Source organism: Gouania willdenowi, chromosome 1 (assembly GCF_900634775.1).
Source record: "Gouania willdenowi chromosome 1, fGouWil2.1, whole genome shotgun sequence".
NCBI lineage: Eukaryota > Metazoa > Chordata > Actinopteri > Blenniiformes > Gobiesocidae > Gouania > Gouania willdenowi.
This window is the reverse complement of record NC_041044.1, coordinates 524715-668893: the sequence shown is the minus strand read 5'-3', so window position 1 is coordinate 668893 and position 144179 is coordinate 524715. Positions and strand designations below refer to the sequence as shown.

Sequence of the window (144179 nt, the reverse complement as noted above, 5' to 3'; positions counted from 1 at the left end):
AGCAGGAATATTTTTTACTTGTTCACCTGTTTTTAATATTTGTTAAATATTTTTCGCTTGTTGTCATTCTTTCTCATATTTGTTATACTTAATAAATGTTCCTTTTTTTTAAATTGAGACTCGTCCCATTTGTTAATATCATTGTGTAATTTTTATGATGTTAATTGAGGGAGTAAAAGTAGTATCGGCTCAAGAAAATTGGCAGTCCGTATTGGTCATCGGCTAAGGATGATGGAAAAAAGATTGGTTTCGGCATCGGCCCTAAAAAATCCTTATTGGTTGATCCCTATTAATGCCATCACACACTGTATTCCAGGTGCTACAGTTCAAACTAACTTAAACAAACTTAATCAAATGTTACCCACGCTGCCAGCAACTGTCACTAAAATAGTGTTACATGTAGGGACGAACAATGCCACCCGACGTGAATCGATACGAACCATGAAAGAGTTTAACCTTCTCTTTAATGTTCTAAAGGCATGTGGGAAATCAATATTCATTTCTGGTCCTCTCCCTACATTAAATAGGGATATAGAACAATTTAGTTGCCTTTTACAGCACCACAACTTCTTACAATCCTGCTGCAAACTCCATAATTTCACATTTATTGATAACTTTGACCTCTTTTGGAAACGTGCTGATCTATTCAAAAAAGACGGCGTCCACCCTAATTTACATGGAGCACAAATGCTAAAATTAAATCTACAGTCTGTGATTCACAACTCCACACGCGCATGACTAGCTGAGAATAAACCTGCAGTTACAACAGACACTTCCATAGATAAACCATTTACTCAAAATATAGAGCAATTATACCCCATAAACACTGTGCTGAGCAGTACAGAGCAACATGCAATACAAACTAAAGCCCACAATAGAGGAGTTAACCATAAAAATCTCATTAAAATTAAAACTCCCAACAGAAAACAAAACAATAAAAAAAACTATTAAATGTGGACTATTAAATATTAGATCGCTTTCATCTAAATCCCTCTTAGTGAGTGATCTTATAACTGACCATCAATTGAGTGTATTATGCCTCACAGAGACCTGGCTCAAAAATGAAAATTTTATTGCTCTTAATGAAGCCAGCACTCCCAATTATGGTAATCACCATATTCCCCGTGAGAGTGGTCGGGGAGGAGGAGTGGCAGCAGTTTTTCACTCAAGCTTATCAGTTACCCCAAAAACCAAACTTAACCAAAATTCATTCAAAAGCCTCTCCCTTGAAATTTGTAATCCCAAAAACAAGATAGAAAAACCCACTTTATTGGTTATAGTTTACCATCCTCCTGGTCCATATTCAGAGTTTATCTCTGATTTCTCTGACTTTGTCACTGATCTGGTGCTGAGCACTGATAAAGCTATCATAGTAGGTGACTTTAACATTCATGTTGATGATATAAACAACAGCCTAAATAAATTATTTATCTCACTATTAGATTCAATCGGCTTTACACAAAATGTTAACAAACCAACTCATTATCTTAATCATGCCCTGGACCTTGTTCTAACATATGGTTTAGATATTGACCATCTGACAATAAATCCTCAAAATCCTACTCTTTCAGATCACTTCCTGTTATCCTTTGAATTCAGAATATCAGCCTGATTAAACTACAGTACACTACAGTAGATCACTGTCTGAGAAAGCTGTAACTAGATTTAAAGATTTAGTTCCATCATTGCTTACCTCTGATCCATATGATATCTCAATAGAGAGTAGCTATCAATGTCTAACGACAGAGAAAATAGATAATCTTGTCAACAGTGCAATGTTGTCACTGCACACAGCTCTGGATGCTGTTGCTCAGATTAAAAAGAAAACAATGTGTCATAAAAAAGTTGCTCCCTGGTATAAATCTGAATTGCCTCTTTTAAAATAGGCATTGCGAAAATTGGAAAGGAAGTGGCTCAATCAATCAATCAATCAATCAATCAATCAATCTTTTATTTGTATAGCGCCAAATCATAACCAATGGTATCTCAAGACACTTTACAGTAGAGCAGTCTTAAGGGCGGACTCTTCATTTTATGGATACACTGTAAAAAAAAAAACGTTGTTTTTATGGAAAACAACTGGCAGCTGGGGTTGCCAGAATAATTTTGTAAAAATTACAGTCAAAATGTAAATGATTTCACAGGGCAATCGGTAAATCATACAATTTTTAACTGTTATATATTACAAAAAACCCTCCAAAAAACTACAATTTAAACTGGTAAATTCAACAGTCATGTTCTGTTGAATTAGCATAAATATGCAGCTAATAAACAAATTATTTTAGTAAAATTTGCAATGAATTGATGTCAATTATACATCAAATCTCATTGAACTTTACTGAAAAACACCAAAAAAACAACAATATTTAGCTGTAAAAATCTCAAAATTAAAAAAAAAAAAAAAAAAAAAAAAAAGAAGCTACTTAACTAAATTATCCTGCTTATTCAACTCAAATTTTGATTCAAATATAGTGCATTTTTTAGTATAAACAACCATATTTTACAGTCAAAGCAACAGCTTTATACTCACTGAATTTCCTCAGTTACATTTTAATAGGCATAAAATCCTGTTCTGATAAGTTTATCTAATATCAATCTAAAATATAAACTGTAAAGTAACATCAAAAGATGTTTGTAAAATGTAACCCAGTAAAAAAGCAACAAGTTATAACCTACAAGTCACCGCACTGAGATAAAAAAACAAAAACTGACATGTCTCTACAGAAGTTTATTAACCACAAATCAGTGAAGAGAATAATATGTTCTTACTCCAGACACATTCATGTCATCTTACAAATATTTGACCAGGGTATGACAGGTTAGTGAACCTTCCTCCTAATTATCTTAAGGAAAATGAAGAAATACATTTACTAATGTATTTGTAAATGTAATTGTTGCAAATATAAAGCATCAAGTCTTGTTTTAGGACTGAAACGTATTAACAGTAGAAATGCCACAATAATTATTTTCATGCTACTATTATTCCAAAACTGTTTCTTCACATTAATGTGTTCATTGGGTTAATGTGAACTCTAACACCTTTCAGTTTATCAAAAATGTAAAAAAAAATCTAACCAAGTTATTAATCTAACCAGGTTTAGCATTTGAACTTGTAAAGGCAACATAAGATACCATATACCTTAACATTTGTATTTAAAACAGAACATCTACAAACCTTGCTTCTTTTAAGGGAAATATTTTCAAAGCAGTGAACAAATTAATATGTCCATATTCATAAGACACATTTTTTCGTAACAAGCACCTTACAAATATTAAGATAGAGAACATGTGACAGATTTGGGATCATGCTAGTGGAACTGAAACATAGTGAATGCAACAAAGAGTGAAACAACTATTCTTATTAAGAGTCTAAAGGACAATCAAGCCTTGTTACATTTTTTAATTTGGGTTTTATTTTTATTGCCAACTAATTATTTTAAACCTCAAAAGTTAATCATTTTCTCATTAGCATGCATGCTCTAGTATCTTTAAACAAGTTCCTTCACATTGAGTAAGAAAGGCTTGTAAATGACACTAACTGACTACAAACTCAACAACAACAAATAACCGAAGCAAACTTTCAAAATGCCCGTGGACACATGACGTGCCACAATTCTTACTCTTAAGTCCATGTTCAGACAGGAGGGTTCACATGAAGACGGGATGTGTTCGTCTTCTCCACTTTAGTGCCCTTCTCTGGGTTGATGGAGAAAAAACATCGGTGGAAATATGAGAAAAACAAATGTATTAGTTAAAATAGCTTCATTCATAAATGAAAATGTTTGCAAGCTATTATTTAAAGGAGAATATCCTCTTTTTCCACTAATCTCCAGTTGTTTTAAGAACCCCAACAACATAGTATTTGAGGTTTATTTTCCCAAACTCGCCTGTTTCCTAGAATTCTAGCGTCTGAAAAGTAGCCTTATGAGCAGTTCTAAAAACAGGCTGTTGTGGGGCCTACTTATGCATATTCATGAGTGGGCGTGTCTGTAGACGCTCGCTCTTGCGAGGGAGCGCTATCCACACACTGTTATTGTTTTTAGCCAAGAAAACTGCACATTACAGTAAAACACGTGGCTATTTAAGTGGCTATTGTGATTTTGAATCAGAAAAGTGTGGACTGTTGCTGCAGAACCATAGCAGCAGCATCAGAAGCAGAGAACTTCTGTGTGTGTGAGTGCGTGCGTGCCGTTACGTGTGTGCTGTGCACCACTCTCTGTCTCTTTTCACCTCGTAAAAGCTGGAAGCAGTCCAATTCCACAACCAAGTCAGATGTTAGCTCTGTGAGCCACAACATTAGCAGACTCGCCTCCCGGATAACATAATGGTACAATATATATTCTATATTAAACCGCAATGTTTGTTTTAGCTGTAAGATAGGTTGGGAGGGAGGAGCTCACATCCTTACAGGGTAGGATAGGAGGCGTGTATTATGTCCATGTTAGGAGGAGAGAGGATTGTCAGGAGCTAAGAGTTTCCTGTAGGTGACGTCGGTACGAGGAAAAATCCAACTCGCCCGTTTAAAGCTGACTTTTTACAAAATGTGGAATAACATTGACGCTAAAGGGATGTACATTACTGTAGCAAAACCATTATAAAGTGATTTTTTCATAATACAGCCCCTTTAAAGATCTGCTACTCTCAAAACAGTAATTAACAAATCCTTTGAACCTGAGTCACTACTGCAGTAACTTAAAATGTATATCAGTTCACATTAGTAAAATAAGTCCAACAAAAAGGACATACCTCTGCAGAAACTCCAGGGTTGATGCCAGCGCTAACGGGTAGTGGACGTTAAAGCAATAATAGCTCCCAAACAGCATGCACAAAACAAAGAAGGAGATGTTGTCACATACGATGTTTTGATCCACACACAGCATGAACCGTCTTGAAGAAAAGCAGGATTGTCCTAAATATAACAACAAAAACATATATCAAACAAAATGTAAACAAATAATAATGAAAGGAAGACCAGGAAGAAAGAAATGTGAACTTACCACACACAACAATGGTGGGGGTCAAGGGAATTTGATCCATCGGTACCTCCACTGCCAGGCATGTGTCCTCCACATAACAGAACATTGCATCTTCCTTCTCATCAAAGTAAGACAGGAGAAGTAGCACCATCTCCTTCACATCTGCAGAGCATCTGTTCAGCTCTCCTCTCATCATTTTTAACTTTGTTAAAACCTTTTTGCTCTTGGTGACACAGACAGTATTCATGTAACTCAGGAGCCGTTTCCCCTTCAGATCTACATTACGTGTGAAGGTTTCATTGAGACTGATTCCAGTAAGTTCCTTAAAATGGACCTTCATGCCAAGTTCATTGAACCAAAATGGCCACTCTTCAAGGAGGTATTTCAGATGTTTTCCTTCGTTGACTTGTATACGTTGTGTGAAGAAAGTTATCTTCATCAGACGTTTGACGTCCTCGGGATTTGCATCAGTTTGCTTAGACATCCTCTTCAATTTTTCTTTCTTCTCCTGCTGAGTCTCTCGGGTCTCTCCAAGAGGCAAGAATTTGATATCCCAGTTTATACACCCATACGTATCCTGGATTGCTGCTCTCTTTTCTGGAGGAACTTCTTCTGTCTCTGAATCTTCAGTGCAATGCTTTCGTTTTCTAATTTTTGGAGTTGTAGATCACCTCACATTCTCGATCCTGTTTTGCATTTGCTTGGCTAGAGAATGATACCCTGGCCCAATAACATCTCCATCTATGACATCTTGAAGAGATCTTGGATATTTTGCCACCATCTTTTGGGCAACTGCAGTAGTGTGCTTATTACTTATACAAGATTTTTTTTGCATCATCTCACGGACCACAATTAAGACCATCTCCCTCCTTAGTCGTGGACTTTGTCGTTTTCCTCTTTCCAGTGACTGCATCAGTTCTTCTGACAACTTATCCCACGGTATGGTGAAGTTATTCACCCAGTTTATGTCAGGGCTTGGACAGCTGTTTGAAGAGGTTGAGGGTGAACTTAGGGGTGAAACCGATGGCAAAGATGTGGGAGGTCCCGGAGAAGCACAAACCGATGAGCTGCTTGTTTCAGGAGTTTGGCCTGTAAAACCACACACACAAAATGTTATTTGTTACACAATGCAAATGTTTCTGTTTCAAGCAGGCTACATTAGTAAGTGCTTGCTTTCTGTACTGCAATACTTGACTTACATCTCAGTTTCCAAGCTGCAAGGACTTTTCTGGCTTGTATTGGCCTCAAAGCCGACAGCAAATCTGCTTCCTCGATGAACTTAAAATCATCATATTTCTCCACACCAAGGGATTGTAAGGTCTCCTCCAGAATGTCTTTTGTCACCTCTGGAAGGTCAGGTAAGACCTCAGTGATAGCACTGCGTATAAATGTTTGCTCCAAGTCCATAATTTCTGCAGGCAGGAAAGAATTATGTAATATCTCAAGAACACAAGTAAAAGAAGACAAGTAATGAATCATTTAGTCAAGTCACATATACTCTATACAAAAAAGGAACCTCTAATAAGGGACAAACTGATATCACTTTTTTTTCAACAACAATTATTTTGTCTCAGCATACATGTACATTTTTATTGTGGTTTTCCCACCAAACAAGTCAAGACGATGCTCATTTTGACAACACACTATGTTTTAGTGGAATGACTTGGTGCCCGTTAAGAATGTACGATGGTAACGGATAAAAATCTACTAAGTCGTGTATGTTAATACACTGCAACCTTGTACTGTGTTTTGTCACTGAGTACAGATGATATTCAGAATGATAGTCCGCTTTGTGTATATCCACAACAAAATACACAGCTGCATCATTTTGAATCAAAACGATCAGAAGTTCTCCAAACTCCATGAACTCATCGTTTTTTAATACAAGGAAATTCCCTTTTTTATATGATGTACCTTTGTACTGTATTTCTGTAGAAACACTAGTATTGTGTTCAGAAAAACCATATTCTCTCACAGCAAGTTTGATAGCATCACTGTAAAGACTGGGATAGAAGGTACAACTGTCTTTGACTTGTAAAATCTGACTGAGTCCAGACCCAGCTGAAAGGTATGCCTGAAACATCTGATGTCTTTCAGACAAAGTTAGGCAGATGTTTTTAAAGTTTTTCAAGTGCCTAGCACATCTCTTAAAGTAGGAATGTTTACTTTCAAAACGCATCGTCCACACTCTGATCAAAGGGCCAAATTTCAATATTAGTCCGGGATAGTGCCGCAAGAAATGATGGTTTGGTTTTAGTGGACTTTCAGGAAATAAATATTTTCTTGATTCCAGATATTCTTGGATTAAAATGTCAAGATAGGCTACTTGTGACAATGAAATCTTTTGAGCACAAATCATTTCAACAGTATCTTTAAGCTGGAGAGTTAACTGTCACACAGCATCTTGCGCATTTTCAATTTTGTCACCAATTAATACGGGCAGCAACCTTAAGAAATTCCAATTCTGGATGGCCTGACCTGAAAGCTTGCATGCATCAGAATTGACAGCACATGGCTTTGTGAGAGCATCATTTCCTTTGTACTTGAACTGCTTAATCCGTCGGTTCAGGATGAATATGTAAATCATTTCTTTTTCTTAAAAAAATACTTTAAGTACAGGGCCACATCATAGGACAAGATTCCCTGAAATATATCATGGCCTAAACAAGGAGGAAGTCCAGGCTGGCAAACATGAAAAGATTTAAGAGTATTGAAAACAGAATTTACCTTGATGCCTCTGTCAACTTGGTTGTCTTCTCCTAGGTCACCAACAGCTGAATCGTAGCTTTCAGGGGTGCGCTGTGGACCACAGACATTGGGGTCATCACTCTCAAACTCGTGTCTTGTGATTTCACAATACTTACAAAAGTACTCAGAACGACTGAAGTTTTCAGTGAACCCCCCAATAGCATGTGAACCCAAATTATCACCGGCAATGCAGTATAGAGCCCCTTTGACAGTTCCACCCCCAACCGTAATTCCGTTTTCCTCCAAATCTTTTAAATCCACCAACATCTCTGAAAAAACCTTTGAACATCCAAAATGTTTTAGGTCACTCTCTACACACAACAAAACCAGGGACATGTGCTCAGTACTGGAACGCACATGGACAGGCAAGTTTGCAGCAGAGAGATAGACAGCAACAACTTTGTGTTTTTTCTTAGAGGAGCCAAGGGGGTTGACCACCTCAAAAGCATCCTGGTACAGGATAAGCTTAAGGGATCCAGGATTTTCCCTGAAAAAAGGGTTGGACTTAGAAATGTGTCCATCGGTTATGTCTCCAAAAACATCTCAATCATTGTCACAACTGTTGTGACACAGAATTCTTCCACAGTTCTGATTCCAGTAGGGTTTTTAGTGTATCTTTAACTGGCACATAGTAGGCAAACCGTGGTGTCGTATTTTCATCAGTTCCCAACAGTAATTTTTTAGGCTCTATGTATTTAAACATCTTCTTGAATGTCTGGACTCTTGAATATGTAGTTCTCATTGGTCCCTGATGACTAACAGAGAAAAGATCTGAATCCTTCACACAATCACAGATTTTAGCAACAGCATCACCAGCTAGGCACATGTCATTTTTTAGAAGTGAATGTAGTGTTTTTAGTGTGTAATCCTGTCCCATTTCATGGACATTTTGTATCTCTTTGACAATTGTCTGAACAGTTGAAGCTGGAAGAAGGAGCTGGCCTTGCAGTTTCAAGTAAAATAAACACACATTCTTAAGGAAAGTCTCACTAAAGATCAGTGCTTTCATTTGTTGGTGTATCATTTGGACTCTGAGGAGCATCTTTGCATGCACCAACAACAGAAGACTGAGAAATAGTTTCTCTGAATATGTCACTTATGCTATCAATGGAGCATGCTCTATGTTTCCTGGACCAATAAGCAGTAAATGATGATTTTACAGTGAATGTATTTTTACAACCAGTTACTGGACATATCACAGGTCGCCCCTCCACTATATGCTCCTTTAAGTGGGTGACAAGTTCATTTACCATGTGAAATTTGCACTCACACATAGAAATGGCGCATTTAAGATCTGTAACAACTGCTCTACTGGTAACAGAGGGGCGCAGCACATTGTGAACCCGATAAAAATGAGCTTTAAAAGCTGCATAGGTACAAAATGTGCGCTTGCAGTCACTACCAACGCATTTGAAAAAACAATGGGGTTCATTCCTGTGAATTCTACAATGCAGCACGTAATTCCTCGTTGTTTCGAGTGTTTTGCTGCAAAACCCGCAAGTAATCATTTTTAGTTATCTAAGTTGAAAAATCACATGGACTAATGCTGGACAAAAAGGCCACTTTAAATGGGAAAAAGACAGTCTAGTGTTTTACTCAGAAAACTAAAGTTAATCCTACCAAGGCACCAAACCAGATGTTTTTCAATTATTTTCTCTGATAACCATCAGTTAGGCATGAAAATGTCCGCTTCTAAAGCGCGAAACACATTTTAAAAAAAAAAAACATCTCTGGCGAGCTTGGCTGCAGTGCACACGTAACAAGAAAGTTAACTGCAAAACCACAAAGTAAGCAAAGATACACGGAAAATCTGAACATAAGGATTTCAGTGGTACGTTTGAGCAACAAACACACGGGATAACTTTAGGTGCTAAAGAATCAGTTTACCTAAAATCTGCCCAGTCAGGTTCTAACTGTGATCACAAACAGAGCTAGTATTTATCTCACAGGTGATGTTAATGATAGACCAGAACAAGTTTAAACAAAGTAAATGTTAAGCTTCCCGGTACATGTCACGGTGCTCTGTCCTTGCAGGTGAACGCAGCTCGGCGTGATGCACAGCGTGGTCGACACAGTTCCCGCCTGAAATGCCAGCTGGGCACGAGACATTAAACTTTGAAAGCGAGTACCGCAGCCTCTCGCGATGGTTCAGTGTTGCAATGAAATTAATGTTTTTCCACAGTGGATGTTATTAGCCATAATTTACGAACCATCCATAGTACAATTACCTCGAGAAAACAACAATAATGACAACATTCATTTTAATTTAAATACAGGCTTTTATATTTTTATTCAATAATTCAGGAATATTTTAGTTTAACATTGTGGTGATGTTTGAAACAATTATAATTTGTCAAGGGATGAAATTGTTTTTAAAATAATAAACATACAAGCCTCTTAAACAGGGGCGTCACTAGCTTTAAAGACAGGGGAGGCTTAGCCCCAAGAACACACACACACACACACACATCCTGTTGGTTTTCTGAGAAACTTCTAACCATCTGTTTTAAATAAGACCTTTATAACTCTGCATCATTCATTCCATCATGAGACTCCAATTGTTTGTTTTCTACATCATTTTAAAACCAAAGAGAAACAAATGCTATTTTTACTTCATTAAACTTTCCCACATTTTGACCATTTACCATAAAATAAATTTAAACACACACACACACACACCAATGAGATTAAGGATTAAAATATTATTGGGAGGCTTCAGCCCCCCTAAAATAGAGACCTAATGACGCCACATAAGGTTATCTTTTTCAAATATATCACATAATGAATATAATAAATTTTAATGATGCATGCTGTTTGGAAAAGTGAAAGCTATCATTTTGCATCTAAACAACACATTTACTTGCTTTTGGCTCATGGCCACCAATTACTTTTTAGGTTTGGCCTGGTGAGAAGTTTGTATAATCTCCATTTGTAAATCTTCAAGTTTACAGCTGTAACCTATTATTTTTCTCTTTAAAGAGGTTCGCAATGTGAAATATACAAATTATAATGCTATACGGTTTCTTTCAATAAAAATGAAATAACTTGACAAAAAATAACCATTATTTTAACACTGTCATGTTGTAGTTTTAACTGTACTGTATTGTTTTTTGTATTACAGGCTTCCTCAGTTAAAGTTACAGCAGTATGTAGATTTTACAAAGAAATTTGAATATGTTTACATATTTTTACTTTAAAATTAACTGTTGGGTTTAGTTCTGTATTTTAGAAAATATTTCAGTTAATTAAACATTGTTTTCCTGTTTACGTGTTTTTGCTGTCATGATTTTACAGCATTTTACGGTCAATTTTACAATCTTTTTTTACAGTGTGCACACATATGCATATATACGTATATACACATACATATGTATCCCACACCCAACATGAATTCATCATGGCGGCAAGGAAAACCTTCTGTTAAGCAGCAGGAACCTTGTGTGGATCCCATTCCTATGATGAACAGCCATCCACGTTATGCTGTGTTGTCTCTCCTCAAACATGGTAGAAGTTCATACTGCCTGGAGAGAAAGTTTGTTAACTTATAAAAAAAGCTCTCCGCAAAGCTAGAACCTCTTATTATTCAACTTTAATAGAGGAAAACAAAAAATAATCCTCGGTTTTTATTCAACACTGTAGCCACGCCCACCAAAAGCCACAGCTCTGTTGAACCCTCTATTCCTGTCCACCTGAGCAGTGACGACTTCAACTCTTACACTGATAAAATTCTAATGCTACATTCACAGCGGACGAGGCACGAAATGTTGGCGTGACCAGATTACATGCACAGTCAATAGGTAGACGAGCCAAGAGGCAAATTATTTCTTGTGGGGCAGATTCGCGCGGCAAGAGCGTTGGTCACAGCGCGTTCCTGATTTTTCTTGTTATTCGCCACTTGCTTGAGTTGAAAATATTGAACTCCAGCGACTGTTTTGCATGATGCCCAGGCTTGAAAGCCAATCAGAGTCCTTGTTGACAATGACGTCAACATGGAAACCGGTCTATTCACCCATTCAACCACGGAGAAGAAGCTGATCGTAGCGGTGTGTGACCACCTGTATGACAGCCTTTATAACCGGGACCGGACCAGGAAGGATTTGGCATGGAGGAGCTAATGATAGCATGAGCCGCTGAGTCATCACACTGGAGTGGATCAGCAGCAGGGAGATCCTGGGTGGAAATACTCTGGTCATGTCCTTCATCGACCCTTCATTTCACCCAGAGAGACGAGCAGCAACATGGTGCAGGGGTGTTTGTTGATCAGTGCAGACATATAGAAACATATACCAGGTTCATATTCAGGCGTCTATGCACCACAGGGATTCTTCCATTGTCATGATTTCAAATGTATAGTAATGTGTTTCATATCTTGTGTTTGCTGTCACTCAGAGGTAAACAATCAGATGAGTGAGTGAGTGAGGAGAGGATGATGATGATGATGGTGATGGTGATGATGGTGATGATGATGATGATGATGGTGGTGATGGTGATGGTGATGATGGTGATGATGATGATGATGATGGTGATGATGGTGATGATGATGGTGATGATGATGATGGTGATGATGATGATGGTGATGATGATGATGATGATGGTGATGATGGTGATGATGATGATGGTGATGATGGTGATGATGATGGTGATGATGATGATGGTGATGATGATGATGGTGATGATGATGATGATGATGGTGATGATGGTGATGATGATGATGGTGATGATGATGATGATGATGGTGATGATGGTGATGGTGATGATGATGATGATGATGATGGTGATGGTGATGATGGTGATGGTGATGATGATGATAATGATGATGGTGATGATGATGGTGATGGTGCTACAGCAGCATCTCCTGCAGAAACAAGTGCAGCCAAACCATCTGATATGAACATGACAGAAGTTGTTTTGCTTTCTGTTATAAATAAAATGTATCTATAAATGTTTGTTATATCAGTGATGACAATGTTGATCATTACCTCATTTAATGTTTATTTAAAATATATCTATGATCTTATTTAAGTAACAGTGACTTGATAAGTTATATATATATATATATATATATATATATATATATATATATATATATATATATATATATATATATATATTGGAAATTTGGAAATTTCCAAATTTCTAAATTTGGAAAATTTTAATGAGGTTTTTGATTGGGCTGGATGGGCTGGGGTGGGCACTCTTTGCATGGCAGGAACCACATTGTAAATAGTTGTTTATACAAGTTTGTTTAATACTTAAGTATTATATAGTTAATGTGAATAGTCTTTTAAAAAAAAGTATTATAATGTTAATGTAAATAGTTTTGTTTCAGACTTATTGATTAAAAATACTTTTGGTCTCTTTGTAATTTTTATCAATGCATCTAAACATCTACGTGTACTCACATCAAGGTTATATATTATGTTATTACATATATAAAATTTGTCCGTTAGGGGTTAAGCGACTTGCTCAACATCCCACAGCGATGGGCCTGGGTGAGATTTGAACCAGCAACCATCACCATCACTCCCACTAATATATAGTTTTCTCATGTTTGATTCTCTGTGAGAACTTTAATGTTTTAAATTCATTTCAGAGGTGAAGTTTCCTGGATTATTTCTTTCTGGTTTGTTCCTACGTTTTAAATTGGAAAAATTAAAAGAAGTGAATGTTATTTTCTAGGGCACTATTTTTTGTGTAATTAATAAATTGCATTTAGTGTGAACACCCTACATGAATATTCACTAATACAAAGTGGACCGAGACAAAAAACGAGATCTTGCTGGTCTTTGAAGATCCTCTCCCTCCAATGTATCCTGTGCACCTCGTCCTCCAGCGGTGCCAAATAAGCCATTGTGCATTGTAGGAGCCATAATGTAGGATATTTGTGTATGTGTGACATCGTGTTTGGTTGCTGTGGTAACGCACGGAAGGCGGGGTCACATGACAGATGGTAGATGCAATGGAAGATGTGCAGTATCTTCATGACTTGGATATGCCTTCAAATATGCTGAGCATCGTGAAAAAGCTTCCATACAAGCTCAGAGACAGATGGAGAAGCCACGCCTGTGAGCTACAGGAACAGCAGCAACGAAGAGCAAAGTTCAGTGATTTTGCAGATTTTATTGAGAAGCAGGTAAAGATTCTAACTGACCCTGTCTTCGGCAATATACACGATTCTCCTGCAAGAGAAAACAGAGGCATTAGAAGTGGTGTGTAGTGTAGGTGGGGGACCATTTGCCACAAGAACTATGCTGGGATGGACCGTTAATGGACCACCAGGAGGCAGCAGTGAGGAGACTGTAAACAGGAAGCCACATATAACTGTCAACAGGGTCTCAGTTGTCAACCTAGAGGAGCTTTGGCAACAACAGGTCAATAATGACTTCTCTGAGAGAGGTTTGGATGAGCAACCTGCCATGTCAAGAAAAGATCAGCACTTTCTGGAATCTGTCGACCACTTAGTGAAACATCGGAATGGCAATTAGCAGATCAACCTGCCATTAAAGCAAAGCACCATCTGCATGTCAAACAACAGTAAACCTGTGGAGCAGCGTTTCCAACATCTGAAAGCGAGGCTGCAGAAGAACTCAACATCCTACAATGAGTATAACACTTTTATGAATGAACTTCTTGTTAAAGGTAATGCTGAGAAGGTGCCTGAAGAGGAGCCAGTAGTGGTGACTCGCTTCAGAAAGGAACCTGTGGTGGTAAAGGCCGACATCAAGTCCATGTTTCACCAGTACAAGTTACTCCTGATGATCTGCTCCGATTCCTCTGGTGGCAAGATGGATACCGAGAGAAACAGTCTGCAGAAGTTTTGGAAGCCATCTCTTTTAACTCATTCAGTTCCAGCCGTTTTTGAGCATTATGACTGATTTTAAACACCCACAGAATATTTTCTACTATGACTATCTGAAATCTGACACCAGATTCTGAAAGATTGAAGCCTCAACTTTCATCAAAAAAACATTTGTTTCTGGCTTGTTTCGTTCTTTTGTAATCAGCTGTTGAATAGAGCAAGTTTTACACAAATCTTCAGTTTCAGAGCAAAAAGCTGAGAAAAAAGCTTTTTTGTAAAAATACAGCAGAGACTTGCAGTTCGCCACTTCTGACACCATGTATAATCACAGACCGGGACACGGTGGACTCACGTCAGCTCTCTGTTTATTTACATAACAGGAAGTTCCCTGACCCCCGAAGCGGCGCATTGTGGGAAATGTAGTCTACCGCTACAGCTTCAGCAGCATTAGCTTTAGCAGCCATAGCTTTAGCAGCATTAGCTTTAGCAGCATTACGTTCAGCAGCATTAGCTTTAGCAGCATTAGTTTTACAGCAGTAGCTTTAGCAGCATTAGCTTTAGTAGCATTAGCTTTAGCTTTACAGCATTAGCTTTAGCAGCATTAGCTTTACAGCAGTATCTTCAGCAGCATTAGCTTTAGCAGCATTCGCTTTAGCAGCATTAACTTTAGCAGCATTAACTTTACAGCATTAGCTTTAGAAGCATTAGCTTTAGCAGCATTAGCATTAGCTTTACAGCAGTAGCTTCAACAGCATTAGCTTTAGCAGCATTAGCTTTACAGCAGTATCTTCAGCAGCATTAGCTTTAGCAGCATTAGCTTTAGCAGCATTAGCTTTACAGCATTAGCTTTAGCAGCATTAGCTTTAGCAGCATTAGCTTTAGCAGCTAACTCAGTCTTTATGCGTCAGAGACCGATATCATGTTCACGCAATAAATCAATCAAAAAATCAACGCTCCAACGAGAAAAATAATCTAAATCTCTGTCACACATGGATAGTGACAGTGGGAAGAAACAACTCCCTTTAACCCCTCAGTTCCAGCCGTTTTTTGAGCATTTTGACTGATTTTTAAAGACCCACAGAATATTTTCTACTATGACTATCTGAAATCTGACACCAGATTCTGAAAGATTGAAGCCTATACTTTCTACTTTAAAGAAAGTTTTACACAAATCTTCAGTTTCAGAGCAAAAAGCTGAGAAAAAAAGCCTTTTTGTAAAAAAACCCTGTCAGTGACTTTAAAGCTATTTATTTGCTTTAGTGACAACTCTAACATCTGAACATTGTTTCCTTATATAAAACAAAACAAAAAACACTGAGACCAGGCTTTTGATGATAAAATCATTATTATTTATCTATCTGGGTCAGAGTTGAATGTATTTCTTACTGTATTTTGGCGTTTCTCCAACTTTCTCTCCCATCAGTCTGTACACAGACGTAACTTCCTCTTCCTCCCGGACATACAGGGGTCACTGCTTGCCCCGTTTTTTATGGTTATATCTCACAATCCCCACACTCCAATAATCCGTTCCACGCATGCTCTGGTCGGCTGTGTGCTGGTAGGAACATCAACATCATCTCTCGTAGCACCATTTTCTGTCTCGTAAACTCCTTTCCTCTCCATCAGAGCTCTGCACCCAAAGGTGCTGCTACCACCTACATGTCACCTATTATTTTGATATCTGACTCACAGTTGAGGCCCACCCACCCCCCGTCAATCACACAGACGTAACTTCCTCTTCCTCCCAACACACAGAGATGACCCGTTTTAGCCCGGTTAGTTGATGGTTTTATCTCAACATAATCAATAATCTACTCATGTCCACACATGTTCTGTGTTAGTATGTGGAGCTGTGAGTTGATAGATACGTAACAATATCACTTCATAGCACCATAATCTCACTGGTTCCTGCTTCTTCCTCCTTAGCTAATGGTAGCATCAGCGGCTAATCTCTCATCTAAAGGTGCACTGCTGCCATCTTCAGGGCACAGTTGGTCACTACATCACACTACAGCTTAGATATTGATGAGGGACCTGCTCCAGGGTGTTTTCTAGTAATCCCCGTGAAAAAATGCAAATGACGAGATATCTCGTCAATGGCACTGACTAATACTTACCCCTGCTGCATGGGTGTCAGAGATGGACAGGAGCAGGAAGAACCTGGATTTAGGAGACCTCTTCCTCATCATGGACACAGCAGCGCCTCAGAACTCGTTGCTGATGGGACGAGTGATTCAAACTTTTCCGGACCGAAGAGGATTTGTCTGTCAGGTACGGATAAAAACACAGACCAGCTGCCTGGACCAGCCAATCACGAAGGTCTGTTTGCTGCAGAAGGCGATTAAGGACTAACTGGTCTCAGTAGAGACTTGGGACTCTGTGGACTCACTTTTGAGACACTTTGACTTTACTTGAAATATGATGAAAGAAGATTAAAGTGTAGATTACTATTATTGATAGAGCCTGATGTGCATGCTTGTAGAAATGTTGTGTTATTGTTGGAGCATTTATGTCTCTTATTTGTTAAATTGAAAATTTAATTATTGCATAATTAAGGGGCTGGTGTTTAGAAGCCATAATGTAGGATATTTGTGTTTGTGTGACAATGTGTTTGGTTGCTGAGGTAACACACGTGAGGCGGGGTCACATGACAGGTGGTAAAGGGCGGCTATTTCAAGGCGTGTATTTCCTGCTGTCAGATGAGAGAGGAGAGCTGGGTAACAGTACTTTTACCGCTTCACTTTGATCACATGCTGCTACATGTGGTAAAGTGTACATGAACCCATCCAGTGTGTGTTAACTGTGAAAGTTTTATTGAATCACCAAAACCCCATTTCAAGCAACAAAGCTGAGTGTTAGATAGAGTTACTTTTATAACAGCTACAGGTGTTGCAGCAAATTAATCGGCAGTTTTGCACAATGATCATGTGATTTTGATTATTATTATTTCATCCTTCTCCTGTTGGGGGCAGAGTTTCCTGTTTCTCATAATTCTCAGGGTCAGATCTGCCGTGGAGGTGGAAACATTATCTTGCCAGGTTTTTTTTTCAATAAATCCCAAACTTTGCTTATATGTGGCGTAAACTTTCTTTTTTATGTACGCAGCGTTTATTAATGAGACTCCTCCACACTCAGCTCCGGCTCCTGCACAGCAGCTCTTCTCCTAAAGGTGGCAGTAATGCAACATTTTGGGTGCCAAAGCTGTGTTTCAAACAGACGTATGGAAGAGGCTCCGCCCTCACTAATATTACATCATTCAAACATTCACCAGTACTATTTAGCAGCTTTTGGTACATTTTGGAATATAACAAACTATTTTAGGCTTTCTTTAAATCAAATATAGAGAAAAATGGTTTCAACACACACACACACACACACACACACACACACACACACACACACACACACACACACACACACATCTGCTGGTGGTTGTTGACTTGGTCTCTTCTGGAGTTCATGTGGTGCGTTTCCATTGGCTACACGGCTCTACACTCCTCGCTTTCGGGACCTGATAGTGTTTTTCCGGAGCGTTTCCATTGAGCACCAACCTGACACGTGAAACTAACAGACTCCATTGATCGCACTTTTTTGCTGCCATCCTCACAAGATCAGCAACAAAAATCACTGGAGGCCAAATGCTTCCTGAAATGCGCAAAAAGAGAGTAGAGCCGATACCGCCAGTGGAAACGTGTCATTAGTCTCCAAAGTGGTGGACTTCAAGGTCATCGACCCAGTAGAACCCCATTACTCAAATCAAAGGGCATCACATCAAAGCCTCTGAACATTTGAAAGGTAAAGATGTGCTTTGGTCTGATGAGACTAAACTGGAGGTGTTTGGATGGATGGATGTTCTTCACTAAGAACAGTTAAACATGGTGGTGGAAGCATCATGCTGTGGGGCTGTTTTGGAATCGTTCAGGTGTATGGAATTATGAAAAAGGAAATGATGTTGATATTTTGAGGGGTAACATGCAGAAATGTGTTGATAGTTTAGCACTGGGTTGTCAAATCAGACAGAAACTCAAATCACATCAAAGGAAAGGTAAACCTGGAGTGGCCCACACGGAACATCTATACTGTTGAATCTGTCAATGTCATTTGGACCAGATGGAACATTTTCACATAGAACAATGGGTGACCTGTGTTCATCTATAGAACTCTAACAGGTTGTTGTCAGAAAGTCTCACTATTGACTATTAATGGATAAAAATAATAATTATTACATAATGTTATTTGTTTGAACTCATTGTATCAATAAAATATCCTGATCAAAGTTATTGAACATTTTGTCTTTTTTTTATTATGGAAACACATACACTACAAACACTTGTACGGCTGTTTCCATGGCGACATCAGAGGTTTATTCCATAAAGCGGGTTATATTCAAACTCTATCTCATTCCTAAACATGAGGTATGATCTTCTCTGAGTATGTTACCATGGTAACATTGTCCGTGAACTAAACCTGGTCACTGACAGGTTTCATTAAATAAACCCTGGGTTTCTACCTGGCTCCGCCCACCTGAACACTTTAATAAACCTTAACACTTTTCTCTGAAACACATTAGTGACATCACACACCACAGACGTGTTCACATCATTACTAATGTTGTGTTGATTTACTTTTTGTTTTTTTTGTGATAACTGTAGTTTTCTTTCTAACATTGTAGATGTAGATCATTAGTGAAAGTCACTGAGAGGTTGATCTACATTAAAACATCTACTGACGTCTGTAGTAAAGTTCACTGAATACAAACCTGTAGATAATATAAAGGAGGAGATGATCATTTAAATTAATACACTTTTAAAGCTCGATTATTGTTTTATATTATTATACAGTTAAATCTGTAGATCGTGGCTTTTTGAAGATATGATGTCACAGTGAAGTGTGACGCTGCTCATGGAAGTGATGTGTTGTGGGTTCGCGTCCCGCTTCAGTGTTTTTTTATGACATATTTTATGACGTAGAGATGACTCTGGTGATAATATTACATTAAAAATCAATATAAATGATTAGATATGAAGCATCAGTTACTGTGTTTATATCCAGTGTAACAGGAGGACTCTCTATGCAGACATCCTATGATGCTGACACGTCTCCTCAGACACATTTTATTATTATTATTCACCACTCGTCACGTCACTGAAGAGATAAAGTGATGAAGTGATCATAAAGTGTTATTAATTACAGGTGATTTAATCACTATAGTCACTGAAGACTGAACACACCTTTAGAACCGGATCATATTCATCAAACACCAGCTTCAACTGTGTGTGTGTGTGCGTGTGTGTTTTGTGTGGGCGTCTCTAAATAAAAGTTCAACAAATGCAAACAGTGTTTTATTAGTTCGGAGTAGATTTTCTTCTTCTTGGAGTCATGTATTTTCTCTGGTGGGGGGGGGGGGGGGGGGGGGGGGGGCAGTTAGTGGTCAAACACAAACACAACATCCTGAGCAATGGAGGTTTTTTTATGCTTTTATTCTAAAATCTTTGCAGAAAGAAAAAAAAGCAGCAGGAACAGAGAAAAGCTAACAGGTTAGCAGCTAACGGTACACACACACACACACACACACACACACACACACACACACACACACACACACCCTTCAGCTGCTGATGAACACTTCTATTAAATATATACATTAAAAATGTATATCCCTTTAAAATGTTTTTAAAGGGATCTGATTGGCTTTAGATGTTAAATAGAGATGGTGATATTATAGATATTAGTGACTAATATTAGCTGTAAATTGTCTAATTTGTTCACAGTTTTTGCACTAATGTTAAAAATCTGAGAAGTTGTTTGAGACATAATAAAATAAAAAGCTTTTCCATCATTGAAGATGAATTTGTTTTTGCACAGATGGTTTTATGGCCTTATTTATTAAAAGCTCAGTAATTGTGATTAATTGTATCAACTGAGAATGTAATTATAATTGAGTTTCAGAGGGACATTTCTTTTAAATTTGAATTGTAATTGGAAAAAATGCTGGTCGCCGAAATTGTAATTGATAAATGCAATTGACCCCAACCTTAGACTATCATTGTATTTAACGTAAAGACTTTGGAGTGATTTTATCATGTGTATTTAAATGTAATTATTTGTAATTGAGCAGATCAATAACTAATATTAGTCACAAATGAAACACTTTTATTGTAATTGATGTTAAAATGATGATTTTCAGTCGGAGGTCCGAGTGGAAAAGGGACTCTTTCATTGGTCGAGAGCATGGTGGAATGATCACATGACCAACACTACATAAATATGAATAAATATTGAAGTCTTTCTGTGGTGGCCTCCCATTGCTACAGGATTCAAAATCATGTGAAGCACATGACCACATCGTTGTAGTCCTAACCCACGGGAAGATATACGACGGGTCAAGATCGGAACATTGGAACGGTCCATCACAGAGCTGAGACGTCTGTTTATCACTTTTCCTTATGTGTGTAAACAAAAAAACTAAAATCTGTAATTTCACTTTTCTCTGTTGAAAGTTGTTCGAATCTTTATGAACTTATTTGAATGAAATTATCTTCAAAATTGATTATTGAAATTTATTTATTGTGGGAATGAGAAAGAGAAAATGAGATGTTTTGGTTTATTAAATGATAATTCTGTGTATTATCACAAAGTGTTGCTTCTTCATTTCCTGCTATCAGTCAATTGGGAGCTCGGAGTGTTAAAGCGTTACAGTGATCTGAAAATGTTTTGTTTTCATCATGTGCTAATTATGTAAATATTTTGTAATCATGCAGCCGATATTATAAATGTAAGTACTGTTTATCATGATTATGATGATGTCATGGGGCGTTTCTCTATATATCAGAGTTCTATCACAGCAGGACCACACAAATGTGTTTGTTTAATCAGAGGATCACGTGATCAACATTAGAATAATGAGTGATCTGAGCATTAATACAGGAAAGAACAAAGAATTTTTATAGGAAGTCTGTGTTTTTCTGTCATGCTGTGTATGTTTGTTGTTGTCTTGCTCGTTGTGAAGCATTTTGTGCATTTCTGTAGTTCTTTTGTGTATTTTTCCTGTAAAATAAGTTTTTTTGGAGTAGTATTGTGTATTTGTGTGAGTATCATCTGGTGTTTTTGGGAGTAATTTTTGTGTATTTCTGTTGTCATTTAGCTTGTTTGTTAGTATTGTGGGTTTACTTATTTTTTGTGTTGTCTTTTAGTGTACTTTTGTTGTCATTTTCTGTAATATTGTTGTCTTTTTGTTCATTTTTGTAGTAGTTTGTGGTTTTTTATTTGTCTCTTACTATATTTTCTTGCAATGTTGTATTTCTTTGGTTTTTTTAAGGTATTTTGCTCTTGTTTTGTGTATTTTTCTCTCATTTTGTACATTTACTTTGGGGGCCGCATAACATTAGACCAAGGGCCGGAAGTGGTCCCCAAGCCTTCAGTTGCCTATGTGTGCTATATATAACGACGTCACCTGAGCACAGGTGTAATAATAAACTGTGTGTTTAGAGGGCATTCCCAAACTCAATGTAAAACAAAAATAAAGTATTCTAAGTTTGAAATAAGTTTAATCCATGTTTCTGTGGCTGTTAATAATAATAATAATAATAATAATAAGAAGAAGAATTAATACTGAATAAAATAACCCAAATTGTGATGCTATGAAAGCATGTGCGTTGATTTACTGATCGCTACAGTTACAGTGTAATGCGTTACAAACGTAATGAATTACAGTAATGTATTACTTTTTGCTGTAACGCAGTAATGTAACGCATTACTAATAAAATGTCAGTAATATTATACTTAGAAATGTCAGTAACGCTTGTTACAACACATTTTAACCTGAGATGTGAAAAACAGCAGCAGTAAGTTGAAGAAACACGTGGAGCGATGCTACGCTAACACTAAGATGACAGTGAGAGATGCAGACATGGAGCAGAGAAAGAGAGCAGAGGATCAAAGTGTAGAAAACAATCAGACAAAGCAAAGTTTCTCTCGGTCTGTCGTGTTATTAGAACCAAGAGAAGTGTGGACGACAAAATCCCCACCAACACCTCCAACGACAAGGTTAGCTAACGTTGTCATAGAGAGTGGTACCGTACCATACAGTATGGTCACTGGGTCATGCAGCTATCTAGCGTGTTATTATTACAAACAACATCATAACGCTAATACCGGTAAGGCTTAAAGTATTCTGGCACCGTACAGAGGCGTATGGCTGAGACTGAGGCTCATACAGATCACATTCCTGCTCTTAAATGTGTGGTGTAGAAGTTTTTGGTTTAGAAGTGGTTTTTAAAGAGACATTCATTGTAGAAATGCAGCTAGCTAGCAGCTAAAAACAATAGCAGAGCTAACCAGAGCTGCTCCCGCCGTCATCATTTTGACTGGTGGTCATGTTAGCTCGTGACTGGTTTGTATTTAGCACTGATATAAAATAGTGTTACACTTTGACTGGTCACCATGGTAGCAGCAGTAAAACACTAAAAATAGACAAAAAGAATAGAAACAAAAAGAAATAGATTGTGCGTCTTGTCATGTCATAAGGCTTTAGGTTACATTCTAGTTGTTTCTAGCTCTATGTGTTTCATATGAATAGGTCTAGACTTTAATATTTACCATATCTTTATCATAACTTACCAGACTTTTGTGATTCATTGTTACTCATTGTTCCATGAGCCTTCACTGTACATATTATATATAGTTGTTAGTCATTATGTTATATCACATCACTGGATATATAATCAGCTGTAATAAACTATATTTTAGCATTTTAGAATGTTAGTCATACTTCTGTGGTTATTTTGGTGAAAGTAACTCAAACGTAGTGTAACACATTACATTTCAGAGACAGTTATATTGTAATGTAACTACTAATATGTAATGTATTATATTTTGAAAGTAACTTGCCCAACATTACTTAGTATTATTATAAATAATCTGTACTCATTAGAACAGTTCAGTAGAGGTTTGGCTGAACTTTGTGTGTTTAACATGAAATCAACCATACCTGCTGATCTTCTGCCCATATTTATGCATTTTTATATTTATTTTAATTATTGTTCTGTTCTATATCATTCTATTGTGTTGTTTGGTTTTAACGTGTGTGTTACTGACTAGTAAAACCAGGAAAGTAGAAACTTTTATATTTTAACTGTTGCAGTATTTAGCTTTTCTTTTGGATTTTGCTCCATTGTTGTTGTTAATGTTCCCTCTGAACATTTTACTATAACTGTAGGTGTTATATAGTTTTACGGTGTATTATTCTCATTTTTAAAATAGGTTATATTTATTCAATGGTTTGTTGTGTCGCAGAATTGCATTGTTTTGTCTTGATATTAAAAATAAATAATAATGTGTAGACACTGTGTGTAGACTTAAACACCGTCAGTGACAAAACCATCAAATTACTCACAATATATATATATATATACTTATCAGGGCTGGGGTCAATTATAATTATAATTGTGTATTTGATAATTACAGTTTTGGTGTAATAATAATTGTAATTTTAAAAACCTGTTGCTGTTGTAATTGTAATTAAATTATAATTGAGTTCAGATAATTTACTTTGTAATTGGAATTTACATGAAAATGATGTAAAATTTGACAATTATAATTGAACGTTAAACTGGTGAACCAGTTCTACACATATGTAGTTAATAATTATTAAAATATGTTTCATATGAAGCTTTACCATATTTTACCATTTTAAATAAATCTAGGGGTACAGTGACACACCATAAATATTAGGGTAGATGAATATGAAATAACCCCAACCCTGATATATACAGTATATATATAAATAATATATAATAGGAGTGTCATCAGAGCAGAATGAAAGCAGCGTCCTGTGATCACATGACACAACAGCAGAGTTTCTATTGGTAGTTTAAAGCTTCCACAGTGACTTTATGGCTTTGTTAGCATAGCATAGATTTTACATCAAAACAATTAAAAACAACAGTAAAATACAGGATGTGTTTGAATCATTCTAATAATAAATGATGTTACTACAGCGTGTGTTTCTGTGCCTCTTCTTCTTCTTATTATTATTATTATTGTAATTCTGCATTAACATTAGATGTCAGATGTTTACTAATACTGGGAAGTCACTGATGCTTATGAATGGGTTAGTGAATGGTTTTATTATTTCAGCGTTAGAATGAGTCGTTAATGTTTTAAAGTAAATAGTGAAGAATGTGTGATGGCTGTTTGTTAGTGCTTTTATTTTGAAGGCCATTGTTCCTCAGACATGATGTGTTTTATAAAGCTGAACATCAGATCATGGTCTTTAATCATTATTGATCCCAGTTTATTCCTCTCATTAATTAACAATTACCAACAGGTTTTTACATATATTTTCCATTGTGAGTTCATTATGTCATGTGTTATTGTTTGTTAATCACTTATAAATCCTGATCCTATAGAATCCTTTGTTGATTTCAGCTGTAACTACACCAAACTCACCATATTTTAACCTTCTTTTTTTTTTTTATCACTTTTTATTGTCATACTTTTGCTCCTTTTAATGTATTTTTTCTACATTACTCCCATTTTCAATTAGGTTACATTATTATTTCTGACACTTCTACATCACATTTTAATGACTTTTCTACACATTTTTCCACTTTCCAGACATATTCATCACTTATAAACCATTTCTACCACTTTTACACCTAATGTCACATATGTTGACCCATTATTGTCACTTTTAACCTCTTTTCACCAGATTTCATGATTATTTTTTTTTACAATTTAACTACATTCACCATTTGCATTGTCCATTATTTACCAGTTTAAACTAATTGTTCAAATATTAACACTTTGAACCTTTTTTACCACTTTTTCTGCCTGTTTTTGAAACTTTTAAATAATTTCTGTAGTTTTTAAATCTCATTTCACCTCCTTTTCCATCATTTTTGGTCACTTTGAACCATTTTATTAGTGATTAAAACCAGGATTTCCATCTTTAAGATGACTATAATAATAATAATTAAAGCCGTGAGCGGCGTCATAGGGTCTGATGAAGCGGCCGGGGGCGGTTACCCACGGTCACATATACCACTGTTGGGGATTTGGGAATTGGCCTGGAGTTGTAAGTGTTTTCGTATAACGGCGTAGTTATGGCGAAGGATTTTCCTGTGTCATTATAGGCCCCTCCCATGATGGGTAATTTGGTCATCGAGCGTTGTTTATGGATGGACAATCATCGTGTGTATCAAATATGAAGCAGTTTGAACTTTGTATTGGAGCGTTATAAGCGTTTTCCTATTACAGCGTGCTGATGGCGAAGAATTTTCCAGTGACATTTTAGGCCCCTCCCACTGACCACAGCCTGTTGTTTCTTCAATAGGAATTTGCTCCCCTCTGTGTAGGTTCATCCTACAGTGTTTTGAAGTCAACACGACATATCGTCTGTCCACTACAGCTGCTCGTGTAGGACGACCACAGAAGCGGCGCCCTATGAGAACGCAAGGTATTATGGGTAAATTGGTTCTCGTTTGTTGTTTAGCTCTGGACAGTGATCGTGTGTATCAAATATGAAGCAGTTTGAACTTTGCATTCTAGAGTTATAAGCTTTTTCCTAGAACGGCATCCTGTAAATGCTAACCGTGTACATGACCTTAAATGACACCGGTCGAAAACACAAGGCATGATGGGAAATGTTTCAAAGCAGTCATGACCAAGCTTGGGCACATGTCCTTTGTGTGAAATTTGAAGCTGATCGAAGTTTGTGTGTCAGAGTTATGGAGATTTGGACATTTCTGCGTGCTAACGAAAATTAGCATTGCATTTTTGTGGCGGCGCCACGACCAAACCGTGACAGATACGAAAATTCTTTCGATAACTTTTCATCTTCAATGGGTCCTATGTGGTGTTGCCAAGTTTTAAGCGAATCGGATGAATCCCCTCAGACTAGATAGCGCAGATGCGTTTCGAGGGCGAAACGCCATTTTTGACCTTTGACCCAAGATGGCTGACTTCCTGTTTGGTTTTGAGCGGGGTCACAATGTAACTTTTTGCTCATTCTGGGCCAAAGACTACATGTGGCGATTTTCGTACATATCGGTCAAACCTGGCGGTCGTGTGGTTCCATCGTTTGTTTGGCGGCGAAAACAAACGCTGTGCGTGCGTTTTCTGTCCGTTTTTTTTCACGCCACCAAATTATCAAATTTTTCGCCAGGTGCGAGGTGCGTGCAAATTTCGGTGAGTTTTCGGGCGTTTTTAGGGGGTCGAATTAGCGATCAAAGGCGGGAGGTACATAATAATAATAAATAAAAGCGAAAACAATAGGTTCCTCTGTCCCATTCTGAGACATCGGACCCTAATAAACGTTCCTGGATAACAGTGGATATTATTCAGATGAATAAATAAATGTGGTTATCACAGATTCATAGAACAATAAACCATCATTTTACTGACTTTATGGATGGACCCCAAAAATCTCTCCTTTATTCCCCTTATAGATGGTCCTGTCTCCACATGACTGTTCTTCAATGTTCATGTCTGTGTTCAACCACCTTCAGCTACAGTGGGACCTTTATTTTGGAGGGTCCCCGCTCTATGGAACCTTTATTTTGGAGGGTCCCCGCTCTCTGGAACCTTTATTTTGGAGGGTCCCTGCTCTCTGTAACCTTTATTTTGGAGGGTCCCTGCTCTCTGTAACCTTTATTTTGGAGGGTCCCTGCTCTCTGTAACCTTTATTTTGGAGGGTCCCTGCTCTCTGTAACCTTTATTTTGGAGGGTCCCTGCTCTCTGGGACCTTTATTTTGGAGGGTCCCTGCTCTCTGTGACCTTTATTTTGGAGGGTCCCTGCTCTCTGGGACCTTTATTTTGGAGGGTCCCTGCTCTCTGCGACCTTTATTTTAGAGGGTCCCTGCTCTCTGTAACCTTTATTTTGGAGGGTCCCTGCTCTCTGCAACCTTTATTTTGGAGGGTTCCTGCTCTCTGTAACCTTTATTTTGGAGGGTCCTTGCTCTCTGGAACCTTTATTTTGGAGGGTCCCTGCTCTCTGTGACCTTTATTTTGGAGGGTCCCTGCTCTCTGGGACCTTTAATTTGGAGGGTCCCTGCTCTCTGGAACCTTTATTTTGGAGGGTCCCTGCTCTCTGTAACCTTTATTTTGGAGGGTCCCTGCTCTCTGGGACCTTTATTTTGGAGGGTCCCTGCTCTCTGTAACCTTTATTTTGGAGGGTCCCTGCTCTCTGTAACCTTTATTTTGGAGGGTCCCTGCTCTCTGCAACCTTTATTTTGGAGGGTCCCTGCTCTCTGTAACCTTTATTTTGGAGGGTCCCTGCTCTCTGGGACCTTTATTTTGGAGGGTCCCTGCTCTCTGTAACCTTTATTTTGGAGGGTCCCTGCTCTCTGGGACCTTTATTTTGGAGGGTCCCTGCTCTATGGAACATTTATTTTGGAGGGTCCCCGCTCTCTGGAACCTTTATTTTGGAGGGTCCCCGCTCTCTGTAACCTTTATTTTGGAGGGTCCCCGCTCTCTGTAACCTTTATTTTGGAGGGTCCCCGCTCTCTGTAACCTTTATTTTGGAGGGTCCCTGCTCTCTGTAACCTTTATTTTGGAGGGTCCCTGCTCTCTGGGACCTTTATTTTGGAGGGTCCCTGCTCTCTGTGACCTTTATTTTGGAGGGTCCCTGCTCTCTGGGACCTTTATTTTGGAGGGTCCCTGCTCTCTGCGACCTTTATTTTGGAGGGTCCCTGCTCTCTGTAACCTTTATTTTGGAGGGTCCCTGCTCTCTGCAACCTTTATTTTGGAGGGTTCCTGCTCTCTGTAACCTTTATTTTGGAGGGTCCCTGCTCTCTGTAACCTTTATTTTGGAGGGTCCCTGCTCTCTGTAACCTTTATTTTGGAGGGTCCCTGCTCTCTGGGACCTTTATTTTGGAGGGTCCCTGCTCTCTGTAACCTTTATTTTGGAGGGTCCCTGCTCTCTGTAACCTTTATTTTGGAGGGTCCCTGCTCTCTGCGACCTTTATTTTGGAGGGTCCCTGCTCTCTGTAACCTTTATTTTGGAGGGTCCCTGCTCTCTGGGACCTTTATTTTGGAGGGTCCCTGCTCTCTGTAACCTTTATTTTGGAGGGTCCCTGCTCTCTGTAACCTTTATTTTGGAGGGTCCCTGCTCTCTGTAACCTTTATTTTGGAGGGTCCCTGCTCTCTGGAACCTTTATTTTGGAGGGTCCCTGCTCTCTGGAACCTTTATTTTGGAGGGTCCCTGCTCTCTGGAACCTTTATTTTGGAGGGTCCCTGCTCTCTGTAACCTTTATTTTGGAGGGTCCCTGCTCTCTGGGACCTTTATTTTGGAGGGTCCCTGCTCTCTGTGACCTTTATTTTGGAGGGTCCCTGCTCTCTGGGACCTTTATTTTGGAGGGTCCCTGCTCTCTGCGACCTTTATTTTGGAGGGTCCCTGCTCTCTGTAACCTTTATTTTGGAGGGTCCCTGCTCTCTGCAACCTTTATTTTGGAGGGTTCCTGCTCTCTGTAACCTTTATTTTGGAGGGTCCCTGCTCTCTGTAACCTTTATTTTGGAGGGTCCCTGCTCTCTGTAACCTTTATTTTGGAGGGTCCCTGCTCTCTGGGACCTTTATTTTGGAGGGTCCCTGCTCTCTGTAACCTTTATTTTGGAGGGTCCCTGCTCTCTGTAACCTTTATTTTGGAGGGTCCCTGCTCTCTGCGACCTTTATTTTGGAGGGTCCCTGCTCTCTGTAACCTTTATTTTGGAGGGTCCCTGCTCTCTGGGACCTTTATTTTGGAGGGTCCCTGCTCTCTGTAACCTTTATTTGGAGGGTCCCTGCTCTCTGTAACCTTTATTTGGAGGGTCCCTGCTCTCTGGGACCTTTATTTTGGAGGGTCCCTGCTCTCTGTAACCTTTATTTTGGAGGGTCCCTGCTCTCTGTAACCTTTATTTTGGAGGGTCCCTGCTCTCTGTAACCTTTATTTTGGAGGGTCCCTGCTCTCTGGAACCTTTATTTTGGAGGGTCCCTGCTCTCTGGAACCTTTATTTTGGAGGGTCCCTGCTCTCTGGAACCTTTATTTTGGAGGGTCCCTGCTCTCTGTAACCTTATTTTGGAGGGTCCCTGCTCTCTGGGACCTTTATTTTGGAGGGTCCCTGCTCTCTGTGACCTTTATTTGGAGGGTCCCTGCTCTCTGGGACCTTTATTTTGGAGGGTCCCTGCTCTCTGCGACCTTATTTTGGAGGGTCCCTGCTCTCTGTAACCTTTATTTTGGAGGGTCCCTGCTCTCTGCAACCTTTATTTTGGAGGGTTCCTGCTCTCTGTAACCTTTATTTTGGAGGGTCCCTGCTCTCTGTAACCTTTATTTTGGGAGGGTCCCTGCTCTCTGTAACCTTTATTTTGGAGGGTCCCTGCTCTCTGGGACCTTTATTTTGGAGGGTCCCTGCTCTCTGTAACCTTTATTTTGGAGGGTCCCTGCTCTCTGTAACCTTTATTTTGGAGGGTCCCTGCTCTCTGCGACCTTTATTTTGGAGGGTCCCTGCTCTCTGTAACCTTTATTTTGGAGGGTCCCTGCTCTCTGGGACCTTTATTTTGGAGGGTCCCTGCTCTCTGGAACCTTTATTTTGGAGGGTCCCTGCTCTCTGTAACCTTTATTTTGGAGGGTCCCTGCTCTCTGGGACCTTTATTTTGGAGGGTCCCTGCTCTCTGGGACCTTTATTTTGGAGGGTCCCTGCTCTCTGTAACCTTTATTTTGGAGGGTCCCTGCTCTCTGGAAACTTTATTTTGGAGGGTCCCTGCTCTCTGGAACCTTTATTTTGGAGGGTCCCTGCTCTCTGGAACCTTTATTTTGGAGGGTCCCTGCTCTCTGGAACCTTTATTTTGGAGGGTCCCTGCTCTCTGGAACCTTTATTTTGGAGGGTCCCTGCTCTCTGGAACCTTTATTTTGGAGAGTCCCTGCTCTCTGGGACCTTTATTAATAAACTGACGTTTTATGTTCTACATCAGATGTTCAAAAAGTCAATAGGAACAGGTCAGTTGTGTGTGTGTGTGCTTGTAAAATTACACAACATCTGTGTAATCTTAACTTTATATTATTTACATTTATTTTAGTTCATACCTGATGTAGTATTTGGAACTCTACTTTGTGTTTGTCTACGTTCACAACACACCGTGTATCTAACGTTCCCACACCTTCACCTCCTCACTTTTATCTGTGTGAGAACTAAACAGTTTGACATCAGAGGAACATTGTTTAAACCTTTTCTAAAGTTCTTCTGATGTTACATGTTTTTATTAAAGTGAGCTTAGTTTGTACTTCAACATGTCATTGATTAATATCATATTTAAAGCAGACAGTAAATAAATTCAAGTGTAGGAAACTCAAGTTATTAAAAATTATTTGATTATTTGACTTGAAATTAACAGTAATATGTCAGAAGAACTATTTTATATATACTTCTTAAAAATTGCAACATTTCAACATGGCCTTAAAAAGAAGACGATGGTCACATGACTCAAGCGCCAGAAAATAACTTTTTTAAATTTAAGAACAGCAAAATGATTAATATATATTTTAGTTTATGGCACTTAAAATGTGTAGATATTATGTACATTATATAAAGAATTGTATTCTTTTTTTAATGAATTAGGGAAAACTGTAATGAAAGGTTTTGACCACTGGGGGGGGCAATGCTCCATATATGATGAGAGGAAGTGTAAACATCTGACATTTAGTGCCTTTACTTCCTGTGAACACAAAGAGCTGCAGTCGTCCATTAACACGTGTGATGCATAGCAGAGAGTGTTGGTGGAACCAGCACATCATCAGTTCATACCAAGCAGGAGCTCCAGGAGCACCTGGAGCTCCAGGTGCAGACACACATGCAGTGCCTACCTAAAGCTGATCTACAGGTGGTGGTTCTGGGGTTCTCACAGATAGACGGACCAGTAGACCACGTTGAAGAAGAGGAAGGAGAAGGGGAACAGGGCTCTGGCGTAAAGGTCCACACGTTTAGCAGCAGCTGGTATGACTGGTTTGGGGGGAGGAGGTTTCTTATTGGCTTTGCTCTGCTTAGAGCCCCCCGTCACCTCCACTGGTTTACCGTAACAGTCAAAGTTAGAAAGTTCAAAGTCTCGAGGCAAAGAACCCACGATGCTGAAGTCGTTGGAGCGAAGGTCAGACTTGGAGGTGCAAACCTTCTTACAGCGGGTTTCAACCGCCTGGTGGGAGAGAAAAGACTGATTAAATATGAACTATTATTAGAACAAACACTATTATTAACATCCTGATGTCACTGTGACCAAAAACAAAAACACATTTCTGCTCTTTTCACAGATTAAACAACAAAATCAAACAATGGAGGATGTTTTTCACAGAAACGTAATAAATAAAGCAGGAGAAAAACAACATCTCTAAGAATAAAGAGTGAGGACGTCTCACGATCTTTGGACTCATTTTTTCATCAATTGTTCTGTGATTAATCAATAATTCACACTGTAATTTTGTACTTTGATCTGATCAATACTTTTATAAATATGGATAATATAGTGAGGGGGTGTGTCCTTATTTATCTTCCATGTTCATCTTCCAATATATCAGTAACTCCATCACATATAAAGGTAAATATGGTATAGTCATAAGCTCCTCCTACAGAAATAGATCTGCTATACATCATATCTGGTGGACATGTCAGCTCCTCTAAATAGTCAGTGTGTGTTTGGGTCTGGAACATGTTCAGTAAACTACTTAGCATATGTCTCAGCTCCCTGTAATGTGATCAGCTTAGAGCTATGAACATAGACTGTTCACATCACTAATGATTAGTCACAGATATACATTGGTTCTAGACTCACACAATCTGGAAATATGAAGAAAATACTTTTATTTTTAAACTATTTTCATTGGTCTATAACTGCATGTGGGAATTTATTTTATTTTATTTTATTTATTCAGTTTATTTCAGACATGGTTACATTCACTTTTTTTTTTTTTTTTTTCTTTTTTTGTACATGCCGAAAAAGGAGACGAGAGAAGCAGTTTGCTTATCCGGGTCCCGTTCCCTGTTTTACCATCGCAAATTTACATGGGTTTACATGTCTCTCTGGTCAAACATTCTTGATTTCTTCTGAACGTCCATCTGTAGTCAGTGTTGTCCTCTCTATCTTTGTTCGTGTTGGCCTTGTTCCCTGCCAGACGTTGTTAGCATTCCTCCAGTTCAAGAATAGTTCCTCTTTCGAAGGTGTTTGGAAGGTTTTTCCCTTTTCATCCACAATGTCACCTTGTTTTGTCTCTACATCAAGGGTAATCCAGCTGTTGTTAGTTCTATTGGCAGTGTTGTATCCTCCACTGTCTGATGATGGGATCAGATCCAACTTGTATAAACACATCACCACATCCCAGTTCACAAGCAAGGCAGTATTTTAATGTAATATATCTTAGTTCATAAGCGTGTTTCTAACTGCTGTTGTTAGTTCTATTGGCAGTGTTGTATTTTCCACTGTTAGATTTAACTTGTATAAACACATTATTATATCTCATAAGCAAGGCAGTAATTTCATTGTATAAAAAAAAATCGTGTTTCTAACTGCACATATGACAATAAACACTTTGAATTTAAATTTAATGTAATCCTTAATCACCCCACCACCTAGTAATTGAAATGAATAAATGACAGACCTTTTTTACTCTTGGTTTCCACATTTAATTCGGTCTCCGTAAAATAATCACAGTCTGAGTTTTGTTTCCAGTGTTTATATAGATCTGGGTCCATATCCATGATTACCATCAGTAATGTTGTTGTTTAGGTGGATCCTTCGTATTTCCCAAGTTGTCCATCGTTTTGATGAGAACTGGTTTTCCGTCCTCTTCTTCCAGGATGTAAATCCTGCAGTTTTTTGACCAAGTCTTCATAATCTTTCCTTCTTTTTTTATTTGGCGTGCTTTCCATGCAATGCTTGCATTTTGTTTCGTCAGGTTTTCATTGATGTACACCTTCGTTCCCTTGAGTTTATTTCTTTGCTTGAGTATTTCTCCTTTGAATTTTATATTCGTGAAGGTTATTTTTACAGCTCTGTTATCATTTTTCTTTGGCAGGAGTTGATGTTGTCAGGGTTCAGGACAATGTCCTTCGACTTCAGGAAGTCAATGACCTGTTGTTCAATCGATTTTGTTTCTTCGTCACTCCTGGGTTTTATCTTTAGGCCTGTGATGATGACATCTTTCTCTCTTTCCTTTTGTTCCAGCTGTTCAACCCTCGCGTTCAACAATTTTATCTCTTCAGCATTTCTTTCATTCTTTTCTTTCAGTACCTTTGTTTCGCTTTGTAGTCTTTCCAGTGAGTTTTCCAGCGTCTTTTCCAACGACTTTATCTCGGCAGGTTTTGTAGACCCTCGCGTATCATCTCCTTGACCTCTTCCAAACCCGAATTGGGTTCTGAAGGGCCTCCCTGCGGTTTTTTCACCATTTTCCTTCAGTCTTGGGCCCAATTTTTCAGGCTGTTCAGGCTGTTCAGGCTGTTCAGCTGTAGCCAAGGTCGTGTTATCGGAGCAAACGAAAACACGTCTGCTGTCTCCAAAGACCAGAGAATTGGGAATGTAATAAATAATCTGATGTGTTTTCATTAATAGTATAAATGTTTCTGTTTATTGGGATATTTACCAATACTCTTTACATTATATATGCTTCCACTAGGTAACATTATCAGAGAACATAATATACATTTCTATTGCTATGCAGATGATACACAGCTTTATCTCTCAATGAAATCAGATGAAACTCATCAGTTATTAAAACTCCAGGCTTGTCTTAATGACATCACATCCTGGATGAGTCGTAACTTTCTCCTTCTTAACCAGGATAAAACCAAAGTGATTTTATTTGGTCCAAAACACCTCAGAGATAAATTATCAGAGTAAATAGTGTCTCTAGATGACATCACTCTGTCACCCAGCACCACAGTAATAAACCTAGACATTATCTTTGATACTGACTTATCCTTTAATTATATTAAACAAATCACAATAACAACCTTCTTCTACCTCTGTAATATCTCTACTATAATTCAAGGGAGGTCTGTGTGTGTGTGTGTGTGAGTGTGTGTGTGTGTGTGTGTGTGTGTGTGTGTGTGTGTGCGTGTGCGTGTGAGTGTGAGTGTGCGTGTGCGTGTGCGTGTGCGTGTGCGCGTGTGCGTGTGCGTGTGTGAGTGTGAGTTTGTGTGAGTGTGAGTGTGTGTGTGTGTGTGTGTGTGTGTGTGTGTGTGTGTGTGTGTGTGTGGTGCCAGTTCGACCTGAAACTTTGTCGATGGGTTCCAAATACCCCTAGTGTGTGTATCTGTTATTTTGGAGTAATTTGGTCATTTCAAAATGTTTATTTTAATATTATTTCACTTCTGGACGACCCCGAAATGAAACCTATTCAGCTTTTGACCTCAGGGTGTGAGGGGGCGCTAGACGGACCTCACCCGGAAGTTGTATAACAGACCACCATTTAGTTTGGTTACAGTCTGTGTCACTACACCCGTCCATAGGGTGGTAGTGACTGTAGTGTTACAGTCAGATCTAAGTGTTTACATGTTACATAGTGAAGGTCATCTGATTATTGCAGCTTCACTAACGTCACACCTGCCTCTACATCAACTACTGACAATAGATACGTTTAGTGAACGTTAGGCAGGTACACGTGGATGAACTGGTGTGTATGAATTTAGAATGGATTCACCCCCAACAAAATACTAAACAATATTTATACAGGAAGTACACAAAACGACAACAAAAATTCACAAAAATATACAAAAGGCTCCAAAAACACACAAAATGACTCGAAAAAACATATATTACAGAAAAATACACCAAACAACAACAAAAATATGAAAATGACTCAATATACACAAAACTAAATATTTATTCAAAAAACACTAAAATGACAACAGAAATGCACAAAACTACATAAAAAAAATACACAAAATGACTCCAGAATAACACTACAATGGCAACAACAAAATAATTAAAACAAAAAATATAAAAATGAGTAAAAAAAACCCAACACATTCATCATACGCATGTCTCTGTTAGGTATTTGCAAGTTTCTTTGTTATATTATACATTTATGACTTTAAGACATTGTTCTTTTTATTTCTTGGTTATAAGGTAGTTTTTGTTGTGATTAAATTACCTCTTCTTTATTTTTGTTACTGTTTTCCAATTTGGGGATTTATTTTTCAGGCGCTTGAAAAGCCTACGGCTCCGCCTATAAATAGGCTGGGCCTGGAGTGCACGCTCTCTCTCATTCAGTTGCAGACGCGGAGCTGGGCGGAGGTCTGTTCCTGCTCCTCCACCTGCGCTTCTCTTTTTTGGGGTTTAGGTATGTTTTGTTTGTTTCTGATGGGACCGGCTGTCCTGTTTTCGTTTTCAGTTGGTTTTCAGGAGTAGATTGGGTTTTTTTTCTTTCTTAGTTTGGATGTGGTACTGGCTTCTACGGCCCTGTATAGGGTTGGCCCAGTACCGCATCTTTTTCTTCTTTTTGGCCGGCCCACCAGGTTACCTTTTGTTAAAGTTAATTAGTTCAAGGATATGGGATGGTTTGGGGTTTTTTGTGTCCTTTATTTGTGTTTAACATTATTCTGTTCTTTAGGTTCCTGAGCTTTCTTCTTTTTTTTTTTCAGGAGAAGTAAAAATAATCGTTAATGGTCACTAATAAAAGTTACAAAATCCTAATTGTTTTCCCGTGTCCTTCCTAATGTGTTTATTCCCTTTTCGGGGTGTAACATATTATGGGGGCTCGTTCAAACCAAAAATCTAGCACGTAGTCATTTGTTGCCCTTTTGTTGCCTTTAGTTTTTTGGCCCTTCGTTTTTTGGGTTATTTGTTGCAGGTAACTTTTTGATTAAGGGGTATGTTTGTTTGGACTTCGTTTTTGGATAATATTTTTGGGTTATTGTGAGTGAGTGAGAGGTTATCCGAGACTTTTTGAGGAGTTTAGTCTGGAGTTTTGTGCAATAACAGGTGTAACTGTTGTTGCTGCGCATTTGTGTAATTATGTCTCTCGTGTTTAATCTGGAGGAGTTTGTGAAAGCGCCCAGTGTAGAGGTGGTTCACAAATGTACGAGAGAACATTTAATTATGCTGGCTGATTATTATAGAGTGGCTGTTTCTAAGCAGGGTAGGAAGAGTATGGTTAAATCCGAACTGCTTGAGGAACTTGTAGAGAGAGGAGTTTTACCTGCTTCATCACTCCCAGCAGAGGGTCCTCGTTTGTCCTCTAGTGAGGACTCGGTACGGTTAAAAGAGTTGGAAGTGGAACTCCAACGATTATCGCTGGAGAAAGTGAAAGTTGAGCAGGAGGCCCAAATTCGTCTGCGTGAGCTGGAGTTGGCGGTGCTGCAGCAGCAGCAGCCACAAAGGGAACGTGCATTTGATGTGAGTAAGAATATTCGTCTTGTTCCACAATTTAATGAGAAAGATGTGGACAAATATTTTACTCTTTTTGAGAGGGTGGCAATGTCTCTCAGATGGCCCAGGGAAGCGTGGACGGTGTTGTTGCAGTGTTCACTAGTTGGAAAAGCGCAGGAGGCTTATGCGTCATTGTCGGCTACTGATAGCCTTGATTTTGATAAAGTTAAGGCTGCGGTTCTGCATGCATATGAGCTGGTCCCTGAAGCTTATCGTCAGAAGTTTAGACGACTAAAAAAACAATATAATCAGTCCTACGTAGATTTCGTCAGAGAAAAAGAAGTGCTGTTTGATAGATGGTGTTCATCCCAAAATGTCACTGATTTTGACCAGCTAAAGCAGCTAATATTAATGGAGGATTTAAAAAACTGTCTCCCAGATAAAGTCACCACATACTTAAATGAAAATAAAGTTACTGACGTGGTTAAGGCTGCTGTGTTGGCGGAGGAATATGTGTTGACGCACAAGTCTGTATTCTCAGAGCGCCCTTTTTCATTTTATAAATCTGACCGAGGTATTAATAATGGCAAAGACAGTAAAAATGTGAGTGGACAGATGGAACCTGTCCTTAGCTCGGTGTCTAGTGCAGACGTTAAATCTGATGCACCTGAGGCCAGGACAAAAGATGATGTGTACTGTTTTTATTGTAAAAAGAAAGGACATGTCATTTCGGGTTGTCCTGTGCTAAAAAAGAAAAATACCAGACCAGTGGCTCTGATTAAAACTGAGTATGAGGTTGGTATGTCACTTCCGTGTGAAAGAAACTCTAAATACGCAGACTTCAAACCGTTTGTCATGGACGGGTTTGTGTCGCTGTCCGGTGAGTGTAAAACTCCGGTAAAAATCCTGCGGGATACTGCAGCCTCGCAGTCTTTTATTTTGGAGGGTGTGTTGCCTTTAGATAAAAGTACTGCTGTTGGTATTGAGGTGCCTGTACGTGGTTTCAGTATGCAGGATATTGGTGTTCCCTTACATAAGATCATGCTTCAGTCAGACTTATGGTCTGGATACGCTGTGGTGGGCGTGCGTCCGGATTTCCCGATACAGGGAGTCTCTGTTATTATGGGGAACGATTTAGCGGGAGGCAGAGTGTTGGTTACACCTGAGGTTACACCTGTTCCTGTTAGGTCCAAAGGTCCTGATGAGCTGGCACGGAATTATCCGCGCGTTTTCACATCTTGTGCCGTTACACGGGCAGCTGCGAAACGTGAGCGGGCGCAGGATAAAGAGGACATTGATTTGAGTGAGAGTTTTATGCATGACTTTAAAACTGACAAGGTTTGTGACGCAGAGCCTATATTACCTACACGGAGCACTGGGGAGTGTGAAAGTGGTGGCCCTAACGTGAGTAAGCTGTCGCTGTCCAGGCAGCAGTTGATCAGCGATCAAAAAGCAGACGAAAGTTTGGCACGTCTGTTTGAAGTCGTTGTGTCTGATGACTTGAGGGAATCAATGTCTACAGGCTACTTTTTGAATGAGGGGATGTTGATGCGTAAATGGACACCGCTTGGTGTCTCTCCAGCTGAAGAGTGGAGCGTGATTACGCAGATTGTGGTTCCAACTCCCTATCGGACTGAAATATTGAAAATGGCCCATGACAATCTGCTCGCTGGCCATCTGGGCGTTAAAAAAACATATGATCGCATTTTGCGCCACTTCTTTTGGCCCGGGTTGAAAAGTGACGTCGTACGTCATTGTAGGGTCTGTCATTGGTGCCAAGTCTCTGGTAAACCTAATCAGATCATTCCTCCCGCCCCCCTGTATCCAATCCCAGCTGTGGGTGAGCCATTTGAACGTGTTCTGGTTGACTGTGTGGGTCAGCTACCTCGAACTAAGTCTGGGAATAAATTCCTAGTTACTGTTATGTGCGCGGCCACACGGTTTCCGGAGGTTTTCCCTGTGCGTAAAATCACCACTCCAGTTGTTGTGAAAGCATTGGTTAAGTTTTTTTCCTTGTTCGGGTTACCGCGGGTGGTACAGTCTGACCAGGGCTCGAATTTTATGTCAAAAATATTCGCCCAGGTCCTAAAGCAACTTAATATCCAGCACTACCACTCAAGCGCATTTCACCCCGAAAGTCAAGGGGCGTTAGAACGTTTCCACCAGACGCTTAAAACAATGCTTCGCACTTACTGTCTGGAGTTTGAGAATGACTGGGATGAGGGGGTGCATTTGCAAATGTTTGCCATACGGGAGGTGGTCCAGGAGTCCCTGGGTTTTAGTCCAGCAGAGCTGGTTTTTGCACACAATGTTCGGGGCCCCTTAAAACTGCTGAAAGAAAAGTGGGTGAGGGCGGAAGCAGAGACCAACCTGTTGGATTATATCTGTCGGTTTAGACATAGACTGCGCCGTGCATGTGAGATAGCCAGGGAAAATCTCAAGGTTGCACAGGCACGTATGAAGTCTTTGTTTGACAGACGGGCTAAAATGCGAGAATTTAAACCGGGAGAAAAAGTATTGGTGTTACTTCCAATCCCTGGCTCTAGTTTACAGGCACGATATGCTGGTCCGTACCTTATTAAAAACAAAGTAGGTGAAAGGGACTATTTAATTATCACGCCGGACCGTCGCCGTTCGACGCGGCTGTGCCATGTTAATATGTTGAAACCGTATTTTGAGCATGGCGAGCCAGTTGTGTCTGCGGTCGGTGAGGTTGTGGAACGTGCGGAGCTGTCCGTTACAGGTGGTGCTGAAAGTGCTGAAGCGCGGGTGAGCTTGGTGACAGGTGGACAGGAGGCATCTGTTTCAGCACCTCCGGAGGAGGATGGTTTGTCTGTGGCGCTGACTGAGGGACGGTTTGCTAACTCAGTAGTGTTGCAGAATTTGCCAATGTTGCTTTCCCATCTATCTGAGTCGGAGCATCGTGGTCTGGTTGAATTAATTAAATCATATGATTCACTGTTTGGGGATGTTCCCTCTAAGACGCACGTGCTCTACCACGATATCGATGTGGGTGATGCTAAGCCCATTAAACAGCATCCTTACCGAGTCAATCCTGAAAAACGCTCTCGTCTAAAAAAACAGGTTGACTACATGGTACTACACGGCATAGCCGAGAATAGTAGTAGTGCGTGGAGTTCTCCGTGCCTATTGACAGTAAAAGCCAATGGTGAAGACCGTTTTTGCACTGATTTTAGGAAGGTGAACGGGGTGACTAGGCCGGATTGTTATCCGTTGCCGAGGATGGAGGATTGCGTGGATCACGTGGGCGCAGCAGAGTACGGCAGTAAGCTTGATTTGTTGAAAGGCTACTGGCAGGTCTGCTTGACAGAACGCGCCAAGGAGATATCTGCATTTGTCACACCCGACGATTTCCTTCAGTACAATGTGATGGCTTTTGGCATGTGCAACGCACCTGCTACTTTCCAAAGGCTTATGAATGTCGTTTTATCTGGCTTGCCTTTTTGTGAAGCCTACCTAGATGATGTTGTTGTTTGCTCGTCATCCTGGGGGGAGCATTTGGAGCATCTGGGTAGAGTCTTCCAGCGGCTGCGGGAGTCCAACCTGACTGTGAACCTCTCTAAATGTGAGTTTGGCAAAGCAACTGTCACTTACTTGGGGAAACAAGTGGGTGGAGGTCAGGTGCGACCAGTTCAGGCTAAAGTTGAAGCTATTTCAGCAATTCCACCGCCTGTGAATCGCACGGAGCTCCGTCGCTACTTGGCCATGATCGGTTATTACCGTGGTTTTTGTAAAAACTTTTCTGTAGTGGCGGCTCCTTTAACTGACCTTCTCAGCCCAAAAGTTGAATTTTGTTGGACTCAGGCTTGTCAATTTGCTTTTGACCAGACTAAGACACTGCTTGTCAACGAACCCGTACTTGCGGCTCCTTCTTTTGAAAGACCCTTTAAGGTTGCTGTGGACGCCTGTGATTCGGGCGTGGGGGCCGTACTCCTGCAAGATGACGGTGAAGGTGTCGAGCATCCCGTGTCGTTTTTTTCGAAAAAGCTGAACCGACACCAGCGGTGGTATTCCACCATTGAGAAAGAAGCGCTGGCTTTAATCATGGCCTTAGAACATTTCGAGGTGTATGTCGGTTGTTCTAGTGTGCCTGTGGTCATTTACACCGACCACAATCCGCTGGTTTTTCTTGATAGGATGCGTAACAAGAACCGCAGGCTGATGAATTGGTCTTTGCGATTACAACAGTTTAATCTTGTGATCACGCACATTCGTGGGTGTGATAATGTCATCGCCGACGCCCTATCACGTTTATAGGCTCTAACGCTATGGCTCTGAATGAGTTGAATGTGGCCTTTGTGTGTGGAGACCACAGTTCATACTTATTCAGTGTCACTGGGTGGGGGTGTTAGGTATTTGCAAGTTTCTTTGTTATATTATACATTTATGACTTTAAGACATTGTTCTTTTTATTTCTTGGTTATAAGGTAGTTTTTGTTGTGATTAAATTACCTCTTCTTTATTTTTGTTACTGTTTTCCAATTTGGGGATTTATTTTTCAGCCGCTTGAAAAGCCTACGGCTCCGCCTATAAATAGGCTGGGCCTGGAGTGCACGCTCTCTCTCATTCAGTTGCAGACGCGGAGCTGGGCGGAGGTCTGTTCCTGCTCCTCCACCTGCGCTTCTCTTTTTTGGGGTTTAGGTATGTTTTGTTTGTTTCTGATGGGACCGGCTGTCCTGTTTTCATTTTCAGTTGGTTTTCAGGAGTAGATTGGGTTTTTTTCTTTCTTAGTTTGGATGTGGTACTGGCTTCTACGGCCCTGTATAGGGTTGGCCCAGTACCGCATCTTTTTCTTCTTTTTGGCCGGCCCACCAGGTTAACTTTTGTTAAAGTTAATTAGTTCAAGGATATGGGATGGTTTGGGGTTTTTTGTGTCCTTTATTTGTGTTTAACATTATTCTGTTCTTTAGGTTCCTGAGCTTTCTTCTTTTTTTTTTTCAGGAGAAGTAAAAATAATCGTTAATGGTCACTAATAAAAGTTACAAAATCCTAATTGTTTTCCCGTGTCCTTCCTAATGTGTTTATTCCCTTTTCGGGGTGTAACAGTCTCATAGAATAAAACCAGGGAAATTGCACACGTTATTTTACTTTGCACCTGCAAATATACCCCTTAATAATGCTAAAGAGTATGTTATTATTATGCCCGTAATTGACAACTCTCCTTAAGCGCCCACTATATGAATACATACTTCCGACGGGCACTGTACTAGTCTATAAAATCAGGAATATCTTGACCCAGAGTGATGCTGAAAAACTAATCCATGCATGTGTTACATCTAGATTAGATTATTGTAACTCTATACTGTCAGGATGTCCTAGTAAGTCACTAAAAAGTCTCCAGTTAATTCAAAATGCTGCAGCTAGAATACTAACAGGTACTAACAGGAGAGAACATATTTCTACAGTGTTGGCTTCTCTTCATTGGCTTCCTGTAAAATCTAGAATAGAGTTTAAAATCATCCTGTTAACATACAAAGCTCTACATGATCTAGCTCCTGTATATCTATAGAGACCTGTTAATGTCCTATCGTCCAGGTAGATCACTCTGCTCTCAGTCTGATGGTTTTTTTTGGAAGTTCCTAAAGTGTCTAGAAGTAGAACAGGAGGCAGATCATTCAGCTACCAATCAATCAATCAATCTCAATCAATCTTTATTTGTATAGCGCCAAATCATAACCAATGGTATCTCAAGACACTTTACAGTAAAGCAGTCTTAAGGACGGACTCTTCATTTTATGGATACACACATATGCATATATACGTATATACACATACATATGTATCCCACACCCAACATGAATTCATCATGGCGGCAAGGAAAACCTTCTGTTAAGCAGCAGGAACCTTGTGTGGATCCCATTCCTATGATGAACAGCCATCCACGTTATGCTGTGTTGGGTGTGTGCAGAGGAAAGGGTGGAGACAGAGTTGTTGAGACTCTGTAACTCCACACTGAGGATCCCACGGACCTGCAAGACAAAAGCCAGAAGGAGTACAGGAGCAAACACACAAGGGAAGAAGCAGACATAGAGGGAGTGTTTGAGAGAGGAATGGGACCCTCTCCGGTCCCTCTCTACCCTAAATGACCTCTCTCTTAACGCCCTCTCCAACCTCTCTCCAACCGAGCATGCCAGACCCCCCCCCGGCAGTCTATGCCTATTGCATCTTAATTATGAGCTATGAGCTGGTTCCTAACTAAAAGCTTTACCAAAGAGGAATGTTTTGAGCCTAACCTTAAAGGTAGAGAGGGTGTCTGCCCCCCGAACCGTGGTTGGTAGATGGTTCCAGAGAAGTGGGGCCTGATAACTGAAAGCTCTTCCTCCTATACTACTTTTAGAGACAAATGGAACAACGAGTAGTCCAGCATTTTGAGAGCGTAGTGTTCTGGGGGGATTGTATGGCACTACAAGCTCCTTGAGATAGACTGGTGCCTGTCCATTTAGGGCTTTATAAGTGAGAAGAAGAATCTTGAATTCTATTCTATATTTTATGGGAAGCCAATGCAGAGAGGCTAATACAGGAGTAATGTGATCTCTTCTCCTAGTTTTAGTCAGTACACGTGCTGCAGCATTTTGAACCAGCTGAAGTGTCTTAAGCGACTTGCTCGGGCAGCCTGCTAAAAGAGAATTACAATAATCCAGTCTAGAGGTAACAAAAGCATGGACTAGTTTTTCGGCGTCGCCCTGAGACAGGATAGATCTGATTTTAGCAATGTTACGGAGATGAAAGAAGGCAGTTCTTGAAGTTTGTTTTATGTGAGAGTTGAAGGATAAATCCTGATCAAATAGAACCCCAAGGTTTCTAACAGTTGTGCTTTGTGCCAGAGTAATGCCATCTAGGGCAGTTAGGCTAGCATAGGTTTCTCTAAGGTGTCGTGGGCCCAGTACAATGACCTCAGTCTTGTCTGAGTTGAGAAGAAGAAAATTTTGGTCCATCCAGGCCCTAATGTCCTTTAGACAGGCCTCAAGTTTAGATAGCTGATTTGTCTCACCTGGCTTCATTGATACATACAGTTGGGTATCATCAGCATAGCAGTGGAAGTTAACAGAGTATTTTCTCATAACATTACCAAGGGGGATCATATAGATACAGAAGAGGATTGGACCTAGCACAGAGCCCTGAGGAACCCCGTAGCTTACTTTAGTGTACACAGAAGACTTATTATTCACGTGTACAAACTGGTACCTATCAGATAGGTAGGACTTAAACCAGTTTAGGGCAGTCCCTGTGATTCCAAGTAATTCCTCTAATCTCTCTAGTAGAATATAGTGATCTATAGTGTCAAAAGCTGCACTAAGATCTAATAAAACCAGCACTGAGAGTCGTCCTTCATCTGAAGCCCAGAGTAGATCATTAGTTACTTTAACTAAAGCAGTCTCTGTGCTGTGTTGAGCTCTAAAACCTGACTGGAAGTCCTCGAACAGGCTGTTGTTTTGAAGGAAGTCACAGAGCTGAGCCGCCACAACTTTCTCAAGAATCTTTGAAATAAAAGGAAGATTAGATATAGGCCTGTAGTTTGCTAAAGTGCTGGAATCAAGAGTAGGTTTTTTGAGAAGGGGTTTGATTACAGCTACTTTAAAGGACTGTGGCACGTAGCCTATTGATAGGGATATATTTATTGTCTCCAGCAAAGATGGGCAGACCAGGGGAACAACTTCTTTAAACAGCTTAGTTGGGATCGGATCTGAAAGGCAGGTCGATGGTTTGGAGGATGAAATAATAGAGTTAAGTTCCTGAAGTCCTATATGTGTGAAACAGTTTAGGTTAGGCCTGTTTACATTTAATGGTACAGCAGGCCCAGGTGAAGGCAGGGAGTGGCTAATTTTATCTCTAATCTTATGAATTTTATGGTTAAAAAATGTCATAAAGTCCTCACAGCTGAGGGCTAGAGGAATCATGGGCTCAATAGAGCTCTGACTTTGTGTTAGCCTGGCTACAGTGCTGAAAAGGTACCTCGGATTATTTTTATTTTCTTCAATTAGTGAGGAGTAGTATGTAGATGGACTATGTCGTAAGGCTGTCATGTATTTACTATGGCTTTCTTGCCAGAGTATTCGTGACTCCTCTGTTTTATTGGAGCGCCACATTCTCTCTAATTTACGGGTTGTTTGTTTGAGTGTGTGAGTTTCAGAGCTAAACCACGGAGCTTTCCTCTGACGTTTAATAGTTTTTTCCCTCAATGGGGCAATTGAGTCCAAGGTGGATTTTAGTAGACTAGCAGAGCTATCGACAAGCAGATCCAGTTGAGAGGGGTTATAATTAATATCATAGTTATTTATTGGATGGTGCACTGAGTTTAAGGCAGCAGGAATGGCCTCTTTAAATTTAGCCACAGCACTATTGGACAGATTTCTACTCGTAACTATTTTATTGCACAGTGCGAGATCCTCTAGGATAATGTTAAAAGATATTAAAAAGTGATCAGGCTCCTCCCCTTTAGAACCAGCTCCCAGTCTTACTACAGGAGGCTGCTACTCTCTACACCTTTAAGGTTAAACTCTAAACCTACTTATTTACTAAAGCGTATAACGTATAATAACGTTAACATAACCACTAAGAACAAAGATCTAAACCTAAAAATAGGAACTAAGAACTAAGATGATATAGTAGAACACCAACATTATAAACATGATCCACCATCTACACACATAGCTCTAATGGCTGTAATGAGATGATGTCCAGTCAGACACAGTTGTACCAGGTTGTAGACCAACCCCCCACTTCTGTCCCTGGTTGTATAACCATCAAACTGCTCACACTGCTTCATTTACACTGATGTCCACCTCATAGATCATTACATGTGACCAGTAGAAGATGAAACCTGGTCTGTAGTGGTAACATCTCAGATCATGGAGGATACTGTAATACATTTAATATTAATATTAACATAACCACTAGGAACGAGTGTATCATAGTGTATCATGTTGTTCTGCAGTCTGTGTCTTCTCCTCTAACTCTGAGGGTTCTCTTTTCTGTTTCTGGTGTTTTGATGCTGGAGCTGGTGGTTCCTGATCAATGGTTCACAGCTCAACTAGTCTAGAACATTCTGATGGTCTATCCTTCTATTCTATTCTGTTTGTCCTTCTGTTCACTAACAACAACCAGTGGAACCAGATGTTCTCCACCTCTGAACCTGGTTCTAATGGAGATTTATTCCTATAAAAAAGAGTTTTTTCTTCCCACTGTCACTAAATGTTTGTTCATGTGGATCTAGTTGGATTCTTTCTTTTTTTACTATAGATTTTATATTTTGTTCAGCACTTTGAGATGACTTTGTTGTATTTTGTGCTATATAAAATAAGTGTAATTTAAAATGGAATTCAACACCACACTATGTGAGACCAAGACTTGCCCGAGACCAGAATGCACCAAAACCATAAACATATTTTTTCCAATTTAAAAAAATCTATAAATAAATAAAATTATGACAAGGTTCAACAGTTAAATAACATTCACTCTTTAATTTTAGTTTATTTTAAATATATTTGACGGACAAAAAAGGTGCCTGGAAAAAATTAACTAAAATATTAAAACTACTACTGATAAATTCACAATTATTCTACATATTTGAAAATAATATTTTTATGTCAGCTGAATGTACAGTAAGTGTTTAAAAGTATTTCTACCAAATAATGATTCTTGATTCTGATTCTTTAAGTTGTGCAGGTTTAACAGGTCACAGATTTAATAAGATCATTTTTTAGATTTAAAAAGCCTTTAACAGGTTATTTTTATTAATTCACTGAGTTGATATAGTTTAATTTGGTTACTATAATGTAATTAAGATATTTAATTAACAAAGGTTTCCAACTGTAACTGTAAATGTGAAACTTTCTGAAATAAAACTACAAACAAGTTGTCATCAGTGTAAAAAACATAGATCTACAGGTAGATGTGAAACTAAATAAAACAAACCCTGGAACAGTCATGTGACAAATCAATCAATAGTTATTGATGAGAATTATTATTATTATTCTGATACAGTAGAAACAGAAACTAGAAAAAATAATTATATTATGAACCTGTTTATATTGTAGAGAACATATTATAGACATAAATGTAATTAGAGTCTAAAGACACAAAAAAACACCACTTTAATAATAAAATAGACTAATATTAAACCTCTTTACAGTTATTTGACTCATTCTGTGTCTTGTGGTGATGACTCGCTGGTGACGACATAATCCAAGATGGCGGCGGCCTGGACTACAGCTGATACTATGTAATAAAAACCTTAAAATACATGAATATAATGAAAAGAGTGAATGGACAGAGACATAAACATGTAGACTTATTAAACACACACAGACTTATTAAACACACACAGACTTATTAAACACACACTGACTTATTAAACACACACTGACTTATTAAACACACACAGACTTATTAAACACACACAGACTTATTAAACACACACAGACTTATTAAACACACACAGACTTATTAAACACACACTGACTTATTAAACACACACAGACTTATTAAACACACACAGACTTATTAAACACACACAGACTTATTAAACACACACGGACTTATTAAACACACACTGACTTATTAAACACACACAGACTTATTAAACACACACACACTTATTAAACACACACTGACTTATTAAACACACACAGACTTATTAAACACACACACACTTATTAAACACACACAGACTTATTAAACACACACAGACTTATTAAACACACACACACTTATTAAACACACACTGACTTATTAAACACACACAGACTTATTAAACACACACAGACTTATTAAACACACACAGACTTATTAAACACACACACAGACTTATTAAACACACACAAACTTATTAAAAACACACTGACTTATTAAACACACACACAGACTTATTAAACACACACAGACTTATTAAACACACACGGACTTATTAAACACACACAGACTTATTAAACACACACAGACTTATTAAACACACACTGACTTATTAAACACACACTGACTTATTAAAAACACACTGACTTATTAAACACACACTGACTTATTAAAAACACACTGACTTATTAAACACACACACAGACTTATTAAACACACACAAACTTATTAAACACACACGGACTTATTAAACACACACAGACTTATTAAACACACACAGACTTATTAAACACACACAGACTTATTAAACACACACTGACTTATTAAACACACACAAACTTATTAAACACACACGGACTTATTAAACACACACAGACTTATTAAACACACACTGACTTATTAAACACACACAAACTTATTAAACACACACGGACTTATTAAACACACACAGACTTATTAAACACACACAGACTTATTAAACACACACTGACTTATTAAACACACACAAACTTATTAAACACACACGGACTTATTAAACACACACAGACTTATTAAACACACACAGACTTATTAAACACACACTGACTTATTAAAAACACACAGACTTACTAAACACACACTGACTTATTAAACACACACAGACTTATTAAACACACACTGACTTATTAAACACACACTGACTTATTAAACACACACATACTTATTAAACACACACAGACTTATTAAACACACACTGACTTATTAAACACACACACACTTATTAAACACACACAGACTTATTAAACACACACAGACTTATTAAACACACAGACTTATTAAACACACACACACTTATTAAACACACACAGACTTATTAAACACACACAGACTTATTAAACACACACTGACTTATTAAACACACACAGACACTTATTAAACACACACACTGACTTATTAAACACACTGACTTATTAAACACACACAGACTTATTAAACACACACAGACTTATTAAACACACACAGACTTATTAAACACACACTGACTTATTAAACACACACAGACTTATTAAACACACACAGACTTATTAAACACACACACACTTATTAAACACACACAGACTTATTAAACACACACTGACTTATTAAACACACACACTTATTAAACACACACAGACTTATTAAACACACACACACTTATTAAACACACACAGACTTATTAAACACACACACTTATTAAACACACACAGACTTATTAAACACACACTGACTTATTAAACACACACTGACTTATTAAACACACACAGACTTATTAAACACACACAGACTTATTAAACACACACAGCATTATTAAACACACACACTTATTAAACACACACAGACTTATTAAACACACACACACTTATTAAACACACACAGACTTATTAAACACACACACTTATTAAACACACACAGACTTATTAAACACACACTGACTTATTAAACACACACAGACTTATTAAACACACACAGACTTATTAAACACACACACACTTATTAAACACACACAGACTTATTAAACACACACTGACTTATTAAACACACACACTTATTAAACACACACAGACTTATTAAACACACACACACTTATTAAACACACACAGACTTATTAAACACACACACTTATTAAACACACACAGACTTATTAAACACACACTGACTTATTAAACACACACAGACTTATTAAACACACACAGACTTATTAAACACACACACACTTATTAAACACACACAGACTTATTAAACACACACAGACTTATTAAACACACACAGCATTATTAAACACACACACTTATTAAACACACACACACTTATTAAACACACACAGACTTATTAAACACACACTGACTTATTAAACACACACTGACTTATTAAACACACACAGCATTATTAAACACACACACTTATTAAACACACACACACTTATTAAACACACACAGACTTATTAAAAACACACAGACTTATTAAACACACAGACTTATTAAACACACACACACTTATTAAACACACACTGACTTATTAAACACACACAGACTTATTAAACACACACAGACTTATTAACACACAGTGACTTAGTAAACACACACTGACTTATTAAACACACACTGACTTATTAAACACACAGTGACTTATTAAACACACTGACTTATTAAACACACTGACTTATTAAACACACACAGACTTATTAAACACACACTGACTTATTAAACACACACTGACTTATTAACACACAGTGACTTATTAACACTAGAAGTCCCAGGGATTTCTATATCCCCCCTGAAGTCCCAGAGCAGGGTCAAATGAACTCTAGGACCAAACTGACGACTCTGATGGCTACAATTTGCATCTATTCATTTGTAAATGAATCACCTGAGAAATCAGCAGGGGGAGAGCCTGACTCTAACAATGGAAGTCTGGAATGTTAGGGGGAAGTGCCCTGGAAGCTAAAGTCACAATGCCCCGTTTATTAACTCGTTCTGCTTGATGCTGGGGGAGAACAAACACAGACTACAAACATTGAAAGAAACAGAGTCACCTCTTCCAACACACCTGATTCAAATGATTATCAGGCTTCTGCAGAGCTGGATGATCATTTGAATAAGGTGTGCTGATTAGTGGCCCTCGAGGACCGGAATTGGACACCCCTGGAATACCATGTTGTCATGCAGCCTTTTGTGCTGTGGGGAATAAATAGCTGGCTGCTTCCACCTGCTGACACTCCACACTTATTCTACTCAAAATGCAGAGAAGGTTTACCACTCAAGAAGCATTGGAATTGATCCTGAACAAGGCAAACCCTTGTGACTCAGATGGAGAGGACATAAACCTTCAGCCAAATTCGGATTCGGACTCTGAGCTGTCTTCAGGTTAGATTTCCCAAACATCCTATTTTCATTTCCTGACTTTATTTTTATTTAAAACTGAAGAAAAGAATAATTTGAATTTGTTCACATTGCAGATGACGAGACTGCTCCTCATCTGGAAAAGAGAGCTCGGTTGGAGAGTGAGCCCACAGAGACGGCGAAAGATGGCACAGTGTGGCATGAAGAACATGTGGGTACAATTCTCCGTTTCACTCCAATGGAACCGTACGTTGCAGATGGAGAGCCAACAGCAAAGGCCAGAAGAAGAATCAGGAGTCGCCTTCAGAGCTTCCTCTGTTTCATTACTGTTGGCATGCTCCGTCCCATTCAAGAATGGACTATTCAGCATGCACGGCAAACGGAGCAGACGGACTGGTTCATGATCCTCCATGAACTAATGGCATTTATTTCTGTTATTATTTTGAGGGGGGTGACCAAGGTTCCATCTCTGTGTGACAGCTGGTCAGCATGCCTGGGAAACCCACTTATCACTGGAATTATGTCACGAAACCGTTTCCAAGACATCATGCGTCACCTACGATTTGATGACATGTTTACGCGCAGTGAGCGAGTGCAGACAGATAAGTTTGCTGCAATTTCGGATGTGTGGGGATTGTTTGTTACCAACTGCATCACATGCTACAACCCTGGTCGACACATCACAATTGATGAACAGCTTTTCCCATCGAAGACTCGCTGCTGTTTCCTGCAGTACATTGCAACAAAACCCGACAAATTTGGCATAAAGTTTTGGGTGGCTTGTGATTTGAAAACAAAGTACATCTGCAATGTCCTCCCATATCTTGGAAAGGACCCCAGTCGTCCCAGTGAGGAGAGACTTTCTGAGAGTGTGGTGATGAAGCTGATGGAACCATTTATGGACAAAGGCAGGACGGTCACCACGGACAATTTCTTTACATCACTGACACTTGCACGACGACTGCTCAGCCGGAAAACCACCATCCTCGGGACAGTCAACAAGATTCGCCGGGAAATTCCTCAGTCAACTAGAAAGATGGACCGCAAGGAATTCACCACTCAGGTATGTTGTTGGTCTTTTTTATTCCATCAACACCTCTGAGTGTGTCATTGTGTTTAAAACCGCTATAATAACAACAATTTCTTCTTTTTTAGGTGTTTTCCACCACTGGTGCCACGCTGACGGTGTATGCGCCCAAACGAAAAAAGACCGTCTACATTCTCAGCAGCATGCACAGCGTGGTTGAGACTGAGGAAACCATCAAAAGGAAGCCAAACACCATCACCCAATACAACACCACAAAGTGCGGAGTGGATGTGATGGACCAGATGGTGCGGGAGTACAGTGTGCGCACAGGAACACGGCGATGGCCAGTCGCCGTGTTCTACAACATGATCGACATGGCGGCACTCAATGCACATCTGCTTTATCAAGCATGCACCGGGGTGCAGGAGAGACGGGTGGACTTCCTGGTTCAGCTAGCAAGAGAGTTGGCTAACTCTCATGTGAGTGAAAAGAAGGCACTCAAAGAGCAACTGCGCCAACAACAACCGCCTACACCTGGCCCTGGGAAAAGGGCTAAGTGTCAGATCAACCATTGCTGCAAGAGCAATCGCGCAACTGTGCGATGTGTTCATTGCCACAAATACACATGTGGCAAATGTAGGAGAGAGATACCGTGGCAGTGCCAAGTATGTCACGAGTCTCAATATGAGGATGAAGGAGATTCTTCTAAATATGTGCACAGTTGCTTTGTTATTATCGTTATTTTTATTTATTTTGTTTGTTTTTTTTTACACAAATAAAAACCATTGAAAACAAATCACAGTTGTTCTTTTGCACATTTCTCACACCACACTGTCATTAAAAATAAATAATTTTTGTGTTCTCTTTGGGTCAAATGACACCTCTCTGGGTTTTATAGGTAAAAAGTTCATTTGACACCTCTGTGGGACTTCTAGTGTTAAACACACACTGACTTATTAAACACACACTGACTTATTAAACACACACTGACTTATTAAACACACACACACTTATTAAACACACACTGACTTATTAAACACACACTGACTTATTAAACACACACGGACTTATTAAACACACACTGACTTATTAAACACACACGGACTTATTAAACACACACGGACTTATTAAACACACACACAGACTTATTAAACACACACTGACTTATTAAACACACACTGACTTATTAAACACACACTGACTTATTAAACACACACTGACTTATTAAACACACACTGACTTATTAAACACACACACAGACTTATTAAACACACACAGACTTATTAAACACACACAGACTTATTAAACACACACTGACTTATTAAACACACACTGACTTATTAAACACACACTGACTTATTAAACACACACTGACTTATTAAACACACACTGACTTATTAAACACACACACAGACTTATTAAACACACACAGACTTATTAAACACACACAGACTTATTAAACACACACAGACTTATTAAACACACACTGACTTATTAAACACACAGACTTATTAAACACACACAGACTTATTAAACACACACGGACTTATTAAACACACACTGACTTATTAAACACACACACAGACTTATTAAACACACACTGACTTATTAAACACACACGGACTTATTAAACACACACAGACTTATTAAACACACAGTGACTTATTAAACACACACAGACTTATTAAACACACAGTGACTTATTAAACACACACAGACTTATTAAACACACACAGACTTATTAAACACACACAGACTTATTAAACACACACAGACTTATTAAACACACACAGACTTATTAAACACACACTGACTTATTAAACACACACTGACTTATTAAACACACACAGACTTATTAAACACACACTGACTTATTAAACACACACAGACTTATTAAACACACACTGACTTATTAAACACACACTGACTTATTAAACACACACTGACTTATTAAACACACACGTACCTCGGTACATACCTGTCAAGTTTTAATTTGAAAATAAGGGAAATATTCTAACGTCCACTACCAGTCGTCCCACCCGCTCAACTAAGCTCCAGTATTCTTTATATATTAATATAGATGTTCAATAAATCTAAAATATCCACTTATCATCCACTGACTAAATATAATTATATAATTATAATCTGGTAGGTCGACCTTTATAAACATTAAAATGATGTGAACATCTGGCTGGTGATATGAACCAAAACTCATATCTCAATATTTTTTCTCAAAATGGTGAAATATGATATAAATCTAGATCATTTATGAAATAAAGTCTGACCAGAAAAACAATTCTGGGTTAAATTTGCTGATGTAAAATGTTACACAGACATTTATTAATAAACAGCTGATCAATATGTGACACTTATTAATCATCTAACTGAGCTTTACATGTTGTTCTGAGATGTAAAAGCAGTGATTCCTAAAACTAGTATTTTATACATTATAAACTATTATATATATATATCGCCCAGCCCTAATTCCTAAATTATAAAACAGTCTAAATAAAACATAAATGTGTATATGAATCATGTTTTTATTTAATATACTTACAGTTTATATACAAGTCAACACGTTGTATATTTACTGTTAATTTCACGCTGCTTGTCTTTAAGTTAGACATTAACATTTTATTTTATTATAATTTCTCATACTCACTCATATGGTTCTCTGGTATTCACTAATGACTTATTAGACACATTTATTACAGACTTTACGTTATTTAACACTTTATAAACAGTGTATATTTGTGGAGCTTGTGATTGGATGATTTTTCATGGTGACTTACGTGTTTCCTTCTGCTGTGGTAGACGTTATAATATCAGTTATTAATCTAACAGAACGTGTAACTGTGTCACATGAAGATAAACTTTTACAACGTATTTACACCAGTTCTTAGTTTTTATCATTAGAACATCTTCATTATCATCTCTGTTCTGTTGGTTCTGGGTTTGTTGCTGATGTCAGCACTAATCTAATGAGAACTGCCACTCAGGTCATTTCAGGCGTTCAGTTTCGTAAGACATTGTTTAATTATTATTACAGTAAAATACGGGATATTTACAGGAAAATACTAATACGGGAAGATGGCGGGAAAGAGGGTAAAATACGGGAGTTTCCGGGCTAAAACGGGATACTTGACAGGTATGCCTCGGTAAACAGAACAGGCTCCACCGGCCGGCAGGCACTAGGATCCAGAGGCGGAGTATATGTGTCTTCATACTGCATTCACAGGCTGTAATATCATCAGTTTATCATTTTACCAGTTGTTAGAGCTACTGTCTTTACCAGGGAGATAATATTTATTACAGGTTATTGTTTTCTGGAGTTTTACTGGGATTTTTACCAGTGATTAGTTCATATCTCCTTCGCGCTCCGCGGTCCAAACTGAAACCAGAGCCAGACACACACACACACACACACACATTAAATAATGAATAAAGGATTGTTTTATCCCGTTCTTCTCCGTGTTATTATCACATTATAAAAAAGTTTAAAAATAGCAGGAATTAGTGCTGGTCTCTAACGGTCTTGACGGAAAATCCCGAGTCCGAGACGAGACCGAGTCAAAATGCTTCAGAGTCCGAGATGAGACCAAGACCTTTAAAATTTGGTCTCGAGACCAAGACCGGTCTGGACCACCACAACACTACATGGAATGACTCCAAAGTAAAAATGTTTATTAAAGAAACTTTTCTATTTCTTTACACTCTACTACAGGACTCCAAATCCCACAATGCACCAAAGCTGTTCTGAAGTCTACGTAAGTCACATGAGCATTTGTCACCAAAGCCCATTATTGATGGAAAAGTTATAAACAAACTTCTATATTTGATTTATTGATCCATGAGGATCAGGAGCTGTGTCTACCACAGTTAACACTTGAAATAAACTTAATACATCTTTAAATTCAACAAGTATCAAACTCAATAAACATCCCTTGAATTACCCATTAAACAACAAACAATTTACCAAACTTTACAAATAAACAAACAACAAATGCATTCACCTTAAGTTTCCATAACAAACCATGGTTAAGTCTAAGTATCCTGATTACTTCAGACAACAGAAGTTTATAATAAACCTGTGAATATTTCTAGGTTCTAACCATGAGATGTTCATCAAACATTAAAGAGTCTTTATATCAACGTTCAGTCACAGTGAGGGTAAAGAACTGTTCTATTTCATAATATTTAGTGAGATGTCTCACTATGGGATGTCACCTCTGCTACATTCCTCAGAAAACCTGTTTCATTTTACCAATCCTGATTGGCCGGTGAGGATGCTCCTCTCTCCACCTTTAAGGCTAAACTCAAAACCTACTTATACGCTGAAGCGTATATACTGTATAATAGCGTTAACTTAACTGCTAGAACAGACATAGGCTCGTCTGTAAACTTTCGCATTTTACAGACCTTAGAGTCACAGTTATCTTACCAATAAACAGGAAGAGATTAAGATTCTGTTGTAGCTGGTTATGATTTACAGTTTGCATAAACAGGACTGAATCATAACATAACATAACATAACATAACATAACATAACATAACATAACATAACATAACATAACATAACATAACATAACATAACATAACCACTAAAGCAGACATGGGCTCGTCTATAAACGTTCACATTTACAGACCTTAGAGTTACTGATATCTTACCAATAAACAGGAAGAGATTGATCACCTTTATAATAAGTGCTGAATAAGCACTAGGAGTGAGGCCCAAGGCCAAGACAGACTGACTTGATAATAATGTATAATGTTTTTCTGCAGTCAGTGTCTTCTCCTCGTCCTTCTCTCTCTGCTCTGTTTCAGGTGAAGCTGATGATGTCACTTCCTGATCTGTGATTCACGGCTCAACTAGTCTGGAACACTCTGATGTTCTATCTCTCTATCCTGTTCTGTTGGTCCTTCTGTCTACTAAACACAACCAGTCCACGCAGATGGCTGCCACCTCTGAACCTGGTTCTAACGGAAATTTATTCCTGTTCAATCAGTTTTTTACGGAGAATACTAGAAAACACCCTGGAGCAGGTCCCTCATCAATATCTAAGCTGTAGTGTGATGTAGTGACCAACTGTGCGCTGAAGATGGCAGCAGTGCACCTTTAGATGAGCGATTAGCCACTGATGCTACCATTAGCTAAGGAGGAAGAAGCAGGAACCAGTGAGATTATGGTGCTATGAAGTGATATTGTTACGTATCTATCAACTCACAGCTCCACATACTAACACAGAACATGTGTGGACATGAGTAGATTATTGATTATGTTGAGATAAAACCATCAACTAACCGGGCTAAAACGGGTCATCTCTGTGTGTTGGGAGGAAGAGGAAGTTACGTCTGTGTGATTGACGGGGGGTGGGTGGGCCTCAACTGTGAGTCAGATATCAAAATAATAGGTGACATGTAGGTGGTAGCAGCACCTTTGGGTGCAGAGCTCAGATGGAGAGGAAAGGAGTTTACGAGACAGAAAATGGTGCTACGAGAGATGATGTCGATGTTCCTACCAGCACACAGCCGACCAGAGCATGCGTGGAACGGATTATTGGAGTGTGGGGATTGTGAGATATAACCATAAAAAACGGGGCAAGCAGTGACCCCTGTATGTCCGGGAGGAAGAGGAAGTTACGTCTGTGTACAGACTGATGGGAGAGAAAGTTGGAGAAACGCCAAAATACAGTAAGAAATACATTCAACTCTGACCCAGATAGATAAATAATAATGATTTTATCATCAAAAGCCTGGTCTCAGTGTTTTTTGTTTTGTTTTATATAAGGAAACAATGTTCAGATGTTAGAGTTGTCACTAAAGCAAATAAATAGCTTTAAAGTCACTGACAGGGTTTTTTTACAAAAAGGCTTTTTTTCTCAGCTTTTTGCTCTGAAACTGAAGATTTGTGTAAAACTTTCTTTAAAGTAGAAAGTATAGGCTTCAATCTTTCAGAATCTGGTGTCAGATTTCAGATAGTCATAGTAGAAAATATTCTGTGGGTCTTTAAAAATCAGTCAAAATGCTCAAAAAACGGCTGGAACTGAGGGGTTAAAGGGAGTTGTTTCTTCCCACTGTCACTATCCATGTGTGACAGAGATTTAGATTATTTTTCTCGTTGGAGCGTTGATTTTTTGATTGATTTATTGCGTGAACATGATATCGGTCTCTGACGCAGAAAGACTGAGTTAGCTGCTAAAGCTAATGCTGCTAAAGCTAATGCTGCTAAAGCTAATGCTGTAAAGCTAATGCTGCTAAAGCTAATGCTGCTAAAGCTAATGCTGCTGAAGATACTGCTGTAAAGCTAATGCTGCTAAAGCTAATGCTGTTGAAGCTACTGCTGTAAAGCTAATGCTAATGCTGCTAAAGCTAATGCTTCTAAAGCTAATGCTGTAAAGTTAATGCTGCTAAAGCTAATGCTGTAAAGGTAATGCTGCTAAAGCTAATGCTTCTAAAGCTAATGCTGTAAAGCTAATGCTGCTAAAGCTAATGCTGCTGAAGATATTGCTGTAAAGCTAATGCTGCTAAAGCTAATGCTGCTGAAGCTACTGCTGTAAAGCTAATGCTGCTAAAGCTAATGCTGCTGAAGCTAATGCTGTAAAGCTAATGTTGCTAAAGCTACTGCTGTAAAGCTAATGCTGCTAAAGCTAATGCTGCTAAAGCTAATACTGTAAAGCTAATGCTGCTAAAGCTAATGCTGCTAAAGCTAATGCTGTAAAGCTAATTCTGCTAAAGCTAATGCTGCTGAAGCTACTGCTGCTAAAGCTAATGCTGTAAAGCTACTGCTGCTAAAGCTAATGCTGTAAAGCTACAGCTGCTAAAGCTAATGCTGCTGAAGATACTGCTGTAAAGCTAATGCTGCTAAAGCTAATGCTGCTAAAGCAAATGCTTCTAAAGCTAATGCTTCTAAAGGTAATGCAGCTACTGCTGTAAAGCTAATGCTGCTGAAGCTAATGCTGTAAAGCTAATGTTGCTAAAGCTAATGCTGCTAAAGCTAATGCTGCTGAAGATACTGCTGTAAAGCTAATGCTGCTAAAGCTAATGCTGTAAAGCTAATGCTGCTGAAGATACTGCTGTAAAGCTAACGCTGCTAAAGCTAACGCTGCTAAAGCTAATGCTGCTAAAGCTATGGCTGCTAAAGCTAATGCTGCTGAAGCTGTAGCGGTAGACTACATTTCCCACAATGCGCCGCTTCGGGGGTCAGGGAACTTCCTGTCATGTAAATAAACAGAGAGCTGACGTGAGTCCACCGTGTCCCGGTTCTGTGATTATACATGGTGTCAGAAGTGGCGAACTGCAAGTCTCCGCTGTATTTTCAGGTGCAGTACAGTGTAGTTAACTTGCAGAAGAAGTTTTCATGCACTTTTAAAACTGAAAATGACCGTCACAAAGTGGAAGGCGGTCACCGGTGCTAGTTGCTAGCTGCTAGAGTGTTGCTAGGTGTCGGCGGAGGAAGAAGTGAATGGGAGCGCATCTGAAGAGTCTGATTCTGAACGCGGAGAAGCCAGGAATCCACACAGAGTGATGGCGACCACTGTACAAATAACTCCCCCAGAAACATTTAACTTTTCACGTCCTTCAGAATGGCCAAAGTGGATCAGTAGATTTGAAAGGTTTCATATTGCAACAGCTCTTGACACTAAACCAGATGAATATCAGGTGAATTCACACCTGTATGCAATGGGTGACGCAGCAGATGATGTTTTGACTGTTTTACCACTGAGTGCTGTCAAAACAGCATTATGTTGGAAAACACAATGTAATTTTTTAAAGAGCACACTTCAACTCCAGACATCAACAAGATGGTGAGAGTGCAGAATCATTCATCACATATCTACACAAACTAGCAGAAAATTGTGTGCTTAAAGAAGAACTTATAAGAGACAGAATTGTAGTTGGCATAAGAGACAAAAGACTGTCAGAGCTGCTACAAATGGACTCAGACTTAACACTTGCTAAAGCCATACAAAAAGTCAGACAGAGTGAAACTGTAAAGAAACAACAAACAGTTATGCACAGCAGCTCTGCAGAGGAAAGACTACAGAATATGGACTTGATACAGACAAATAAAACAAGAAGAAAATCACAGACATGGCAAAAGAGCTGCAGGGTTACGTGAAGTGACAGAAAACCAAAATAATACAGACAGCGAGGATTGTGTGTTCCTGGGAGAAATAGGGACAGAGAGGTCAGAGCCCTGGATGCAAAATATCAAGTTAAATGGGGAAAATTTTGAATTTAAACTAGACACAGGGGCAGATGTCACATCTATTCCAGAGAATATGTATAGACCAGACAGGGACGGCAAGCTGCAAAATCCTAGAAAGAGACTACTAGGGCCAGGCAGTTACCCACTAAAATTAAAGGGCTGCTTTGGGGCAACGCTGGTAGTAAAAGGGCGCAGCACGTCACAAAATGTTTACCTCGTGTCAGGTCTTGTACAACCACTATTGAGCAGATCAGCATGTGAGGCTTTAGGACTAGTGTACAGAGTAGACACAGTCACTGAAACAGAGACAGATTTCAGAGCAGCATACCCTGATGTGTTTAAGGGTTTAGGAACGCTGAAAGAGCCTTATCACATAGAGCTGGAGCAGGGAGCAGTACCTGTAGCCCTGTCTGCTCCACGACGTATACCCCTTCCCCTCAGAGATGCAGTGAGAACAGAACTGCAGAGAATGGAAGAAATGGGAGTCATTTCCAAAGTAACTGAACCAACAGAGTGGTGTTCAGGTATTGTTGTGATTCCCCGACCAGCTAACAAGCCCCCTAGAATATGTGTAGACCTCACACCCCTGAACGCAGCAGTAAAAAGGGAACGGCATATTCTCCCAGCAGTTGACCAAACTTTAGCAATGATGAAAAACGCTAAAGTTTTCACTAAGCTTGACCCCCGTTCAGGATTTTGGCAAATTCCCATTACAATAGAGTCAAGGCCTCTCACAACGTTCATCACTCCTTTTGGAAGGTTCCAGTTTAACAGACTTCCATTTGGCATAGCATCTGCATCCAAGCATTTCCAGAGGAGAATGTCGCAGATGCTGGAGGACTTCCAGGGTGTGATCTGTCACACAGATGATGTTCTTGTTTACGGCAGAGACAAACAGGAGCACGATAAGAGACTGCACTGTGTTCTCAAAAAGTTTCAAAAGGTGGGACTCACGCTTAATGAGAAGTGTGAGTTTTCCAAAAGTGACATTATCTTTGTGCGACACAAAGTTTCTGCTAAAGGCATTGAGGCAGATCCAAATAAAGTAAATGCAATACACGAGCTGCCACAGCCCCAGAGTGTGGAGGATGTGCGCCGTCTCATGGGCATGGCTAACCATTTAGCTAAGTTTATGCCACAGTTAGCCACAATCACCACACCACTAAAGGAGCTGCAGAAAGAGAGAAATGAGTGGATTTGGGCAGAGCCACAGGAAACCGCTTTTCAGAGACTAAAGCAGATATTAAGCTCTCCTGAAGTGCTCGCTCAGTACTCCAACTCAGCAGACACAAGAGTAGCCGCAGATGCATCACCATATGGTATTGGAGCCGTACTCACACAGAAGCATTCTGACAGCTCTTGGCGACCTGTGACATATATCTCCAGAGGACTCACTGACACGGAGAAATGCTACACGCAAATAGAAAAGGAGGCACTCGCAGTCACGTGGGCGTGAGAAAGACTTTCTTCTTATCTGATGAGACTACAGTTCACACTCATCACGGATCACAAGCCCCTGGTTCCTCTTCTGAGCACAAGAGGCCTGGACGACCTTCCTCCCGCATCTTGAGATTCCGCCTTAGGCTGCTTCGCTTCACATTCACCATCGCCCACTTTCCAGGGAAGAATCTTGTCACCGCTGATGCCCTGTCGCGAGCTCTACTGGCAGGCCCACCCTCTGCAGGAGATCTTCAGCTTGAGAAAGAGGTAGAGGTTTTTGTGGACTGTGCAGTATCTCATCTCCCAGCTACAGATAAAAGGCTGGAGGAGATAAAGTTAGCACAGGGAAAAGATGAACTGTGTATAAAGATCAGGAAACAATGTGAGTCAGGCTGGCCAGAAAGATGTAGGCTAGACCCAGACATAAAAGGTTATTGGCAACATAGGATGGATTTATATGTAGCACAAGGTCTTCTCGTGAAAGGAGAGAGACTTGTGATACCACACCCGCTGAGAGCAGGTATTTTACAATGTCTGCATAAAGGCCACCAGGGCATTTCAAAGTGCAGAGCCAGGGCTAAAGAGGCAGTATGGTGGCCAGGCATCTCAGCACAGATGGTGGAAAGTTGTGAAACATGTCAAAAGCATAGGTTACAGAACTGTGAACCACTATTGCCTACTCCTGTTCCTGACCGTCCTTGGCAGAAGGTCGGCATGGATCTGTTTGAGTGGTCAAAGAAACAGTACATTCTTATTATTGACTTCTTCTCTAGATACATTGAGATAGCCAAACTGAAACACACGTCAGCAGAGGTCACTATTAAGGCAGTCAAAGAGGCCTTTGCGAGACATGGAACTGCAGAAACTGTGGTATCAGATAACGGGCCGCAGTTTTCATCAGAACAGTTCAGGCGTTTTGCAAAAGAATACCAGTTCACACATGTTACGAGCAGCCTCAGGTACCCCCAGGCCAACGGTGAGGCAGAGCGCGCTGTTTGGACCATCAAGGACTTGTGGAAAAAGGACAGTGACTTTAACAGAGCGCTGCTTGCGTACAGAGCCACCCCGCTAGAACACGGGTTCTCGCTGGCGCAGCTGCTCATGGGAAGAAACATGCGCACCTCCCTGCCCCAGTCTGCAGCCAAACTGGTTCCTAAATGGCCAGATTTGGTTGCGTTTCGAAAAAAGGATGAGGAACGGAGACATGAGCAGGCAAAACACTACAATTGGAGACACCGTGCCAGACAACTCCCAAAACTATTGACAGGACAGAAAATGTGGATTACAACAGAAGGAACCACTGGAGCAGTAGTTCAACCTGCTAATGCTCCCAGATCTTATGTGGGAGAGACTGAAAGAGGTTTCCTCAGGAGGAATAGAAGCCACCTGAGACCAACTGGGACTATTACAAAGTCTGGTCGAGTGGTGAGACCTCCAGAAAGAATGGACCTGTAAAATACTGTCAATGTCCATGAATGCATAAATGCCAAAGTTTATTATGGTGCTATAGTGGTTGTGTGCATGTTATGTGAGTTAAAAAAAGGTTTACATTAGAAATGTTTGTGCTAATTAATGCAATACATTTAGGTTTGTTTACGCTGTTCAAAGCACTTTATGAAGAAGCATGACTTAAAGGAGGAGGTGTAGCAGTAGACTACATTTCCCACAATGCACCGCTTCGGGGGTCAGGGAACTTCCTGTTATGTGAATAAACAGAGAGCTGACGTGAGTCCACCATGTCCCGGTTCTGCTTTAAAGCTAATGCTGCTGAAGCTACTGCTGCTAAAGCTAATGCTGTAAAACTGATGCTGCTAAAGCTAATGCTGTAAAACTGATGCTGCTAAAGCTAATGCTGCTGAAGCTACTGCTGCTAAAGCTAATGCTGCGAAAGCTACTGGTGTAAAGCTAATGCTGCTGAAGCTACTGCTGCTAAAGCTAATGCTGTAAAACTAATGCTGCTAAAGCTAATGCTGTAAAGCTATTGCTGTAAAGCCAATGCTGCTAAAGCTAATGCTGCTAAAGCTAATGCTGAACACGAGCTGAAAATTCATGTTTCTCCTACTTTTTAAACAATGATCAATCAGCTGATCAGTGTCCATCTTGTGCACTTCCTTTAAATATGTAAATTGAATTAAAAATATCAGTTTAATAAAAATAATCATGGACCTGTTTATAAACGGTGGACCTCATAAATTTACCTTTTCAAAGTCAGAAATCTTATACAGACCCTTTCCAAAAACTTAGAATATCATGGAAATGTTGTTAAACTTCCATAATTCCATTCAAAAAGTTAAACTTTCATAGATTCAGGGCCCACAATTTAAACGGTTTCAAGAATTTATTTGTTTATTTTTACATAATTTGGGCTTCCAGCTCATAAAACCCATAAAAACAGGAATTCAAAAAATTAGAATACTGAAGAAATCACCATTTACTTTTTAGTTTTTGCAGAAAAAAAGAGGAGAAGAAGGACTGGACTGTTGGTCAGTGGTCCATGGTCCTCTTTTCTGATGAAAGTAAAGTGTGTCTTTTATTCTAAGGGTTTGGTTGAAGAACGTGTGAGGAACAGAACAGAACATTAAATCATGACTGACTGGATATTTCACACTGGACCTCAAACAGCTTTGGTTCTGTTCCTCACATCTTCCTCCAAACACTTGGAATCATAAGTTAAAAGCTTGGAATGGAAACAGAGGATATTTATAGTGTTTCTAACATCAGTTTTACTAAAATGTTCAGATATGAGCATCATTCCCAGGTAGAGTCAGAATCCTCCCACTGGAGACCAGGTAGTCGGTGTTTTCATCCACCAAGGGTCACCTGTGTGGAAACAAGAGGACTGCCTTGCTTACATACTGATGCTGAGCTGCTCCATCTGTTTATGAAAGTGCTCAGATCAGCCAAATATGTGTAATATTAATAATGTAAACACTAATAAAACACTAAAGATCTCTAGAATAACATTATAAACGCTGTTAGGTTGGAACTAGTAACAGAGTGAACGAGCTTGTTTATGTTTATATCCCTCTGACCCCTCCCCCCTCCCCAGGTCATGCATATACAGTTCCAGAGCGTGGAAATGTTTATTATTTAAAGTTGTTTGTTATGAACATACAGACATTAAGCACTAAAGCATCAGTACCGCTGTGTACCAGCAGAGGGAGCAGTGATCCACTCTAATGTAACACCATGAGAACAGGTGTTCCTCACCTGTAGAGTGTTAACATGTAGAGGTGTTCCTCACCTGTAGAGTGTTAACATGTAGAGGTGTTCCTCCTGTCCCGTTCACTGTGTTGTTGTCCTTATTCGCTGCTTTCTTTCCTTCTTTTTCTTTTAAAGTTTTTTCTTTTGTGGCTAGTTTGGCTTTTTCCTCCTCGATCAGCCTGGGACTGTTCAACATCACCTACACACACACACACACACACACACACACACACACACACACACACACACACACACACACACACACACACACACAGAAACATGGAGTGAGTGTATCATTCTATACTTTAATCCATTCGTCCTCAACCTGTTCAGGCGAGGACCCTCCAAAATAAAGGTTTCAGAGAGCAGGGACCCTCCAAAATAAAGGTTACAGAGAGCAGGGACCCTCCAAAATAAAGGTTTCAGAGAGCAGGGACCCTCCAAAATAAAGGTTCCAGAGAGCAGGGACCCTCCAAAATAAAGGTTCCAGAGAGCAGGGACTCTCCAAAATAAAGGTTCCAGAGAGCAGGGACCCTCCAAAATAAAGGTTTCAGAGAGCAGGGACCCTCCAAAATAAAGGTTTCAGAGAGCAGGGACCCTCCAAAATAAAGGTTTCAGAGAGCAGGGACCCTCCAAAATAAAGGTTTCAGAGAGCAGGGACCCTCCAAAATAAAGGTTTCAGAGAGCAGGGACCCTCCAAAATAAAGGTTCCAGAGAGCAGGGACCCTCCAAAATAAAGGTTCCAGAGAGCAGGGACTCTCCAAAATAAAGGTTCCAGAGAGCAAGGACCCTCCAAAATAAAGGTTCCAGAGAGCAGGGACCCTCCAAAATAAAGGTTCCAGAGAGCGGGGACCCTCCAAAATAAAGGTTCCAGAGAGCGGGGACCCTCCAAAATAAAGGTTCCAGAGAGCAGGGACCCTCCAAAATAAAGGTTCCAGAGAGCAGGGACCCTCCAAAATAAAGGTTCCAGAGAGCAGGGACCCTCCAAAATAAAGGTTCCAGAGAGCAAGGACCCTCCAAAATAAAGGTTCCAGAGAGCGGGGACCCTCCAAAATAAAGGTTCCAGAGAGCGGGGACCCTCCAAAATAAAGGTTCCAGAGAGCGGGGACCCTCCGAAATAAAGGTTCCAGAGAGCGGGGACCCTCCAAAATAAAGGTTCCAGAGAGCGGGGACCCTCCAAAATAAAGGTTCCAGAGAGCGGGGACCCTCCAAAGTAAAGGTCCCATAGAGCAGGGACCCTCCAAAATAAAGGTTCCAGAGAGCGGGGACCCTCCAAAATAAAGGTTCCAGAGAGCGGGGACCCTCCAAAATAAAGGTTCCAGAGAGCGGGGACCCTCCAAAGTAAAGGTCCCAGAGAGCAGGGACCCCTACTGTAGCTGAAGGTGGTTGAACACAGACATGAACATTGAAGAACAGTCATGTGGAGACAGGACCATCTATAAGGGGGAATAAAGGAGAGATTTTTGGGGTCCATCCATAAAGTCAGTAAAATGATGGTCTATTGTTCTATGAATCTGTGATAACCACATTTATTTATTCATCTGAATAATATCCACTGTTATCCAGGAACATTTATTATTATTATTATTATAGTCATCTTAAAGATGGAAATCATGGTTTTAATCACTAATAAAATGGTTCAAAGTGAATAAAAATGGTGGAAAAGGAGGTGAAATGGGATTTAAAAAAGCAGTGGCTATCTGTATGGTTGCCATATCAATATACCAATATTCTATCCATACACAGCACCCCTCGTTGGCCAGTTTAGGTCACATGACTAACCCTAAACCTAAGACGCTACGTACGTGTACTTCGGTAAACGTACCAATAGCACCGAGGGTTGTCCGTACGGCAACTGTACAAATAGACACTTTGTTTTGAAAACCACAGAAATGAGTTAAAAGTTGCAAATTAGAGTGAACAAAATCAAAAGTGGTAAAAATGGTTAAAAGTGTTAATATTGGAACAATGAGTTTAAACTGGTAAATAATGGACATGACAAATGGTGAATGTGCTTAAATAATCATGAAATCTGGTGAAAAGAGGTTAAAAGTGACAATAATGGGTCAACATATGTGACATTAGGTGTAAAAGTGGTAGAAATGGTTTATAAGTGATGAACATGTCTGGAAAGTAGAAAAAATGTGTAGAAAAGGCATTAAAATGTGGCAAAAATACATTAAAAGAAGCAAAAATATGAGAAGAAAAATTGATGAAAATAGATTAAAATGTGGTGAGTTTGGTGGAGTTGGAAAAGGCGCGTGTGTGTGTGTGTGCACATGTGTGTGTTGTAATAATTGAATGTAAACAGGCTATACGACGTTAGTTAACTATTTTAATAGTACACATTTAAATATGTGACTGCTTTGTATTGTTTTTAATTGTTAATAAAAATAAAACATAAAAGATAAAAACACAATACACAACGTTGATAATCAAAAACCAAACAGAAAATAAAACAAAAGCTAAATAAATCTGAATTCACTCAAAACTTTTTAAATAGCAGGGTTTCAAACTTTTAAAGATGAGTATCATGTTTTTTCAGACAGTAACGTTCGATAACATACTCAAATAACTATGCTACCCACATTTTTGGGGAAAATGCAGCAAATATTAAAAAAACATTAAATAAATTTCCCTCTGTAGCACATGGTTCATGACGCTTTGATTTCACCTCTGTCTCTTTAAGAAACTCCAAGTTGTTTTTTATACTGCATTTGAAATTGAAATATATTAATATTAGAAAAATTGAAATAGAATACAGTTGTTTGAGATTGTGTGGGGGATTTTAATTTGAAAAAGAATAATACATATTTAAGCTCTTTGTGCTTTCTGCCCCTTCCTGTACTGTATGTCTATTTCTGTGATATATTCTACTGTTTTTTTTAGTTGCACAAAATAAATAAATAAAAATAAATAATTGAAAACGTTTTATTTATTTATTCAAAAATATTAAATGTATGATTTTAATCAGTCATTTATTTCATTTTATTATTATTAGAGGCTTCAGGCAATGCCATTTTATTTCCAGGCGACCCCACATGGTTCACAACCCCAAGGTTGAAAACAGACATGCTAACATGATATGCTGGTTTAGGACCGTGATATTTTTGCCAAAATTACAGTTTGTAAACATATTTTTGTTAATTCTTGAACATGAATATGTATTAGCACTAGGGATGTAATGATTAATTGTAAAGCAGTTAAAAATCGATTCATAGGTATCACGGTTCACATCGATTCTCTGAAAATTGAATCGCAGTACTTTTTTATATATTTATCCTTCTCTTGTCCAACTGCTGAGGCGGCGGGCGGAATCTGCTAATACTTTCTTTCTGGCCGCCTACTACTCTTAAACATGTTCATAAATGATTTCTTACCCCTTTAGCACCGAAAGAATATCTGTAATATTATGTGAATATCTGTAAAAGTCACGTTTTACTATTAGCTCTGTCTGCTAGCATAGCATCTCTTCTTCACTGCACAGTATAGCTGCATGCCAACAGATCACTGGGTTACCAGCGCCCTCTGCTGGTCCAAACTAATATCTGACGTAAATCAGGGCAATGACTGTTTTTTTTTTTTTTAAAGTCTAATTATTAAGACACAAAATACATTTTCAGTTGCACTTTTAAAAAGAAAAAGAACTATTATATTGTCAAAAACTACAGTAAATGAATGCCAATGTAGCAGTCTCACAGGTGCCCACTAGATGGAGACGCCAGGGGACAAGAAGCCACACCCAAGAGAGAGAGACTACTAATAGGCACACCTGTGCAGCACCTGCGGTGCTCCATGCTGTTGCTCATGCGTCCTTTGTTTGTTACAAATGTAAGTAACCTGCAACCAAATGTTGTATATTGTTTAACCCTGTGTATGTCATGGCCCTTCTGTGTGTCCACTCCCCTCTCCCGGTGTGGGCGGAGATTACCTGGAGTTGCTGCTGATGAGCACACCTGGCTTCAATTACCTCACCCAGCTGACAAAAGCCCTGTGCTCCAGCCAGTCTTCGCCAGATTGTCAGTCTTCTAGACGCGCTGAACTGTGTTCCTGTTTTGTACCTGGCCTACTCTGCTTCTTGATTTTTGAAGAGTTTGGACAATAAATTGCACTCACCTTGCCTTCTGTCTTGAGTCACTTTTTGGGTCAGCACCTTTGAGCTGTGACAGAACAATCTGGCCAATGGACCCAAGAGACTTGGACTCCCTCAAACGTGCGCTGGGTTCCCAGGGAGCCTTGATTGGCCAGCATGATACAATGCTTCGAGAGATCACACAGAAGCTGACAGAGTTGACTGCGAATGTTGCCCAGCTTGGTAATCAGGTGGACCAGCTCTCCACTCAACTTGCAGCTGCTGCTCCTGCACCTCAAGCCCTGGTTCAACCTCCATCTCCCTCCGGGAGCCAGCTTCCTCAGCCCACCAACCGAGAGCCTCACATTCCTACTCCTGAACGATACTCTGGGGACCTGGGTGCTTGTGGACGTTTCCTTCTCCAGTGCTCCCTGGTGTTTGATCTCCAGCCTTCTGCCTACACCTCAGATAAGTCCCGTATTGCTTTTGTCATAAGTCTACTGACGGGTAAAGCCTCCCAGTGGGCTACTGCATGTTGGGAGAGCCAATCAGACATTTTCCTGACTTTTGCTGCATTCACTAAGGAGATGAAGAGAATTTTTGATCATCCTTTGAAGGGGAAGGAAGCAGCTAAACGTTTGCTAATGCTAAGTCAAGGCTCCTCCTCTGTGGCCCAATATGCTGTGGACTTTAAGATCTTGGCCGCCGAGAGTGGGTGGGATGATACAGCCCTTCAAGCAGCTTTTTCAAGAGGGTTAACCGACAGTGTTAAAGACGAGTTAGCTGCCCGAGATGATACAAACTGTCTCGAGGATCTCATCTCACTTTCCACTCGCTTAGACAATAGGCTCAGGGAGAGACGCCGTGAGAGAAGCTCTCGCCAGTCAGCTCCACGGGTTCCAAGCTCTTCCCAATTTGCTTCATTGTTGCCTTCTGCCTCAACCAGTTTCTCCTGTTTTTCCAGTACTCCAGATCCTATGCCTGCAGAGGAACCCATGCAATTGGGTAGAGCCAATCTTTCAGCCGCTGAACGCCTCCGCCGCCAAAGGTCAGGCTTGTGCATGTATTGTGGTCAAGAGGGGCACTTCATCAGCTCTTGTCCACTACGGCCAAAAGAAAGGGCTCATCAGTGAGTGGAGAGGCCCTGGTGAGCCATACATCCTCTCCCCAATCTTCGTGCTCTGATCGGCTCCAACTCCAGTCCTCCATTATCTGGCATTGTAAGTCCATTCCTCTATTTTCTCTTGTTGATTCTGGGGCCGATGACAATTTTATTGATTCTGCCATAGCCCAGCAAGCTCAAATCCCCGTGGAGCCCTTTGACCCACCTAGGGATGTTAATGCATTAAATGGAGAACATTTGGCCAAAATAACACACCGTACTATCCCTCTCACACTGCTAATACAGGGGACTAATCATAAGGAACAAATTCAATTGCTTGTTATTTCATCCCCACATGTTCCTATAGTTCTGGGTCTTCCATGGCTCAAACGCCATAACCCCCACATTGACTGGTCAGTGAACAAGATTGTGAGTTGGAGTGTATTTTGTCACACAAACTGCCTTCAATCTGCCATTACTCCAGAAGACTCCCCTAAGCCACCTCCTCGCCCCCCCGATCTGAATTTGGTTCCCAAGGATTACCATGATCTGGCAGAAGTTTTTAGTAAACAGAGAGCGCTGTCCCTTCCCCCACATCGCCCTTACGATTGCGCAATCAATCTCCTTCCTGGAGCCCCTCTGCCATCTTCTCGCTTGTACAAATTATCTCGTCCTGAAAGGGAGACTATGGAACTTTATATTAAAGACTCTCTGGCAGCAGGCTTGATTCGTCCCTCTTCTTCCCCTTTGGAAGCAGGATTTTTCTTTGTTGACAAGAGAGACAAGACGTTACGCCCCTGCATTGATTATCGTGGGCTTAACGATATTACTGTTAAAAATAAATATCCTCTGCCTCTTATCGACTCTGCTTTTGAGCCTCTACAAAAGGCTACAATTTTCACCAAGTTGGATCTACGTAACGCTTACCATCTGGTCCGTGTCCGTCAAGGTAATGAATGGAAGACCGCCTTTAACACCCCGTTAGGTCATTTTGAATATCTTGTTATGCCTTTTGGTCTCACCAATGCCCCAGCTGTTTTTCAGACATTAGTCAACGATGTTCTTAGAGACATGCTAAACAAGTTCATTTTTGTGTATCTGGATGATATACTGATTTTTTCAAATGGCCTTTCCCAACACATCCAACATGTCCGTCTTGTGTTACAGCATCTCCTGGATAACAAGCTTTTTGTCAAAGCGGAGAAATGTCAATTTTCTTTCGCCTTCTGTTAACTTTTTGGGTTTTGTGATTGAGCAGGGACAGATTAAAGCAGATCCTGAGAAAGTGAAAGCAGTGGGGGAGTGGCCCACCCCAGAAACACGCAAACAACTCCAACGATTCCTAGGATTTGCAAATTTTTACCGACGCTTCATCAAGGACTACAGTAGGAAAGCGGCACCTTTGACCCGACTCACGTCCACCTCCCTTCCTTTTAAGTGGTCTCCAGAAGCTGAAACTGCTTTCTCCATTCTTAAGAAGCTCTTTATTTCTGCACCTGTTCTATCTCATCCAGATCCCTCTCGGCAGTTCATTGTGGAGGTCGATGCATCTGACACAGGAGTTGGAGCTGTCCTGTCTCAACGATCTCCTGAGGACCACAGACTGCACCCTTGTGCTTTTTTTTCTCGTAGGCTGTCTCCTGCGGAGAGGAACTATGACATCGGCAACAGGGAACTGCTGGCTGTTGTGCTCGCTCTTCAGGATTGGAGACATTGGCTTGAAGGTACTGAGCACCCCTTCATCATTTGGACAGATCATAAAAATCTTTCTTACCTCCGTTCTGCAAAGAGACTCAATTCCCGACAGGCTAGATGGGCACTGTTTCTTGGGAGGTTTAATTTTACTTTAACCTATCGCCCAGGCTCCCGTAATGTCAAGCCAGATGCCTTGTCCCGTCAGACTTCTTCGGAGCTTCAGATTCAGCCTGAACCCATTTTGCCACTTTCCTGCCTCGAGGATGAACCAGAGTTTCTGGAGACCCCACGTTTAGTTGGAGCTGTACACTGGGAGATAGAAAAGATAGTCAGAGATGCTCAACAGTCTCAACCAGATCCAGGTAATGGCCCGCAAGATTGTTTGTTTGTTCCTGAATCTGCACGCTCTGAAGTCTTGCAGTGGGCACACTCCTCAAAACTTACATGCCATCCTGGAGTTTTTAGGACTCTAGCATTCATCAAACAGCGGTTCTGGTGGCCCTCTATGGTTAAGGATACACGTGTGTTTGTGTCCTCTTGCTCTGTTTGTGGCTGTAGCAAATCCAGCCATCAGTCACCAGCCGGACTCCTCCACCTGCTCCCTATTCCCAGCCGGCCCTGGTCACACATCGCTGTTGATTTTGTAACGGGACTGCCTCCTTCTGCAGGGAACACTACTATACTCACCATTGTGGACCGTTTCTCTAAAGCTGTGCATTACTTGCCACTCTCTAAGTTGCCAACTGCTACAGAGACTGCCAGTCTTCTAGTACAACATGTATTCCGACTTCATGGGATTCCTAGTGACATAGTATCAGATAGAGGGCCTCAATTTACATCTCAAGTATGGAGAGCCTTTTGCCAGTCTTTTGGAACGTCTGTGAGTCTCTCTTCAGGTTATCACCCCCAGTCAAATGGCCAGACGGAGAGAGCCAATCAGAACCTGGAATCTGCTCTGCTCTGCGTCACATCCCGGCATCCCTCCTCATGGAGTTCGCACCTTCCCTGGATTGAATATGCTCACAATACCCTCATATGATCTGCCACAGGTATGTCGCCTTTTATGGTTTCTCTGGGTTACCAACCACCGCTATTTCCTAAACAGGAACAGGAGGTGGCTGTTCCCTCCGTGCAAGCCCATCTTAGACGTTGCCGCGGTATCTGGAAGGCCGCGCGGGCTGCTCTCCTAAGGACTGAAGCGCAAAATCGTAAGATGGCCGACAGGCATCGGAGACAGGGTCCTACGTACCAAACCGGACAGAAAGTGTGGTTGTCGTCTCGGGACCTTCCTCTTCAGGTAGACTCTCGCAAATTGGCTCCTAAATATGTTGGTCCATTTGTCATTGACAGAATCATCAACCCATCTGTGGTCCGCCTCAAGTTGCCGCCATCCTTAAAGGTTCATCCATCCTTTCACGTATCCTTACTCAAGCCAGTTACTACCAGTCCTCTGAGCCCTCCGGCCGATCCCCCTCCTCCCACCCTGCTGGTGGATGGCCATCCGGCTTTCACCGTACGTCGGGTCCTGGATGTGCGCCGCCGTGGGAGAGGTTTCCAGTATCTCGTGGACTGGGAGGGTTATGGCCCGGAGGAGCGGTCCTGGGTCCCTCGTCGCAACATTTTGGGTGCCTCTCTGCTTCGGGACTTCTATAGGGCTTTTCCGGACAAGCCTGGTAGGGCGTCGGGAGTCGCCCGTTAAGGGGAGGGGTACTGTCATGGCCCTTCTGTGTGTCCACTCCCCTCTCCCGGTGTGGGCGGAGATTACCTGGAGTTGCTGCTGATGAGCACACCTGGCTTCAATTACCTCACCCAGCTGACAAAAGCCCTGTGCTCCAGCCAGTCTTCGCCAGATTGTCAGTCTTCTAGACGCGCTGAACTGTGTTCCTGTTTTGTACCTGGCCTACTCTGCTTCTTGATTTTTGAAGAGTTTGGACAATAAATTGCACTCACCTTGCCTTCTGTCTTGAGTCACTTTTTGGGTCAGCACCTTTGAGCTGTGACAGTGTATTATATATTGTTTAATATTACTGAATGGAATATACTTTATATAACTTTGGAGATTAAACTACTGTAAACTGCATTAACTGTTTCCTGATGATCTGTGGCTCCAGTAAGAACATTTATACATAACATAATGGTCCTTCGAACCGGAATACTGAGCCACAGCCATTAGTGACCTGCTATGGACCCAGAGGGATCTACTAATGGTGCTCTCGCCCCAGCTCAGGCTGATGACAGCCAAAGTGTTGGTGCTGTTGGTGGACGGGACTTGACCTTGTCCTTTGAGGGCCAACCTGATTCGTCTCAACCTCCAACTCAGTCACCCACGTCTGCAGAACCACCGGGGCACAGGATTTCACCTCCTCCCCTGCTTTTTAGATCTACTCATCCTCTACAGTCGACATCTACTGAACTATTTCCTTACCCACAGAATCCTAGTGGCCTGGACTTGGGTGCTAGACCTAAACGTAATGTCAAACCTCCTGATTATTACGGGATGCATGTGCCACTTCAACATACAGGACAGCGATCCAGATCAAGCCGCTCCTATGGACCTCAGCACACCAGCTCCAGTGACAGCCACAGCATCAGGACATCTAGTCCTACAGGCTCTCGTTCTAGGGGCAGTCATGTTGCAAATTTAAGTGATTTACAAGCTAGCCTCCTAGAAGATCAAGAAGTGGAAGATGAACTGGAGGAATTACAAAGACAGAAAAAGGAGGATTATGAAGTTGATAAAAAATGTGAAATTATTGAACAAAGGGCAAAGACTGCACAACAGGCGCAAGAGGAAGCACACAAAGAAAAGGAAAGACTAGTTAAACGAGTGACTTTGGATAGACGAATTTGCATTAAAGAGAACAAACTAAAATCAGCTCGGCTTGTTTCTAGTTTCATCAAACAGAATCTTTCAATTGAGAATAAAAATATGGATCAATCAAAGGAAGATTATGTAAATGCAGCTGCTTCCTCCTTCAATGACTTACATGTGTCGCAATTATACACTCCAGGTCAACCCTCAAACCCAGTTCATGATAATCCTGAAACCCGTTTGACTCCACATCAAGTTGCCGAGCCTAATGTGAATTTTCAAATTCCATTGCAAATTCCCCAAATACAACAACCTGTAGCCCTAAGTCATCCGCAGTCTGTTCCCCAAGTGGTTGAGCCAGCTATATTTAGTCACCATCCATTTGCTCAGGTAACTTCTTCCTTCCATCTCAATGCTCCACCTCGTCTAATAGACCCACCATCAGGACAGAGCATTTTAAATGCAACTTTTAATATTATACCTAATCAGCCCATATCACAAGGCCAGTCCCAGGCACAAAATGTTAATATAGCAGATTTGTTAATAGCTTCTGCATATGGTGTTCCACGTCCAACACTCCCAATGTTTAGGAGTGGCAGAGAAAGTGATTTTGCCCTACTAAAAATGGCATTAGATAATTTACTTGATAGCCATTCTAATCTTACAGAACAATATAAATATCAAATACTTTTAGATCACCTCAAACACCCCGGAGCATATAAAGTGGCTAAATCTAGTATGCATAGCGCAAAACCATACTCCACAGCTCTTGCAGCATTACAAGAGAGGTTTCGCCAGCCAAGACTACTAGTACAAAGTGAAATAGGTACATTACTAAATTTTCCTTTAATACGTTTTGGTGATATAGAAGCGTTTGAAGATTTCTCACTCTCTGTTGATTCTCTAGTGGGAATGTTACTCTCAGTAGAAGGCCCCAATGGGTCAGAAATCAAATGTGGTTCCCATGTTCACCGGCTCCTAAGTAAACTCCCTGTACAGTATAGAGATGGATTTGTCGAATACTGTATCAACAAAGGCATTATAACTGGTCAAGCAACTCAAACATACTCGCTCCATGACCTCTCCACCTGGCTACAGTCAAAGGCCAGGGCAAGACGTATCTCTGAGAGAGCCATTGAACTCTACAAAGGAGAAAGACCCAGAACTGTCAGAGACCATCAACCCCATTGACTAATGTCCTCTGTCTACATGTCCTCCACATCCACCAGCATGTCACCCAACAAGACAACTACACCAATCCCCAGGGATGAGACTGAAAAGGTAAATAAACCTAAACCCTATTGTCCATATTGTAATATCAGAGATCACTTTCTTGGTGTTTGCGTAGACTTCAAAAAACTATCAAAGGATGACATGATCAAATGGGTCAACGAAAGGGACAGATGCTGTAAATGCGGGAGGACACATAAACAGAACAAATGCACATTGAAGAAGTCATGTAATCTGTGCAATGAAATGCATTTGACTATCCTCCATGACGCTAACTTAATTAGAAAGACGACAGTGATGCTCACATCACCACTAGAACACATTTACATTGACAAACCAAATCGTTCCCCAAAAATAATGTTGAAGGTGGTCAAAGTACGCCTATACAATGGGTCTACATCCTATCAAACTTATGCCGTTCTAGATGATGGAACAGACAGATCTATAATTCTCCTGCCGCTGTCCATTATTTAGGTCTTACTACTAAACCAGAGACAATTTTATTACGTACTGTGAGACAAGAAGTGTTGCAGGTTGAGGGAGCTTCAGTTTGTTTCGGAATTTCCCCCGCAGATCAGATCAGATCAAAAATATGAAATAAATGGAGCTTTCACCGTGGATGATCTTGGGCTGTCAGAGCACACATATCCAGTAGACCAGCTAAATGAACAGTTTTGCTATCTAAAAGACATTCTACTACAGTCGATTGACCATGCATGTCCTCTTGTACTGATTGGTTCAGATTATGCCCATTTAATCACAGCAACTGAACCGGCACTGGTTGGGCCCCCTGGTGGTCCTTTGGCAATACATACCAAACTGGGATGGGCATTACAGGGCCCTGCTAGCCTAATCCCAGGCCAGTATGACATGTCCTTTACTATGGGAAGCTTAAGCTGTTTTAGAAGTGAACTTGTGAAAAGTGTTGAAAGGCTCTGGCAGCTAGATATTTTGCCTTATGCAAATGAAAGGACTGTGCAGAGATCAAAACAAGATGCACTAGCTCTCACAATACTGCATCCTAAGACTATGAGGGTTGACATAAATGGTGTAAACCACTATGCCACTCCCTTATTGAGAGTTCCAAATAATTCGCCTCTTCAGGCTCCCCCCGAGGTTGTATTACCTCGTCTCCAGGCTACTGAAAGACGCCTGTCAAAAGATCCGAGATTAGCTGAGCTGTATCAAAAAGAGATAAATAGACTGCTTGATGCTGGTTACGTCAAACAGGTCTCTGATGAGCAAATTCACCAATCACCAGAAACATGGTACTTCCCTCATCACATAGTTGAACATAACGATAAGCCTAGAATTGTATTTGATTGCTCGTTTGAATATAATGGGCAAAACCTGAACCTGGTCCAATCATAGGCCCCACTCTGGTTGGAGTTCTGCTGAGGTTCCGCCAAGACAGTGTAGCTATTTGTGGAGACATAAAGGGCATCTTCTATCAAATACGGCTTTTGTCCGAGGACAAACCCCTGTTGCGCTTTATTTGGAGGAAAACCCTTTGAACTAATTTCCGATTGTGGCACAAATTTTAAAGCTGCAGAGGTAGAACTTAAACGTTCCTTTGAATCTATGGCCCCTACTTTAAAACAAGACTTGGCCGAGTCACAGGTGCATTTTCAGTTCAACCCTCCTTCTGCTCCACATTTCGGTGGTTGCTGGGAGCGTGAAATTAAATCTATTAAGTCTGCGCTGAATGTAGCAATAGGAAACCGAACCACTACAGAAGTTGTCCTAGCTACAGTATTGACTGAAATTGAAAGTATTCTACATTCAAATTCGTTAGGATACATATCCTCAGATGTAGCAGATCTGGACCCTGTGACACCCAACATGCTCTTGATGGGGCGGCCCGATTGCTCCCAACCACAAGCCATTTATTGTGAAAGTGCCCTTATGGGCAAACGGAAATGGCGTCACAGTCAAATTCTAGCCGACAGATTTTGGACAGCTTTCATTCACCACTATCTCCCTACTCAACAGAGCCGTACAAAATGGGAAGTTGAGAAGAAAAACTTAAGTCCAGGGCAAGTTGTATTACTTGTTGACCCTCAGTCCCCTCGGGCATCTTGGTCAATAGGAAGATTCACTGCAACATTTCCAGGAACGGATGGACGGGTTCGCAGTGCTAAAATAACTGTTAATGGGAAAGAATACCTTCGGCCGGTCTCCAGACTAATACCAATTCCTGAAGTCCCTAATGACGAGAACACCTAGTCGTATTTGCTGCACAAATCCGGAGGCGGCTGTCAAAAACTACAGTAAATGAATGCCAATGTAGCAGTTTCACAGATGCCCACTAGATGGAGACACCAGGGGACCACACCCAAGAGAGAGACTACTAATAGGCACACCTGTGCAACACCTGCGGTGCTCCATGCTGTTGCTCATGCATCCTTTGTTTGTTACAAATGTAAGAAACCTGCAACCAAATGTTGTATATTGTTTAACCTTGTGTATTATATATTGTTTAACCGTGTGTATTATATATTGTTTAATATTACTGAATGGAATATACCCTGCCTTGCAGAACCATGTGGCAACAACTTTGGAGATTAAACTACTGTAAACTGCATTAACTGTTTCCTGATGGTCTGTGGCTCCAGAAAGAACATTTATAAATAACGTATATAGTTTTGCATTGTTTACTATAGAACCAGAATTTAAATTAATAGGCTTCTTCTTCATTTGTATTATTCCTTTATTTATTTCATTCAAGATTTATTTTTAGTTAAATTGCATTGTTTTGAATAGTTTATCAAGGAATTCTTTTGATAATGAAAAATAAAAGGGAAATACTACAGTATTTTCTAGTTTTTTTCCCAAATAAAATAAAGCAATATTTTTCAGTCATCATTTGTCTACAGTCCCATTTTGTAAAATAAACCATGAGAGAATCGTATCGTGAACCCAGTATCGTGAACCCAGTATCGTGAATCGAATCATATCGGGAGTTGAATGAATCGTTACATCCCTAATTAGCACATATGATCATGCAATCAACATTCAGTTATTAATCTTATACTGCTAAATATGTGTTGTGTCCAAATATAATCTATGGAAGCAGCTCACTGGTTTATTTCACACTGTTAGAACTCTTATTGTATAGAATAACCAAATAAATACATGAAAATACCACAAACATGATTTTTCTCTTCTTTATTTTTATTGTGAACACAAACCAACATATTAAAACCACAACATTTTGATGATCACACACACACACTAATATATACTGTATATATATTGTTTGTTTTTTTTTCTCTAACAATGTAGTTAATAAGTTCACCAAACAATGTCATTATTTCATAAGCAGATATATTGTATATGATTATATATAAATGATAAATCATTATTAAAGCACTACACCAGATGCAATGTTATTTTGATGCTTTAATGACAAAAAAAAATTCTGACCATTGTATTAACACCTCCTACGTTTAGCATAAATCTGATATTTTTATTTAATTATCATTTTTTTCACATGGTTAAATGTTGAGTAGTCTGCCTGTGTCCCTGAAGGCGTCACACCATCGCCCCTCCCCCTCCCTCTCCTCTTTTCACAGCACATGGTGTGCCAGACGTCATTTACAGTAGATATGATTCAGAACTAAAAAATATGCTCATCTCCATCCATCTTCAGAATAAAGTCCATGCTCTAAGTCCAGTTCATAAAGCTGCGTTCCCAAACACCGGCCCCTAGTTGGCGCTGTGCTGAAAAAAATGGGAGGGTCCTAATTCAATGGGTCCTAGACCGATGGTTTCAGGCTGTGCAAACATATACTCCTCGTGACTGCAGCTGTTTCGACAGAGCTGAAAGCGGGGGAGGGGTGCAAATTTAATTTAATTTTTTTATTTTAATGCGTACATTAATGAGTACAGAAAACATAAGCTATGGGTTTCTTACAAAAGTATTTAAAATAAGTAAATTAAAAGCTAAATCTGTGGAGGTGGGGGCTGTGAGCTGAACTGAGGAAGAGAATATAGGAAAGGGAGGGGCCTTGTCCCCAAGGCGGAGCCTCGTCCCCTCAAGCATAACAGCAGGAAAATGGCTGCCAGCAGGAGATTTAAAGATTACTCAAAAATATGTGAATTACTCTGAGAAACACTAGAGGACTGTTTTTCAGGAGGTAATGACCAAAGCTCTCAAGTCTCACGCATTGGGCGTGAGACACACGCATTTCAACCCGAACCCACGCCACACGCCACACCATGTATATCTCGCACAGAGAAATTATTTGGATAATAGTGATGTGTTGGTCGCTAATGAAACGGCTCTGAGAGCCGGCTCTCTGACGTGAACAACAGGAGCCGGCTCCTGATCAATATATGTGTGTGTTATCACTCTCTGCGCTGAGCAAAGGGAGGAGGGGCGGAGTTACACACACAGTTTTTGTCACGCAGCACTGAGCTGCAGTCAGAGCAGAGGAGACGCCTTCGTGGGGCATAAGGTTAGAAACTAAACCAAAATTAAGAAAAATAAATCAATAAAATAAAAATAAATAAATAAATAATAATAAAATAATAATAATAAAAGAAAACTTAAAAAAGACAACTTAAAAACTAACGGACGTTTCAGCTAGCAATTCCACCCCAACATAACAGTCTTTTAATTAAATTTGATAGTCTAATAGTGAACAATACAGGACTAAATTGATTTATTTAATGTATCGGTCTAAAGCAAACATAGGTAACTGGTGGCCCGCAGGCCACATGCATCACTCGGGTTCATTTTATGCGGCCCCCAAAGTAAATGTACAAAATGACGGAAAAATAAGACAATAAGCAAGAATACAAAATAACAGAATAATCCATGTCACTACAACTTACAGTATATCTACATTTTAATTGTATCTTTCTTTATTGTTGACATTAATTATGAGTTTTATTTATTACTATTCATTTTGTTTCCTCACAGGAGTTAAAAACTAATATTTTCTTTAAAATAATGATAAATATTTCCCAAAAAACGGAACTTAAAAAAATGAAAGTGGAAAAATAAAACAGATTTTATAGGATCCTAGAGTTGGATTTTGCCCCCATTGGCAGATGACATCACCTACTGGAAACTCCTCCTGACAATCCTCTCTCCTCCTATCATGGACATAATACACGCCTCCTAAAATGTGAGCTCCTCCCTCTCCAACTATCTAACAGCTAAAACAACACTGCTGTTTAATATAGAATATATATTATACTTTATTACCATATATGTAAATACAAACTGCACTACTTTTTCTGCTGGAAATATTGATGATATTTATCTTGCACATTGACAATAAAAGCTATCTATCCATTTATCTACTGTATATATCTGTGAATATTTCTGAGACAAATCTCTCCCCATATAAAGGAGCCGGTGACCGTTCCCTGTGGACACAGCTACTGCAGGACATGTATCAGCAGGTTCTGGGATGGAGAGAAGGAGAAGAACGTGTACAGCTGTCCTCAGTGCAGACAGACGTTCACACCCAGGCATGTCCTGATGAAGAGAACCATGCTGGCTGAATTAGTGGACCAGTTAAAGGAGGTGAGAGTCCAAGAAGCTGCTGGAGGTCCCAGCTCTGCTGCAGCTGAAGACGTGGCCTGTGACATCTGCACGGAGAGGAAACGGAAAGTCCTGTTTGAACTGTGTGGCCTCTTACTGTGAAGAACACCTTCAGCCTCATCATCAATCTGCTGCACTCAAGAGGCACAGCCTGGTGGATCCCTCCAAGAAAATCCAGAAGATGATCCGCTCTCGTCACGATGAGGTGATGAAGGTGTTCTGCCGCACTGATCAGCAGTGGATCTGTATTCTCCGCTCCATGAAGAAACATAAAGACCACAACATGGCTTCAGCTGCAAAAGAAACGATTGAGAGGCAGAGAGAGCTGCAGAAGAGTTGAGCTGACATCCACGAGAACATCCAGGATAGAGAGAAAGATCTGCAGCTGCTGGAGGAGCAGCCGAAGAACATCCAGCTCTCTGCTGATCAAATGGTGAAGCACAGCCAGTTGATCACCACTCAGCTGATCCTTGTCCTCCACAGTAGAAGCTCTGAGCTAAAGAAGGAGGTCCAATCCAAGCAGCAGACTGAAGTGTGCGCAGTGCGAGCGCTTTGGAAGAAGCTAGAGCAGGAGATCAGTGAGCTGAAGAAGAGAGACGCTGAGCTGCAGCAGATCTCCACCACTGAGGACCACATCCAGTTTGTCCTCAGCTACAGCTCCCTGTCAGCGCTCAGTGTGTCCACACACTCCTCCATCACACACACACATCTTCACAGCTGCTTCCAGGAGCTCACAGAGCATCTCCACACCACTCTGATGGAGGACTGGACCAAAGTCTGTGGGACTGTGTGTAACAGGGTTAAAAATGTATTTATTATTATTATTATGTTCAACTCATGTTTATTGAGGTTAGTTATTTGTTTGTGAATTTTATCTCAATGAGTCATTTTTATTTGTGATTATTTTATTGCTTCGCCTGTGGATTTGCCTTTCTGCACTCTGCCTTGTTTGAACTACCTGGGCTTCCGTAGCTCTACCTGGGTTTACGTAACTCCTTCCGCATTCCTCTCACAGTGCTGCCTGCATTGGTGAGGGTAAATGTGTGAGAAGATGCTGCGGTGATTTTGTGTAAATATCTACATAAATGTAGCTGTTTGTGTCACAGTATCTGGTGTATGTTGTTCACTATTGTATAATAACATGTTATGAAGCTGTTTTGTGTTGTTTTGACCGTTTTTATAAGTTTAATGGACCTTTTTTGTACCGCTGTTTTGGCGCGATTTTATTTGACCTACATTTTAGAGTAAACGTTCTCATCTGTATGTTTAGGAGCAGAGTGCACATATAAGGACCAGAAGGAGATTAATTTGTTTATTAATCTCTATCTACAGGAATAAATGTTGGAGAACAGTGAGCTGTGTTGTCCTCCTTGATGCCCTATCCACACATGATCAAATCCGTTACACTGGTGCCGTGACGCTTCGGATCTTCAGATCAGCTTGATGCTCATCGCCGTGGATGCTGTGCAGCCGCCCTGATCTTCGTGTCAAGATCCTCATGTGGTCAGATTTATTGGAGACTGTGGTTTAGGGCACTCAAATTTGTTTTGAGTTGTTTTTACGATCAGTGGGCTGACTATTTTTGTTGAATGACACAACGCAAGTACATTTGAGGGTTAAGAGCAGCTGTTAAGTTAAAATGGATAGGTTTTCTAGTCCTACTTTGCCTAAAGGTAGGGGTGTTTGGTTTCGTGGTTTTGATAACAGTGGGGCTGTAGGACATTCAAAGTTCACACCTGATGGTTGTACAGAAACGGGTTTGCGTCTGAGCCCGGGTTTTTCTCCTGTGGGTGGGTCAATGAGGGAGGGTCCCCTTAGTTCCACACCCCGCAGTGATGTTGATGCCATTCACCACCTTACAGACATGGTAGGGCAGTTAGGTGCACAAATAGGCGAATCCATTGTCTCTAAGCTCATGTCAGCTGGAGTTGTGAACATGACTAGTGACCACCAGACTACCTCTACTGCCCAGAGCTCACAATGTGACATCAGACATGACCTCTCACATTTAACAGTCCATGTTAAGCCAGATAAGGTACTCCAGACATATAGAGGTGACAACACTGACAAATACTCAGTTCAGGACTGGATTGACATGACGAATGCTCACCTCAGGAAACAAGACATACCAGTGTGTGAACAAGCTGATGAAATCATGAGCCACTTGATGGGGAAGGCCAGGGATGTTGTGAAGATTGCCTTGCGTAGTGATCCTACACTTGATGTCAAACAGAAACCTGAACTGATATATAATGTTCTTCTCCAATACTTCAGTGAAGCTCCCTCATGTCTCCCCCTTGCCGACTTTTACGCTACTCTGCCTAGACAAAGAGAGAACACTGTTGATTACTGGATAAGGCTGAATAAGGCAGCAGATCTAGCTGTTGAGGGCCTGCGCAGACGAGGGAAGCAGGCAGAGAGCATGAATGATGAGGTGGCTCTCATGTTTGTCAAACACTGCCCCGACCCAGAGTTGTCCTGCATCTTAAAGTGCAAGCCAATACATGAGTGGTCTTCACGTGATGTTCAGCTGAGGATTGATGATTATCAGAGAGAGTTGAGGGCAGCTGGCAGAACCGCTGGTGCTCCGCAGCTGAAAAGTCAAGTCACCACCATTCCTCCTGAGCAGCCCAGCCCAGCATTGTCCAGCTTGGCAGCATATGAGCAGTGTCACAATCCAGAGCCGTTACCCACGCCCCCCTCTTTTCAGGCTGAACAAAAGGTGCATCACCCTCCATGCCCCTCTCCAGCGTCTGTCTCATTTCAGGGTGGTTTCCAGCATGCTAAAAGCCAAGCCTCTGTACCAGCTGTGGCACAACATCTCCAACAGTCGGAGGAGAGACTACTCACTCGTATGGTCGACATTTTCCAAGAGATGATGGAGAAAATGCAGCAGCGTGAAAATTCTCAGCCGACTCGTGGTGGGAGATTCCAGCGTGCCCTTCGTGAGCGGCGTCCCAGAGAGGCAGGTTGTAAAGTCTGTAATGACTCCCGCCACACTACTTCTTCACATTGCATGTCTGAGAGACTGTGTTTCGCCTGCTACGCTCCTGGCCACACCAGACTGAACTGCCCTGCTAATAACTCTCCCCAACCTCAGTCTGAGGGAAACTAGCCAACCTGTATTCGGAGGGAGGCAGTACAGGTCACACAGTTAGCTCCCAGAATGATGATATGTCAGATGCTGTGTCTGTTTACACTTCAGTGAGAGACTCATGTAATAACTCTGAAGTTGTTGTTTATCAGAATGTTCACAGAGTTGGCAGCAGTGACAGTCTGTTCTACACAACTGTGGACATGGGTGGGACAGTGAAAATGGGTGGAATGTTGGACAGTGGTTCAATGGCCTGCAGCATCAGTGAGTCGGCTGAAATGAAGCTGAGACAAGCCGGAGTGATAACAGACCAGATATGTAATGATGTGGATGTGGTCCTCGTCGGATGTGGCGGACTTCGTGTTAAACCTAAGTGTGCTTTTGATGTGGAAATGGAGGTGTATGGCTGTAGAATGTTAGTCCCTACCCTTGTTGTTCCAGGACAGCATGATGACTTAATACTGGGAACCAACGTCATAAAACGCATCCTTCATCAGTCCAAGCTATGTGAGTCGTACTGGAAGACTGTGTCCAGCCCCTGCCCATCTGGAGACCCGGAATCTGATCAATTCCTGTCCATGCTGTCTGGCCTAAGTCCCTGGAAAGGTGAAGAAGTTCCCAACAAGGTTGGTACAGTGAGGTGTAACTCAGCTACTTGCCTCGAGCCTGGGCGCGAATATCTCCTGTGGGGGAGACTGCCCAAAAACACTGCTGTTTCCCCAGGCAGTGACGTCATGACAGAACCCACATCATCCCGCTCAGCTCCCAGGGGTGTTTTGGTCGCAAAGATGGTGACTACATTGTGGGGAGACGGATGGGTGCCACTGAGGCTCATTAACATGTCTGACGAGCCTGTGTTATTGAGACGCAATGCAAAGCTGGCTGACGTCTATCCTGTTGTAGCACTTGAGGACATGGATGGTGCAGATCACTCAGAGGTTCGACTTGCTACCTGCACTCAGTCAATCATGCCACCTGCTGCAGATGCCAGTTCAGCCAAAGAAAAGCTCAGGTCAGTTGGGCTCGATGGTGTTGATATTGAGTCTTGTGAAGTATCTGATGGCTGTAGGAGGAGAATGGCTGATCTTGTTTTGCAGTATGAGGATGTCTTTTCACGCCACCATCTTGACTGCGGGGAGGCAAAGGACTTTGTACACCGCATACACCTGTCAGACGACAGACCATTCAGGCTCCCATACAGGCGAGTGCCCCCTGGCCAGTACCAAAAGCTACGCCAAGTGCTGAGTGAGATGGAGGAAAGGGAGATCATTAGAAAATCAACAAGTGAGTACGCATCGCCTTTGGTGCTTGTGTGGAAAAAGAATGGAGACCTCCGCATCTGTACAGATTTTCGCTGGCTGAACAAGAGGACCCTGAAGGACGCCCATCCTCTTCCTCACCAGGCAGATTGTTTGGCGGCGCTTGGTGGGAACTGTCTGTTTAGCACGATGGATTTGACCTCCGGGTTCTACAATATGCCGCTCCACGAGGACGACAGGAAGTACTCAGCCTTCACCACTCCTATGGGCTTGTATGAGTACAACCGTCTGCTGCAGGGTCTCTGCAACAGTCCCGGGAGCTTCATGCGCATGATGAGTAGCATTTTCGGAGACCAAAACTATCTGAGTCTACTCTGCTATTTGGATGATCTGTTGGTGTTTGCTCCTGATGAGGAGACTGCCTTACAGCGGCTGAAGATGGTGTTTGGGAGGCTGCGCAGTCATAACTTAAAGCTGGCCCCGAAAAAGTGTTTCTTTCTCAGAAGGTCTGTTAAGTTTCTCGGGCACATCGTAGATGAGAATGGTGTTTCTACAGACCCCAGTAAGATTGAGAGCGTTGCAAGCATGTCGACTTCTGACCTCATGGAGCCTGACGGCACGACCCCATCTCAGAAGCGAATAAGGTCATTTTTGGGGATGGTTAATTATTATCAGTATTTCGTGCCCAGGTATTCTGCCATCGCCAAGCCGCTCTTTGATCTGCTGAAGGGTGAAAGAAGGAAGGGCAAACACCACAAGTTTAAGTTGTCAGGCAGAAAGTTGTGTGCCTCTGACTGGACGGTGGAGCGGGAGCAGGCTTTTGAGCATCTGAAGTCCTCACTCATCCACAGCGTCGTCCTGGCTCATCCGGATTTCGCCCGTCCTTTCATGCTATCAACTGATGCATCACTGGATGGCATAGGTGCTGTCTTGTCTCAAGTTCAGGAGGGTGAAAAACGAGCCAGGCCCATTGCTTTCGCCAGCAAGTCGTTGTCTCAGTCCCAGAAGAACTACCCAGCTCACCGGTTGGAGTTTCTGGCCTTAAAATGGTCTGTCTGTGACAAGTTCAGTCACTGGCTGAAAGGCCACAAATTCACAGTCTGGACGGATAACAACCCGTTGACTCACATCCTGACGAAGCCAAGACTAGATTGCTGTGAACAACGATGGGTGGCCAAGTTGGCGAGTTACGACTTTGACATCAAGTATGTCCCTGGTCAGCAGAACGTCGTGGCTGATGCCCTCAGCCGTGTGCCATTTGTCAAGGGGAGTGTTGGCCACAGGCTGCTCACTGAGCCCTATGCGGGTCTTCTCACTGAAGTCAAAGACATGTCACACTCTTCTGTCCAGAATGCATTCCGGTCATCCAGTGGTCACAAGAAAACATCTTCAGTAAGTGTCAATGCCCGGTCAACCTGCAGCCCACTGCAGGTGCACACTCAGTCTGTTGCGAGCGAGGATGTGTCTGCTGTGTTCCAGTCACACCTTGAGTGGGATGTTGGTCCGAGAACCCGTGCTGTTGAAGTGTTGCAACATCTTCCTCAGTTGATTCCACCTGGACAGGACACCATGCCCGCTTACACTGAGAAGGAGCTCCGTGACAAGCAGTTGGAGGACAGGACTCTATCCCGTGTTCTGTATTTTGTTGAGAGACGTCGGAGGCCCTCGAGGAGAGAAAAGTTCAAGGAGTCTGTCTCTGTGATAAAATATCTGAAGCATTGGGATAGGCTAACTGTGTGTTATACAGGACGCCGAGGGACCACAAAACCAAGGCAAAGCGCTTCCAGTATGTTGTCCCTGAATCACTTAAGACAGACGTTCTGCGTGGTGTGCACGATGGAGCGGGACATCAAGCCCAGTTCAGGAGCCTCAGCTTGACAAGACAGAGGTTTTTCTGGCCGGACCTTGACAGGGATGTGAGAGACTACGTCCGGCATTGTCAACGATGCATTGTCAGCAAGACTGTTGAGCCAGAGGGAAGAGCTCCCTTGGAGGCCATAATATCAACCAGGCCGCTGGAGCTGGTGTGTATTGACTTTTGGTCGGCCGAAGACTCCAGGAACAAGTCTGTTGATGTCTTAGTGATAACAGACCATTTCACGAGGATGGCTCAGGCGTTTCTGTGTAGGGACCAGACAGCGAAGCAGGTGGCCAGGGTTCTCTGGGACCGGTATTTTTGTGTCTTTGGCTTCCCGGAAAGGATTCATAGCGATCAAGGCGCTAACTTTGAGAGTCAGCTGATTAGTGAGCTCCTCAGGGTGTCTGGCGTCAGAAAGTCGCACACGACGCCTTATCATCCGATGGGAAATGGGAGTGTGGAGCGGTTTAATCGGACCTTGGGTGGCATGATCCGTGCGTTGTCCCCTGAGGAGAAAGCTGACTGGCCACGACGCTTGCAGACACTGACCTTCATGTATAACTGTGCAGTCCATGAGACAACAGGTTATCCCCCCTTTTACCTCATGTTTGGTCGGGTCCCTCGCCTGCCTATCGATGTCCTCTTTCGTGCTGTCCTTCATGATTCCGCCGTAATGAGCTATGACAGGTATGTGGCATGTCTTGCAAATGACCTGAAGGAGGCGATGGTGATCGCTCAGGACCATGCTTCAAAAGAACAGAGGAGACATGCTCAGTTGTACAACAAGAGAATAAAGGGACCCAGTGTTGATATCGGTGACAGAGTGCTCCTAGCCAACAGGAAGGAAAGGGGCAAGAAGAAGCTCGCTGACCGGTGGGAATCAACCGTTTACACTGTGATGGATATTAACCCAGAGACGCACACGTACAGGATTCACGACACAGACACTGGACAGGAGAAGGTGGTCCACAGGAACCTGCTGATGCTGGCAAATTTTCTCCCTGTGGAGGCCACAAGTGAGATGTCTGACCGAGCCTCTTCCATGTCTGATACTGGATCGTCAGCCCTGGAAACTGGTGACATCGGAGCGGATGGAAGGGTCTTGTATGAGAGAGAGAATGGGACTCTTAATGGAGCTAGTCGGAACATCGAGGGTGGGTTTGTTGGGAACACGCCTGTGACTGCTGTGGAAATGCAGAGCCCTTTGAGTGGTCCAGAGCCTGTGGACTCTGAGAAGAGAACCATTGAATGGATCACACAGCTGTCTGCACCAAGTCTGTCAGGAAGAGATGTTACTGACTTAGCAACCATGAACTCTGACCTCCAGACCTACTCAGTTCCACCTGAGGGCTACACGACAGATAGGTCAGTGACTTGTGACTCTGTCTCTGTGACTACTGCAGACGTCCTAACAAGTGTGGAGCAGCCAGACCCTGCTCTCGATACTGTGACACGGACAGACAATGCCTCAGACACTCGTCCCATGCACTGTGGCCGTTCCGATGCACAAACACAACTCAGGTCGAGATTTGGTCGATTAGTCAAACCTGTGGACAGGCTCATACAAACCATGTCTAGGCAGGATGTTGTTCAGGACAGGTTCAATGTTAAAGCTGTTTGCAAATCTGTGTTCCGGGCTTTTACTGACTAATATTTTAATCGGTTAGCCTGTGCCCATTTGGGTGTGAATTTTTTTGTTCTGATGTGATGTTTAACTGTTTTTTTTATTTTGTACTGCGTCATGGGCCTGTACTGCACTATGTGTTGGGGTCTTGTGGGGTGTACAAGGCACCCTGTTGATAGTTGTTGGATTGAGGGGTAAGCGCTGCTCTCATACCACTTCATCCTTATGGGATACACTTTGTTGTTTGGTTTCTTGATATTGACTCCTGGTGATTTGTGAATTTGTGCTGTTTCGTATGGTGTGCACTGTATAGTCGGTACTCATGTTCGCTAAAATTCAGCGGGGGTGGGTGTAACAGGGTTAAAAATGTATTTATTATTATTATTATGTTCAACTCATGTTTATTGAGGTTAGTTATTTGTTTGTGAATTTTATCTCAATGAGTCATTTTTATTTGTGATTATTTTATTGCTTCGCCTGTGGATTTGCCTTTCTGCACTCTGCCTTGTTTGAACTACCTGGGCTTCCGTAGCTCTACCTGGGTTTACGTAACTCCTTCCGCATTCCTCTCACAGTGCTGCCTGCATTGGTGAGGGTAAGTGTGTGAGAAGATGCTGCGGTGATTTTGTGTAAATATCTACATAAATGTAGCTGTTTGTGTCACAGTATCTGGTGTATGTTGTTCACTATTGTATAATAACATGTTATGAAGCTGTTTTGTGTTGTTTTGACCGTTTTTATAAGTTTAATGGACCTTTTTTGTACCGCTGTTTTGGCGCGATTTTATTTGACCTACATTTTAGAGTAAACGTTCTCATCTGTATGTTTAGGAGCAGAGTGCACATATAAGGACCAGAAGGAGATTAATTTGTTTATTAATCTCTATCTACAGGTATGTGTTTTTATTTTAAGTTTTAAACTTTATCTCTGTTTAATTACTCCACCCCACTGCATCATGTTAATGTGGCCAACAGATGGCAGTGTAGTTGGATTGTTTCCATTGCTAAGGATAATTGTTGAAAATGTAATTGTTAAAATGTGTTTCACTGTAAGGACAGTGCTGCCTGCATTGGTGAGGGAGCAGAGTGCACAGATAAGGACCAGAAGGAGATTAATTTGTTTATTAATCTCTATCTACAGGAATAAATGTTAGAGAACAGTGAGCTGTGTTGTCCTCCTTGATGCCCTATCCACACACGATCACATCCGTTACATGTGGACAAAGTGAAGTTTCTACAGCTGCCTGAGCCCACGAGCAGAGCTGGATTCTTAGAGTATTCACAGGAAATCACTCTGGATCCAAACACAGCTCACACACACCTCAGATTATCAGACGGAAACAGGAAAGTAACATTAATGAGTAAACATCAGCGTTGTCCTCATGAGTGGGACCAGGTCCTGAGCACAGAGAGTCTGACTGGACGTTGTTACTGGGAGGTGGAGGTGGAGGAGAGGGGCTCATGGGTTGGTGTGATGACCACACACTGATCATGTGATAATAAATAAACACATTTATACCGTGTGTAAACAGAGATGATGATACACACGTATATATTATTACTGATGGTTTAAACACATGTAGACTGTGATATCTCATTAATAATACGCTACACATTAAACATGTAACAATGATTATATCATCATTTGTATGGATTTAAAATCATATTAAAATATTTACCATCATATTTTGTTTAATTTCCTTTTAAAATATTGTATTCAAGTGGTATTTATAAAATAAAGAATAACAGAAGTATTTATAAATCTATATTGAGTGTTTTAAAACATCACTAAATGACTTCTTTAATAATGACGTGTTTAATGAGAGTGACTCAGCAGATTAAACCCGGTTAGGAGCAGGTTTGACCCAGAGACTGTGTTACTATGGTAACCAAGGTGTTTTCTCGTTGATGAAACCACTGTTATAGTTAGAACTAGGGATGTAACGATTCACTCAACTCCCGATACGATTCGATTCACGATAGTGGGTTCACGATACGGTTCTCTCACGATTTATTTTACAAAATGGGACCGTATATAAATGACTGAAAAATACTCCTTTATTTTTTATGGGAAAATACTACATTATTTTTCATTGTCAAAAGAATCCCTTGATAAACTATTCAAAACAATGCAATTTAACTGAAAAATAAATCTTGAATGAAATAAACGAATAATACAAATGAAGAAGAAGCTTATTATTTAAATTCTGGTTCTATAGTAAACAATACAAAACTGCATAATAGTTCTTTTTCTTTTTAAAAGTGCAACTGAAAATGTATTTTGTGCCTTAACAATTGGACTTAAAAAAAAAAAAACAGTCATTTTACTTTATTTATGTCAGATAATTGTTTATACCAGCAGAGGGCGCTGGTAACCCAATGGTCGGTTGGCATGCAGATATTTTAGAGTGAAGAAGAGATGCTATGCAAGCAGACAGAGCTAATAGAAAAACGTGACTTTTACAGATATTCACGTAATATTACAGATATTATTTCGGTGCTAAAGGGGTAATGAATCATTTATGAATATGTTTAAGAGTAGAAGATGGCCAGAAAGAAAGTATTAGCAGATTTCGCTCGCCGCCAACACTTCTGGGTAGCGCCAGAAAAAAAGGTTAAAAAAAAAAGGTACTGCGATTCAATTTTCACAGCATCGATGTGAATCGTTATACCTATGAATCGATTCTTAACTGCCTTACGATTAATCGTTACATCTCTAGTTAGAACCAGGTTTAACGGAGCCGGACTCTCAGATTAAACCTGGACTTAACCCTGAACTGGATTTAATCAAACACCTGCTGGTCTGACGCGGTGCAGCGTAGCGTTCTGAACGTTGTGTAATCAATATACCGGTAAGGCGGTATATTAAAAATGTATATCATAACAAAAATATATACAGGTATTTGGTATGAACCGGTATACCGTCCAGTCCTATAATGATAATAAATATACATATATATATCAGAGTCCTGATCGAGAGATTACTTCTGATTACAATTGAGTCTGAACCACGTGATCGGGCCCGATTTCTGATCATGTGATCGAATCGGGACATCTTTAATGTCTATACAGTTGAAATCATATTGAATAATGTTATGCAAATAAAATCTGTATTTTCTTCTAAAATAGTGTTTTTGTTAGTTTAGTTATCTTTAAACCTAAGGTAAACCACAGGTGCAGGAAAGTTGATGTTCTGTAGATGTTGCAGGAGGTGACATCATGTGTATAAGAAGATCATTTTTCTGTTTTATATGAGTAATAATCTGATTATATGTCTACATATAATAAAACATGGGTTTTACATTATTTATTTAAAGTTGTTCATAATATTACATTAGTAACTTACATGATCTACGTTACTTATCGTGAGTTTCCGTGTGCGCTCGTGTGTGTGTGTCCCTTTCAATGTTGTTGTCACATTGAATTGTGGGTCATCATTATGTCTCTCCTTTGGTAAAGGATGTATCAGTTGGTCATTGTAATTGTAATAAAATTGTAATTGTAATAAAATTGTAATTGAGCCCAACCCTGCCTGCCAGCAATGATTATTATTACTAAGCTAAGCTAACCCACACAAACATAAGACTTTGGTGTTTAATGTTTTCAGAAAATTAAATAGGGCTTCAGAAAGTAAAGTAATAAATTAGCCATCCATAGTTTTCATGTGATGTCATTCATCCAGGTGATGAGGTCGTGCACCATGTTGAAAGGCAAACAATTATCACGCAGCTTCATTTTGCCTCCGTTCACAGCACAATATGGTCGTTTTGTGTTTGGTCAATGGGTGCACTAATCGCTGCGATAGTTCAGTTAAACGTGGATAGTATTTCTATAATTCATCGCCATGAAGGGAAACTTACACAGAAAATTAGCGTCTGTCGGCGAAGGGCATGATTAGCCAAATAGGAAAGACGAGTCATCAAAGATATGTTACAGGTAAGGAAACATTTTCAAACAAGGTTATTGTTTTGTTTGTAACTAATGAAAAGAATACTAGTTTTTATTTTTCCATATAAATTGGAAATAGTTTTACATACCCTGCATGTCACAAGCACTTTCCCATTCACCGTCATGTTGTTCACATGTTTCATCCAACCATTCACAAACTGGTTGAACACCTCGAGTGATTTGAAAGCCTTTAACTCTTCCATAGTGTAAGCACTTTTGGAACAAACCAGATCATTTATAATGTCTATGTATGATATAGCAGGATGGTATTTATGGTCAGCGGTCATTTTGGTTTTACAAACTTTGTACGGATACTGATGCATTTTGTCTTGCAGTCGTATTTGTGTCTCGTCTGTTTATCCAAACATCTCTGTACCTCTTTTTGGGTGGTTTTGTTAGAGATTATAACCGTCTTTTGTGGAGTAGAATGCAGCGAAGCGTATGAGCAGAGCAGGGAAACAATACAAGTGTGCCTCTAAAAATGGCTCACAATGCATCATGGGATGGGGTAATCGAGTCTGAGAAGTATGTAGTGAGAAAAACTGTAATGTTTTTACTGCAGATTTTAATGTTTCTATTGAACATGTTTTTGGCTGCACTTTTTAATCATATAGAGGGTATGCTATGAAGCTAGATTAGCTCTTATCACGCTAACTTCCAGGATTTAATCAGTGTGTGCTGGACTACAAAGCTTGCTAACATCCTATGGAGCTAAATCACCACGGAAACTTAGTCTGAACGACTAACCTGGTCGGGACCAGGTTTTGTTCTGGCTTGGATCTTAGCGAGTGCTAACATACTACAGTAAACAATGTGTTCTCATCCCAGTGTGTGATAAATAGATCTACCTGAATAGAAACACGTGTGTGCTGTAATAAAGTTTAACTGCAGAGCGCTGTCTGTTTATCATTCAATAGATTAATATCATAAATAATCTCATGCTTTTACTCATTCACAGATTTGGCGATTCACTGCCAGTATTCCCTCCTACTGTGCGCTGCACTAACAGTGTTGCTCTTCAATGTCATAATGGATTTATATTCATTATATTTATTTAAGATCATAATCTGTTCCTCCTGTAAAGACGCTCGCTCTGCCAGGTTCTCCATTGATTGGTCAGACGCTGCAATCTCCACCCCTTTTATGTGAACGCACACGTAGCCAGGCTGTAATCACTTGGCTTAAATTAGCATGTTGTTATCGGCCTTCATAGGACAGCTTCTCTTTGACAGGGAATGTTTGGTTAGTTGAAGCTAACTGTGATTAATTTAGATATAATGATCTAGATTTATAGCATAGAGCCTAAAAGAATGTTAAAGTGTTTTGTGTAAGTGAAGGGCGGAGCCTACCTGTACCACAGCGTACTCCACCAATGAACTGAAGCCAAAGAGTAAACATGCGATGAGCCAGATGTCGATGGCCTTGACGTAGGAAACCTTTGGGAGTTCAGAGGCCAACAACATGCTCTCACTGGACAGAGACAGGACGGACAGGATACCTGGAACACACACAGGGGGAGGGGTTTCAGACGCCTGCAGCCAATCACAGACAGGTAGAAAGACAGGAAGTGATGTCACACACCCAGTGGGACTCTAGCAGCTGAAGCATCTGGATTGATCCAGAAGGACAACCAGGACAGAACCACGATAAGCAGCGTTGGAGCGTAGACCCCCATCAGGTAGAACCCCACCTGACGACGTAGAGTAAAGATCACCTCCACACAGGTGTAGTAGCCTGGAACCATTAGCATTAGAGCATGGTAAGTTATGATAAAGATATGGTAAATATTAAAGTCTAGACCTATTCATATGAAACACATAGAGCTAGAAACAACTAGAATGTAACCTAAAGCCTTATGACATGACAAGACGCACAATCTCTTTTTGTTTCTATTCTTTTATTCTATTTTTAGTGTTTTACTGCTGCTACCATGGTGACCAGTCAAAGTGTAACACTATTTTATATCAGTGCTGAATACAAACCAGTCACGAGCTAACATGACCACCAGTCAAAATGATGATGGCGGCAGCAGCTCTGGTTAGCTCTGCTATTGTTTTTAGCTGCTAGCTAGCTGCATTTCTACAATGAATGTCTCTTTAAAAACCACTTCTAAACCAAAAACTTCTACACCACACATTTAAGAGCAGGAATGTGATCTGTATGAGCCTCAGTCTCAGCCATACGCCTCTGTACGGTGCCAGAATACTTTAAGCCTTACCGGTATTAGCGTTATGATGTTGTTTGTAATAATAACACGCTAGATAGCTGCATGACCCAGTGACCATACTGTATGGTACGGTGTCCCGTCCAGTCTTTTTACAGTCTATAGCAGTGGTCTCCAACCCGTCGATTCCCTGTAGATCTGCTCCCGTGTATGAAAGTGTGTGATTGCTGAGACACCTCATCCACACAGTGGCTGTGGTCAGAGAGCACACAGCTACAGCATGACAACAACTGTTCATTAGTTCACTGATGGAAAGGATAAACCATGTGATCAGATGCTGTTTTACTACTTCAGCACAATCCATCAATCACCACCACCTCTGTTTGCTGCTCATCTGTTGCAGCAACGACTCAGGAGATCTCGCTAATTCACGTGTAATCACGTGATGCATATGTGTGATTCATCCATGGATAAATGCAATATTTATATGTGTAATATGATCATGGTGTGATATCAATCATGGTATCAACGGAAAGGTCTGGTCCTTCCGACTCCAAATCGCACAATTTTATTGCTGAAAAAGGTAATTTTTTTCAAAAATATGGTATCTGCAGACAGGTTTTAATCCCCTGAGTCCGAATAAGTAACAGATAGAGACTGAAATGGGCCCGTTGGAGGTCCTGGAAGGTCAGTGTTTTCCCCCTTGAACACGTAGTATTTTATTTTGAAAATAATCCGGATATTTTATTGTGTCTATGTACTACTTCCTGTCCCACACACGCTTATTTTTGTTAACTTGCTGCAGCACAGCGCCAGCAGAAATGGAAGTGCTGAGTCATGCTGCAGAGGGCAGCAGCATGACTCAGCAGTGACGATGCAGATTCACATGCAGTGAAAATAGACACATTGATTTTAATGTAATCCTGTGTTTTGCTGTTTCACATCAGTTACACATCCAGTAGAAATCCAGAGAATATTATCTCGGTACATTCCGTGGTCAGGACCCCTTAAAACATAACAATGTAAAAAACAATAGCTGCTCATTTAGATGCCTGAACAAAACCACCAGAACACAAAAGAAACATAGGAAATGTAAAATAATCACAAAAATGAAATTAAAAAAATAACACAAATACATTATGGCTGATTGTTTCTGTAGATCCAGTCCTTGTATTTTTTCAGCATAACAGACACAATAAATGGACCAATAGGATCAAATGATACGGCCAGTTTAATATGCTAGTTATAGATAGCATTTTGGCTTCATTATTTTTGAATGTTAGACCAAAGTATTTCATGTAATTCAAATAAAGTAATCCTGAATAAAAAATGTGAAAGTGGAAGTAAAATGTGTTTTTTACATTGGTAGATCTTCAGGTTGGAGACCACTGATCTATGATTTCATTGAAGTCAGTGACAATAGAAATGAGATGATGGACAATGATCACAGACAGAAACCATAAAACACATCAGATCCTCCATAAAACATAGAACATACTGTACATCTGTTAAAGTTACATTTAAGCATTAAACATTTAAACTCATCATAGACTCAAGCTCTTATTTTAATTTCATCCTAAAACTTTATCAGTTCATTTCCATTCTGAGAAATACTTTGTGTCACTAATGAAGCTAATGAAGCTAATAACGTGTGAAGAACAGCTTTGTGTGAGAATGTGATAAAACTAATATTATATAAAAAAAAATATTAAGCACAATACAATGAACTGGATGAAGGATTTTATTTTATTATTTGCTTCTTAAAGCAAATGTTTATATATTAGATAAAATAATAACTGAAAAATTAATATAAAGCTGATATTTCATGTAAAAAAAGAAAAAGCTCCCCCTAATGGTCAATCTCCACAAATACAACATAAAGGACAGACTGTCAGTCAAAGCCATTGGATGTAATGGGTATCGGTTTGTGGTATACGTTACGCTACGTTATGTTACGCTACATTATATTACGTTACGTTATGTTATGGTACGTTATGTTATGTTATGGTACGTTACGTTACGTTACGTTACACTACGTTACACTACGTTATGGTGTGTTATGGTACGTTACGTTACATTACGTTATGTTATGATACGTTATGGTGTGTTATGGTACGTTACGTTACGTTAAGGTACGTTACGTTACATTACGTTACGTTATGATACGTTAGTGTGTTATGGTACGTTACGTTACGTTAAGTTACGTTACGTTACATTACGTTACGTTATGATACGTTAGTGTGTTATGGTACGTTACGTTACGTTAAGTTACGTTACGTTACATTACGTTACGTTATGATACGTTAGTGTGTTATGGTACGTTACGGTGTGTTCATGGTCACTAACCTGTTCCCTGGTAGTATTTGGTACAGTTTCCATACACGATGTCCTCCTGTTTGATGTCAAACTGAGGCAGAGCGATCTCATCCATCTGAACTGGGTCAGACTGCCACATAAACACAAGGTCACTGGTTGTATATCCAACTGGAAGAGAAAAACACACTGCTATGAATTCATTAGAATAATAATTAGAGAAAACACAATTATTAAATAATTATAATAAATAATCAGAGAAAAACACAGTTATTAATTAATTAGAATAATGATTAGAGAAAAAGGATGCTAATGAGAGTGAACTGAAATATGCCCTCATCCTAATCATACTATAGTATACACTAGAACCTATGTTCCCTAAATGGGGTACGGGTAACCCCAGGGGTACACGAATTGTCATAGGAGGTACGTGAATGAAAATGAAAAACAATGACAACATTGGAAATTAGAATATAAATAGAGCAGTTAATGTCAATGCTAGGCTAATACTATTGTTAGGCTAATGCTAATGCTAGGTAAATGCCAATGCTAGGTTAACGCTAATGCTAGGTTAATGCTATTCATAGGCTAATCCTAATGCTAGGTGAATGCTAAAAGTAGGTGAATGCTAATGCTAGGTTATTGTTATTGCTAGGTTAATGCTAATGCTAGGCTAATGCTATTTCTAGGTTATTTCTAATGCTATTGCCAGGTTAATGCTATTGCTAGACTAATGATAATGATATGTTAAAGCTAATGTAGGTCAATATTAATGCTAGGCTAATGTCAATGCTAGGCTAATGCTATTGTTAAGCTAATGTTGATGCTAGGCTAATGCTAATGTGTGTGTGTGTGTGTGTGTAACTGTTGTGTACTCACAACTCTCCAGTTGCATCTTACACCGCTGTGTGTCCATGGGGAACAGAGTGAGATCCAGAGGACACGAAAGAGTGACTGACAGACTGTGAAACACACACACACACACACACACACACACACACCGCTGAGGAACATCTTTTGAAAACATTTTTTTAATAATATTGGTTGTCATATTCATGTGTTTGTGCACATGATAGTGTCCTCAATTCTTCACCAATCCACATTTTTTCTGTGAATTGTTTTTTTTGTTGGCCACAGATGAAACCATGTAGTTTTTGGTGATGTAGGTTCAAGATCAGGGTCACAAGTAAATATCCAAAATCACAAAATTCTGTATCATGGGGCAACATCTAAACATCTAAAATTCATATCTCCGTCAGATCTTCATCGATTCATTCAAGATTTTTGCAGGATGATGTAAAGTTATAACATGCAACATCTGACCAAACAGGATCCCGATCGCAGCCAGATTAATGACATTGGAAAGCCCATTTACAACTTTTAAAAAATTCTTATACAGTTTAAAAAAGTTTTGGTTTCATTCAAATTTGGTGGATTGATGTCGGGTTGTGAATTCTATCAACATGTGGAGTTTTGTACAGATCTGATCCAGAATGTGGATTTGGCAGCAGGTTGAAATTTGCAGATTTGGTTTTATTTTCTTAAAATTTGAAACATCTAACTGACAGCCGCAGATCCAGTCACTATGATTATGACAAATTTTGTCAGTGATGGAAACCACTGTGTGTCTTTGGAGCTATTCTGTAATATGTTGTTGTTTTAATGTTATTTGGTTTGTTTGAGTGATTGTTGTGTCTGTCTTTGTGGTCATTTTATGTTTTATGAGTCATTCTGTGTATTTTGGGTATTTTTTGTGTAGTTTGTCAATTTTGTTGTCAATTTGTGTGTTTTTGGAGTTATTTAGTGTCATGTTGGGCTTTAAGTTTTACGGAAGCCCTAAAGGGCCAGACTTTCATACATTTTGTGATCACGACTTCATATTCAATATTTATTGTGTCGGTGGTTGCACTTTGTTGACGGTCCCTGAGTAACATCTCAGTGTCAGCTGACCATAGGAAACAATGGGATATTTTCTGCTGAAATGATCAATAATTGTATTGAAGATCAGCTCATTGCAGCTTGTAGCTCATTGGCTGTTTCATAATGGTTAGCATGAGACATTATTTATAACTTTACTGAAGTCCTGATGTGGTGATCTATATTCTCCTCTGACATTGTTACGCTGAACAATGTTTCCTGCAATGATTTATTGTTTCGTTATCGCGAGATAATTATCCCGTTATCACAGGAAAAACCAAGTCTTATTATCTCGAGATCTTGAGAAAATAAAGTCGTGATCACTGGAAAACAGAGGGAAAAAATGTATGAAAGCGTAATATTCATTCCACACAGAAGTGGCCCTGGGGCCGCCAGTTGACTATGTCTGATCTAAAGGATCTAAAAAGTCTAGCTTCTCAAAGTGGGGTACGGGTACACCTGTGGTCATACTGGGTACATGAATAAAACTTAAAAACACTGACAACATTGAAAACTAGAATATACATGAAGCAGTTAATGTTAATGCTAGGTTAATGCTAATTCTAGGCTAATGCAGAGTTGACGCAATGCGACATGAGCCAGTACTTGCCTCTTCACTTGTATTTTCTTCAGGAATGCTAATTTTCTAGTTATTATTATTATTATTCAACAGAATATGTACAGTAACTAGGGATACATGGTATATGACACTACATTATGATGTTTTTTAAGTGTGCAGGAGTATGGGGTACATGACTTCAGGTTAAATGTCTGAAGGGGTACAGGCCTGTGGAAAGGTTGGGAACCAGTGATCTAAAGGATTTAAACTTTAAGGATATAAAGGATCTAAAACAGTGTTTCTCATGTTATACATTATTTATTTGAGTCTGCAGGCTCATCCAACATTAACCTTGAATTTAGGCCTTTTTTCATTCATTTCTGATGTTTTGTTGGTTTTAGAATTTGAATTTAATCTTTTGGTGAATTTTAAAGAGTTGTGCCACAAGTTATGATTGATGGATGAGAAAAAAGTCTGTGTGTATGTAAAAGAATAAACTGACAAATGTTTCTGTGTACCCCCTGAGAGGTGGTTAAGTACCCCTAGGGTTACACGTACCCCTGTTTGAGAACCACTGATCTAAAAGATGTGTAGAGTCAACGTACCGCATGCTGATCAGGACGTCTCCATTCCTGAAGATGAACAGAAGGATGTTGTCCTGTGTGACATCGTGGAAGTTGGCGTTTTTCTCGTTGGCGAAGAATAGATCTGGTTTCCACAAACACTGGAACATCTTGGGGTCCACGGTCAGAGCTTCACTTTTAAAGTCTGTGGGAAGTCTCAGACGAGGATCGTTCCATCGCTGACGGAGGAAGATGTTGATTCTGTAATCCTGTGGAGAGAACGTGTTCATCACAGGACATCAGAGGGGTGTTCCATAAATGAGGTTCAACAAACTCTGAGTCTATCCATAAACTCTGGGTCAACATATCCCCCCCTCCCATGGTAAACTCTGTGTATCTGATTCATTACAGCTGGTATAAAGTGGGTCAATCAACCCTGAGTATGTAAACCTTGGGTTACTGATGTGCACACATGCGATAAAAAGCCATCATTAATGGAGCAAAGATAACAAGAGCTATCATGGCAACCACCCAGAATAGAGTGATTTATTCACCCTGATGATGAAATAATCAGGTGTTTATAGAGGAATATGAGCCTGTTCTAAAGGTGTTCACATTGAACGTCACTTTAGAGACTATAGTCGCTTAAATCATTAGTGATTAGTCACGCTTTTTGGTCGCTTCATCATTTCATTGCGCCACTGATGTGACCAACGTTTATTGATATGAATAAAATGTGTCTGAGGAGGCGGGGCATCATCAGAGGGCTGATCACTGAGAGGGCTGATCACTGTAGGTATACAGCTCTTATCATAGACAGCTCCACCTGTACTTACACTTTAAATCATCAACTTACAGAGTTTATCAAGGATGAGTTCACTCACAATATAATTATAATTTCAAAGGTGTATTTATTTTTCATTGGCCCCAGTAAGTAGAGGAAGTCTAAAGCCCTCCCACTGCAGTAGCTATAGAAACAGTGACGCCGCCTGACGTCATTTATAATGACTTTTAATGTAATGTAGTGTAACTTTCATCTACCTGTATTACAGTATGAAACAATGTAAAGTTAATGTTGAGCCATGAATGTGTATTCATTTAAATAGACATTCTAACCATTATATTATCCACAGGTTTGTATTCAGTGAACTTTACTACAGTAGATGTTTTAATGTAGATCAATCTGTCAGTGACTTTCACTAAATGATCTATATCTACAATGTTAGAAAGAAAACTACTGTTTGATAAAAAAAAAAAAAAACCTAAAGCAGCATAACATTAGTAATGATGTCACTAATGTGTGTGAGAGAAAAGTGTTATGGTTCATTAAAGTGTTCCTTAGGAAGTGGTGTCCAGGTGGGCGGAGCCAGGTAGAAACCCAGGGTTTCTAAGACTAAACCTGTCAGTGAGAATGTTACCATGGTAACAGACTCAGAGAAGAACATACATCGCATTTAGGAATGAGATACTGAGAGTTTGAACATAACCTACTTTATGGAACACCCCTCTGATCTGCTCTTATGTCTGATAATCATAATGATTATTTATTATTAATGAGTACATCTACTGCTGCTCACATACACCATTACATTATTCAAACATCTTTCTATGTTTTAGCAGATTAGCACTTAGCTAGAGGCTAGTCAATAATAATAATAATAATAATAATAATACAGGGTTTTTAGTTATTTTATCTATTATTTTCTAAATAAACCTTTTAAAAACCGTTGACAGGATAAGTTTGTAGATGACATGTGCGTCCATCTCTCGGATCTAGTGTGTGTGTGTGTGTGTGTGTGTGTGTGTGTGTGTGTGTGTGTGTGTGTGTGTGTGTGTGTGTGTGTGTGTGTCACCATAGTTGTCTCCTGGATGGATCCAAAGCTGTTGATGAAGATATTCACTCTGGACTCCACTGGTATGCCTGTAACACACACACACACACACACACAGTTTTAAACGTGTGTGTTTTCTGGAAATGAGACTACCGTGTCTGAGTATAGGAGGATATAAAGCTCTATAGAGCTCTTTGTATAGATGAGGAACCACTACAGTTTACAAAGAAAACTCATCGTAATGTTCAGTCTGAGACTCTCTGATGTTCCTGATCTGTTCTCCACTAACTCCACAGTGGAGTAGATGTTCTCCACCTCTGATCCTGGTTCTAACTCACATTTATTCCTGTTCTGAAGTTGTTCTTCTCCACTGTAGCTGATGTTTAGTGTAGATTAGTGCTATATAAATAAGGTTAATATGTTTATGTTGTAAATGTTAGTCTTTGGGTGCTTTCACACCAGCACTATCTGGTCCACTTGAAGTGAACTGGAGTTTGGCACACCTGCAAATTTGATAAGTTAGGGCTGGTGTGAAAATGGACCAATTTGATTTGGTTTGAACTAAAGAACCGTACAGAGACCGCCTCCAGAGGTGGAGTTCAGTGCGGCTCACGTGTCGTGAGAACGCTGACCGGCCTTGGTTCGGCCCAGCGTGGTTGTGTAGCAGACTTTTTGGTCTACAAAAGCTTTCGTAGCACGTCGCGCGGTGTATTTTGGGAGGCACTAACTTACTATCTTCACATGAGTTTGGTTTGGAGTTAACTAGAGATGGATCAGGAACAAAGTGGTCAAAAAGGGATGTACAGTGCCTCATGGAAATATGGGTAGATGAACACGTTAGTGTCGAGCACCAACAAAAATACCGAAATATTTGCAATTTTCATAGTTGATTCATAGTAGTAGTTGTTCCTTTGCTCCTCCATGAACCGCCACCTTAACGTGGTGGAGGGGTTTGAGTACCCGAATGATCCTGGGAGCTATGTTGTCGGGGGCTTAATGTCCCTGGTAGGGTCTCCCAAGGCAAACAGGTCCCAGGTGACGGGTCCGACTAAGAGCGGTTCAATAGCCATATATGAAAAATAAGAATCAAAGGCAGTTCACGTCGCCCGGATTGGCGCTACCGGGGCCCCACCTTGGAGCCAGGCCCGGGGTTGGGGCTCGAGTGCGAGCGCCTGGTGGCCGGGGCTTTGCCCACGTCGTCCTTTCGGGCAAAGCCCGAAAGGACGACGTGGGCCCGCCCTCCCGTAGGCCCACCACCCGCAGGAGGGATCATATGGGGCTGGTGCAGTGTGGATCGGGCAGTCGTCCAGGGCGGGGGCCTTGGCGATCTGATCCCCGGCTACAGAAGCTAGTGTTAGGGACGTGGAATGTCACCTCTCTGGGGGGAAGGAGCCTGAGCTTGTGTGCGAGGTGGAGAAGTTCGGACTAGATATAGTCGGTCTCACCTCGACACATAACAAGGGCTCTGGAACCAGCCTTCTCGACAGGGGTTGGACTCTCTTCTACTCTGGAGTCGCCAATGGTGAGAGGCGCCGGGCCGGGGTGGCTATACTTCTTGCCCCCCGACTTAGTGCCTGTACGTTGGAGTTTACCCCGGTAGACGAGAGGGTAGCCTCCCTCCGCCTTCGGGTGGGGGGACGGATCATGACTGTTGTTTGTGCCTATGGGCCAATCAGCAGTTCGGAGTATCCACCCTTCTTGGATTCCTTAGAGGGAGTACTGGAGAGTGCTCCTTCTGGGGATTCCCTCGTTCTGCTGGGGGACTTCAACGCTCACGTTGGCAGCGACAATGAGACCTGGAGGGGCGTGATTGGGAGGAACGGCCCCCCTGATCGGAACCCGAGCGGTGTTTTGTTGTTGGACTTCTGTGCTCGCCACAGATTGTCCATAACAAACACCATGTTCAAGCATAAGGGTGTCCATATGTGCACTTGGCACCAGGACACCCTAGGCCGCAGTTCGATGATCGACTTCGTAGTCGTGTCATCGAACTTGCAGCCGCATGTCTTGGACACTCGGGTAAAGAGAGGGGCGGAGCTGTCAACTGATCACCACCTGGTGGTGAGTTGGCTCCGATGGCGGGGGAGGATGCCGGTTAGACCTGGCAGACCCAAACGTATAGTGAGGGTCTGCTGGGAAAGCCTGGCAGAGTCTCCCGTCAGAAGGAGCTTCAACTCCCACCTCCGGGAAAACTTCAACCATGTCTCGGAGGAGGCGGGGGACATTGAGTCCGAGTGGGCCATGTTCCGTGCCTCTGTTGCTGAGGCGGCTGATCGGTGGTGTGGCCGCAAGGTAGTCGGGGCCTGTCATGGCGGCAATACCCGAACCCGTTGGTGGACACCGGGGGTGAGGGATGCCGTCAAGCTGAAGAAGGAGTCCTACCGGGCCTTTTTGGCCTGTGGGACTCCGGAGGCAGCAGACAGGTACCGACGGGCCAAGCGGAGTGCAGCCATGGCGGTCGCCGAGGCAAAAGCCCGGACATGGGAGGAGTTTGGTGAGGCCATGGAGAACGACTTCCGGACGGCTTCGAAGAGATTCTGGACCACTATCCGGCGTCTCAGGAGGGGGAAGCAGTGCACCGTCAACACTATGTATGGTGCGGATGGTGCGCTGCTGACCTCGACTCGAGACGTTGTGGATCGGTGGGGGGAATACTTCGAAGACCTCCTCAATCCCACCGACACGCCTTCCAATCAGGAAGCAGGGCCCGGGGACCCGAGAGTGGGCTCTCCTATCTCTGGGGCTGAGGTTGCCGAGGTGGTTAAAAAGCTCCTCGGTGGCAGGGCTCCGGGGGTGGATGAGATCCGCCCGGAGTTCCTCAAGGCCCTGGATGTTGTGGGGCTGTCATGGCTGACACGACTCTGCAACATCGCTTGGACATCGGGGGCAGTGCCTCTGGATTGGCAGACCGGGGTGGTGGTCCCCCTTTTTAAGAAGGGGGACCGGAGGGTGTGTTCCAATTATAGAGGGATCACACTCCTCAGCCTCCCCGGTAAGGTCTATTCAGGGGTACTGGAGAGGAGGGTCCGCCGGATAGTTGAACCTCGGATTCAGGAGGAGCAATGTGGTTTTCGTCCTGGCCGTGGAACTGTGGACCAGCTCTACACCCTCAGCAGGGTCCTTGAGGGGTCATGGGAATTTGCCCAACCAGTCCACATGTGTTTTGTGGACCTGGAAAAGGCATTTGACCGTGTCCCTCGGGGATTCCTGTGGGGGGTCCTCCGGGAGTATGGGGTATCGAACCTCCTGATAGGAGCTGTTCGTTCCCTGTATGACCGGAGTCAGAGTCTGGTCCGCATTGCCGACAGTAAGTTGAAATCGTTTCCGGTGAGGGTTGGACTCCGCCAGGGCTGCCCTTTGTCACCGATTCTGTTCATAACTTTTATGGACAGAATTTCTAGGCGCAGTCAGGGCGTTGAGGGGGTCCGGTTTGGGGGCCTCAGTATTGCATCACTGCTTTTTGCAGATGATGTGGTCCTGTTGGCTCCAACATACCGTGACCTTCAACTCTCACTGGATCGATTCGCAGCCGAGTGTGAAGCGGCCGGAATGAGAATCAGCACCTCCAAATCCGAGTCCATGGTTCTCGACCGGAAAAAGGTGGAGTGCCTTCTCCGGGTTAGAGATGAGGTTCTGCCCCAGGTGGAGGAGTTCAAGTACCTCGGGGTCTTGTTCACGAGTGAGGGAAGGATGGAGCGAGAGATCAACAGGCGGATTGGTGCGGCGTCTGCAGTGATGCAGAGTCTGCACCAGTCCGTCATTGTGAAAAGGGAGCTGAGCCAAAAAGCAAAGCTCTCGATTTACAGGTCGGTCTACGTTCCAACCCTCACCTATGGTCATGAACTTTGGGTCATGACCGAAAGAACAAGATCACGGGTACAAGCGGCCGAAATGAGTTTCCTCCGTAGGGTGGCTGGGCTCTCCCTTAGAGATAGGGTGAGAAGCTCAGTCATTCGGGAGGGGCTCAAAGTAGAGTCGCTGCTCCTCCGCATCGAGAAGAGCCAGATGAGGTGGCTCGGGCACCTAATTAGGATGCCCCCTGAACGCCTCCCTAGTGAGGCGTTCAGGGCACGTCCCTCCGGAAGGAGGCCCCGGGGAAGACCCAGGACACGCTGGAGAGACTATGTCTCTCGGCTGGCCTGGGAACGTCTCGGGGTCCCCCCGGAAGAGCTGGAGGAAGTGGCCGGGGAGAGGGAAGTCTGGGCCTCCCTACTGAGGATGCTGCCCCCGCGACCCGGAAACGGCTAAGCGGGAGAAGATGGATGGATGGATGGTTCCTTTGCTAAAACACTGATGTGAAAGAAAACCAAACTGTTGTGAATTATTATTACTAGTTCAGTGCCTGTCTGAAGTATGTATTCATATAGTGGGAGGAGCTTAAGTAGAGTCAATTATGACCAAATGAGTATGTGTTTGAAGGTTGGATGTACATAGAGGTGTACATACTGTACTCTGTAGTGTTATAAAGGTTTTATTTGTGGGTGTAAAATAAAATAGTGTGTGTGATTTATCTGGTTTATTTCTATGAGACATAAACATATGATATATAGATAAAGGTTTCACCAATGTTTGCTGGACTTAAGTAAATAGATAATAAATGTACCAGAGCATCCCCTGTCTTTAGACCCTACCTCAGCAAAGAAAATCACGAACTTAATTAAACATGTCATGTACGTCCAACATACAACCAGTAAAGTGGTGGGTTTTACACTAAAGAGGCCCCTCCCATTTATCCAGGCTTGGGACTGGAACACAGCAACACACTGAGTGAGTCCTTTAGTGGCTGGATTCCCACCACCACACCATGTTAGAGGTTAGTTTGTTAGTGGGTTAGTTCTAAGTAGTAATAGTACGTAGTATCAGTGGGCGTGTCCCTCAGACGCTCCTCCCTCTCATGTCTCGTTTGGTGTAATTTGTGTTGATTTCAAAATCAAAATAAACATTTTGGAAGGTAATTATTAAAGAAGTTAAAAATAAGAATCTAGTAACTATAATATGATTAAAAAAAAACTATATTATTAATAAACAATATTAAATAGTGATAAAATAATATAATGATAATATAGTAATAATAATAATACAATGAGAATAACATTAACTATAATATAAAATAATAAAAAAAGAATATGAGAATATAATGGTAATTATAAGAATAGCAATAACATACAGTAATACAGTAGTAGTACAATTAAACAATAATAATAATAATAATAATAAAATATAATGACAATCCAGTAACTATAATACAATAATAAACAACATTGTATTTTTGTGCATTTTTTGGTATAATTGTAGTTTTTTTGTAGTTTGATTCTGGAGTCATTTTGTTGTCAGAGTGATGCGCAGCGTGACAACAGGTTCTGGTATGGTTCTCTGTTTAGTTTGGATTGTCTCATCATCATCTTCAGATGTTACAGTTTGTTTTGCTGCTCTGATGTTTTCAGCAATCTGTTCTTTTGGACTTTTTCACTATCTGGATGATAGACCAAATAAGCGGGACTATTTTTGTCATATCCTATGAACACTCCATGTTCACATCTTGTCAAGTTTCTTTTTGTCTTGTTTGTATACAAAACACACAGACCCAAACATCTGGTTTCTTTCCTGTCGGCATAAAGTAAGGTGTTTGCTTTGTGCGATTAGTAAAACACTTGTTCTTATTACTGCTGCTGTCTGTACAGCGTAAGGCCACAATGTTTTTGGCAGGTTGCTCTCAGCTAACATGCACCTGGACATGTCAAATAATGTCCGCCAGTTCCGCTCTGCGGTGCCGTTCTGGTGTGATGAATACGGCGCAGATGTCTCATGTCTAATCATTTTTTTGTTTAGTAGTGATTGATACTCTTTTGATGTAAACTCTGTACCGTTGTCAGATCTGATACACTTAACCTTCCCATAGGGGGCAGTATCGGCTAGGAACTTCTCTGTTGCACAAACTGTGTCACTCTTTGGTTTCAGAAAGTAAACAAAAATTGCACTGGAAAAATCATCAGTGAATGATACAGCATATCTGTATCTCTCTATGAACATAGGATCTATTGGCCCTGTAAGATCTGTATGTACCAACTGTAAAACCTCTTTGGCATGTGCATCAGCCTCTTTGTTTCTTGTCTGAACAAACTTTCCCTGGTTGCACACATCACATGGTGGAAAAGGTTTCTCTATTTTGCTCTTAATAGTCATACCTTCAACCACTTTTGACAACTTTTGTACGTCGTCATGGTTACAATGTTCCAGTATTTCGTGCCATGTTTGCAGGTCAAAATATCCATTACATTCGTCGTGACCTCCTTCTGTTGTTGTGGAGAGATAGTAAAGTTTATTTTGCACATTTATTGGGAAAACAGTGCCGTCTTTGTGTATGAGGTTGTCTTTCCCCTCCTTGAAGATCACTGTTGGCCCATTGGCTGTGGCTGCCTTCACAAAAAAGATGTCCTGTGGGTAAGAAGGATGAGCAGCGCTCCCCTCAGTGTAGCAGCATGGCGCAGACCCCTGCTGTCAATCAGGAACACCTCGTTGCTTGGCCACTCCCTGACACTTGGTTCCATCGGCGAGCTCCACACAATGCGTCTCTGGCCTGAAGTTCTCGTCGAAGCTCTTAAACATGGTCTCATCCGTGATGATATGGGATGTTGCCCCAGCGTCAACCATCAGGCCTTTCTTCTTAACGCTCCTTCCTGGATGGATGCCCACGTCTCTCTCTCGGGTCAGGAATGCATAAGCGGTATTTCCACTTTCCTCCTCAGATACTTGCGTCTTGCGTTGTCCTGTCTTTGTCGCCGTCTGCAGTTTGCATCTCTGTGTGTAGCACTTTTGTAATAACTGCACCACTGCTTACGCATACATGTTCTGGCTCTGTGTCCTTCTGTGCCACATTTAAAACAGACACTATCAGCAGTGTTTTTCTGCACATTAGCAGATGTGGAATAAGTTTTGTCTTTTGTCTTCATAACATTATCTCCAGCTGACTGCATGCACATTTTCTCTGTGTCTTCAAAGGACCTTAGCTTTGTTTGGAACTCTGTAAATCTCAGAACCTCATCACTTTGGGTCACATGGATGGAAAATGGCTTGTACGACTCCTTTGATCACCATCACAATGAGCAGATCATCGCTCATCTTTTCATCAGCATTTCTTAGCGCAGTTATGATTGTTTCTGCTTGAATAACGTATTCAGTCACACTTTCATTACTTGCCTTTTGCAGATTGGTCAGTTCAGTATACAGGCTTATAATGCGTGGCTTTCCCACACCTGCATAATATATACGTAGAATCTTCAGCACTTGTCTACCATCATCAGAGGCTTCTCTCATGACCAAACTCAAACTTTTATCGTCCAAAAACTGTATTAATTCAGCATAAGCTTCAGCATTTTTCTCTAGAAACTCTTCACCTTCTTCACCTTCTTTACATAATATGGTATTATTTAGCCATTGTAAATGTAAATGTCCAAAGAACTTAGTTTCCCAAAGTTCATAACCTGTTTCATCTCCATCGAAGACCAGACGGGACCATCTGCCACTCGACCGCTCTCCCCTCTGGGCGCACATGGTAAGTAGTGAACAAGCTAGGTTAGCTGTTAGCCTTTGGGTTCACTGAGCTCACGGTTCGTTGAGACTTACTTCTCAGCAGCTTAACCTTCGTCAATCTTTTCCTCCGCAGCTTCCTGGGCCCATAACCTGTTGTCAGAGTGATGCACAGCAGCCCAGCGTGAGCCTCCTCGTTTACTCCCTGAATATCTTCACTTTGTGGAGGAAAGAAAAACTGCGTGGCCATCAGTCTCGTTGCATGACCGGAACTACTTTTTATTAACAGGCGGAGTTATACATCGCATCACACAGTGCAAACAGGCGGGGTCAGGAGTCAAACATAATAAAGTAAAAATACAATTGAGAGCATATTAATTATTTACATACATGTGTTAATATATAAACACATTTTGTGTATTTTTTTTAGTGTAGTATTTTGCATTTCTGTTGTCTTTTGTGTATTTTTTGTATAAATATTTAGTTTTGTGTATTTTGAGTGTGTGTGTGTGTGTGTGTGTGTGTGTGTGTGTGTGTGTGTGTGTGTGTGTGTGTGTGTGTGTGTGTGTGTGTGTGTGTATGTGTGTGTGTATGTGTGAGTGTGTGTGTGTGTGTGTGTGTATGTGTGTGTATGTGTGAGTGTGTGTGTGTGTGTGTGTGTATGTGTGTGTGTGTGTGTGAGACTCTCTACCTTGGACTCTAATCTCCTCCGTTAGTTCTCACACACACACGCTGCTGATAAATGTACATCTGTCAACACAGCAGCCATTGTCGTCAATAACTTCAGGGTGAGTCTGTCTGGTTTAAATATCGAACGGTCAAACTAACATGAAAATAAACGTTTTGAAACGTCATCACCAAATAAAAAACAGTAAAAAGTATTTTTCCTCAAAAGAGAAAAGAAAAGTCCACAGGAGCTCACGCACACACCGGAAGTGAGCTGTGTAGTGAAATAGATATAGATGGTGCGCTAGCGCCCCCTCACACCCTGAGGTCAAAAGCTGAATAGGTTTCATTTCGGGGCCGTCCAGGAGTGAAATAATATTAAAATAAACATTTTGAAATGACCAGATTATTCCAAAATAACAGATACACACACTCGGGGTATTTGGAACCTGTCGACAAAGTTTCAGGTCCAACTCGCACCGTGTCGGGGAGATATTTGCTCCACACACACACACACACACACACACACACACACACACACACACACACACACACACAGACCTTTCCGTCTTTTAGAGAGCGATAGATAGATATCGATAGATGAAACAACTTTTGGGCCCAATGGAACAGTCTACTGTACAAACAGGTGTGAAAACAGCCTTTGGCTAGTATGTGTGTGTGTTTGGTCCAGAATGTTTCCCTCCTGTTTCCCCTCAGGTGTGCCCAATCATCCTGATGGTCATCCTGAGTGTGACCAGGCATGGACTGGCCATCTGGCATGCCTGGCAGTGGTGGGCCGTCAACCCAAAGTAGGTCGTCCCGTGCGTTACGTTTTTTTAATGATCATTTTTACATGACCCATCAGACGACATATGTGGGCGGTGCAAGTTTCCTCATTCCCTGCTATTGGGCCACTCATCATTGGCTCGCAGTGTGTGGCCAGCAGCCATCAACACATATTATTGGTCCATTGTTTGTTATTGTCAATCAATCATTGGCTCAGAGAGCCCTGACAGTGCTGTTAATCACTACATGAGCCAGATGGGGGTGGGATCTCATGGGCGGACAGGCAAACTGTCTGCTAACTATACCTAATTGACAGGAAAAGAATGGACCGGAGGAAAAAATGCCCGGAGAACGCTGAGAAACAGCAAAAACATGAAGTCACCACCCAGCCCTGCTGTTGATGGGCTGAGAGACAAGGGAGGAGGGGCCAACTCAGTAATGAAGGCTAATGGTGATAAAGTCTGTGACCAACGATGAGTTGACTGTAAGTAAAGTGACAAAAAATAAGTAACAAGTGGCATAAAATGGTCCAAAAGTGGCAAAAATGTTGCAAGTAAAGAGTGAAAAGTGTCTAAAATGGGCCAAAATATAGTCATGAGTAGCAAAAAGAGGGAAGAGTTGAATGAAAAAGGCATTGGCCACTCACAAATTCAATATGGCGGCCATTGCTATTCGATGGGTATTATATAACCAAAAAATGTTCGAATCGGGCCAAACAAAGTGTCAGTGAAAAGGTCTGGTCCTCCCGAGTCCGAATATGTGGTTGTTTTTGGCTAAAGGGCGAATTGGAAGTTTGAACCTGACAACGTATGATGGTTTAAATATGATTGATAAAAGCTTTTAGAGAAAAGCTGCTGAGACAGTGCAGCAAAGAGGAAAGTTATGAGATAAAGAAAATACATTAGTAATATATATTTATGATGTTCAGACCTGCAGAGAAACCTACGTCACCACATCTACTCATATTAAAGCAGAAGAAGGACTATAAACAGCAGCAGCAGAGCTTCACTACTGAGGTCTTGTGAATAAAATCAGGACAGCTGGTGTGGCCTGAAGGCTGGTAGAACCAATCAACCACACATGCTGGTTCCACCAGGACACACGTCTTCTCTGAGCAGTGACTGAGAACTCAGTGGGACAAGAACACTGTCTGCCTCCATGGTTTGGGTTCTACACATTCTTCTTTTTCTTGTTGTTTGGTGAACGCATGAATCACAGATTCATTGATTCCATCAGCAGCAGATACAGAGTCAGTGATTTCAGCTGTTGGTGCATCAATGCAGCGTTTTTGCTGTTTCACCTTCAAATGATAAAGCTTTATCCAATTAGACAACTAAAGATATTATCAGCCTATTTTTGTTTATTTTTACCCTTTTTTTCCATCTCCACCAAACTCACCATATTTGAACCTATTTTTCATCACTTTTTCTTGCCATATTTTTGCTCCTTTTAATGTATTTTTGCTACATTTCTCCAATTTCTGACTTTCCAGACATGTTCAGCACTTATAAACCATTTCTACCACTTTTACACCTAATGTCACATATGTTGACCCATTATTGTCACTTTTAACCTCTTTTCACCAGATTTACTCATTATTTTTGACACTTTAACCATATTCATAATTTGTCATGCCCATTATTTACCAGTTTAAACTAACTGTTCCAATTTTAACACTTTGAACCCTTTTTACCACTTTTTCCTGTCCATTTTAACTTTTAACTGATTTCTGTGGTTTTTAAAATCTCATTTCACCTCCTTTTTATTCTCTTTGAACCATTTTATTAGTGATTAAAACCAGGATTTCCATCTTTAAGATGACTATAATAATAATAATAATAAACGTTCCTGGATAACAGTGGATATTATTCAGATGAATAAATAAATGTGGTTATCACAGATTCATAGAACAATGGACCATCATTTTACTGACTTTATGGATGGACCCCAAAAATCTCTCCTTTATTCCCCCTTAAAGATGGTCCTGTCTCCACATGACTGTTCTTCAATGTTCATGTCTGTGTTCAACCACCTTCAGCTACAGTAGGGGTCCCTGCTCTCTGGGACCTTTATTTTGGAGGGTCCCTACTCTATGGAACCTTTATTTTGGAGGGTCCCCGCTCTCTGAGACCTTTATTTTGTAGGGTCCCTGCTCTATGGAACCTTTATTTTGGAGGGTCCCCGCTCTCTGGAACCTTTATTTTGGAGGGTCCCCGCTCTCTGGAACCTTTATTTTGGAGGGTCCCCACTCTCTGGAACCTTTATTTTGGAGGGTCAGAAAAGGTTGAGAACCAGTGGTTTGAGAGATACTTACAGAGATAATGACAGGATTTCACTGACATCACTCAAAAATTAATTTGTTTAAAACACAAAGAAGATGCATGACTGTGTGTGTGTGTGCGTGCGTGCGTGCGTGCGTGCGTGCGTGCGTGTGTGTGTGTGTGTGTTACCTTGAAAGTTGGGTCTGATCCGTGGGTCATAACTGACCATGAGGCGGTTGAGAATGTTGGAGGTGGAGTTAGCAGGAACCTGGGCCAGATCCTCTGCTGACAGCTGCCTGTGGAACATTAAAGAGAACAGTGATCAGTCACATGTTCTCCACTAATCTAGACTAACAGAGACATGTGTAGGTGGAGCAAAGGGTCAACCATTGAAATTAATTAACTACATCTACACCATCACACTCTATAAAGTTTAGCTGAAAATAAATCGTTTTCTACATGTTGCAGGTGACCTGTGTCAGACACAATCTGTGTTTTAATGAGGAACCATGTGGACAATGATGCTAGAACAGCTTTGCTGAACTTTGAATATAAAAACAGAAAACTGTTTTTCTTTGCACTGTATTTGCTCACTCACTGCCATTGACATACATATACGTCATTTCAAATCCAACCGTTCAATGCCATTGAAGTATACGTATGTATGTCAATTATGTTTTTCAACTGGGGTTGCTAGGAGACAGAGTGGCGGACCTCTCCCGTGAATATCAGCCTTGTACTATGATGTAGTAACCAACTGGTGCCATGTAGGTGGCAGCAGTGCACCTTTGGATGAGAGTAGCAGCAATTAGCATATACAAATATACAACCAGGGAGAGGTGAAGAGTTGATGAGGGAGAAAATGGTTCTACAAGAGAAGGTGGTGAAGCTCAAGCAGCTCACAGTGGAGCAGAGCATGTGTGGACCTAAGTGGACTATTGAGAGTGTCGCAATCGTGAGAAGAAACGATCAACAATCTGAGCCAAACGGTGAGACTCGCATTGGGGGGATAGGAGGAGGAAGTTACGGGTGTGGAGACTGAGGGGGGCGGAGACTTGGAGGAAGGCCAACATACTGTAAGGGCGCTGACCCAGATAGCATAATCATAATAATAATGTTGCCATCAAAAGTGTTGTTTTAGTAGTTTTATAAAAATCAACTAATGTAGAGGTGTTAGAGGTGTCACTGAAGCTAAAAAAATACCCTTTTTTCTCTCAGCTTTTTGCTCAGAAACTGGCGTTTTGTGTGAAACTGACATATTCAGCTACTGATTACAGAAGAACGAAACAAGCTAGAACATCCATCCATCCATCCATCTTCTCCCGCTTAGCCGTTTCCGGGTCGCGGGGGCAGCATCCTCAGTAGGGAGGCCCAAACTTCCCTCTCCCTGGCCACTTCCTCCAGCTCTTCCGGGGGGACCCCGAGACGTTCCCAGGCCAGCTGAGAGACATAGTCTCTCCAGCGTGTCTTGGGTCTTCCCCGGGGCCTCCTTCCGGAGGGACGTGCCCTGAACGCCTCACTAGGGAGGCGTTCAGGGCACACTAGGGAGGCGTTCAGGGGGCATCCTAATTAGGTGCCCGAGCCACCTCATCTGGCTCTTCTCGATGCGGAGGAGCAGCGACTCTACTTTGAGCCCCTCCCGAATGACTGAGCTTCTCACCCTATCTCTAAGGGAGAGCCCAGCCACCCTACGGAGGAAACTCATTTCGGCCGCTTGTACTCGTGATCTTGTTCTTTCGGTCATGACCCAAAGTTCATGACCATAGGTGAGGGTTGGAACGTAGACCGACCTGTAAATCGAGAGCTTCGCTTTTTGGCTCAGCTCCCTTTTTACATATATGTATAGGAAAAAACAAAGGCAGTTCACGTTGCCCGGATTGGTGCTACCGGGGCCCCACCTTGGAGCCAGGCCCGGGGTTGGGGCTCGAGTGCGAGCGCCTGGTGGCTGGGGCTTTGCCCACGGGCCCCGGCCGGGCAGAGCCCGAAAGGACGACGTGGGCCCGCCCTCCCGTAGGCCCACCACCCGCAGGAGGGATCATATGAGGCCGGTGCAATGTGGATCGGGCAGTCGTCCAGGGCGGGGGCCTTGGCGATCTGATCCCCGGCTACAGAAGCTAGTGTTAGGGACGTGGAATGTCACCTCTCTGGCGGGGAAGGAGCCTGAGCTTGTGTGCGAGGTGGAGAAGTTCGGACTAGATATAGTCGGTCTCACCTCGACACATAACAAGGGCTCTGGAACCAGCCTTCTCGACAGGGGTTGGACTCTCTTCTACTCTGGAGTCGCCAATGGTGAGAGGCACCGGGCCGGGGTGGCTATACTTCTTACCCCCCGACTTAGTGCCTGTACGTTGGAGTTTACCCCGGTAGACGAGAGGGTAGCCTCCCTCCGCCTTCGGGTGGGGGGATGGATTATGACTGTTGTTTGTGCCTATGGGCCAAACAGCAGCTCGGAGTATCCACCCTTCTTGGATTCCTTAGAGGGAGTACTGGAGAGTGCTCCTTCTGGGGATTCCCTCGTTCTGCTGGGGGACTTCAACGCTCACGTTGGCAGCGACAGTGAGACCTGGAGGGGCGTGATTGGGAGGAACTGCCCCCCTGATCGGAACCGGAGCGGTGTTTTGTTGTTGGACTTCTGTGCTCGTCACAGATTGTCCATAACAAACACCATGTTCAAGCATAAGGGTGTCCATATGTGCACTTGGCACCAGGACACCCTAGGCCGCAGTTCGATGATCGACTTCGTAGTCGTGTCATCGGACTTGCGGCCGCATGTCTTGGACACTCGGGTAAAGAGAGGGGCGGAGCTGTCAACTGATCACCACCTGGTGGTGAGTTGACTCCGATGGCGGGGGAGGATGCCGGTTAGACCTGGCAGACCCAAACGTATAGTGAGGGTCTGCTGGGAATGCCTGGCAGAGTCTCCCGTCAGAAGGAGCTTCAACTCCCACCTCCGGGAAAACTTCAACCATGTCTCGGAGGAGGTGGGGGACATTGAGTCCGAGTGGGCCATGTTCCGTGCCTCTGTTGCTGAGGCAGCTGATCGGTGCTGTGGCCGTAAGGTAGTCGGTGCCTGTCGTGGCGGCAATACCCGAACCCGTTGGTGGACACCGGGGGTGAGGGATGCCGTCAAGCTGAAGAAGGAGTCCTACCGGGCCTTTTTGGCCTGTGGGACTCCGGAGGCAGCAGACAGGTACCGACGGGCCAAGCGGAGTGCAGCCACGGCGGTCGCCGAGGCAAAAGCCTGGCCATGGAAGGAGTTTGGTGAGGCCATGGAGAACGACTTCCGGACGGCTTCGAAGAGATTCTGGACCACTATCCGGCGTCTCAGGAGGGGGAAGCAGTGCACCGTCAACACTATGTATGGTGCGGATGGTGCGCTGCTGACCTCAACACGAGACGTTGTGGATCGGTGGGGGGAATACTTCGAAGACCTCCTCAATCCCACCGACACGCCTTCCAATCAGGAAGCAGGGCCCAGGGACCCGAGAGTGGGCTCTCCTATCTCTGGGGCTGAGGTTGCCGAGGTGGTTAAAAAGCTCCACGGTGGCAGGGCTCCGGGGGTGGATGAGATCCGCCCGGAGTTCCTCAAGGCCTTGGATGTTGTGGGGCTGTCATGGCTGACACGACTCTGCAACATCGCGTGGACATCGGGGGCAGTGCCTCTGGATTGGCAGACCGGGGTGGTGGTCCCCCTTTTTAAGAAGGGGGACCGGAGGGTGTGTTCCAATTATAGAGGGATCACACTCCTCAGCCTCCCCGGTAAGATCTATTCAGGGGTACTGGAGAGGAGGGTCCGCCGGATAGTTGAACCTCGGATTCAGGAGGAGCAATGTGGTTTTCGTCCTGGCCGTGGAACTGTGGACCAGCTCTACACCCTCAGCAGGGTCCTTGAGGGGTCATGGGAATTTGCCCAACCAGTCCACATGTGTTTTGTGGACCTGGAAAAGGCATTTGACCGTGTCCCTCGGGGATTCCTGTGGGGGGTCCTCCGGGAGTATGGGGTATCGAACCTCCTGATAGGAGCTGTTCGTTCCCTGTATGACCGGAGTCAGAGTCTGGTCCGCATTGCCGGCAGTAAGTCGAAATCGTTTCCGGTGAGGGTTGGACTCCGCCAGGGCTGCCCTTTGTCACCGATTCTGTTCATAACTTTTATGGACAGAATTTCTAGGCGCAGTCAGGGCGTTGAGGGGGTCCGGTTCGGGGGCCTCAGTATTGCATCACTGCTTTTTGCAGATGATGTGGTCCTGTTGGCTCCAAAATACCGTGACCTTCAACTCTCACTGGATCGGTTCACAGCCGAGTGTGAAGCGGCCGGAATGAGAATCAGCACCTCCAAATCCGAGTCCATGGTTCTCGACCGGAAAAAGGTGGAGTGCCTTCTCCGGGTTGGAGATGAGGTTCTGCCCCAGGTGGAGGAGTTCAAGTACCTCGGGGTCTTGTTCACAAGCTAGAACACATTTTTTTAACTAATGAAAGTAAAGATAGATATTCTGTGGGGAGAAAAAGATCATCAAAATGCTCTAAAAGGGCTGGCAGTGATGGGGGTAGCTGTTCTGAAAATGGCTGGCAGCCAATGAGTTAATAAAGAACTTCATGACTGTTCTAAAATATATGGTTGCAAATTTTGTCATTTTTATGAGATTTTTTTTTTTTTTTTAAAGGTCACTTTTTTAGCCATCGCTCTATGAAATCAAATGATGTCAGTCAGTCAGTCAGTCAGTCAGTCAGTCAGTCAGTCTGTCTGTCTGTCTGTCTGTCTGTCTGTCTGTCGCTCAAATATCTCTGTGGTTCAAGGACAGACAGATTTGACACTTTCACCATCGCTGCCACTTGGTTCAAACATGTGCAGCGTTACATTTGTTTGGACTTCAATGTTACCGTTTAAGAATTATTTCATAAAATTGTCCACTGGAGCTGAGCCACTAGGAACAGTTAGCATTAGCGTTAGCTCCGGTAACTTTAAGGTCCCTTAAAATACCAAATCATTCCTTATTTGACCCTTAAATGATGCGTCCCGTACTGAACCAGAACAGAACGCTGTTTGTTCTGTATTTACATAAATGACCAGAACATTAGACACATGTCTGTCACACACAATAAAACACAGGAAATGCCAAGACTAGCAACATTGTGGTGGTGGGATGTACGTAGGACCCCCACTCTGTGTGTGTGTGTGTGTGTGTGTGTGTGTGTGTGTGTGTGTGTGTGTGTGTGTGTGTGTGTGTGTGTGTGTGTGTGTGTGTGTGTGTGTGTGTGTGTGTGTGTGTGTGTGTGTGTATGTCCTGTGTACATGGATGTGTGTGTGTGTGTGTGTGTGCGTGGTGCTTTCAGGGACTGTTGGAGAGTAGAGAGACGACACACACACCAGAGCTGCTCTAACACTACAAAGTTTTCAGTTTCCCACGGTCAAACATCACTGTAGATATGAACAATCATCATCATCTCCTGAGGATGATACAGTAACACATCATGGTTGGACTGATTTAATAAACTACTGGGATTTGATATAATCTGTAGGTTAAAAATGTTTGTAGAGATTTCTGTATATTCTAGTGGTTCCCAAACTGGGGTACGTGTACCCCTAGGACAGGGGTCTGTAACCTGTGGCTCTGGAGCCTCATGTGGCTCTTTGACTCTATAGCAATGGCTCCCTATAGCTATAAGAAAATAATATAATAATGAACTTATTTCTTACAGAAGTTATTAATGATAAATGACATTGACACCAAATAAAATCATGATACAATAATATGTCAACCTAAAATAAATCACATTGTGTAATAATTATCATTAACCATAAACTTTCCTACACCTGTGGTTAACTTTATGTTTTAAATCTATGGTAAAATAACTAAACCAACAAAAAGACTATTCTGGAAGAAAATAGAGATTTTATTTGTGTGGGAAAATATTTAATTAACTGCTAATGCACCAGATTAATATGCATGTTGATAAGTAGCAAGAAATTAGCAATTAGCATGTGTTGATCAATATAATCATGTGTTATCATATTCAAGTTATTTTTGTAGCACTACAAATACATCAATAAAAAATATGAATTATTATTATTAATATTATTTGATATAAATATAACTACATATTTTCTACACTATATTATCTTCATTGAGAAGGTAATTTTTTGGCTCCAGAAGGATTTTAATCCAGGTGAGAGGAGGAAAAATGGCTCCTTCGAGAATAGTAGTTGCAGACCACTGCCCGAGGGTACACACACATTTCACTGTATTTTTCAATATTATTTTTTACATCCATCAATCATAATTTGTTGCACAACTCATTAAAATACACCAAAAGGTGAAGTTCAAATTCTAAAATAAAATAAATGAACAAAAAGGCTTAAATTCAAAGTTAATGTTTGACAAGATACAGAAATAGTTTAGACGAGTCAGCAAACACTAATAAATAATATAGAACATGAACTAAGGGAACATGGGGTAATAACGTTTGGTAACACTGTTCTATGTTCATATGTTTCTATTTTTGAGGATTTTGTTGATCCTGTGAGTGTCTCTCACAGGTAACAAACATCAAACAGGTAAACAGTACGTTACCTGTGACGTTTATAACTAATAAAAACATTATGAACGCATCACACATGTAAAGCTGACGATACATCAACCAGCTGAACATTTGTGAGGTGTAGCAGAGAATAATGTCACCTGTACATTCAGTGGTCAGGACCCTTTAGTGGTCTGCAAAAGTGCCCGAACACAACAGTGTAAACAATAGCTGCCCGTTTAGTGCCTGAACAAAACCACCAGAACACAAATGAAACATATGTATAACATAGTGTGTATTCTTCAGCTAATGTCAGACCATCACACACACTAACTTACTGCCTCTAAATGGTGTTTACAGTTGTAAAAAAACAATGTTTGTTACTTAATGCAACACTCATAGAATTAAACCAGATAAATCACACACACTATTTTATTTTACACCCACAAATAAACCCTTAATAACACTACAGAGTACAGTATGTACACCTCTATGTACATACAACCTTCAAACACATACTCATTTGGTCATAATTGACAACTCTACTTAAGCTCCTCCCACTATATGAATACATACTTCAGACAGGCACTGTACGAGTTTGTTTAAAAGAACTAAAAATGTTCCTGATGGGGAGGTCGGGTGTTTTATTCTTCTTCCTGTTCCACACTGAGCTCATAAACACAGACTGATGTTCTAAATAGTTCCACTGTAACTCATCTCTACTGTTAGTGATCATTGACCTGTTTATAATCCATGATGAGCAGCTCACTCACATATCCTTAAATAACACATATCACTATCGTTACAGCAATAACGTCAATGACACGTCTAACAACATCACTCTACAGCACTGACACCAATTATCATCTACATCACTGAGTCCTGGACGTTCCCACGGCATGAGAACGTCTGAACTATCATTAATATTTAACATTAACCAATAAAATAATGTCTTTTAGACTTGGGATGGAAACCTTTCTGGATGGAGTTTGTATGTTCTCTTTCTAATGTGACATCAAGTCATTTCAACATTTATTTATTTCTAATTCCTTTTGTTTTTATAGAAAATATTGGATATCAGTTTAAAAAACATCAATAGCTGTATTTCCATTACAGTTTCTCTCATAATCAAAGTAATATTTGTAAAGTTTCCACAAAGTCTAATGTGTGTCTGAAGGTGTTTCCATTGAACGTTGTTTTGGGGGAGGAGCCTGATAACTGTGGTGGAATCTCATCCCGTGAGACTTTTCTGTAGGAAGATGGACGTTTAGAACCTTCTTAGAACATTCTGTTCTAATGTGGTACTAATCAATATTAAGTCTAATAATCAATAATCAATATTAAGTCTAATAATCAAAAATCAATAATAAGTCTAATAATCACTAATCATTATTAAGTCTAATAATCACTAATCATTATTAAGTCTAATAATCACTAATCAATATTAAGTCTAATAATCACTAATTATTATTAAGTCTAATAATCAATAATCATTATTAAGTCTAATAATCACTAATCATTATTAAGTCTAATAATCACTAATCATTATTAAGTCTAATAATCAGTAATTATTATTAAGTCTAATAATCAATAATCATTATTAAGTCTAATAATCAATAATCATTATTAAGTCTGATAATCAATAATCATTATTAAGTCTGATAATCAATAATTATTATTAAGTCTGATAATCACTAATTATTATTAAGTCTGATAATCACTAATCATTATTAAGTCTAATAATCACTAATTATTATTAAGTCTAATAATCACTAATCATTATTAAGTCTAATAATCACTAATTATTATTAAGTCTAATAATCACTAATCATTATTAAGTCTAATAATCACTAATTATTATTAAGTCTAATAATCACTAATCATTATTAAGTCTAATAATCACTAATATATTAAGTCTATAATCACTAATCATTATTAATTCTAATAATCACTAATCATTATTAAGTCTAATAATCACTAATCATTATTAAGTCTAATAATCACTAATCATTATTAAGTCTAATAATCACTAATCATTATTAAGTCTAATAATCACTAATCATTATTAAGTCTAATAATCACTAATCATTATTAAGTCTAATAATCACTAATCATTATTAAGTCTAATAATCACTAATCATTATTAAGTCTAATAATCACTAATTATTATTAAGTCTAATAATCACTAATTATTATTAAGTCTAATAATCACTAATTCATTATTAAGTCTAATAATCACTAATCAGTATTAAGTCTAATAATCACTAATTATTATTAAGTCTAATAATCACTAATTATTATTAAGTCTAATAATCACTAATTATTATTAAGTCTAATAATCACTAATCATTATTAAGTCTATAACACTAATTATTAAGTCTAATAGATCACTATATTTATTAAGTCTAATAATAACTAACGGATTAAGTCTAATAAGCACGATTAGTATTAAGTCTAATATCACAATCAATTATTAAGTCTAATAATCGCTAATCATTATTAAGTCTAATAATCACTAATTATTATTAAGTCTAATAATCGCTAATCATTATTAAGTCTAATAATCACTAATCATTATTAAGTCTAATAATCGCTAATTATTATTAAGTCTAATAATCACTAATCATTATTAAGTCTAATAATCACTAATTATTATTAAGTCTAATAATCACTAATCATTATTAAGTCTAATAATCACTAATTATTATTAAGTCTAATAACCGCTAATCATTATTAAGTCTAATAATCAATAATCATTATTAAGTCTAATAATCGCTAATCATTATTAAGTCTAATAATCGCTAATCATTATTAAGTCTAATAATCGCTAATCATTATTAAGTCTAATAATCGCTAATCATTATTAAGTCTAATAATCGCTAATCATTATTAAGTCTAATAATCGCTAATCATTATTAAGTCTAATAATCGCTATTATTAAGTCTAATAATCGCTAATCATTATTAAGTCTAATAATCGCTAATCATTATTAAGTCTAATAATCGCTAATCATTATTAAGTCTAATAATCGCTAATCATTATTAAGTCTAATACTCGCTAATCATTATTAAGTCTAATAATCACTAATTATTATTAAGTCTAATAATCACTAATTATTATTAAGTCTAATAATCACTAATTATTATTAAGTCTAATAATCACTAATTATTATTAAGTCTAATAATCACTAATCATTATTAAGTCTAATAATCACTAATTATTATTAAGTCTAATAATCACTAATTATTATTAAGTCTAATAATCACTAATCATTATTAAGTCTAATAATCACTAATTATTATTAAGTCTAATAATCACTAATTATTATTAAGTCTAATAATCAATAATCATTATTAAGTCTAATAATCACTAATCATTATTAAGTCTAATAATCACTAATCATTAATATGTCTGTTATGGTAATTATTATATTCATCATCATATCGTCAAATGTATGTTCATGTGTACAATTTGTCATGTTTTAATACATGATGACTCCATTACTCTTTACACTTTTGAACAGCTGAATCATGTTAGATTAAACAGTACAGATCGTATTGTACTCAGTGCAACACAGAGTCTCTGCTGAAGCCAAAACTCAAACTCACATGCAGATATACACGCACACACACACACACTATCAAGGATAGATAAGAGTGGCGCCCAATCTTCCTCATAACATACACGTCTTCATCATCCTCACATGTTTCCACTGCTGGGCATCTGACTCCCTCCTCCTCACCTCAGGGTGGAACTTTTCTGTTATCTGTATAAAAGCTTAAGCTGTGAAACTGTTAGTTAGAGCAGGTCTCTGTCTTCGGATCGCCTGGCCGGGCGGTCACCAATTTTTGTTCCACTTTGTACTCTTTTTTACTTAGTTTTATAATAAACCTTTTTTATAAAATCATCAATGCCTCGCCTGGACTCCATCACTCAACCAGAGCAATAAATCATGTCTCCAAATGAGGTCAACCGCAAATTTGCCGTGACAAATTGGCGATTACGAACAGGATCCATCTTCTACTCTGGGGAGCTCCTGCCGTGGACCAGCACGGGAGAGTGGATGCACTTAAAACCCCAAAGCTGCCTCACGGTGGTCTGCCCCTCAGACAGAGACTGGACCACGAACCATCGGTTGAACCTCAAACACCAATTCGGACTATTAAGGTAAAGCTGCCTTTATACATATATATATAAATTTTCATTTACATATATATATATATTCGCTCTGTGTTGATAGAAAGGCAACCAGTCGAGCACTGTATTGATTTTCATCATTCTGGAGGTTCTCTCCTCCTTCAGCTGCTGTTTTTTTGACGCAGTGAAAGGACTGCCATGAGAAAGGCTCAAATGGTTGAAGTTCTTTGCTTTTTAATATTATAAGTTCCCTATATTTTTCTTCGGGCTCGGATATTTTTGTTTAGGCATCAAGTACGGTTTTGTTCAGGCACCTCCATGGACAGCCTGTGAGGTCCTGACCATAGGATAGACAGGCAACCAAAGTTTCCAAAACACCACGGTGCCATGTACTGAGTTCACCTCTGTACCGCTATCAAAATAGATTAAAACCCCAACCCTAACCTAAAGTGTAGTGAAGACTACAGGGAGTAAAACACTAATAATGGGAATCAAAAAAGATGAAGAATCCAATAAACAAATAATATATGCATACGCATATACAATCTTGGTTTGATGTGAACTCACACACACACACACACACACACACACACACACACACACAATAACCCACACAAACACACACACCAACACACACAGCAACACACACACCAACACACACCCCACACACACACACACACACGGAGAAAGAGAGAGAGGTAGCGCCCCCATTGGCCTATAGAATAGTGCTAAGCCATTACAACAGACACTATTTTTATTTTTATTTTAAATTTTATTTGATTTCATGTTTGATATATCTGGGTCCACTCTAAAATGACTATGAGCAACACACACTCAAACACACACAGATGAATACAGTATTTCATTTTATTTTATTTTAATATTACTGTTATCATCATTATCATTTTTTATTATTTTATTGTTAGTTTCTGTTGGCTTTGTGGTTGTCCCTGAAGAAACGACATCTTCAATGAAAGCTCTTAATGAATGAAATCACCTTCAACTCTTATGCTAATGAAATGTCAACATCATTCAAAGGACCAAGCTTCAGAAGGAAATGGACAATCAAAGGACTCAACTCTCCCATTCAGCAAAGCAATGCTGAAATAACTCGCTCAGTCCCAAGTCAACTCTTCATCGTCTATGGAATGGGCCACATGCCAATGCTGGGATTAACACATCCTGCCCCATCATCAAAGACTGAGAACCTGTGGGCGTCGGAGTTGGTTGGACACTCCCCCACCAATGAGTTGCGGGTTAAACGCCACAATTACTGCCTGAATGATGGGCAGCAACTGCAGACTGATCACACGTCTGCTGGAATATCTTCACCAAAAAAAGACACTGTTTCAAAAGCCACAAGGATACCAAGCCACAAGAAGTCCACCACAGCCTTTGGTGGTAGTGCTATATCACCGTAGCCTTGAACTTTGACATGGAGGGGGACAACTAGCAAATAGCCAACAAGCTTCTCCTTCGATAGGACAATACTAACCCCTCTATCTTCTGACTGTGCACTAGATTATTTTGTTTTCATTTATCCTCTCACACGCAGACAGACCAGACATACAGTCACACACTCACATTCATAACTATGAGCTGAAACACAGGACCACCAGAACTTCACACAGAACCCTTCTGTTTGCCACATGATACCATGTGTGCCCATCATTTATCTTTGCTTTTATTCATTATGTTGCTCATTTATTTACACTGCTTTTGCCTTTATGAGAAAAGAACAAACAAAAGGGAAGAAAATAGTGTTACTGATAAGGTTGTTTTTGTTTGCTTTTCTTTCATTTCATTTTCTTGTTGAGGGGAGGCCCCCCACAATGCAAGATATGGTTACATCTGTTGAAGAAAGAGCCCTGTGTTGCCTCAGCTTTTGGAGCTGAAGTTTTAATTTTTTATTCTTTTATTGGCCATGATTTTTTGAGCTCACAGGTTTTTTCTTCTTTGTTATTTCTGAACGATTCTTCTTTTACTCTTTTGTTTTTACTCACTTTCAGGAAAATTTTTGACCGATACTCTCGTAAACAATCTGTACCTTACCCTTTTGAAGCTGCTTGCGACAGACAGCCTAGTTCAACATTCATCGTTTTCATTTTGCGCGCCTCCCCCTTACCGCGTCGGACTGTCTTGCAGGCCCGAAGCCACTCGACAGCAGGGGGGGTACCAAATTTTTCCTGAGAAAACTGTCCCATTAGTTGCTGTGAGTACATAGACAATTACTCTTCAAACAAGAAGTCCTGGTTTAATGTGCAGAAAAAGGATAAACCTTGCTAGGGAAAGCGCTCTTTGGGGGATGGTGGTCCACCTGATTTGATACATGCTTGGTAACAAACACCATTCTGAACAAATTTCTACGTTCTCTTAGAGTGAGGGTGATTAGAGGTGGCTCCGGTCCAGTTAAAGTTGAATGATATTAGAGGTGCCCAATAAAGTCCTGACAGTTGTGCAAAATTTTCCCTCGGTATGGGACCGAGGTTGAGTTATTCCCAAGCCCCTCATTCTTTAGGGGTGGCGGTTGAGTTCCTGCTGATTCGGAGGTTTTTCTTAACTTTCTGGAGAAGGACAGCGGTTGAGTTTCCCCCGGTTGCGGACCGGGGTTGAGTTTGGTTATTGAGTGCACGGCCGTGCCATTCCTGCCTGATCAGCAGATGAGCAGACTGTCAGTACTACGGGCAATAATCTAAGTGTAGACTCCGCCAAGGCGGAAGTAAAAAGGAGCATACCTCTTATTAATCAGATGTGAAAAGCAATTAATGAACACTAAGAGGTTGCCAGGTGTGTGGAGACTACCCTTCCTCAGACAACAACCGATCATCTACAACGCCGACCTAGAAATGAACGACCGAATAAATATAAATATAAATAATAAAACTTTTAAGAGATATTTGAGTGTTTTTTCTAAATTTCTACATATTTTTTCCATCACCAGTTTTTTTAGAACTATTTAGATTTGACATATTTCAAAGAGTAACAGCTACTGTAAAGGTTAGAATAATAACTATAATCAGCAGAAACACACATTTGTTGATTAACAGGTTTCTAGTTGAACTATTGATAAGTTTTTACTTCCTGTTCCTGCTTGATTCACTTCCTTAAGGTTTTCCTATTGCAGTAATAAAGGAAGTGATAGTGAATTATTCTGTCTTTGTACATCAGCTCATTAGCAGCACACGCTCCAACTCTCTCATCACTCTACATCTCTGTGGTGTCTGGACTAATTCAGTCTGTGGGTTGGACCAGGAACACCATCAGAACGTTGCCTGGTTTTAATAACATTTCTACGACCATTAATCAGTTTTGCTACAGACGTGTTAAAAAAACGTGTTGCAAAACTCAAGATTCACACGAGAAAAATATTTTGTGTTTGTGTAGCGGTAGATTAGAGAAGTTATAACCGTAGAGTTGTGGTTGTAATACAAGTAATTATAAAAAAATTTGAATAAATGTTGGATTACAAGTTTGCAGCTTAAATTATGTGTAAATATCAGTCTATACATTTTTTCCCAACATTTGTGACATTAAATTTATTTCACATGTGGATTTTTTATACATAACCTCACATCACATTTTACAACATATCTGCTTTCATAGTTTCCAACAACGACTGAAAGCTGTTGTTGGAAACTTAGTCTTAAGTCTCGTTTACAACACAAAGTTCTGCTTCTGTTTACGTTATTCTTTCCAAAAAAAATTACATTCACACAGCAATGTTTTCTAAACAATCTCTGTTATCATGAGACCGTGGGAAACATCAGAAACCATGTAGGAAACATTTAGTAAATGTGTAGTAAATTTGTAATAAACGTGTCATAAATTGTAGTAAACGTGTAGTAAATGTGTAGTAAACGCGTAGTAAACGTGTAGTAAACATGTAGTAAACATGTAAACGTGTAGTAATTGTGTAGTAAACATGTAGTAAATGTGTAGTAAACACATAGTAAACATGTAGTAAACATGTAAACGTGTAGTAATTGTGTAGTAAACATGTAGTAAATGTGTAGTAAACACATAGTAAACATGTAGTAAACGTGTAGTAAACGTGTAGTAAACATGTAAACGTGTAGTAAACATGTAAATGTGTAGTAATTGTGTAGTAAACATGTAGTAAATGTGTAGTAAACACATAGTAAACATGTAGTAAACATGTAAACGTGTAGTAATTGTGTAGTAAACATGTAGTAAATGTGTAGTAAACACATAGTAAACATGTAGTAAACATGTAAACGTGTAGTAATTGTGTAGTAAACATGTAGTAAATGTGTAGTAAACACATAGTAAACATGTAGTAAACGTGTAGTAAACGCGTACTAAATGTGTAGTAAACGTGTAGTAAACATGTAGACGTGTAGTAATTGTGTAGTGAACGTGTAGTAATTGTGTCAAATTGTAGTAAACGTGTAGTAAATGTGTAGTAAACATGTAAACGTGTAGTAATTGTGTAGTAAACATGTAGTAAATGTGTAGTAAACACATAGTAAACATGTAGTAATTGTGTAGTAAACACATAGTAAACACAGTAAACATGTAGTAAACGTGTAGTAAACGCGTACTAAATGTGTAGTAAACGTGTAGTAAACATGTAAACGTGTAGTAATTGTGTAGTGAACGTGTAGTAATTGTGTCAAATTGTAGTAAACGTGTAGTAAATGTGTAGTAAACATGTAGTAATCATGTAAACATGTCATAAACTTGTTGTAAACATGTAGTAAATGCATAGTAAATGTGTAGTAAACACGGAGTAAACGTGTAATAAACACATAGTAAAGGTGTAGTAAACATGTAAACGTGTCATAAATGTGTAGTAAACGCGGAGTAAACGTTTACAGTCGCTTTTATTTTGAAAGGCAACAAAAACTATGTGCTTTCCGGTGCAGTCGGTCACTTTTATTTTGAAAGCGGAAAACAGGTCGCTGGAGGGGACATCTCAGTGCAGGTCTGCAGCCAGACCCCTCTCCTTTAGGCTGCGTCCCAATACCCAAACTATGCCCTACGGACTTCCACAAAGGGTGCACTTGATTTAATTGCACTTCAGATGTAAAGTGTGTCCGTAACCAGTGGTGAAAAGGTAGAACTGGAACAGTTTGTGGTTACGTCATCAAACAGAGTAAAGACGTCATCAATCATGATGGTAAAATAGCGTTGATAGCAGCTGTGCTGCTAAATTGGCTATATATATAAATTAAATAAACACTTAAAAATACTTTACATTTAAACGTCCCATGACTAAAGGACTTCTGGGTAATTCCCTTCATCAAAGTCCACTTGCATGCACGCTTCTCACAGGTGTGCATGAAGGGTGGAGCTAAAGACCACTTTGTATGATTGGAACACCCTACGATCTCGCATCCTTCAATGGGAGCGTGTAACTTGAGGGATGGGTGTTGGGTATTGGGACGCAGCCTTACTCTCCCTTAAATAGTGCACGGCTGATGCTTTCTGTAAACAAAGTTTACATCCACACATTGAACATTTCCTGTTTTTTTAGAGCAACCGAAAGCAGCACAAGTTGTTATTGAGACTGAAAAAGCTTCTAAATGATGTAAAAATCTATTAAATGATCCATAAATCAGGCTGAATGTTTCACTTTAATAGAAAACAATGGATGTTTACAGGCAGTGTGACATCATCAATCACATGATTTCAAGATGGAGGAACACAGACTCTAAAACTGTAAAGTTGTCCTATTTTTAAAAGGAAATTAAAAGAATATGGTGCATAATAATGTTTTTTGTTTCACATCGATCTACTAATAATTGTATTTAGAAGGTTTTAGACCATATTTATAAAACCAGTGGAGGATCTATTTAAACGTCAGTAGGCAAAGTTAGATTTGGAACGAGTACGTCAGAGGAACATCTGCATTTGTTTAGTTTTGTGTGCAGCCAATCAGGTGTGAGCAGTTCCTACGCAGATGTAATGTGTGTGTACGGTGTGTGTGCATGGTGTGTGTGTGCATGGTGTGTGTGCGCGAGGTGTGTGCGTACGTGTGTGTGTGTGTGCGCGTGTGAGAGTGTGTGCGTGTGTGTGCGTGTGTGTGTGTGTGCGCGTGTGAGAGTGTGTGCGTGTGTGTGCGTGTGTGTGTGTGTGTGTGTGTGTGTGTGTGTGTGTGTGTGTGTGTGTGTGTGTGTGTGTGTGTGTGTGTGTGTGTGTGTGTGTGTGTGTGTGCGTGCGTGCGTGCGTGCGTGCGTGCGTGCGTGCGTGCGTGCGTGCGTGCGTGCGTGCGTGCGTGCGTGTGTGTGTACGATGCTGACAGGATGAAATAGTGTTCCCACTCACGATGGACAGATGACCTGCTTCCCCTTCTTGGTTGATTTTCCTTCCTTGGCTGAGACGATGATGAGCCAATAGCAGAACAGCAGCAGTAAAAACACTGGCTTCAGTCCAACAAACATGGTGCCTGGGAGGGGGAGGGGGAGTGGAGGGGGGGGACAGGCGTTAAACACTGCTAAAACATTACCTCACCTCTCTTTGCATACAGTACATACACGATCCCTGAGGAACGTCTCCAATCATCTCATGTATGTGACTCCAGATGTTCCAGTAGTTCAGATAGTTTAATATTTATAATGTGGTGCAGCCCATAAATCAGACTCTGGTTGGTTTGGACTCACATGCTCTGATGGATCTGTACTGTAAATCTATACGTATGGTTCTATAGGGAGAGAGAAGAAGGAACCAGGACAGAGTGATGGATGGAGCTCTCTAGTTTTTTAGCTTTTTAGCTAATGTAATACATGCAGAGTTTATCAGTGGAGCCCAATGAGAACATCTGTGGATGCTATCGTCAGCACCACCACCATCGTCACCACCACCACCACCATCACCATCATCACCACCACCATCACCACCATCGTCACCACCACCACCACCACCATCACCATCACCACCACCATCACCATCATCACCATCATCACCACCATCACCATCATCACCATCATCACCATCATCACCACCATCACCACCATCACCATCATCACCATCATCACCACCATCACCATCATCACCACCATCGTCACCACCACCACCACCACCATCACCATCACCACCACCATCTCCATCATCACCACCATCACCATCATCACCACCATCTCCATCATCACCACCATCACCATCATCACCACCATCACCATCATCACCACCATCACCATCATCACCACCATCACCACCATCACCATCATCACCGAAAAAAATATATTAAAATGAAATTTATTTTCTGATTATGTTTAGGCCAGCAGAGAAGGCCTTGCTGGCTCTGACGGCCCACCACTGAAATAAACTCTATAGTCTGTATATAAACTCTATAATCTTTATATAAACTCTACAGTCTGTATATAAACTCTATAGTCTTTATATAAACTCTATAATCTTTATATAAACTCTATAGTCTGTATATAAACTCTATAATCTTTATATAAACTCTATAAACTCTATAGTCTGTATATAAACTCTATAGTCTATATAAACTATAAACTCTATAGTCTGTATATAAACTCTATTGTCTTTATATAAACACTTTAATCTTTATATAAACTCTATTGTCTGTATATAAAGTCTATAGTCTTTATATAAACTCTATAAACTCTATAGTCTGTATATAAACTCTATAGTCTGTATATAAACTCTATAGTCTTTATATAAACACTATAATTTTTATAGAAACTCTATAAACTCTATAGTCTGTATATAAACTCTATAGTCTTTATATAAACTCTATAAACTCTATAGTCTGTATATAAACTCTATAGTCTTTATATAAACTCTATGATCTTCATATAAACTCTATAAACTCTATAGTCTGTATATAAACTCTATAAACTCTATAGTCTGTATATAAACTCTATTGTCTTTATATAAACTCTATAGTCTGTATATAAACTCTATAGTCTTTATATAAACTCTATAAACTCTATAGTCTGTATATAAACTCTATAGTCTTTATATAAACTCTATGATCTTCATATAAACTCTATAAACTCTATAGTCTGTATATAAACTCTATAAACTCTATAGTCTGTATATAAACTCTATTGTCTTTATATAAACTCTATAGTCTGTATATAAACTCTATAGTCTGTATATAAACTCTATAAACTCTATAGTCTGTATATAAACACTATAGTCTTTATATAAACTCTATGAACTTCATATAAACTCTATAAACTCTAGTCTGTATATAAACTCTATTGTCTGTATATAAACTCTATAAACTCTATAGTCTGTATATAAACTCTATTGTCTTTATATAAACTCTATAGTCTTTATATAAACTCTATAATCTTCATATAAACTCTATAAACTCTATAGTCTGTATATAAACTCTATCGCCTTTATATAAACACTATAATCTTCATACAAACTCTATAATCTTTATAAGAACTCTATAATCTTTATATATCTTTTGACACTATAGATCACTATATTCTACTAGAGAGATTAGAGAAATTACTTGGAATCACAGGGACTGCCCTAAACTGGTTTAAGTCCTACCTATCTGATAGGTACCAGTTTGTACACGTGAATAATAGGTCTTCTGTGTACACTAAAGTAAGCTACGGGGTTCCTCAGGGCTCTGTGCTAGGTCCAATCCTCTTCTGTATCTATATGATCCCCCTTGGTAATGTTATAACATACTCTGTTAACTTTCACTGCGACACATTGGGACAGTCATGGGTTAGCTGCCCATGACCGTAGTCTCTCATGCTTTGTAGCATGTCAGAGACACCCGTCGTAGCTACAAAAAGTCAATGTAAAAGAATATCCCCAGAGTCTGCGAGAGCGGGGGCGGAAGAAACTCATCAGCTGAGAACATGGTAACGACTGGACCGGAAACGACTATGAGTGACATAAGCACAGTGCAAGAGAACACCACAGCAATTGTCAAAGCTACTGATGCAACAGCAGGCCACACACTACAGATATGCGCCTGTGGATGGAGGAAGATCACCGTGGGTTGAGGATTCACCAGGGAAAGAAAAGGTGCTTGAGTAAAGAAAGACAAGGGCCTCGCATTGACTACTTTCTGCGAAAGGGATCAAATCAGTCGAGTGAAGCACAGCAACTGGACACAAACCATAGCTTGCAGTGCATCAGCACCAATGTAATGGAAGATGAAAACTCAAGCACAGAATCAGTGGTGGAACAAACATCACTTGCGGAACCCGCCCAACCTCCTAGACCTGCCGTTGAAAGGAGGCCCCAAGGGGGCAGACTGCGTGTGAAGTGGCCCAGTGCTGCTGACAAGAAGCTGTGGGAAACGGTGAATACTGACCTGACACAGACCCTTGAGCAACTTCGATACACAGTGGAAAAAAAGTTGGAGAAAATGGAAGACATCGTCTACCATTATGGGGCAGAACAGTTTGGGGTTAACGAGGTTAAAGATTCTAAAAAGATTACAACCCCACCAGTTTCCAGAAGACAGCAGGAGATTAAGCGTCTCATCCGAGAAAGGAGACAGCTCAGGAAACATTGGAAGAAAGCCTCTAAAGTGGAAAAGGAGGGCATGAATACTCTCCAAGCTGACATTAAACTTCGTCTGGCATCCCTCTGCAAAGCAGAGAATTTAAGGAACCGACGGAGAAAGAAAGAACATACACGAACACAGTTCTACAAGGATCCCTTCAAATTCCTTAAAACTCTGTTCGCCAAGGAAAAAAGCGGTGCCCTACAAACAACAAGAGACGAACTGGAGGAGCACTTGAGAACAACGCACTCTGATCCAAGGCACTACGAACATCTGGCCATTCCTCCAGACATCCCACCAATCGCCCCCCCAGAACATCAATTTGAAATTGGCCCTCCAACCTGGAAGGAGGTGAAATGCGTAGTCCATCGGGCAAGATCAGCATCAGCCCCTGGGCCGAATGAAATACCATACAAAGTATACAAGAACGCTCCAGATGTCTTGAGATTTCTCTGGAAGCTCATGAGAACAGTATGGCAGAAGAAAATGATACCCAAAGTGTGGAGTAGAGCAGGTGGAGTCTTGATTCCAAAGGAGAAAGATGCAAAGAACATCAGCCAGTTCCGCCCAATCTCCCTATTTAATGTGGAGGGTAAAGTGTTCTTCAGCGTCATTGCACAGAGGATGGCTGTGTAACTACAAAGAAATGAGTACATTGATACAACTGTACAGAAGGCAGGGGTATCAGGCTTCTCTGGCTGCCTGGAACACTCTAGCATGATCTGGCATCAGATCCAAGTGGCAAAGCTGGAGAAAAAGGATCTCCATGCCATCTTCCTGGATCTCGCTAACGCCTTTGGCTCTGTGCCCCATGAACTCATTTGGACTGTTTTTAGGTTCTTCCATATCCCTATCACCATCTTAACTCTAGTTAAAGCCTACTTTCAAGATTTACAGTTCTGCTTTTCAACCTCTGAGTTCACCACCTCATGGCAGCGCCTAGAAGTAGGCATTATGGCCGGATGCACTATCTCTCCTCTAGCATTCACCATGGCGATGGAGATCATCATTCGAGCCTCAAAATGGGTTGTAGGTGGACAGCGGGTCGGCTCTTGTCTGCGCCTTCCTCCCCTCAGAGCCTACATGGATGACATCACCACCCTGACCACCACCATCCCATGCACCAAGAGGCTGCTCAGGAAACTGGAGGAAAACATCAGTTGGGCCCGTATAAAGATCAAGCCATCTAAGTCACGCAGCATCTCAGTGGTGCAAGGAGTGCTTGCTGACTTGAAGTTCTTCATTGGCGATGATCCAATATCCACAGTATCTGAACAGCCAATCAAAAGCCTCGGAAGGTGCTACGATGCAAGCCTGAAGGACAGGTACCAGGTGCAACAGCTGCGCAAGGACATCAGCGCTGGCCTACAGTCCATCGATAATACTCAGCTACCTGGGAAGTTAAAGATTTGGTGCCTTCAATTTGGTCTCCTACCCCGGGTGCTGTGGCCCCTTGCAGTGTATGAAGTCCCCATCTCAACAGTAGAGAAACTGGAAAGAGGAGTCACAGCGTACATCAAAAAGTGGCTTGGACTTCCGCGATGCCTCACTAACATAGGCCTGTATCAATCAATCAATCAATCTTTATTTGTATAGCGCCAAATCATAACCAATGGTATCTCAAGGCACTTTACAGTAGAGCAGTCTTAAGGACGGACTCTTCATTTCATGGATACACACATATGCATATATACGTATATACACATACATATGTATCCCACACCCAACATGAATTCATCATGGCGGCAAGGAAAACCTTCTGTTAAGCAGCAGGAACCTTGTGTGGATCCCATTCCTATGATGAACAGCCATCCACGTTATGCTGTGTTGGGTGTGTGCAGAGGAAAGGGTCGAGACAGAGCCGCTGAGACTCTGTAACTCCACACTGAGGATCCCACGGACCTGCAAGACAAGCCAGAAGGAGTACAGGAGCAAACACACAAGGGAAGAAGCAGACATAGAGGGAGTGTTTGAGAGAGGAATGTATGGAGATGGTGTTCTCAAGTTTCCCCTCACCAGTCTCACGGAGGAGTTCAAGTGTGCTAAAACACGACTACAGATGACACTGAATGAATCCAAAGACAAAGTGGTGAAAGACAATACACCAACCTTAACTACTGGGCGCAAATGGACTCCAGCAACAGCAGTGGAGGAGGCAACATCAGCTCTCAAACATGCTGACATTGTGGGGAATGTTCAGCGCGGAAGAGGAAGCCTTGGCCTAAATACCAGCCAACCAACATGGAGCAAGGCAACTGCACCTACACGGAGGAAGATGGTGGTGGAAGAAGTACGCCGTCAGGAGGAGGCTGCAAGGTGGGCCAAGGCAGTCTCCCTTGGCAAACAGGGACAGTGGACACGGTGGGACAATGTGGAGAAGAGGAGGCTCAGCTGGAGAGAGGTGTGGGCCATGGAAGCACAGAGTCTGCGTTTCACCATCAGGGCTACTTATGATGTCCTTCCAACACCTGTCAATCTCCATCAGTGGTTTGGGGAGAACCCAGCTTGTACCCTATGCTCCAGGCCAGCCTCTCTCCGGCACATTCTAACAGGATGTAAAGCCAGTCTCACCCAAGGACGGTACACTTGGCGCCACAACCAAGTCCTAAAGAGCCTTGCGGCCGCCTTTGAGGGCATAAGATCTGCCATCAACTCCCTACCACTGCCAATAGCCAACCCCACATGGACAACTGCCTTTGTCGGTGAAGGGGTGAAACCAACCAGGAGCAGCTCGGCACCATCAGAGAGAGGCCAGCTGTGCTTAGCATGTGACTGGGCAATGCTGGTAGATATTGGCCAACAATTGGCGTTTCCTGCAGAGATCACCACCACCACCTTAAGGCCTGATCTGGTGCTTTGGTCCCGCTCCATCAAGAAGGTTTACATCATCGAGCTCACCGTACCCTGGGAGGATTCCATAGATGAGGCATATGAGCGAAAACACCTGCGCTATGCCGAACTAGCAGCAGAAGCACAACATCGCGGCTGGAATACAGAAGTCCGCCCAGTGGAGGTTGGATGCAGAGGGTTTGTAGCAACATCTACTACCAAACTACTCAGGGACCTGGGAGTCAGGGGCCAGAGCCAGCGCGCAGCCATCAAAGCTGCATCGGAGTCAGCAGAGAGAAGCAGCCAGTGGCTCTGGCTGAAGAGGAACGTACCTCTTGGGCCCCCAAATAGTGGGTTGGGGTATGTGGTTGGCTTAGGCTTGGCTCTGGGGGACAGGGCGCCCATGCCATGTGTGGGCCTGGGATGCAAGCTATGGGCTGATCACCCTGTGGCTGGCCAACTCTGGGGAGGGTGTATAGTGAATGGCCGAAACACCCTATGATCCGGAGGAACACTACTGATGATGCATCCTAGGCCCTTGCTTGCCCTGTGGGGGGATGGGTGTTCTGTTCCCTGGGTCAAGCTTTTTTCATCAACTTTTGTACGTGCTCGCACAAAAAGGTATTAACATCTTGTCCTGTGTTTTAGAATATAACTGCTATGCTGATGATACCCAACTGTATGTATCAATGAAGCCAGGTGAGACAAATCAGCTATCTAAACTTGAGGCCTGTCTAAAGGACATTAGGGCCTGGATGGACCAAAATGTTCTTCTTAACTCAGACAAGACTGAGGTCATTGTACTGGGCCCACGACACCTTAGAGAAACCTATGCTAGCCTAACTGCCCTAGATGGCATTACTCTGGCACGAAGCACAACTGTTAGAAACCTTGGGGTTCTATTTGATCAGGATTTATCCTTCAACTCTCACATAAAACAAACTTCAAGAACTGCCTTCTTTCATCTCCGTAACATTGCTAAAATCAGATCTATCCTGTCTCAGGGCGACGCCGAAAAACTAGTCCATGCTTTTGTTACCTCTAGACTGGATTATTGTAATTCTCTTTTAGCAGGCTGCCCGAGCAAGTCGCTTAAGACACTTCAGCTGGTTCAAAATGCTGCAGCACGTGTACTGACTAAAACTAGGAGAAGAGATCACATTACTCCTGTATTAGCCTCTCTGCATTGGCTTCCCATAAAATATAGAATAGAATTCAAGATTCTTCTTCTCACTTATAAAGCCCTAAATGGACAGGCACCAGTCTATCTCAAGGAGCTTGTAGTACCATACAATGCCCCCAGAACACTACGCTCTCAAAATGCTGGACTACTCGTTGTTCCATTTGTCTCTAGAAGTAGTATAGGAGGAAGAGCTTTCAGTTATCAGGCCCCACTTCTCTGGAACCATCTACCAACCACGGTTCGGGGGGCAGACACCCTCTCTACCTTTAAGGTTAGGCTCAAAACATTCCTCTTTGATAAAGCTTTTAGTTAGGAACCAGCTCATAGCTCATAGTTAAGATGCAATAGGCATAGACTGCCGGTGGGGGGGGGGGGTCTGGCACGCTCGGTTGGAGAGAGGTTGGAGAGGGCGTTAAGAGAGAGGTCATTTAGGTTAGAGAGGGACCGGAGAGGGTTCCATTCCTCTTTCAAACACTCCCTCTATGTCTGCTTCTTCCCTTGTGTGTTTGCTCCTGTTCTCCTTCTGGCTTTTGTCTTGCAGGTCCGTGGGATCCTCAGTGTGGAGTTACAGAGTCTCAACAACTCTGTCTCCACCCTTTCCTCTGCACACACCCAACACAGCATAACGTGGATGGCTGTTCATCATAGGAATGGGATCCACACAAGGTTCCTGCTGCTTAACAGAAGGTTTTCCTTGCCGCCATGATGAATTCATGTTGGGTGTGGGATACATATGTATGTGTATATACGTATATATGCATATGTGTGTATCCATAAAATGAAGAGTCCGTCCTTAAGACTGCTCTACTGTAAAGTGTCTTGAGATACCATTGGTTATGATTTGGCGCTATACAAATAAAGATTGATTGATTGATATAAACACTATAATCTTCATATAAACTCTATAAATCCTATAGTCTTTATATAAACTCTATAATCTTTATATAAACTCTTTTGTCTTTATATAAACTCTATAAACCCTATAGTCTTTATATAAACTCTATAATCTTTATATAAACTCTTTTGTCTTTATATAAACTCTATAAACCCTATAGTCTTTATATAAACTATAATCTTTATATAAACTCTTTTGTCTTTATATAAACTCTATAAACTCTTCATCTAGAAAGTCAAGCTCTTTGCTGATGATACGTTTGTGTTAAAAACAAAAAATGTTTGAGAGAATTTAAACAAAGATCTACATGATGATAGCGACAATATTACCATTAGGTGTTTCCATTACTCTTGGAAATGCACAAAATCTAAATATTTCAATAAAAACTGGAAACAGAAAAACCTGAATTTCTAAAAAAAAAACGCTCAAATATCAAGAATAAGTTTTTTATTCTTTTAGATGTTTGCATATTAAATGTTTGTCTATTGTGTGGATGATGATCCAGGAGGTAAATAATACACAGAACCTTTGGAAAGAACCATAACAAAGGATCAAAAAATGTCTCTGTTCTAATGAGAACATGTCAGCCCTGTAGTCTCATATAATATCTATACATACACATGTGAAGTATTATAAATATCTACTGTTAGAGCAGAGCATACACACGCTTAGAAAATAAAGGTCTTCATGTAACAAACGATCCCAGAGAAAGAGAGCATCATTCACACACTGATTACTGCAGCACACACACACACACACACACACACACTGAGGGGAATAAGATCGGAGCTGTGGACACTACATCACAGGGTTAGTGTGAATGTCCTGTCCTGCACACGGGACACACTCACTGACACACACACACACATACTGACACACACTCGTACTGACACACACACAGGTTAGTCCTACCTGTTCTTGCTGTGATCATGTGGTTTCTGCTGCATTACAGAGTCAGAGTGAAGTCAGTGGAGCTGCTGCGTGTCCTCTCTCTCTCTCTCTCTCTCTCTCTCTCTCTCTCTCTCTCTCTCTCTCTCTCATAGATCTACCCCCCCCCCCCATTCCTGTCCTATCCCCTGTCGGTGGGGGGGGGGGACCCACACAGGGACCTCCAGCTCATTCTTCATCACAGAACATGACCTGATGTGACTTTAGTTAATGAACAGAAGGGATTGATCACACAGCCTGATGATGATGATGATGATGATGATGATGATGATGTCAGCAGATCTCTAAGAAGTTAGCATGTTCTCTACATGTTCCCTATGCCTGTACTGACTGCAATCCTCTCTGTGTTTGGACTGAAGGTCATAGTTGTGGGTGTGGAGCCCCCCCTAACTCTCCTACACCTATCCCTCCCCCACCCCCCCAAAAAAACACACACGTACACACACACACATACACACATACACAGTGTGGATGATATTCACACACACAGAGGACAACAGTGTGTTACTCTATGATATAAACTAGTTGTAGATGTTTCAGACACTGCCCCTACAGGGAGGCAGGAGTACTGTTCATCTACCCATCACTTTGATGACCTTAATAAATCAGCAGACACCTCTGAGGAAGACTGACGGTTGGCGGTCAAACATGTCAGGAGATTAAAGTAAATTTCCTGAATAAATTTAAGCATATTATTTAAAGTCCTGCCGGTGAAGTGTGTCCATCTCAGGAACACTTAAATTCAATAGAGCTTAAAGCTGCAGTTTGTAGAATCATGAGACGCTCCCCCTCCCCCTCCTGAACTAAACTCACCAGTCTTCTTGTGCACACTGTGGAACTCTGCGACTGTTATCTCCATAGAGACTAGTAACAAATGTGTTATTTGGGAGTTTTCTGATGTTTTAGAGACATGAAAGTAGGGGCTCAGAGTCACAGCTGCTTCTCAAACACAAGCAGATGATTTGTGTCTGTTCTCTGTCTCCACCTTAGAAAATGTTTCTCTTAGTTTTACAAACTATTTATCTCATCTGTTATCTCTCTCTGACTCGGTATGTGGGGCAGACTGTGTACGGACTGAAGGCGGAGTCAGAGGAACCTCTATGACTCTGTTCCTCCTGAACACGTTTGTGCCTTTATTCTGTTTCCTCTCCACCTCAGTCTTCTTTTTTCCTCTTAATTTGGTGTGTAACTGCGGTGCAAAAAGCTGCTGGAATGTCAGAACGTCAACACACAGAGTTTTGACGAGCAGCTCGAGCAGCCAATAGAAACGCTTAAAACAGCTCATGTGATGGCTCTGTTGGTAGAAAGATCTCCTGTATTTCTAAAGCTTGTTTACAGAGACTCACTGTCCACTCAGAACACTTTGATTACAATATAATAAGATGATTATGAATTAAATTATTCTAATAGTTGCTCTATCTGTGAAATTCCACCAGTTTCTGAAAGCTAATGACTTTTTCTTTACAGCAGCTTTTACTCACACATCATGAAATGTGGGAGTAAATTGTGGAGCTTTGGGTCAGATAGTGTGAGTAGCTCAGTCATCAGGGAGGAGCTTGGAGTAGAGCCACTGCTCCTCCACATGAAGATCCAGATGAGGTGGTGCGGGCACCAGAATGAGACCCCTCCCTGGTGAGGTGTTCAGGACACGCCCCTCCAGTCGGAGACCCAGTGGAACACCCTGCAGAGGCTATAGGTCTCAGGACCACATGGTCAAGGAGAGTCTGGACCTCACTGCTATGGATGGATGGATGGATGAATGCATAACATGGATGGATGGATGAAGAAATCCTTAAAGATGTTGATTTGTTTTGATGGGGCGACCGTGGCTCAAGTGGTAGAGAGGTTGTCTTCTGATTGAGAGGTTGGGGGTTTGATCCCAGCCACACAACATTTCTCACGCTTATATTTCCCCATTCAATACTCTGTTTATTTTTTCATAATAATAAACTTTGGTCCTCATGGCTTGCCATAGTTCGAGTAACTCTGATTAACTGACTGAGATAACCAATCCATGTCTCTTTGTTCCTAAATCTAACCAACCACGACAGGCACCACACAATAATAAACCAATCAGAAACAACGTAAGGCGGGTCTTGATGAGCCTTCTCTTACCAGTAACTTTCACACACAACACGCGTTGAGTGGTCGACATGCTTTCAGAAAGAAAGAACATCTCTATTTTGTTGCTGTGTGTGTGTGTTAGTTTACTCTTCTAAAAAACTAACATGTGTATGTCTGTGTTAGACATTAACTTAAATGAATTAAAACTCTTAATCAGCTACTAGCAGTGTTATGATCACTGTTAGTAGCTAAATTACACTTGTAGGTTATATCATCATAAATACATAGTAAATGAAACAAATGTCTGATCTAATGTTCATTTGAACTGTTCTTATGATTATTATTGTATGTAATAGTGTATTTCTATAGACATTGATTCAATGAAAAATGACTTGATATTTGAATGTTTTTTACATGATGATCTTTTTAATGACGTCCTTTCTGTTGCAGACAAGGAGAGCTGAGGTAAAGGTAGCACTGCCTTGGGCCACAGTGTTTTAAGTGGGAGCCTCTGTCATCATCAACATCTGTGATAAACACCTACAACATGAGACATGTCCCCAGATCAATGATGGACAGTTGTTGATATGAAATATTGATTAATAAATGGATATTGTCAAAGTTCTTGTTAGTTTTCATTTGTAATTTGTGGTTGATTAAAACTATCATTAGGAGGACACAGTGCAGGGAGAGCTGCTGGTATGGAGGTGATGACATCATTCTGAAGGTAGAAATCAACGTTAAAACAAAGTCATGTTAAAAAATGACTTTATTTATTTATCGGAACGCATCATGTCACTAAAGTCTCACTCTGTCATTTTCTGAAACTTGGCAGCCCTGGCCTAGCATGTTAGCTCAGTCCCATTGGTTGATTAGCACCTAGCATGTTAGCTCAGTCCCATTGGTTGATTAGCACCTAGCATGTTAGCTCAGTCCCATTGGTTGATTAGCACCTAGCATGTTAGCTCAGTCCCACTGGTTAATTAACTCCTAGCATGTTAGCTCAGTCCCATTGGTTGATTAGCACCTAGCATGTTAGCTCAGTCCCATTGGTTGATTAGCACCTAGCATGTTAGCTCAGTCCAATTGGTTGATTAGGAACTAGCACGTTACCTCAGTCCCATTGGTTGATTAGCCCCTAGCACGTTAGTTAAGTCCCATTGGTTGATTAGCGCCTAGCATGTTAGCTCAGTCCTATTTGTTGATTAGCACCTAGCATGTTAGCTCAGTCCCATTTGTTGATTAGCGCCTAGCACGTTAGTTAAGTCCCATTGGTTGATTAGCGCCTAGCATGTTAGCTCAGTCCTATTTGTTGATTAGCGCCTAGCACGCTAGTTAAGTCCCATTGGTTGATTAGTGCCTAGCATGTTAGCTCAGTCCCATTTGTTGATTAGCACCTAGCATGTTAGCTCAGTCCCATTTGTTGATTAGCGCCTAGCACGTTAGTTAAGTCCCATTGGTTGATTAGCGCCTAGCATGTTAGCTCAGTCCTATTTGTTGATTAGCGCCTAGCACGTTAGTTAAGTCCCATTGGTTGATTAGTGCCTAGCATGTTAGCTCAGTCCCATTGGTTGATTAGCACCTAGCATGTTAGCTCAGTCCCATTGGTTGATTAGCACCTAGCATGTTAGCTCAGTCCCATTGGTTGATTAGCACCTAGCATGTTAGCTCAGTCCCACTGGTTAATTAACTCCTAGCATGTTAGCTCAGTCCCATTGGTTGATTAGCACCTAGCATGTTAGCTCAGTCCCATTGGTTGATTAGCACCTAGCATTTTAGCTCAGTCCCATTGGTGGATTAGCACCTAGCATGTTAGCTCAGTCCCATTGGTTGATAAACTCCTAGCATGTTAGCTCAGTCCCATTGGTTGATTAGCACCTAGCATGTTAGCTCAGTCCAATTGGTTGATTAGGAACTAGCACGTTACCTCAGTCCCATTGGTTGATTAGCCCCTAGCACGTTAGTTAAGTCCCATTGGTTGATTAGCGCCTAGCATGTTAGCTCAGTCCTATTTGTTGATTAGCACCTAGCATGTTAGCTCAGTCCCATTTGTTGATTAGCGCCTAGCACGTTAGTTAAGTCCCATTGGTTGATTAGCGCCTAGCATGTTAGCTCAGTCCTATTTGTTGATTAGCGCCTAGCACGCTAGTTAAGTCCCATTGGTTGATTAGTGCCTAGCATGTTAGCTCAGTCCCATTTGTTGATTAGCACCTAGCATGTTAGCTCAGTCCCATTTGTTGATTAGCGCCTAGCACGTTAGTTAAGTCCCATTGGTTGATTAGCGCCTAGCATGTTAGCTCAGTCCTATTTGTTGATTAGCGCCTAGCACGTTAGTTAAGTCCCATTGGTTGATTAGTGCCTAGCATGTTAGCTCAGTTCCATTTGTTGATTAGCGTCTAGCATGTTAGCGCAGTCCCATTGGTTGATTAGCGCCTAGCACGTTAGCTCAGTCCCATGATTATTGAGCCACGAAAAGAGGAGTGTGCAGCACACACCACTATTCATAGATGAGACAGAGGTGGAAAGGGTGAAAACCTTTAAATTCCTCGGAACCCACATCAGTGAGGATCTCACCTGGTCTCACAACACACATCAGAACATTAAAAAAGCCCAGCAGCGACTGTACTTCTTAAGGAGGCTGGGGAAATTTGGCATGTCATCCAAAATCCTCAGCAACTTCTATAGATGTACAGTGGAAAGCATCCTTACCAATTCCATCACAGTCTGGTACGGAAACTGCACAGCCCGGGACAGGAAGGCTCTCCAGCGGGTGATAAAATCTGCACAGTACATCGCGGGAGCTGCCTTCCCCTCACTACAGGACATTTACGACG

At 41.1% G+C, this 144179-nt stretch overlaps 1 protein-coding gene across 1 annotated transcript; it reads right to left on the bottom strand.

The window, feature by feature from the left end:
• Window positions 1–31055: 31055 nt before the first annotated feature.
• LOC114464779 (glycine receptor subunit beta-like) lies at window positions 31056–139323 on the bottom strand. Its single transcript, XM_028449325.1, has 11 exons — window positions 139246–139323; window positions 130240–130360; window positions 113488–113594; window positions 102080–102147; window positions 100269–100495; window positions 98067–98149; window positions 97221–97358; window positions 94292–94444; window positions 94060–94208; window positions 64501–64659; window positions 31056–31684 (listed from the first exon to the last, which is right to left on the bottom strand). The coding sequence occupies exons 1-11, from the start codon at window positions 139262–139264 to the stop codon at window positions 31394–31396; spliced, it is 1515 nt and encodes a 504-aa protein (XP_028305126.1). The 5' UTR covers window positions 139265–139323; the 3' UTR covers window positions 31056–31393.
• Window positions 139324–144179: the final 4856 nt, after the last annotated feature.

Excerpts from the sequence above, each read along its gene's own strand:
- LOC114464779 (XM_028449325.1), bottom strand. Across the intron at positions 98,150-100,268 it reads GACGTCCTGATCAGCATGCG|TCTGTCAGTCACTCTTTCGT; the intron begins GTACGTTGACTC and ends TGTGTTTCACAG. Across the intron at positions 97,359-98,066 it reads TAAGATGCAACTGGAGAGTT|TTGGATATACAACCAGTGAC; the intron begins GTGAGTACACAA and ends TTTCTCTTCCAG.